The 136,111-nt window shown below is 41.0% G+C and overlaps 4 protein-coding genes across 4 annotated transcripts; 1 reads left to right on the top strand and 3 right to left on the bottom strand.

Moving 5' to 3' along the window:
* Window positions 1–34,201: 34,201 nt before the first annotated feature.
* On the bottom strand, window positions 34,202–35,660 carry bola1 (bolA family member 1). The gene is made up of 2 exons (XM_085292653.1): window positions 35,576–35,660; window positions 34,202–34,894 (listed from the first exon to the last, which is right to left on the bottom strand). The coding sequence occupies exon 2, from the start codon at window positions 34,871–34,873 to the stop codon at window positions 34,421–34,423; it is 453 nt and encodes a 150-aa protein (XP_085148779.1). The 5' UTR covers window positions 34,874–34,894; window positions 35,576–35,660; the 3' UTR covers window positions 34,202–34,420.
* Window positions 35,661–37,648: 1,988 nt separating this feature from the next.
* Window positions 37,649–84,802, bottom strand: sv2a (synaptic vesicle glycoprotein 2A). The gene is made up of 13 exons (XM_085292652.1): window positions 84,645–84,802; window positions 64,967–65,759; window positions 52,469–52,649; window positions 51,524–51,675; window positions 51,196–51,329; window positions 49,478–49,567; window positions 48,865–48,972; window positions 47,639–47,727; window positions 46,084–46,248; window positions 45,459–45,592; window positions 43,285–43,491; window positions 42,497–42,656; window positions 37,649–42,075 (listed from the first exon to the last, which is right to left on the bottom strand). The coding sequence occupies exons 2-13, from the start codon at window positions 65,574–65,576 to the stop codon at window positions 41,892–41,894; spliced, it is 2,214 nt and encodes a 737-aa protein (XP_085148778.1). The 5' UTR covers window positions 65,577–65,759; window positions 84,645–84,802; the 3' UTR covers window positions 37,649–41,891.
* A 5,614-nt stretch (window positions 84,803–90,416) lies between these two features.
* LOC146564856 (uncharacterized) lies at window positions 90,417–93,590 on the top strand. Its single transcript, XM_085292651.1, has 2 exons — window positions 90,417–90,772; window positions 92,677–93,590. Exons 1-2 carry the CDS (start codon window positions 90,690–90,692, stop codon window positions 93,023–93,025), a joined length of 432 nt encoding a protein of 143 aa, XP_085148777.1. The 5' UTR covers window positions 90,417–90,689; the 3' UTR covers window positions 93,026–93,590.
* Window positions 93,591–93,608: 18 nt separating this feature from the next.
* mtmr11 (myotubularin related protein 11) lies at window positions 93,609–131,721 on the bottom strand. Its single transcript, XM_085292649.1, has 17 exons — window positions 131,187–131,721; window positions 120,679–120,748; window positions 111,299–111,435; window positions 111,069–111,138; window positions 110,045–110,184; window positions 109,832–109,916; window positions 107,991–108,138; window positions 107,588–107,675; window positions 107,043–107,131; window positions 105,580–105,707; window positions 103,491–103,569; window positions 103,093–103,163; window positions 101,216–101,388; window positions 100,824–100,994; window positions 100,396–100,614; window positions 99,462–99,788; window positions 93,609–95,792 (listed from the first exon to the last, which is right to left on the bottom strand). The coding sequence occupies exons 1-17, from the start codon at window positions 131,241–131,243 to the stop codon at window positions 95,340–95,342; spliced, it is 2,505 nt and encodes an 834-aa protein (XP_085148775.1). The 5' UTR covers window positions 131,244–131,721; the 3' UTR covers window positions 93,609–95,339.
* Window positions 131,722–136,111: the final 4,390 nt, after the last annotated feature.

Below are 136,111 nucleotides of genomic sequence, written 5' to 3'. Positions count from 1 at the left end.
AAAACTCAACTGTGCCTTAACGCTGTCTCAAAGGGGAAAGATATTAACACTGCCCATCAACCTAGGAAGGGTTATAAGGTCAATTTAAAGTCCATCATTCAACTATGAGAAAGAATCTTCACATCGAAGACAGATGCAAATCTTTCCAGGAGTGAACATCCCAGCAAATTCACTCCGAGGTTAAACTAACTGTGGAATGCTTACAGAAATCAGTAGCTTCATCTAAGACTCTGCTGGCCTCAGTTAGCATGCTTAATATTAAATGTTGTGATAATACATTTAAAAGAGATTAAGCAGGTCTGGCTTGTTTGCAAGGGTTGCAAGGGGATACCATCTTCAGAGTATGTGGCAGCACAGCTTAGATTTGCAGAGGTCCATCTGAAGAAATCAGCAGACGTCTGGAACAATGTTCTTTGGATAGGGGCGACCAAATAGAAATGTTTGGCCAATATGCACAGTGCCAGGTTTGACAAAAAAAACCAAATGTAGCATATTAGCACAAACATCTCATACCAACTCAAATTCAAGTACAGCAGTTAAGGGGATGATGATTTAACTTTAATGACTTGAGCACTTTGTAGTCACTATGAACTCCTCTGAATACCAAAGTATTCTAGTGTCAAATATGAGACCATCCATCTGACAGCTAAAGCTTGTCTGGAACATCATGGTCAAATCATGGTCATCAAATGAAATGGTTTAAGTAGGAGCTTAAAAGAGTTGTGCACAAACAAATGCTAGCAAACCTCAATGAACTGAAGTAATACTGTAAAGAAGAGCAGGCTAAAATTTCTCCACAACTCTGTGAGAGACTGATAAAGAAAAATTATGACTTTAAGTTAATGCATGTGGACTTGGACAATGAAGATCAGTGTTAGCTATAAGCTAAAATCCAGGCCTGGAACTGGATTGGAAATAGGAATAAGCAGCTAACGAGTCCTTGTTCAGCTAAATCTACCTACTCACTCATTATTATATATTAAATGAAAGAATAATAATAATAAAATAATGTTTTAATAAATTATTTTTTTAATTTCTCATCATCTGTTAAAATAAAAATTAGAATTATTTAAAATCACCTGACTGGGTTGTGGTGAGTAATAAAAGAAGATTCATTATTAATCATTGTTCAGTAATTTAATGATAATTTTTTATGGTTAATCTCAGCAAAAATAATCGCACAATCACCATTAGTATTCCTTGGCTGTTACAGTCAAACAAATATAAACTCTTTGGAAAGTTTAACAGAAATTTTAAATAATGTTTTCCATTTCCGGGGTAAAACCGCAAAGAATTGTAGGTACGAGTGGCAAGCGGTACTAGCGCACACAGGCTTTCACATGAAAACAGTCACACAGAGATAAAAAGAAACACAAAGAATGGCAAGAAGCTGTTGTATTATTAACTGCAATTGCCGGTTGCATGACAGCCACGGGAAGCCGACGCCTAATGGTTTTTATCGGATTCCGTGGAAGAGAAATTGTTCAAGCCATGTTTCCGAAGTAACAAAGAGCCGACGGATGGCCTGGATTGCAGCCATTCGAAGACCAAATGTAACGTCCCAGAACACTCCAGCTCACATGTTAGTCTGCTTCAAGCATTTCCACAAAGGTCAGTCTTCTGTTGTAGTTATTACGTAATTTATCATAACATAATAGTTGATGTAGGTTACAAATAAGTCTTATATTGATTTGAATTGAATTCGTTGCGCTATACTGCGTTGTTCACTGTGGCTTTGCGAGCTAATGTTTGTTGTGTTTTGTAGGAAAACCAGCCTACAAAATGCTGGAATGCGATCCAGACTGTGCCCCCTCTATCAACCTGGGTCAGACCAAGTTTAAAGCTGCTACCACAGCCAGATTTGATCGGGTAAGAGAAAGAGCGAGATCAAAACAGCCATGAAAAGTCACACATATACGTGCCCAAGTGTTGTATTGAAGCAAGCAAGTGATGAATAATTGTTTTCCAGTATGTTGTTCTGAAATGTTTTTTTGTTTTGTTTTTTTGCATTGTTGATTTGTTTTTCACCAAAGCAGCTAATAAAGCACAATGGAATACAAATTTGCCTCTATCTTGTAAGATTCTATAATAGAATGAAACAATAATGCCAGTTATAAATAAAGACAATAAATTGAGTGAAATATGAAACACTTATTATATTTCTATTAGATCTGAAAATGTTGTGTAACACTACAACCTGAAACAACAAATAGATGTGTTTGCCTGTACAGGAGATAAAGGAAAAAATTAACAACAGCTGTGAAATGGAATAGTCCAAATCACCAAAGTAAACTGGACCTGGGCTTGTTGCAGGGATCTGACGTTACTAAACATTTTGTGAGTGTATGCACTCACACTTAGGATCATATAATAATAAATATGTGCGTGATGAAAGTCGGGCAGCACGCTAACGTCCTTACTCCACTCTGTATGCTCGTATGGGTCTCACCCTTTCACTCCTTTGATGTTTTTCTCCTACTTTTTTTTGCCTTTTCATCACGTCTGTCTTTGTGTGGACCTGCCGTGTTCTCCGTTGTTTTCTACATAACTGTTTTGGGGCAAATAAAATGCAAGTAGTGATTAAAACCGCAGAATTAATGATTACCTGTGCTGGAAATGCTAGCGCTTGATGCAGTGTTTTGATTTTGTTGCCACTGGTACCCACAATGCAACGCGCGAAAGTCACGTGGTCTGTCAATCTCTATAAACCGGTGTCCAAACCAGCGAGGGGTTAAACGAATTTGCATACAGTACTGTCGTACAATATCTGTTTTTTGTGACTGAGCTGATCCTTTGGCCCCGGTGTCTTGCGTGGAAACCACAGAGAGAGGCCCTTTTGTTCAGAATTCACTGGTGAAAAAAACTTCCTGTGTCCACCACAACAACAGCCAAAGGCACAGCTCTGCAAATGTAGTGAAGCAAAATCGAATATAAAGTAAAATAAGTGTGCTGCAATATGGTCTTAAAATTTATATTGTATCATAACAATGAATAACTGATAGAAGATGGAGCTCCACATCTTTTGCTTCCCAACTTAGATACCAGTATCCAGGTTTTTTTTTAAATACTTTCAAGTCTTGAGTCTTGAGCAAGACCTCATTTTCTTATCTTTCTTTCTTTTTTGAGGTGTGTAAAAACAGACGTGGAAATACAGAATATAAGACAAAAACAGAGTTTGTACAATTTTAATGAGCATTAATGTCAACATTTGGTATGACGACCTTTATTCTTTAACATAGCTTTAACTCTCTTAGGCAAGCTCACTTGTAATTTCTTAGGTAGTCTTCAGGAATAGTTCTCCAGGCTTCATGAATGACATTCAAAGTCCTTCTTTAGATGCTTTTTGCTTTTTGTTCTGTTTTCTGTCGAGATGATCTGCACCCCTTGAGGTCTTGGGTCCAATCCAGGTATGCTTTTACTGCACTGACAGTGTGTTTGGGATCCATGTCATGCTGTAAAATATAGCTAGTGTCAGCCAGATGCTGGCAGTGATTTCATTTTGGGATACTTTTGTTCATTCATATTTGTATCAGTTGTGATAAGATCCCCAAGACCACTGACTGAAATCATGACAGAGCCTCCACTCTGCTTTACAGATCACTATAGACACTTGCTGCTGTAACTGTCTTCTGACCTCCTCTATATATATTAATGATGGTTTGAATCAAAATTTCTAATCCAGCTCTAAGGTCTTGGTCAGGTTGTTGCCTTTTACTAAGATGGCTGTTAGATACTTTTCATTTGCTCACTTATCTAGTGTCCTCAAATATTTTAAGGGCACACTGCAAACCCTGCCAAAATATGCCTAGTTTTTGGCAAATACACTGAACAAAAATATAAACGCAACACTTTTGTTTTTGCTCCCATTCCCCATGGGATGGACGTAGAGACCTAAAATTCAGTCCAGATACACAATATAACCATCCCTCCCAAACAGTGGTCACAAATCAGTCCAAATGTGTGGTAGTGGGCACATCTGCTATATTGAGATAATCCATCCCACCTCACAGGTGTGCCACATCAGGATGCTGATCTGACATCATGAGTAGTGCACAGGTGTACCTCAGACTGCCCACAACAAAAGGCCACCCTGGAATGTGCAGTTTTGTCTCACAGCAAAATGCCACAGATGCCACAAGCAATGAGGGAGCGTGCAACTGGCATGCTGACAGCAGGAATGTCAACCAGATCTGTCGCCCGTGCATTGAATGTTCATTTTTCAACCATAAGCCGTCTCCACAGGCGTTTCAGAGAATATGGCAGCACATCCAACCGGCCTCACAACCGCAGACCTCGTGTAACCACACCAGCCCAGGACCTCCACATCCAGCAGGTTCACCTCCAAGATCGTCTGAGACCAGCCACCCAGACAGCTGCTGGAACAATTGGTTTGCACAACCAAACAATTTCTGCACAAACTGTCAGAAACCGTCTCAGGGACGCTCAACTGCATGCCCGTCGTCCTCATCGGGGTCTTGACCTGACTCCAGCTCGTCGCCGTAACAGACTTGTGTGGGCAAATGCTCACATTCGATGGCGTCTGGCACGTTGGAGAGGTGTGCGCTTCACGGATGAATCATGGTTCACATTGTTCAGGGCAGATGGCAGCTGAGAATGTCCCAGTTCTTGCATGGCCAGCATACTCACCGGACATGTCACCCATTGAGCATGTTCGGGATGTGCTTGACCGGCGTATACGACAGCGTGTACCAGTTCCCACGAATATCCAACAACCTCGCACAGCCATTGAAGTGGAGTGGACCAACATTCCACAGGCCACAATTGACAATCTGATAGACTCCATGCGACGATGTGTTGCACTGCATGAGGCAAATGGTGGTCACACCAGATACTGACCGGTTCTGGGTCCCCAGACCCCCAATAGCGCAAAAAACTGCACATTCCAGGGTGGCCTTTTGTTGTGGGCAGTCTGAGGTACACCTGTGCACTACTCATGATGTCAGATCAGCATCCTGATGTGGCACACCTGTGAGGTGGGATGGATTATCTCAATATAGCAGATGTGCCCACTACCACACATTTGGACTGATTTGTGACCACTGTTTGGGAGGGATGGTTATATTGTGTATCTGGAATGAATTTTAGGTCTCTACGTCCATCCCATGGGGAATGGGAGCAAAAACAAAAGTGTTGAGTTTATATTTTTGTTCAGTGTAGTTATTTGAGTTTCCTTGGAAACAACAAAACTGGCACCGTATATTTTTTTAATTTTCCTTTTTTTTCTCATTTTGCTGGTGTTTATGTCATTAGCTACACAGTTTGTGATTTTAACCTTGTTTGACATATTTTGACGTTTTCTAAAAAGTTAGACAGACAGTTGCGAATGCACACTGAAAGTGAAAAGCAAACCACATTCATGAAACTCAAAAGCATAAAAGTCTCATTCAATTTAAGAAATCTGTCTGTTTTGTAAAAAACCTGCAGCACTGCTTTAATCCTTCATATATGTAAACAAATTGGTAGTATTATAAAGTGAACACGTTTAGGAAGCACAGCAACTCAGCCATGAAGTGGCAAAATTACAGAACGAGATCACTGAGTACTGAGGTGAAAGTTGCCAATGCTCGGCTGACTCAGTGACTGAAGACTTCCAAACTTCCTTTGGTGCTACCATCAGCACAGAAACTGCCAGGAGCTTCATGGCATGGATTTCTATGGCTGAGCAGCTGCTGCAAGTGTTATGCGTAGGTGTCAGTGTCCCAGAACTAGGGATGGAAATTGATATGAATTAAGCAATTCTGATTCCATTATCAATATCACTTATTGATTTGATCAGTTCTCATCGGGTTCTCATTGGCTCCTCTTTGACAGTCACCATCATCGTTAAGCAGCATGTCAAAGACATCACATCTGTGCAAACTGACTGCATGCTGTCTGGTCAAATGTTCATGCATATTGCAGGTATTTCACCTCTTAGTTCTGATCAATGTTTGGATCATTACTCAAAAAGTAATTATTACACATATAACACAAAACACTTTTCTTAAAAGTAATGCATCTAATTAGCTACTTCCAGGAGAAAGTAATTTGTTACACAACTTGTTACATTACTTTCATGTTTCTCAGAAAAATGTCACATAATTACCATTTTACAAAATAAAGGTACGAACACAAAGCCGGCAACACAAGGCAAAGATAAAACCACCACAAAGAAACTTTAAAACAATGATTCTTCTTTAGAAACACGAACAGGAAGAAACGGAGGCTGGAGCCTAACTGCTCATCACCTTGTTACCTGTTAACTGTTCACTCAGCTTTAAATCACTCTGGATTGTTGGCTACCTTAGCATTAGCATGCTGTCTGTGTGGATGCTTGTAAAGAGCCAAAGTTACATCATGATCTCATCCTTTTGTGCAACAAAATCTAAATAAAATGTCCATATCACGCTGGAGACTGTGCCCCCATTTCCTCCTCTGACACATCAACTGAAATCAGGTGACTGAAGCACGAGTGCAAGTGGAAACAATAAGTGGGATCGATAGGCAGGAGGACTAACAATTCTAAGGAACGACTACTGGGAACCAGTTCTCTACAAGATTGTGCTGGGATGGGACACATGCAGTGCAGTAAGTGGTTTGAACACTTTTTTTTCATTCTAATTGAAAATTCCTGGCTGTTTGCATGGATGGTGAATGCTATCCTTTTTCTAGCATGTCTGATCAGTTCCTCGAGGACAGATATCTATTATTCATTCAACACAGCAATTCAATTCTGAAGTCACAATTTTTTGAAAGGACATACATTTACATCCTTGTGTACTTTTGGTAACACAGCACACATGCACACATAGCAAAGGGCATGTGCAGGAAGTATGCAATAACCACTGAATTGTTTATATGGTGCAATTTCTCTTTAGTTTACTCCAGACAGTTTCACCATTTTGGGCGATTTTATTCTGAGTGAGGTGTTCACACAGGATGTTTATTCCACTCAGGCTTTTAAACCTAGCTACTGAAACATTACAAGAACTAGAGAGCTTACACCCCACTTTTCTTTACACCTCCTTGTCAGTATTTCATGTAAGATAATCTTTCCCCAGCACACACCAGCATAAATCACTCCGTCATTCGGTTTCATAAAATTGCTCCCATTATCCGTCTTAATGTTTCCTGAGTGCTGGGCCACTGCAGGGTTGTTTTCAACCTTTGCTTCTTTTACGCCTTGGAAAGTAAATACAATAAATTCCAGCACATAGCCAGAGCTGCGGTGTTGTGTTATTTTTCAGCATGGCGGGTAAGCACAATAGAAACACAGCTGTGGTGATCAGTCCGGGCTCCCCAGGAGCCAGCGAATACCCAGAGCACATGTTCGTTAATGATCACATACAAAGGCCACAGTTGGAGCTGCTAGTTGCTGAGGTCTGTACTCCCTTTACATATCAAACCATTTCAATGACTCCACCTTCTGCTAAATGTTTAAACCCAAGACACGTCCCTAAGGATTGATGGAGGTTGAGTCGACAGTTCTAGTCTTACTCAGACTAACTCGTGTTAGTCGTAAAGCCACTTGAGAATCACAACAATCAATGATTTCTTTAAAGCTTTTTTTATATTAACTTTAACATAAACTATTATTTAACACAATTTTATTTTTATGTTCTATGAAGCAGAACCATAAGACCAAAATCAACAGCAGGATGTGACTACAATATTTCTAGTGTTTAGGCCTTAAATCTTTGATTCAAGTCAATTAAAAATGGATTTACCCAAAACAGCCACAAATCAGTTCTGTCTGAGCAGTGAAAGTGCCTTATGATAACAATAAGGACCTATTACTTTAAACAAATATTACTAAATGATTATTGAAATTTAACTAATAGCAGTTCTGCTTCCACCAATCAGAACAGGTTTCAGATTTTTTCCTGGGTGACAAACAAATGAACAAATACACCAAAATGGATCTAAAGCATATTTTCAATAGATGTTTTAAAACTGACTTCTGAGTTTAGGTGTTGTCTTGTGATGGGTGAGTCTCCTCCAGTGACTCCTGCAAAGCAACGAACATCAAGAGCAACTTCCGGATTCTCTGAGCATTAAAGCTCTGGTGAGATGTCTTTTTAAAAAGTGCTGCCTGAACAAGCCCTGTCATAAATACGTACATGTGCACCCTCACAACAGATACATGCATATATGAACACATGCAAACCCGCTCACAAATGCTCGCACACAAGCACCTATCCCTCCAGGCTGATCCGTGACCCTCCCCCACCCCTGAAACCCGATCTGTCGGCATGCAGCGCGGAATTCTCCAATCGCCCTGACTTTTGACCTCTGCCCTTTTTGGCAGTGCACAGAAGAGAAGATGAAGTGCCCAAGCCTCTCTCTTCCCCAGCACAAAAAATCTCCTGTTCTAGCAGCCCTCCCACGCATGAACGGGCACACACACACAAACAGTAAACGCGCACACACACGGATTCCCATTTGGGATGCCTTGAGGCTAAACACTCTCTCTGGTTCCCGTGAGGCACATGATCAAAATGATTCTTGATACGTAGGTAGCAAATACGTGTGTGTGTGTGTGTGTGTGTGTGTGTGTGTGTGTGTGTGTCATGAAACAAACAGAAAGAACAGGTCAGTGAGAGAAACTTTGACTTTTAAACCCCTTCAGTGCATGTTTCACATTGCAAAGACACCACTGAGCTATTAAAGCTGTTAAAGCTTTGAGGGTTTTGTAAAGGAGCTCAAAGCAAACAGACAGTTGTTGTTATTACTACCATCATCTTCATCATACTTTTTTTTATCATTGTTCTCAGCTGAGAACAAGAGACTGAAAGAGAGAGTGGCACAGCCATATGTTTCTGTTATTTGGCTCCTGTCTCGCTGAGTGTGTGTTTTTCATATCTGCAAATAACATTTATGCGGTCTGTACTATGGGGTAGGATTTGGGGCTTAGCAAGGTAACATAACCTGCTCTGCAGCAAGATAAGAGATCAACAAGTACAAAATTGCTGCCTATTCATCAGTCAATTCCTTGAAACATCACGTCACCGTTCCTGGAAGATCCCGTGGACTTGAGTGTGCAGATAAGATCAATGGTTTATAGATACTGTCTTTGATTTTTTTTTTTAAGCAACTAGCCGTAAAAAGGCAGTGTCATCCTTAAACAGGGATCCTAACCCTTCATACTTGTTGAAATTTTCAAAAAGGATTCAAGGAAACAATTCAAAAGAGGGCCTTTTGAATTGTTTCCTTGAATCCTTTTGAAAATTTTGCATTGAATGCTGTTTGTTTGTTTTCATCTATGTGTTTTTTACTATTGAAACAAAATAAGGCTAAAAACGTCTTACAGGTGTAGTCATTGTGCTGTTAAGTCAATTAATTGATTTAATTGCCATCTTGACTCTAACACACTCCGCTCACACACTGCTGCGCTGGACGCAGATCAGATTATATGTTTGACCATTTCATATTTTCTCCAAGTTATACTTTTCTGCTGTAAGACTCACAAATGTTTGCATTTGATCAAACGCTGCCAACAGCCTGTTTTACGTAAATGCATTCATAGTTAGAGTGGGGAAACCCTGGGTTTACTTAACAAGCTTATAACCGCTTTTGTGTGACTGCTCTCTGGGATAATATATCAGAAGGAAACTGTAGAGCCTTCCTTTGCACAAACTGTGGTCTCAATTAAAGACACAGCTTGCTGGAATTCTCTACCTGCCAGTTTAAAGCAGATTCTCTGTAAAACAGTTTAGTCCAGACATACAATCCTAACATTAACTAGTTACATAAAGTCATGCTATAAATGTAGTTTTGATTCGTTTTGATTTATTTCAGTTGTTTTATATATTCATTTTACTTGGTATTACACAACATTCCTATTAACAGTTCAGTCAATTAATGGCAATAAGTGGGCAAGTGTAGGAAATTAGCATTGGCTATATACAAATATACACGTGTAAGTACTCAATGATTAAATTGGCAATGTTAGCGTAAGTCAGATAAGGAAACGGTATGTTGTGTGTCTTGTTGTACAGGCTCCCTCTGGCTTTAAATATGATTCACACTTACATCTCTATAAAGAAACAGTATCACTGCCTCCAGGTGTGTTGAGCAAAGGTGACACAATTGGATTAGTTAAAAAGTTTTACAGCCCTGCTGCTCACTCACAGTGACAGAAATCACATGGTTTTCAGCTAACCCATCGACTTTGGCTACATCTGATTTTGAGAGTTTTAAAAATTGCACAAGGAGCACAAGGCAGTGTGATTTATGGGTAATCAGAATATTTGATTAGAAGTATTTACATTTTGTAAAAAGGAATAGAAAACATGAATTTTGTGTACTCAATAACTGTTTTCCAAAGTGGTGAAGTAAATATTTAGAATATTTAAGTCCTAATCCTACAGTACAAATGTTTTAGCATCAGAATATACTTAAGACACTTTCAATGACTTATATGCTACTTAGTAGCTTTATCCATAAAAATAATTATTTACTGGTAGATTTAAATAAAAAAAAAACTTTAAAGTAGTTGAGCACTAAAGCTGCGTGTTCAAACTTGCATCCAAAATATAGTGGAGAAAAAAAAGAAAGTGGAATAACAAAGAAATACTTAAATAAAGTGCAGCTGCATTAGTACAACTACATAGTTCCGTAGAGGAATGTACTATCAAAGCTCTCTTCCATTTGCACCGGACACTGTAACGTTCACAAGTGTTCCACACAAATCAATATGAACACAGCCGATTGATTTGCACAAAGATTCCTTCCGTGAAACAAAATGCAATATGCACCGAGCTGTAACTGTATCCGGCGGCCTCATAATGCTGACACAGTAACCAATAATCTGCCACTGTGGCATCGCTTGTTTGCAGCTCTGGCAGTCTGTCCATAAACTCAGTTGGTTCTAGTTTGCTGTCTTTTATTACATCGCATTTAACGTTTAGTTAATGTTCGGATTAACGATCACCAACAAGGTGAAGTTGATATGGTAAAATATGATGAAATGGTCAATGTGAGTGTGCTACAAGGTGCCCGAGTGTTTAAAGAAGCACTTGATAGCAGATGAGATTAAAACACGTTGCTGTCGAATAATTAAGCAAGTAGTTATAATAAATTAATGTCTTTATTGCAATGCTTGTATGAAATATTGCAAAGGTACTTTCTTTCTTGTAATTTTACTGAACTTTCCACTTAAAATGGAGACATAATTGTTACTGACATACATACAACTGACAAAAACAAGTAAACACAAATCACAGAACAAAGAAAGAACTGACACTGCTCGGATGGGTTTGATGTTATTTTGTTACCTTTAGTGATGAACTGATTACTGAGCTGGACTGATCACACATGAACATGAAGAATGGTTAAAACATTTACTTCCACTTGTTGAATTAGTCTAACTCAGATATTATGAAGTTGTTTATACTGCATGTTGGCTGTGAGAGACTTTTCAATATTCCTGGCCTTGTATCCCAAAATCCGCCTTTAAAATCTCTGGAGCACCACCTCTCTCCTCCACCATCTGACCGCTGCCATTTGTGCATTGTGTGTGTCCGGCGTGACTGCTCTCGTCATTTTCCCCTTTGATTGGCCTTCACACAATGTAATCAGTGTTGCAGCTGTCTGAAAAGGGCTCTTGTGCAGTATCTGAGCAATGCCGATCACCCCGATGCGTCCACAACTTTGCTTTTAGTTCCATTCAGGCACTGTGACAAATGGCAAACTGTCTGGTGAGCATGTGTCAAGCCACTTGATTTACTGCTTTGTTTGACTGCACTGGCCCTTTTCTGAATGTCGCCTCCGTCTTGTATGGCCTTACTGTATTGGTAAGAATTGCCATGGCCGTAAGCTTGAAATTCTAATGTACAGACAGACCGAAAGAATTGACCCACTATATGAGCGACTCAGCTTGATGTACTTCCAGCACACAAAAGCTGGTTTATTCTTTCATTTTTTGTTTTTTGAACATTGATGGAATAATTGAATGAACAATCAATCAAAAATCATCTTTGGAGTTAAACTGCACAAATTCACTTGGCCCTTGAATGTCAAATAACAAAGAAAAATATTAAAACCATACTTTTTTTTTCTATATCATTCTGAATGCGAGAATCTTGCAGGGACACATCATGTGGTATGAATTATATTGTTAGAAAGTGATGTGCTTTTAACTAGGTATAACTCAGTCTCCCGGACCCCTAAACTGTAGCCAATCCATTAAGACAAAGCTCTCTTGATCCCTTTCTTTAAATTCTCCACCGTGGCTGATTAAATGTAGCCGATTTTCACGCCTGGACTGAGGAAGCCTGAAAGATCTGAATGGATCCTCACAGACTGACCACACTGCTGGTTTGTGGAGCAAAGAGCCGATAAGTAGCATGCTGCTTAGTGCTCAGCACTGGGGAGGTAAATGTCTAAAAAAAATCATAGCCCTGGCAACTTCTGTCCAAAATGTGCATGGGATTGAGGCATGTCACCTGGGGTTATTTAATTTTCCCCTTCTTGTCAAGATAAGATGAAATATCATTAAAAGAATGTACGAAAAGTTCCTCTTTGTAGTTTTAAATTATAAACTGGGCAAGCCATACTAAGAATTTGCACCACAAACACAGTGGCCCAAACAACTAATGGATGGAGTGACATGAAATCAAGCTGAGCATTAGATGAAACCTCCTAACTTTGGCAAACCTTTTTCTTTTTAGAAAAATTATTATTATCAGGCCAGATTTGCAATTGTAGCATCACAGAGTGGGTTGTACGTCCTACCAGGGCTGTATCCGTGATGTAGTCAGACTGGGCAGCTCAGTGGTCAACACTGTCAGATTGCTGCTAAACAGATACTTTGATCAGCAGATGGACGCCCCTCCCTGAGTCTGGTTCTACCGGAGACTTCTTCCTATTAAAAAGGAGTTTTTCCTTCCCACTGTCGCCAAAGTGCTTGCTCATAAAGGGTCATATGATTGTTCGGGGGGGGGGGGGGGGGGGTTTGCTGTATGTGTTACCGTAGGGTCTACCTTACAATATAAAGGGTCTTGAGGCAACTGTTATTGTGACTGTGTGTGTTTAAATTAAATTGAATTGTAGTTGATAATAAAAAAAAAATGGATAAGAGGATGGATGGATATTGCCCTGAAATGATGTAGAAATAACACCACATAGATATTTGTTTTCCTCTTTATGACTTACAAGTGTGGGAGTTTTGCAGAATTTCACAGTTTTGAGCTGGTTGAGTAATTGTAATGAAAAATGATGTTTTTGACACCGTTCAGAGTTTGGTGAACCTTCAGAGCCTTTTCACCTCCCCAGTCTTTGTTTCAAAAGGCATTTCAAAGAAAAATAACCAAATTAAAACTAAATTAAGAAAATTCCTTCCCCATGATCAGTCCAAACAAAGCATTACTTATGCATCACTTGACTCCCACTACATGACCCTTTGAACAACAAACTGCCCTGGCGTCTTGCCTTTCCCCCCTCCCTTCACCAGAAGGGTGTTAAGACCTGTCCCTACTCTCCCCAGGGAATGCTGGGAAAAGAAGGCCTCTACATCTGTCCCCAGCACCAGGACGACAGAAGGAATATGATGGACAGGGAAACATTCCTTCATACATAGGAAGGATGGATGGATTAAAGAAAGAAAAAAAGAAAAAGAAACTGGACCTGATGAAAAAAAAGTGAGGACTGTTATCACTGACCACGCAGAGTAACTGCAAGGAGACGGAGTGATGAACGGAAAATGAAAAAGTCTTTCTAAGAAGGAGAAAGCTTGTGAATGAAAGATGGATCTAGTCTCCTTATGAAGCCATCCATCACTCCCTTCAATAGCCCAGTGGGCAGAGGGAGCGAAGCAGGCACCCCAGGCCTTCCTTCAAAAGGCCGGGAGGAGCGGAGGGAGGAGAGGAGGACGGCTGCAATGTGCTCGTAGAGCTGTGATCTTTACCTCCCTCCATCATGTGAAGTCAGCAGGGAAAGTGATTAGCTTTGCCTCTCTCCTCCTCCTCCACCTCTCCTCCATTTCCCCTGAAAAAACAGGTTGTAACAGTTTTAGTGGGGCCTGCTGCTAACTTCTTCACTTCCCTAATGTACGACTGAAGCAAATTTTCTTAAAGCTGGTAAATGAAACACCGTGAACAAACTCAATTTAAAAGGTAAATTTCGCCACTACTTAAACAGCAATTATTACCATTAACAGAGCATTGTTTCTTTTCTCAAAACATTCAAGGTCTTGGTAAAATAATTACAGGAGCAAAATAAAATTAAAAATTAAAAAAACAGTCTAATTAAATATTTTTGTTTTACTCCAGAAATCCAAACAGCTTAACAAATGTATTTATATATTAATCTTATTAATTAACAAACATATCCTGTTATTTATGTTGCTTCCTGCAGAGTAAATCTTTAAAACTCTTTTGATTCCAAGAACAAATTAATCTAAATGAATTAATATAAAAATAAAACTGAGTCTTTCCATTAACTTTTCTTCCTTTTGACCAATTAGCCTCTCTTTTAAAAAAAAAAAGTGAGCAAAGCTCATACAAAAGTGAGATGTAAACACACTTTCACACCAGGGTGTGACAAGTGTGAGATGTTGTTGACCCCCATCTGTCCCCTCTCGTTCTGTTTAGGTCCCTTAACGTTAAGGTCACAACCTAGCAAATTTATTGGCCCTCTAAAGTCATCAGTGCTTTGTGATTGGATGAAAGCCCACTAATGAAGTTGGTAATTGGTCCAGTTTATCGGTTTATTAGGTACTCTGGCTGTGGAAACAGCTTTGACATATAAAGTAAAGTATACATCATTAGCAAAGAAGTGGCCCCATGGGTTAAAGTGCAAAAAGTTCACCTTGTTCAGAAAAAAAATCTTAAAAGAAATATTTTCAGGTTTGTTGCCACTATAAAAACTAATGCATGTATATAGTTTCCTGTCTTTTCAAAAGCAATGTCAGCTAAGACTGCCGGCTTCTGTAAATTGTCTATATTGGATTCCTTAGTTTAACAGTTAGAAATAAATCAGCCAAAAATAAACAGTTTGAGTTTTTTTCTCACCTCCACAAACATCTGCTTATTTTATTGGCTAATTTATTTGTCTCTTTGATGATTCCACGCTAATATAATCTTTATAACTCTTTCCAAACGTGAAAGAGAATTGCCGGCAAATGAATTCACAACTTAAGCTGTCATCTAGATATATTGTGTCCTATTTGTTGTCTGGTGTGCAGAGGAGTGACAGGCTGTCCACGACCTCCAGTAAAGAGGAAAGCTTTGGTCTTTTTCTCGGGTTCACCATTATCTGTGTGACCCATCCCCTTAAAACACTCTGAAAGAGTGAAAGGTCCTGACTCTGCACTGAGCTCTAGCATAGATGTCAACCTTTGCTATTCAGCAGGCACGCTGATACACCCTCACTGCAGGAAGAGGAAGCACAAACACGTGCATGCAGAAATAAACAGAAATACACGTGAAATCTAAAAATCTGATAAATAAGAAAAGAGGAAACTGCACATGCAAGTTATTGTTTTATACACTGATATTTGACTCTGTAGTGCACACACTTGATGAATCTCCTGCAGCTAGAGACAACCACAGGAACCTTGTTCTGGATGAGCTGTCAACAAAGAAGAGGAAAACAACTGTATAAAAGCCCCCGACCCCCACTCGCTCCCCACCCCTCTCCGCCACCTCACCCACGGAGTCCTTTCTCCCACTGACCAGTGTTGAGAATAGCCCCCTCACCCCTGTGACCCCCCCATTGGGCCCTTTCACTTAGTAACAATGGCTGCCAGGGGCCGTGTTATTTGAGGCACTAAAGAGCCGTCCCACCAGCCCGCCCCCAGGACAATGCCCTCCCTGCTGAGAGCTTTCTTCCCCACACCTCCCTAATGACAGGTTTCATCCTCTTTTGCACTGACCCGTGGGAGGGGCTGTGGCTCCCGGCTCAGCCCACTGCCTTTCTACCTGCTGACCCAATCCGCCAACAGGCCCGCCTCCTACTCAGTAATACACACATACAAACTTTCACTCTTATGCATTCACTGTTTGCATGCATGGAGCAGTATTACAGTAACCATATTTCAGAGGGGAAATGATTTTGACTAGATTTATTTAACACTTTTAGTTACTTTGTCCAAAGGTTCGCTATATCTCAAATCAGCCAGTTTTTTAGAACATTTTCAGCTCGACCATCTCTGACTTGAATAAAAAGTTTATGGTAAAAGGCTTGAAAATATAGAATGAGTCCTGTGAAATTTTAACTTCACACGTCAAATATATTCCAAAATGCATCTTTTTGAAAAATGATGAAAGACTGGAGTTTAAAATATGCAAATTCTTGCAGCAGTCATTCAGACAGTTAGCATACTCACTGCCTGATCCCTGCTTGGCTCTGGTTGTGTTAGGGGGTTAGGTGTTAGGATTAGGGGTTTAAGGTTAGCATCTTCAGTTGCACCATGTGGACACAGCAGTCCGGTTATGCAAAACTACTCACATTAGATTATCCTTTTTTTATTCCCCTTAATTGATTTGCCATATTATTATTATTTTTTCATAGCATTTTCTTAATTTTCTTGAGAATTTCACGTAAAAACGTATTCTGGGGTTTTTTTGTTTTGGTTTTCTACTTTTGTGAACTGTAACTATATAACATTCAGACATTGTTGCCAATTTTCTTTTGTAAAGTTTTTCTTTAGCACGAGCTAAAATATTTGAATTCAAAGGACAGGTTTTTTTTTCATATTTTACCAAGCCAGTATTCAGACATGTTTTGATGTATCTGTCCCAAATTAAAGATCCTGATTCATTTTGATGTTGAAGATCAGTGAAAATTTCAGGAAGCTGACAGACAGATTGGTGCAGTCAAACTCTGTGCTGGCCTGTAGTGAAGAGAGAGCTGAGTGTGAAAGTGAAGCTGTCGATTTACCAGCTGAGCTACATTCCTATGCTAAGCCTTAGGGAGAGGGTAAAGAGCTTAATCATGTGTGAGGGTCTTAGAGTAAAGTCACTATAGCTCCACATCGAAAGGAGCCGTAGTTGGAGCACCTGAGCAGGATGTACCTGTTTGATAAGCTGAGGTGTTTCTAGCATGTAATGGAGGCCCTGGGGCAGGCCTGGGACCTGCTGGAGAAGTTATGTCTTTGGCTGGTGGTCTGCTTGTCTTTATTTCATTTACTTTTATACTGGGGTCAAAATGACCCAGATTGATTTTTTCATATAAATACAGCACACACCGTTTTGCTGAAAGTAAGTGATACAAAAATCAAAGGATGGTAAATAACCTTTTAAGAAATCATATGCATTGTACTTGGGATTAAAGTTGTAGTTTTAGTAAAGAAAAGTGAAGATTTTTAATTTTACAATACATGGAAATTAACTGTAATGTAATACAGTTATATTTGCTTCTTGCAATAAGTTATTCTTGGGGTCCGCAGGGACCTAACGTATGTAAAATTTATCAATCATTCTTCACACACAATCACATTCACGTCTGCATGAAACATGCACCAGAGATTATAACAACTGTAATGCTGATGTGCTAGGGAGCACTTGGGAGTGCACTTCATTCCCTCTCACCTCACACATGGTGCTGAGGGCTGCTGACAGATGAAACAAACCTCACCACCTTTACCTGTTTTGGAAAGGACTCCGTGCCTAAGGGGTCATGAAAAGTACTCAACATAATAACAGTCTTCCAACCTAAAATTCAGGCAAACGAAAACACCAGCGTTCAGCTGGACATTCTTCTGTGGCAGCTGCATTATTCTCTGTGACAGCATGTTAAAGGAAACCTTTAAGTCATCACTTGCCAATAGTCACTCAGCCTCAGTTAAGTTACTTGCCATTCATTATCTAAGCCTGATGCATTGCACATCTTTCCTCACAAGGGAAATCAGGCTTTCTGCTGTCATTGTGATGATGATGTATTGCTGCCATAGAAACAAAAGCATATTGGTTAGTTTACCAATTAAGTTTTTAAATTCTCAATTACTTAAAGCCAGTGAAAGGAGCTTTTCCAAGTTAATTAATGGTAGAGAAAGTTGTTTTGTTTTTTTGACGCAGTTACTTTAGAGGTCTCAAGAGGGAAACTTCCCCTCCTTCCTTCCCAGTCCCGGTGTATACTTCCTGGGAAGCCTGGTCTCAGGGCTTTAAGTCATGTTTCCATTTTAATCCTGAGTAATTATTTCCTTTCCTGAGTATTGTAGAGATTTGAAGAGACTGGTGAGCTCTACATGTGTAAATGTTTGCATTATATTCTTTAGACAAATGACACCTATAGTCTTTTAATCTGAAACTGAAAAATCAGTCAGGCTGTCTTTATGCCTTAATGTCCTTAATGAATTTGTACTTTATCTCAACAGAGATTTCTCAGAGTAAGGTGGTTTGGTTTGTAATGGTCAAAACCTCTGTAAGCTTCCATCCTCTTCCACTCATCATTAACAGGGTTGCAGAGGGGCTGGAGCCTATCTCAGCTATCATACAGTGAGACGCAGGGTAAACCCTGGACAGGTCACCGATCTTCGCAGGGCTACCACATAGACACAGACAACCATTCGCACCCACGTTCACACCTATGGGCAATTAAGAATCGCCAGGTAACCTAACCCCACTAAATGCATGTCTTTGGACTGTGGGAGGAACCTGGAACCGACCAATCACCGAGCTGCCCTCTGTAAACAGCTATGGCAAAGGACAGGGTTGTGATAGTGGGAGTTTTCTACCTTCTGTTTCTATCCCACTTGTGGAGTGATTTTCGTGGAGTAATCTGATATTAATTACACTTTGTAAAATGCATCTGTAATTAACAACCAGCCCATGGAACATAAAAAGAAGAAAAATAACAGCCGTTACCTGTTATCCAGACAACATGCTGACACCAGGAGCCCAGAAAAGTTGGTCGTTCCACCTAGAGGCTTGTCTACACTGTCATGGAAATTCATATTTAGTTCACATAAACACATATTTAATTATCAAAGCTAGCAGTAGTTCTTCAGTTTATACTCATTTAATTTAATAATGTTTACCACAGAGCCTCGTCTCATAAGAATCTAAAAGCCTTTCTGTTTTATGGATCCATTTAAAGTTCAACAGTTACATCACAAAGCAACAACTCTGCTTCATTAATGGAAACTGCAGCATGTAATCATATTTTATCATTCCAATGTTAAGTGAAATGTAAAAGTTGTGCACACTTAATCTAAACAACTCATTAAGAAGTTATTTTATTTTTCAGTCTTCAGACAAATAGAAGTCTGAAGACTGGGGGGTGGGGGGGTCTCTCTGCTGCTGGTCGTTGAGGTGGAGAGAGAGTGAGAAAAGCAGGCACCGTGCAGGAGTGACATGAAGGCAACAGGGTGTGACAGGATAAGCAACCCGACTGCAGGGCACACAAGAAGGAATCTTCCTCACACAATGACACACCTACACACATATACTCAACATGTACATCAAAGGCACCACTTTGTAATAAGATAACCTAATTTACTCATTCTTTACAGATCAGGTATCAACCATAAAACACTGTGGGAAAATTATTTAGTATTTATTGTTTCTAGTATAGTTATGAACGTATGTAATCCATTAATCAATCATGCTTTCAGTGTGTACTTGTCCAGCTCGTCAGCCACTCCAAGGAGCCTGTAGGGTTGGATAATATAACCTTCAAATTATATAACAATATAACAATTTCAAGGAAATTTGCTGTATTTGATATTGCAGCTTGGAGGCAACAGCTTTTATTAGTGAAAACAAAATGAAAGGGACTTTCTATCCTTCTTTTCCAATGAGCTTCTGTCATTGTTGACAGACTAACTATTTCAGATTGTGGCCTGACTTGCCACAAAGTGCAGTAGCATTGTGGTGCAATCATAGTGACACAGCAGAAGCCAAATCTTTGTAGTGTTTTCCTTGTAAATTTCAAGTAAAAGTACAAAATAACTGCTTAAGCCTTCAGTCTAACATAAAAGTGACTTAACCATGCAATTCTTCAGGACCCTGCACAATATTGTCACATAAATAATAAAACTATAATTAATAATAATAAAATAATAATACTGAAAATGGGATTTTTTTTCTAGGGCTCTGCTTGTCGAGCACAAATATCACAGGCTCCACCAAAAGCTTCCTCCTCGGGTGAGTCATTTGTTTGCTTTCAGACCATCACCAGCTGCTCATATCTCCCACTGCATGCATGAAACAAGTATGTTGTCTCCACGTTTAGCGGAGACAGTTTTCTTGCATAATTTGAAAACATTCAAGATTCAAGATTCTTTATTCGTCACATGCATAGTTATACAAGTATAACACGCAGTGAAATGTAACCTGACACGCTCCTCGACTTGTGCAAAAGGGGGGAGAGAGGAAAAACATTATATATTATATACATTAGGTGAATGTGCAGTAGTAGCATTGTGCTGGTTTGGAAGTTGTTGAAGCTGCTCCCATTTTTTGTTACCATCCGGACCTGATACAGCTCTCGCTGTCGGACATGCCTGGGTTTCTTGCTTTTGTCTTGGTATTAGGGATCATCAAGACATGGTACCCCTATGTAACTGACATCCTGATAAGGCACTTTAATGTTACTGCAGACAATATGACATTGCAAAGCCTTAACAGTGTTAATTACAACACAATGAGCCCAGTGTTTGCAACTTTAGTGACTCTTTGAAGGATAAATAAATTCTTAATTAATGCCAGTAAACTCACAGTTTCACCTGTAAAACATTTATGGGTTGCACTACCTCTGTAGCACTCTGTTGTGGCATCCAAGAGTCAGTTATCTATTGTTCTAAAACTTATCCAACAAGGGTCACAAGGCCAGGGTCTCTAACACAGCTGATAATGGACAGGTCACCAACCCATCACAGGCAAACAACACAGAGACAGACAAGCATTCGAGGCAACAAAATATGGACAAAAATGGAGGCGGCAGTGCATGCTAACACAATCTGGCTGGAGGAAGATGAGCCCCTAGATGAAGCCTGCATGCATGAGTATCTTATATATACAGATATATGAAAAAGAAGCTACATTTGAACAAGAAGCAGTTGTCTTGCCAGATAAAGAAAACTGAATACAACCAAAAGGAACATGATCTTATCAGTAATTTATTAAATGAAAATCAAATTTGTAAAACTCTTTCTGATTGCATATGGATGCACCAGTAGCTGCAAAGATGCTGTGATGAGACTGTTGGGGTTCTTGAACATTTTATTTACTCTAAGGTTGAAATTGCTGGTCATGTTGAACTGACACGTTGCTTGAAATCTCTGCCACTTGTATTTTAGCTCTATAACAGTGGAATTATTTATTAAAATAAATAATTGGAAATCTTTTTAAATACCCTGTCAGGCTCATTTGAATTTTTCTGAGGCTTTGGCCTTTAGATCACTGTCCAATAACTAAGATGAGGCCAGACTAAACATGTCACAGGTTTAAATAAAACAGATACCACCTGTCAATCACAAAGAATATCCGAGTCATTGGCACTTGAGTTGAAACGGTTGATTCTAATTAAATAGATTTAAAGCTGTGATAAATGTAGAGTTGTGACTGTCTTTTTATTAGTTGAAATATAAGTATATCAATATATCACCTTTATTAACAGACAGTAAGTAAATTCAACATTTGCTTCTTCAAACACTTTCTTCAACTTCACACATAACCACGGGGCCAACACCCACATACTTGTATAAAGCTGATTTTTTCACTTTACTTTAGACTACATTCCAGGACTGCCTACCTGGAGTATCTGTGCTCCAATAGATGCACCTGCTACACTTAAAGGCATTTCTGCATTAAAGGTCAGCTGGACAGCCTTCTCATGAGATACTCCTTTGTTCTATGTCCTGAAAATAGCTGCTGCTGATACAGCAAAGCACTTTAAACTGTGAAAGAAGGAAAGGACTTTATTAAAAACAACCTTGCCAAGGTTGTTTTGTACCACTAAATAGGTCCTTCAGGTAGTTTAACTTATGTAACATGGATTTTTCAGGACTCTGCTTGACTGGCACTACTGCCACATCAGTACAGCTACAAACGCACAAACCTCACTGCTTGTCCACAGATCCTCCCTGGGGGGTCACAGCGGCAAGGAGGGAGGGATTTCACGCTTGACCTTCCCCTCACAGCTTTGTGAGCCCCTTCACTCCCGCCTTGATTCTCTTGACCTACTTGGTCATCCTGGAGCAAGCCACTTATAATACCTACATCTCACCGAGCAGCACGCTCATCATCCCATCTGCAGGGCTCTTTGGCAGCGACATCTGACTGTGACTGATGCAAAAGTTTAGAGATAAAGGTTTAATCCCTTTGTGCCGAATATTGTACCGCTTACAGAATTCCGGGAAATGCATTGTTTCCTTTTTAATCCAAATCTCTAGGGATTTGTCATATGATTTCACATGTGGGGACAAGCTATAAAGCTCACATAAAATTAGATATAGAATGCTTCCTTTAAAAACACACCACCACTGGCAAAAAGCATAAAGATTGATATACCAATATCTATATGTATATATAGATATATATATACATATATAAAAATCATACAGATCCATTTCTTACCTTAGAAATGTTTAGACTGTTTCATCTGTGAAACAGAAGCCATGGTTTGAAAAACAAACAAAGTTTTGCAATATATTCATCATGTTCTTTGTCTGCCTCTGATGATATGGTGTTAAGACTTCACTGATCACAGTGCAGGCTCTCTTTGTGCCAAGCTCTGGGGATTCCCCTCCTCTGCATCATCCTTTCTCACCCTCCCTCACCCCCTGCACACCCTTGGAGGAGGTGGATGGAGTGTCTTAGCACTCAGCAGCATCCAGAGCCCCCGATTTCCCCCCTGGCGAGCACCACTTAAGGCCTTCTGTCTCACACTGCAGCCGCACCAATAGTTGGAAAGCATTTTCTACTCAGATGAGCGCAAACAAAGACATGCATGTGCAGGAGCAAGGGAAGAGGGAGGAGGAGGCCGTTGGTATGTTTGGTAAACAGCGAGAAAGCCGAAGGGAGCGGCCACTCGGGAGGAGAGGAAGAGGGGAAGGGGAAATGGAGGAGAGGGAACGCGAGAAGGGGGACAGAAGGGGATCGTACGCTCAGGGAGTCGGAAGCCGGTAAAGAGTTGAGTAAAGGAAATTGCAGGGGTTTCCATGTCACAATCCACAGATGGGCTGATCACAAAGGAAGGGGACGGCACACCTGGTACTGAACAAACACATATGTATACACAGACACACAGCTGAAACTGTACATACTGCTTTATGTGGTGAGCAGCCATCCTTTTGTAGGAACAATGTAAATCCTCAGAGAGTAGAAAGTGTGCAACACCTTGAACTCCTTCATTCACATTCTCACTTTGGATTCGTAAAAGAATTGCCCGTGGCCTTGCTAACACTTCAGAGAAAGTGTGCCCCTATCTTAAGACACTCTTCAGGTCTTCAGTGTTGCCCTTCCTTTTTCTGTGGATATGGGGGTCAAACCCAAAGATGACAAAGTCCTCATATCAACACCCACACACTCCTATTTGACCCAACACTTCCCCCTGACCCTGTTGTTTTATTTGAACCCTAACAACTCTCCTAATTAAACCTCTTTCCTATTATTTTTCCGTCCTTTCCCCTGTAAAAGGCCCGGGTTTCAAAGTGCTAATAAAATAAACTGAAGGGGGCCCCATTTCTTTATTTGTATGTGTGTGAAGAGTCTGTGGGAGAAAAGGGCATGGAATAGAGGCGGGGGGAGAGAACTGGAAGGACAGAGGTTTTAGGTTCAGAGGGGGGTAAAAGAAACATAGGTCAAAGGAAACAAAGAAGCGCGAGACCCTGAGGTCAAGCTGCCTGGTGTCCACAGTCACCGGGCTGCCGTTGTTGCAGGGCAAATGGCCTCACTTGTATAATCGCTCAGATATGTTTTGTCCACGAGAGTAGGATAGAATATATCACGGAGCAGCTGACAGACGAACAATAGATCACGTTCTGTGGAAGTCCGACCAGAGCGTTCGCAGGTCCTTTGAGTTGGTGAGTACATCTGGAAGAGCCAAGATTAACCCTGTGCTTGCTGGCCTTGCATATGGCTGACCCCTTTGACCTGAGCTGCAGCCTTAACAATATTGCTTATGGGATATTATAGAAGTTAAAGATACCCCATAGAGGGGGCATCCTTTTTAGACGTGATTGAAAAACTACAAAAGTGTTGCATGTTTTTAGGAGATTACAACAGCTGGCTGTTTTCAGTTGGAATCAAAATGGAAGCGTGAAAGGCACACCACTGGTTTTCTGAGGCTGCACTTAATCTGTACAGATCCTACTGCAAAACAGATTGTCAGAGGATGAAACAGCTTTGGAAATCTATTTCCAATGCAGTGGCATTAAATTTAGGGGGTTGTGTCCAATGCAATTTACTTTAGACCACAACCGACAACCTGAGTGAAGCAGATACCTTTTTTTATTTGTTTGTTTACTGCACAACTCCTTCTGAAAAACTTTTCAGGATAATTTACAATCACAAAGAGTGTCTAGGGAACATGCAGCAGAAGCTCAGGATGCATTCCCACCAGTGGAAAAACTTTGCCATGCCTGTTGTGGTCCTCTGGTCCTTGATGCTAACCTGCCGTTTCTGTCCTTCGACTTTGTTTTTTCTCTCCCTCTCTCTCCTGTCGGTATGCATTATGGGTTTATGCTGCCTTTCAGACACAGGATTTCCCTGCACTCCCTGCACAACTGACACACCTGAAAGCTGTTTGCAATCAAGTAACCTGTGTACAATTGGTCATTAACCTACCTGCTACTCAAGTCTAAAGAAATGCCTCGTTGTTGCTACTGTGATGGTGTTGTTTGACTTCTATGGTCCGTATGGGCTATGTTACTGGGTTTGCTTACCTTGATCTAACCTGGCTTACCTCTGTGAAGCCATGAGAACAAGAATCTGAAAGCAGGGTGCCAGTTTAGCTCATGGACTGAGCAGATAGCTATCTCCTTAGGCTGAAATGCAACAGTTTTAGTCCGGCCTGGAGCCCTTAGTTGTATGTCTTCCCCCATTCTCTATTCTTGCTCTCCACTACCACACCATCCAAAGATAAACTGAGAGTGTTTCAGTTGACCATCTGCTCCAAAATTACTGCCTTGCAATACCTGTTTATTCTCCATGCCTGCAATAAATCTGTTAAACTTTTATTTCAGTGTCTTGTGTCTGAGTCTAGATCTGAGCCTTGACAACTGCGCTGTCTGGGTAGAGTGTGCAGAAGGCAGGCAGGAAACATTAGACCCACTATCTATTTACTTAACAGTTACTTTGGCTATTCTCAAATGTGTGTCATTTTACATTACATGATTTTATACAGTGAAGATTCCAGTTAAAGATCATTTAATGTTGAGTCCAAAACTCTTGCTCTGATACACAACTCTGTCTGTCTAATGATAAAGTCTGCATTGCATGTGCATGTGTCCCCCTCCCAAGGCCAGAGTGAGAACCCCTGTAAAAATGAACATTTAATCATGATAGTACTGGCCAAAACAATAAGCACCTGCTGGTTTATCTGGGATATCCAAATTGTGGATATCAGGTTTAAGACGTCCTGCTCCGCCTGCTGGCTATTATTTATGAATCTTACTCAGACTGTAGCTGATGGAGCCGAGATTGGATTTCAGCAAATGGGTTTCTTCTTTCACTGTCCACACAGACTTTTACCTGCAAGGCACGCTCAAAAAGAGCTTATTATGTGAGAAAACTGGCTTTTTGTTGAGTGAACCAGAGTGATGTTAACATAGGTTGCACTACCTCTGTAGCACTCTGTTGTGGCATCCAAGAGTCAGTTATCTATTGTTCTAAAACTTATCCAACAAGGGTCACAAGGCCAGGGTCTCTAACACAGCTGATAATGGACAGGTCACCAACCCATCACAGGCAAACAACACAGAGACAGACAAGCATTCGAGGCAACTTCCGTGCCAGTAATCCGCATATTTCTCTCATATTGGTTTCTCTTCATTTTCTCACAGTTAAATCCAGAATCAAATCTAATCGGACTGTTGGGGCTTCTCTGTATATAACGTGCCTTGAGGTAACTGTTGCTTTGATTTGGCATTTTATAAATACAATTGAATCACATTGAATTAATTTACAGTGACCAACTAAGCCAGGGGTGGGCAACTCCAGGCAACTGCAGGTTTTAGATGTGTCCTTAAACCAACACAGCTGATTTAAATGGCTAAATTAGCTCCTCAACATGTCCTGAAGTTCTCCAGAGGCCTGGTAACGAACTAATCATGTGATTCAGGTGTGTTGACCCAAGGTGAGATCTAAAACCTGCAGGACACCGGCCCTCGGGGCCTGGAATTGCCCACCTCTGAACTAAGCTAACGTCCATGTCTTTGGATTGTGGAGGAACACAGCTACCACTGTGCCAACCACTCAGTCAGTACTTACAGATATTGTCAACCAAAGCATTAGACTGACTGTCCAACAGACATCCCTACATACTCCTAACACTGCTAATGCATACGTCCATCATCGAAAACTAATGTGCAGCAGGTGCAGAGTGACACCAATGACCACAAGAGAAAACTCGATGCTGATCAGTTCCGTTTATGATATTTGGAGCTGAGCCATAAATGTGACCAGTGTCTGTTAACTCTCACTCTGATTTTATGATGATAAACTTATTGGAGTGGAGCTTTATGAGCACAGGTTTATGTGTCTTTCTGCAGCAAATATAAAAGCAGCTGTGTGAATATCATGAGCTTTGTTGGTCAGCTGAACGTTCTTACACACCGGCTGTCACTCAAATCCCACAAAATATTCTAAACACTGGTGTTTGAATAACTTACAACCTCTTGACTAAAAACATAAGCACCGAGTAATACCCAAAGGGAGAGGTGATAATATAATATGGTGATATGATAATATGATAATAGCTTCAGGCTGTGCATGAGATATAAACATGATCATATAGAGTGTAGAGTACTCCAGGGGGTTAAGTGAATGCAACCCTCCTTGAGACATAGTGCTAAAAAATGGGGTGGGAAATAGAGGCAAAGAAAGTCTTGTGTCAGGGTTCAGTCATGAATACCTGGGAACCCCAGAGAGGCTGAGTGAAGAGGGAACACGGAGCATGTTCAGCTCAGCATTAAGGAGCACTCTTTAAAATGCTGAATGAAAGCTGATAAAGAGAGGTCAAAATAAGTTTATGAGGAGAATGCCACTTAAGGCAAGGAGCAGCTAGCCCAAGTGTGCAAACTGGGTCATGACTTGCACTGAGAATGATGTGATTGACAGCAAGTGAGGTGCAACAGGAATGAGACACAGGTTTGAAGTCTGTGAGCAGGAGTAGGAAGATCACAGATGTCGAGCAAAAAGGTTGAGGGAGAGCTGGGAGAGGGTAATGAGTGAGTCGCAAGAGAAGGCCTTGAAAGAGTCTTATCTGTGACCCATCTGTCTTGACATGCACACTCCTCTGGTTAGTGCCCTGGAGGGGAGGGAAGGGGAGCTGCATGCGTGTCAGTTACTGAGTGCACAAGGCTTAGGGCTAAGGCATTGGCCTGTGCACTCTGGCCCAAAAACTAGCCTAACCAGCCCCATGCTTTAACACCCCCAGGAAAAACTCCCGTGACTTACTGCTGTGATCATGTGATTGACTGAGCTCTACACTGGGAACTAAAAACAGAGTAAGGAAAAAGGGTGTCACACGTCAGTGAAGATAAAGATGTTACTTTCTTTCTCTTCTTCTCTCGCTTTTCTCTTCACCATAGCTGTCAGCTGATTTGTCACACATTTTGTTAGTCAAGCCCAGATGAATGACAAACCTTTTAATGCATTCTCAATCATCCAGGAAAGTAAATCTCCAAAAGTTGAATCCGTTCATCTGGACGTAGCGTTTTGTGGGAGAAACGTTTCATCACTCATCCAAGTGACTTCTTCAGTCTCAGCTGACTGCAGGTTTCCCCAATCTTATAAACAGTACATTTGCATAATGACTGAAACCAGCCCACTGTTTATAAGATTGGGGAAACCTGCAGTCAGCTGAGACTGAAGAAGTCATTTGGATGAGTGACGAAACATTTCTCCCACAAAACGTTACGTCCAAATGAACGAATTCAACTTTTGGAGATGAACCTTTTAATTCATGGAAAAGCGTGATTTTTGAAATGAGTTCAACCAAAGACTTTATATAAATGTTATTTAATCTTAAGGCGCTTTAAACCTACATTCTTCTCAGTTAGCAACATTAATGGGTTTGTGAGACAAGTTAGTCTCCATGGTAACTTTTTTTTAAATAAACAGGAGCGGATTATGTTCAGTTTTGTTTTAAAATCAGCCGGGTCAACCATGACTTCATTTTTTTTCCCAATATGTACATATATAACCTCCTGCTGGGGGAAAATGTTTTATATGTTCAAGTTGAGCCATACCTCACAAATGTCACAAATTAAGTGTTTTTTATTGATTTCCTTTTTTAAATAAATGTAAAGTTACAAAGCAATTTCCATGTTTCCCTTATTAGGTTGTGAAACAATAACCTTTAATATTTAAATGTAACCAGTTTAAAGTTTCAGAGTTGTAACGAGCAGCTGTCACCACTTAGAGCACACTCAATGTTAAAATAGTTAACTGCAATTAAAGTGTTTGGAGGTTTTTTACCGTTCTGTGCGCTAAAACACCAGATTAGTAATTTTCTGCTGCGTTGATCTCTTCTCATATTTGCAACAGTGTTGCATTTTATTGTTACATTCTCTGTGGTCTTCGTATATTTCATCATAATTGCAGATAATGTCACTGATCAGAGTAGGCAAAACTCACACACGCCCCTTTTTATGTGAACACGCACACAGCCTGAAATAGAAAGCCTGGGTTCAAAGACAAAGTCAATAACCACCAACATGAAACTTGTGACTTGGGTTTTAGGTTTTGTCAACCACGATAGACTAAAGGAGAGTCTGCTTTGTTGAACTTTGTTGGTAGTACATCCCTCCTTCTATGACTTCAGTAAACATTTTTCTGATGAGTTTATGGTCTCAATCATTATTTTGAAGTCGTACTGAATAGACCACATAATGTTTATTTTGTACATTACTGCTCCCATTAAAGTAAAAAAGAGTATTAAACAGGCTTTAATTTAGGGTGGGTTATCTTGTGAAGTGAAGAGTGTGCAGTGTGCTCAGTTTCTCAGTCAGATTCACATCTGTAGTTTCCAAGCCACCAGCAAAGCAACGGAAAACCGCTCAGCTCTCAAATGCAAGACAGGACATTGTTAATCCATGGGTAATGTCACAATTGCTACATGCATCTCTTATATACAGTCTGTGATTAAATAGCAATTATCGAAAATCATTGAAAACTGGGACTTTTAACTCATGAAAGTGGAATGAGCATCTATGAGGTGACGTTCTAAAATATAAATAAAAGTTTAATTTCTTCTCATTATTAAGTTTAAGAGTTACAATCACCAACCTATTTCCTGAGACACTAAAGATTATTTTACACTGAAAATTTTCTTCAGGAAACTAAATTTCATCTGTTACTTTCAGTTATTTATTCTTTTTTGATTGGATTATTTTATACTTATTTATATTAGATAACTAATATTTTTAGTTATCTAATATAAATAATCGCCATCTGTAGCCAACTAGTAACACTTCTCTCTATTGTAACATAAAATGTGGTTTTGCTTATGTACATGAGCGCTTTAATGACTTTATCTCATTCATCTAGTAAATTACATGTAACTTTTGGCACAGTCTTAAACATTTGGCAATAATGAAGGTGCACAAATGGCAGTGAGTGCTTGTACAATAAAAGGATGGGGGGGGGGGGGGGGGGAGCGGGTTGTTTCTCGAAATCACATTTAACACTTCAGCTGTGATTAGGTATCAGTTCATTCAGCAAACCTTGTACCTATCAGCACAAGTTGTTTTGCATCTAGTCCAACCTCCTAAGTTGTTTGCTTTTACTTGCATGTACAGCACACCTGGGAGATTTACCATAATGAATACCTGATGTGGTGAAGCAGTTAATTCCGCCTATAAAATAACTCCCTTCCTCCTTCCTGTGGGCCCCGGCTGTTGTTTATCAAACGAGGTAATGTGCTGTCATGTGACCCCTCCTCCCTCCCAGCAACCCACCTGTGTAGACTTTTCTCTTAATCCTCCTCCACCCCCCAAATCTTTTTTTTCTGCGCTTTGAATACTTAGACTACCGAGTGTAACTAATTCTCCCACACAAGGATATTGTCTTCTCCCTATCTCTGCTTTTGTCCTTTCCTTTCAAGGCAGCTATTCACTGATTTCATTAGTCAGCGGTGTGGTGTGAGAGAGTTGGTGAGGGTGGGGGCTTTCCAATTAAAAAGCCTTAATAGCCTATTACCATCACCTTTAGTTCAACTCTTTTTTTTCTTTTTTACAACATGAAACAAGCTAAAGATTAATCACCAGCAGAGGAGCGCGGGAGCTCATAAAAGTAATTCGGTAATTATTAAATTGTAAGTAGGACTGATCATTTTGAGACCTTTTTGCTAATATTGAGTCTGTGATATAGAATTGTTCCAATTAACACCAAAGACTAAAGGACCAAACTGGGTGCTTTTGTTGAGCTATTGGTACTGTGCAGTACACCAGGTTTGGCATTAAAGGCAGTAAATGTAATGAGTGTTGTTCTTAGAGGGGTTTAAATGAAATGTGTTTAACAGGCGACTCTTCCTCCACACATGCTGCACAGATCCTGCAGCTGCCCAGGGGGCCAAAAGAAGACGCCAGTCCCTCGAGACAGACAAACCACCCTTTCTCAGACACCCATTTGTCGTACCCACCCCACCTCCCCCCTCTCTGTCCCTACCGATGGATGACCCTGCGGCCAGCCAGGGTCAGCTGCGCAAAGGGAGCCCCCTGCACTCCGGCCCTCGGTCCGGAGCCGCAGCGTAAATCAGGGACTGTTCATCGCGGGAACCCTGCCCTGCCCGGGGTCCCAGCCCAGGCTGGCACCATCTGTCCCAGGCCTCTGACGCAGAAACAGAACTGCCAAGGTGGGTTCCCACTGACCTGGTGCACCCCCCAGGCCATGCAGGCCAGATCTGAGACCGGAGACAGATCCATCACTGCTGGAGTCTGGAGATGATGGAAGAGGCATGGTATACATCTAGTGAACAGTAGTTCTGTGTGAGAATGAGCTGATACAAGGGAAGAATGAACCCCATTTTCAACAATAACAGAAATTCCTTATGGTAAACTATAGTCAGTTACATCATAAAAACCATAGCTTTACAGTGAATTTCTGATAGACGAGTACCTGCAGAAATTAATACATAAAATACACCTTGCATATATTTAGCGAAGTTGGTGTTTAACTGGCGTTTTATAACTAATAGAATAAAACACTGCTCATAAAAGTACGTCTTTACATTAACTTGGCACATCCAAACATCAATCAAGCCCTTTCATAAACTCTAGCCACTCAGCAGCCACCCTGAAACATCTCTTATTACTTATTTTGAAGCATTTAACAATTAACTTTAATTTTAAAGGCGAAAAGGACATAAAAAGAACAGCTGTGGAATAACTGGCTAAAAATAAAAACTGTTTTAATTGTTTTATTTGGATCAAAAGAAAAAAAGACATTTCTCAGTTGGAAGTTACAGGATCCTTTGAGTTACATGTCTCTTTCTTTTGATGTCTCTACTTCAGCATTTTTAAAAATGTGGGAAAAATACTAGACTATCCTAATAAGTCTTTAGACCAAATGTGCCAAGCTGACTGTAAAGATTAAATACAGTAAGAAAGAAAAAACAAACAAAAATAAGAACATGTAAAAAGAAAAAACTTTTTAAACTGAAGTAATGAACGCTCACTCTCACTGAACTGTCACCTTCCAAACAACCATGAGTGGAGTCTCCATCTGACTGGACGCTAATTGTACTGCTACAGGCAACTCTTAAATTTTATTTTCCTAGCTGAGCTAGTTGACCCAATTATTTAATGAACAGCCATTTCAGTGAAAGCTAAATTACTGATCTCTGGATACACTTAGAACTGCACCTCTGGCCAAAACAGTGACCGAGCAACCCTATTATTTTCCCGTATAACTGCTACGGCTGAATAGGTGATGTACTAGAAGCGCATGTAAAACAGTCCAACCTTTTAAGTGCAAAACAAGTCCCTGCACTCCACCTCATCATCCTTGATGTCTTTTCCCTCTCCATCCATAACAGCACCTGGAATTGTGACCAATAAATCACGTCAGTAGAGACAGTCTGCAGGTCCCGGGGCCTTGCAGCCCAACGTACGGCTTTCTCTCGCAGCCCCAGCTTCATTTCTTGCACCCTTAGGTCTGACTCTAATGGGCAAGCAGGGGTCATAAAGTGGTTGTTTCTGTTTTTCCTTTTTCCAAACCAGTGACACCAGTTGTTCACCTTCCTCACCGAAGCCTTTTGTGCGGCCTGACAGGCTGTCAATTCCAGGCAGGGGATGATTGTAGAAGATGACACGCATTACCTTGAGGTGACATCACATTCCACCAAAGGCCTGAGTTCAGCAACTTGTCTTGAGCTAACAATAACTTTGAACAGTTTTGCAGCACAGCGTTTAACGCTTGCTTTGGCTCGGTGATATCTGCTTGGCATTGCTGCTTTTGTCCTACACGTAATCTGAACAAAACTCAAATGAATCTTTCAGTTGAATGAAACCTTATGTTGAGTCAGACTCCCTCCAGTTATTTTTCTTGTCTTATCTCCTTCGCAGGCGTGAGAGGTGATTTTTGGCCATCATCAGGGTTGAGGACAGGACAGGCTGACCTTTGCAGTGACACGACTCAAAAATAGACGCCCACCCACATACAGCGCACGCAAACTGACTGTAAAGTATGCATCATCCTGAGAACAAGCAGAAACTCCATTTTGTACTTTTTGTGTAAAAGTTCAATGTGAAACTCTGAGAACAAAAATACATGAATTATAATTCAAAATACATCTAATTTACAAATTAGCAATAAAATACTTCTATTTAAATAAACACATTTTTGTCTTAAAGTGTATTTTGTTGATAAGCTTCTCTTAGCTTAGTCCTGGGATTTGAGCATTATACCAGTTTGTGTTTTTAATATCACTACATGCATAATCATAAGGAGAAAATTAAAAAGCAGCACAATAACTGATATCCAACACTAGGTCAACGTTTTTGTTTTGTTTTTTGATTTAGCCATTCAAATAATCCGATTTGTTCACACATACTGCCCTCTAGTGTTGAAACTGCAACACTGCCGTCATCTCCCTGAACACCAGCAGCATCTCATGAGTTCGTTTTATGTCCACAGCATTTAGACAATAACTTTTTTTCTTCTGTAACTGAACTGCAGACTTTCAGGTTTAATTAAAGCGTTTTAACAAAAGTATTGAACTAACTACTTTAGAATTGCAGACAGTTTTACACACAGGCCCCATTTTCAGAGGCTAAAATGAACATATGTTTGAAACACTTGGTTGCATTTAATACTTGGACGAACAACCTTCCTGCATTCAGTTTTGCATTTAATAACTGAAAACATGTTCTGGTGGGCAGAGATCCCATCTTTGCTTTAAGTAATTCTTGATTTGCTTTTGCAGTTCGCTTCATTATACAGTTGCACGGTGAAGCTCTATCCAACTGGCTTTGCAGCATTTTGCTGAATCTGAGCAGAGTAAAGCCCCAAACTCTTCACAGTTCATCCTGCCAGAACTGCTGCTAAGAAGCACCTGATATATCTACCGTTTGCTTGAAGGTGCACAGACAACCCTGACTTCACCCCATCTCTTACTGGGGTTTCAGATGTTGAGCCTTCCAACACAAAGAAAATCTGCCTTTTTGTACCCACTTTGTAGTATACCACTGTGGAAAACTGTAACTTAATGGTTGAGCAAACACAGAAGACCTGTTTCTTCAGACTTAATAGTAAGAAACACTAAACTGCACTCACGTATTATCCCCAATACTCAATACCCAATACCTACTCGAATAACTTCATTCAAACTTTTAATTATCAAGTCTCACAAATGGAACTTTTTATTGCCACTCACAGCAATGCAAGCATTGCTTTATTCTAAGAGGTGACTAAGTAAATGCAAGTATACAGGCAAATAGGGGCTTTCCTGAAATTTAGATTTCAGGAAAATCACTAAATGCTATGAGCACAAATCAAACAAAAATAAAACCATACAGTAGCTTAAAGAAGAAGAGTGCATCCCTGTATTGTATTCATGCAGCACCTGGATGATAAAAACACCTGTGACCATCTAAAATCATATAATTTATATGCAGTTTTATAACAACAGAACCATTCAAACCAAATTTTGCATTATTAATGAATTAAAAAAAAGATTTAGAAATAAGACCACAACAAAATGATCTCCAAATAAAAGAGGAAATGCTGCTCTTTATACTTGTCAAGTATTTTCCTGTAGTCTTCACATTTCAGTCCCTCAGCACAGTGAAACTACTTCACAGTCCAACACTTCATTCTCGCCCAGCCTTTAACTTCTCCTCCACTGTGTGATCACCTTTCGAACCTCCCATGCAGGGCGGACTCTTAGCCACGGTAGGGTTACTTTGCCACTGCTCAGGAGTCTTTGCTTGGATCGCCAGTGCATGAACACAGCTACTTAACTCCTCCTTCAAAGCTTCGTTAACCAGACGGTGACGCTGAATCAGCGGCAGGCCCTCAAATTTGGAGCTGACAACAAGGACACGGAAATGGGATTCCGAACCGGGGGGCACAGCGTGCATGTGGCTTTCATTTTGGACTTCTAAGTGGTCTGGCTTCAGCGCGTCGGTCAGTTTGGTTGTGATAGCCCTTTGAACGGGCCGGCTGGGGTCTGGGTCCATATGTGGTCTGAAGTGGGCAAAGGGACGGGTTAAAGCAGGATGGGAGGATACGGGCCGAGCACAGCGGAGGACGCTGGGAAGCATCAAGCTGTAGCAGTTGACCAACTAGGAAGGCATAAAAACATGTGACATGTAAGGTAATGTGACATACTTGTGTTCAGGACAACATCTGGAGAATCAAGTAAAGACATGTTCAGGGCTTCAGCTGGGGTGAAAAAGCAGTTTTAGTCGATGCCCATTACATGATAAAAGCAATAAACAGATATCTTCTTCTGTTGAGGCACAAATTATCTCTGAAAAAGAATTGGGGTATTGTGTCTTTATCATGTCTGGGTTAGGATGCTTTTGATTCACCATATAACAGGAAAATATCTGTTAGCTTGGTGAGGAGGCTCTTATTTAGCCACTGTGCTGCCGTGAGAGCAGCTTCAGCGCCAAAACCGACTTCATGCAGTCAGTCATTCATGCATGGATTAAAATGACACATGCGCATTTAATTTTTACAGACTGCATTACCCTGGCAACTTAATAAAGACCTCACAGCTCTCCCATTGTCCCTTTTACAAAGGTACACCGACCGAAAGGACGGTTGTGTAACTGTTTGCTTGGTGGCATGAAGTCGTTGCTTGCTAGCTTGAGATTTCCAGCTTTCATAGTAAAAACTGAGAGAAGGAAGCTGTGTTTACACCGAACATTTTCACACAAGACACGCACACTCTGTCTTTAATATTATAACTATAATAATTGACAAGATAATAATTAACCAAAGTAAATTTGGCTACTAACCTTCCAGCAAAGTATGCTCAGTGCTGCTGCTGTCTCGTTGTTCTACTTGGCTTTGGATGTTGACAACCAGCGTGTTACTGCCACCTGCTGGGCTGGAGTAAATACACAACACCCCCAAATGCAAATCTGCGGCAGGAAATGGGAAGTTCCTGTTTCACGAAGGTTTTCTACACACAGCAAACTACTTCATTTTATATTTCATCTCTAGACTCTCTTAAAAAGTCTGTCTCTCTTAAAAAGAAAAATGTTGTCATTCCATAATTGATAAGACTTTTCAATAAAATAACTAAAATTACCTTCTGCCTACCATTGATTTCATATTTCTAAAATAAATAAGCTTTTACCAATATTTTTCTGTATACTGAATAAGGGTGTATCATCTCCCGCTTCGCCCCCCTCTGCTGTTACATTGTCGCCGTTTTCTTCTTCTTTGAATGGTATTATTACCTTTATTTCCAATTTCATTTGTTCTGCTTCTTCTTGAGTTTGAGCATACTGGATGCATCGCTAGTATATTGTTGCCATTTATTGTTTGCACACCCACTCCATTTTTAATGCATTTATATTTATAGTTTATTAAACAGCCCACAGTCATGTAGACGTTCCATAAGTTTCTGTAATCAAATTTGTCCAGGTTAAGCATGGTGTGAAGAGTAGCATCAGGGCTCCAGCTGCCAGGCATTTTTAAAAAGCACTCTGAGGAGAGTCATTTTCACGTTTGAGTCTCTCTGAGTCGTCTCACTCACACTTATTATCAGGATTTTGCCAGTAAGATGAACCCACCCCTAAGCCCATATTAACAAAGTCTTAGCCTATCTTGGATAAATAAGTCTTCTTGTGCAGGAAAAGCCGTTTCTGGCTGTATTCTTCGTCTTTGGATTTCTTGTATGCTGGCAAACATATAAACAAACATACAAGAAATCAAACTAGTATGTTTGCACATGCATTGGACACCAGGTGGTTCAAGGATTATGATGATTATGTGAATCATCTAAACCTAAGTAAATGTGTAGGGTTGCTTAAGCAACCAGTGTAACCAACCATGTTGTCCATTACCTTCATCAAAACACCCAATAAGAGAATATCTTCTGGAATACTCTTTCCCTCAAATAACACATCACCCTGCATTATGTTTTCCTGTTTCAGGCAGTGCATCTGACTGAGTACACCCTTGCTAATGCAGATTTCCACCCTGTTTTGTCATCAGAACTGCCTTAATTCTTTGTGGCACAGGTTCAACAATGTGTGGAAACATTCCTCCAAGATTCAGATGTATATTGACCTGACAGTATCACACAGTTGCTGCAGAGTTGTCACTCTCTTCATCCATGATTTGAATCTCCTGTCCTACCACATGGAACAGGGTGAATCAATGCTTTTATATTGTTTACTCTAAATTCTGACACACGCTGGAGGAAATATAAGGTGAAATCATCAGTCCATAATGCCATCCGAAATGTTGCAGAAGAAACTGAGGCTCATCAGACCAAGCAATGTTTTTGAGGTTTTTTTGTTTGTTTTTTCAACATAGTCTCAGGTTCCTGGTCTTAGCTGGTTTAGCAGGAATGAAACCCAGTGTCGTCTTCTGCTGCTGCTGTAGCACATCTGCTTCCAGGTACAATGTATTGTGTGTTTAGAGATGCTCTTCTGCATAGTTTGCTTTTAACAAGTAGTAATCTGAGTTATTCTGCCCTTCTTATCACCTCACAGCATTCCGACCATTCCTGTCTGACCAAAGAACTGCTGCTCACTGGGTATTTTTCTCTTCTTTTGACCTTTGTCTGTAAATCCTAGAGATGGCTGTGACGGGGAAAATCCCAGTAGACAATCAGTTTCTGAGACACTCAGACAGCCTGTCTGACAACCAACAGCTGTATTAAGTAAGTGTCACTTACCTTTCTTCCCCATTCTGATGTTCAGCCTGAAATTCAGCAGGTAATCTTGTCTACATACTTTCAGTCGCTGCCATCTGATTGGTCTATTAGATATTTGTGGCAATGAGTGGATGAACAATAGTACCTAGGGCGAGTGAATATCCCATTATACTTAATGGTAATATAAAAAACAAAATAATTCTTTTAATTTGTTTATTCATCATGATTCTTTGTTATCCATTGTGATTCCAAAGGGTCACAGAAAAATGTAAACCCAAAAATCAACAATGAGAAAATATAAGAAAAAAAAATCTCACACACCTTTAAACAGAAATGATGCCGCCATATTTACTCTAATTATGATTTATAACTGGTATTTAACATTGATGTATTTACTTGTGTTTCATTCTCATTTACAAAATACATAAAATCAAAGACAACATACAGTATTGTTCATTTACACTGCTTTTTTTTTTACAGCTTTTTGTTTTTTAATATTTATGATACCACAGTTTCTAAACTTACAATCAACTACAGTTTCTACAGCACAGTACAGTGACAAGGGTGATAAATTCTTCCTTACATTTAATTAATGGCAATGCAATTTTATTGACAAAGGCGTCAAGACTTAGGGTAGCTTCAGAGAGTACACACAAATGTCAGCTGTTTATTTCTGTGTCATTATTGAGCCAACAACCAGCATTTCCGTGGACAAGGCCAGCGTATAGCTAATGTGCTCCGATTCCCAATAACTTCAAAGGAGAGAATAAAAGACAAATATCCAAACACTTATTGCTTTGATAACTTTTTGCACTCACAATTGACTGTTGCTCAGGCCACACGTTAATTATAGAAAAAACCCTGTAACATAAGCTAGGATATGTATCTACAAGAGACAATCTTGACGTGAACCGAGTCACCGAGACATGTTAGCGTCTTGACAGTGTACCATGCTAAACAAATACAACGATTATCTTGACATCCTTGCTCTTAATTTCATGGGTGATACAGGACAATATACAGAGAATTGAACTGCTAACGCTTGGCATTTATATTTATGCTGTGAATGTGCGTTTGTGTATCAGTGTGCTCTTAAGGGAGGATCTGGCTAATTTTATTTTCAGGCTCGCTGGCCGTTTGGGCTTCTAAAGATGTTATTTGCTGCAGATTTCCAACAAGAACATCTGAACCCTTAAAGTCAGATTTGTTAAGAGTCGTGAAAAGATGAAAAGTCCAGATGTTCTTGTTTCATGTGACGGGTGGCAAAGACTGACTGCAACATTGGTTTGAAAGGCTTATCTTATTAGTTACATTAGTTATTTTTATTTACATATCTTCATATGTATAACAGAGAATTAATGGTATCATATGTAAACTCAGGGCATAGGAAATATTTGGCAATAATTAATGAGAGGTGGTCTCATGGCACACTCATAGATGAGGGGTCCAATGTCAGATTTGGATCAGAGTGAGACGGGAAAATGTATAAAGGGCAGGTCACTGTCCTGGTGGAGGGGGGGTTTGCGTGAGCACCTCATGTTCACAATTACAAAATTGTCATTTGGTAGATTTTGGTCATTGTGCTCTTGCTAAACCTTGTCTTTCACTTCACTTTCTAGCAAGGCCGCATCCAGATGTGTCGAGAAGGAATCGAGGGATTCTCCACTGTGCCTTTATGACAGTGTTCATTTAGTGCAATGGTTTGTCTGTTGTTTTCGACTGTCTCGAGTCTACGTATGGCTGCTATCCTAAGAAAATGGCAGTCTGGAGAAAAGGATTGTATTCTTGTTAATCTGGCATGTCGATGATTGTTTTTCTTAAACATTGCAAATGTGAACACATCATAATCATTTTGCGGATCAGGGGAATGTGGCAATATTTTCTGTGCTGTTGTATGTGTGGAATTTATGACAGTCAGCCCTTGGCAGTGAGTTCTCTATGATGAATTTCATGTTATATCTGGATACCTTTCAACCATACAGCAGACTTAAACACAATGTCCAAAATTCACACTCTCATCAGCATAACAATCCCCTTGAAATGCAGTAAATCCTGTAACAGGCCTAAAGAACATACAAGCCCCAAAATAAGAACAATTAAGATGAATAACTCTCGTGCGATCACATGTCCTTTACTTTGCCTGAAGTACTTTACAACAGCTCAAATATTTACTCTCCAACTGTTGAACTGTATTTTTTCTTGTTTCAAGAGCAAAAGACAGATTAAGGGACAGTTTTTTTGTTCTCTGACTTAAAGTGCTATTGTTCCACCTTGCTTCGGTGTAAGCTGTGGAAAGCATCGTTCCCTCTCCTGAATCTAAGAGAATCAGATGACACTTGCGTTGGCGTGCACCAAGTGCCCAAAAATCAACAATAGCATCTTTACAGAAATCATGACCTAGCTACTCAGTATTTTCAGGTGGCAGCACAGTGGCTCAGTGGTTAGTGTTTCTGCCTCACACCTGTAGGCTCTCAAACCTACAGAGGACTGTGCTGGAACCCTGGGCGTGTCCAGGTTAAAGCTGCTGACTGTGGTCCACGACAGGCTTACAAATGAGATGTTGCAATATTTTCCTGTTTCTTTTGTTTGGTTTGGTTTTTCTATTGAACTACACCAGCCAGTGGTATTACTCAGCATCGCTCTTCATCTACACATGACGAGAAGCTCATGATGTGCAAATGACAGAGTGACAGGATATAAATACTGCTGCCATGTTAGCTCGCTGCAAACTTCTTTTGATGGGGAGGTGGAGACAATGGAGAGAAAATTATTTATGTGTAACATTATTCAAATCGAGGTTTGTGGAGTTTGGGTGAAAAAAACATGCAAATCTGATTTGGTTTGAACTGTCCTTTAATCATGTCCAGTACTGTATGTTATCGTGCCTTGTTAGTTATCTACTGTATATTAGATAGGTTACTCCACATCCATCCACAAATCAAAGTTGCATTTGTGAAATGGTAGAAGACAAAATAAATAAATAAAAACAAAATATTCAATATTGCACAGAGGTTCAATATTGCACCAAGAAGCACACTCACATTAATGAAAACATTCAGCTCAAACAGATAAAGGTATTTAGGTCAGCTTACACATCTAACACAATCTATGGCTGCATCTAAAACATTAGCTTGTGGGGTAACATTTAAAAAACTTTCTATTATCTTCTTCTTTTTTTTCATGTGTAATAACCAGATTAAATCTGTGGCATGTGCTTTAAGAACAGTTCAGAAGTATTGGATCCCTACATCAGAATAAAAGCACTGTGCTGTCTTTTATGGATAAAAAATATCAAAATACAACTTAATTCAGAGTAATTGATGGGCAGATGCAACATGTGCTGCTTACATGTTGTACTCTCAGTTTTCATAACGTTACATACATACGTTGTGACATGCAGAACACCCTCCAAAGCATACAAGAGACAAACATACTGTAAGTCTGGGAGAAAGAGTACTAAAAAGGCATTTCTCACAAAGGGATATACAGAGTGGCTGGAAACGATGATTGAGTGTGAGATTCTAAACATTTTCTTCAAGTCAGGAAAATGTTAGGGGCACTCACACTGACAAGTGGTTGTGCTTTACATGTACATTTCAACAGATATCTTCACCTTTGTGATTTAAATGGGTTTCATGGTAGAATGCAGTTTTCCCTTTGAGTGGGAAATGTGTATGTATGATCTTATGGCTGCTTGGAGGTGAGCGGTGTTTCACTATAGCAATGCAATAAAGGGAGAGAGGAGCTCAATGGAGCTCCTTATCGCAACAAAAGCAAACCTGGAATGTTCTATTATCTAAAAAAATGGCAGTTAGTCTGTACACCAACACAAGACCTCAGGAGATAAAGAATGACGACAGATCTTTGTTAAGGAGGAAGCCAAGAGAAGAGTGTCTTGGTTTTACCTCGCAAAGTCAAAAATGCTTCAAATCAAGGCAGAAAATGTTGCATTTTTGAGTCAGTGTCCAACAATGGTAAAGCACTCAAGACTGGAAAGGTGAGTTGGATTTGCTCGGAAGAATGGAGGTGACTACAGAGAATTCTGCAACAATGGCTAGTGGTCATTTCTATGAGTCTATTTGCATGGCTCATCATCAAGAGTCCCCATCCCTGACCTCCAACCCCAGAGGAATGTATTTACAGTGTGGGAGACAGACTCTAATAACTAAATATGTCATTAACTATGTTTCTGGTGTTTTCATCTTTTCCAATTTAGAGTAACAATGAGGCACAGGCAGCAGATTTTACTTTAGCTTTTTCTTTTTTACAGCTCTTTGTGGAATGGAGTTGTACCAATCAAATAATTACTAATATTTACCTGCATTACAATTTACTCTTGTAGATGGGGAGAGGTTAGAGTGCAGGATTTGGAGGGCTCTTGAGCTATTCGTTCACAGTGTGGCAAAAACTCTTCTGCCCTCTGGAAAGTTGTTGGTGCCACATTATTGCAGCACCTGGCCCCGCGTCTCAGGTAGTTTGAGGGCCAGAAAACTGCCTGCTGCCAGTGCACCTGAGGCAAACAGGATGGGTACAGCCTTGGTTATGCCAACGAACGAAGTGAAGATGCTTATGCCTAACACCGCCGCTAATTTACAGAGGGCGTTGAGGAAGCCAAATGCTGTGGTTCTGAGAAAAGAAAGATAAGAAGCACAGAGTCACTTCGGTGCCTGAGCATGTTTAAAGTAAACCAGCAGAGAAAACAGTTGCTTGAGTTACCACAGGGTGGTGCTAGAGCTCCTAAAAATCAACAGCGTTTGGCACGCTACTAAAGGTAGTGCTCCTCTTTGATGAGTCTGACAACACAGGTGCTCTTACTTTATATTACTTTCAATATATATATATTATACTACAAGTTATAAATATAAAGTGGAACCCAGAGAAGCTCCTTTTAAAACCATTATTTGGAATCAAGAAAACCCAGAATCCCACAATGTCATCCATCCCTGCAAGCCAACCAATCATAAAGGGGCATCTGTTATGACATAACTTAACACGTCACAGCCTTTATGGTGTCAGGGAGATTTCTGGGCTTGCCTGGATTACCTACCTCTTGTCAGAGGGATAGAGCTCGACGGTCAGCACGTCCAGGGAATTCCAGGAGGCGATGCTAATTCCTCCAAACAGGCAGAGCAGGGCAATCATAGCTGATTCGCTGTTGCCAAAAGAAAGGAAGAAACAGCTGATGCAAGATATCACGCTTGAGCCCGCTGTGGATAAAGAGGGGGAAAGAATGATGTCAGAAGAACTGATGGGATTCCTGCATAACTCAGCTGAAAATGACTGAGGATCAAATCATTTTGCACCTTTGCACATAAATCTCTATTCCACAGAACACTTATTAAACAGATAAAATAAAATGATCTCTCTTTATCTCCCTCTATTTTTCTTTTTCTTATCTAAATCTATAGCTATAATTTCTCATTCTGACCAATAGGATACGTTTCCAGACCAAACAAAATTGTTCCATTGTTCCATCTATATTGCTTTTGGATGAGTTGCCCTTGAACAGAACTAGATGGCATCCAGACATCTTATCATGAGCAGGTTAATGTAGGAAAACTACACATAATAAGGTTTGTGGATTTCTTTTTTCACAATCTGGACAGTGCTGCTTGTTGGCTCTTTTAGCACCACACGGCAAAAGAAGTAATCTTCCACAGGAAAGTTGTCTTTTCATGCCCTCAGGCAGCAGCTGATAAAAGTTCTTTAAAACAAGTGATTTACAGTGCAGAGGGAGTTATATTTAAACGTGTGCTGTATTTATATTTAAAAATGAATTGGATCAAAGCAGGCCTAACTTCTGATTCAAGCACCACTGAGTAACATGGCCCATACCAAGCATCCTCAACCGTCCGATCTTGTCCATGAGCAGCGCAGAGACGATGTTGCCTGGCAACACAGCCAAGGTACCCAGGAAACTGACAAAGTAGACCATGTAGGCATTATTTTCATCACTTATGTCACTGAGCAGGCAGCCCTCTTTGTTGTGCAGGAAAGTGCTGTTGATGAGCTTACAGTTGATCAACCTGTACTTGAAAAGATCTGTGAGGAGAAAGAAGGGATAAGGAGCGATGTTCAGGATAGCAGGAGAGGAGACAGAAAGAGTAAGAGGTTCAAAGAACTGGTCAGTAAACTGCTGTCAGGTGGACAAAGCAAGACACTTTATTAACACTCAATGAATGATACTAAGAGGACAACATTTGTAAGATCAAATATTACTCTTGGACCACAGAGGGGTCACAGAAAATCTGTCGATCAGAAAATTCACACAAGTTGTATTCACTAAGCAGCATAAAAAAGCTGCTTTGGTGCTGAATTTACGAAATAAAGAACACAAGATTACAATGAGCAGGTCCTGTCAAAATTAAGCTCTCTAGTAATGAACCTATAGGATGAGCAGCAATTCCAAAATATTTCCCAGAAGGGAAAATCATCTATCATTCACTGCCAAGTGGAGAATAATGGAAGCAACCGAAGGATGAATGTGAGGAAATGAAAAGGAGAGAGAAAATTAAACTACAGTAGCTCAAATCCATATTCTGGGGGTATTTTGCTACCCTGGAGCTGGACACATGCAGCCATACTGAAGCATGACGCTGAGCCCAAATAAACCTAAAAGAAGAAAACTGAGAGCTGATTGTTATGGACTTTTCTCCATTTAATGTCGACCCCACTTAATTTTTATGGGCACAGTCAAACACTGTGAAAGTTAAACATTCATGACATTTTTACTCAGGATTAGATGATTTTTTTTATTACCAGACCTGTGGTGCCTTTTCCAATTCTTCAGTCTGTATTTAGAGGTGAATCAAACAAACTTCTGTTGCGTATCCAAATTTTGATGATAGGCAACGTACATTGAACATGACATGCGACACAAATGCAAATGGAGAATGTAAGATGAATATGAAACACCTGGGTGCAAAAGAACTGGGATTGTATTAGATGTTTTTTAAAATATAAAGATGTTAATCATCTCTGAAAATGTGACGATATTTATGCTAAGCTTCATTCAGATTGACTCACGCAGATACGGTACATGCAGCCATATGTTACAATTATTATTCTAAAAAGATTTCCTGATATGTCAGACCTTAGAAAATGAAAGTGTGCAAAGTTGAGCCTTTTTTAAACCTGTAGATCTGTACATTCAAAGACTAAAATGAGGTACAGCCCAGCTGCATTTTTCATGTGTTATTTCCTCGTCATTCTGCAGTGTAAAAATAAGGTGCACCATGGCAACTAGCACTAAAGTCTCAAGTTCTGCATAGAAAACCCAAAGAGACCTTAATCCTTAATAAGCAAACAAGTTTCTAATTTCCATTATAACAAGGAACTCCTGGCCAGCAGTGATAGCACAGCTGAGTGATCGCCTGACTTGTGTAAAGACTGCAAATAACCAACAAAGCGAGACCAGGGCGGTGTTTGCATGTGTGGACACAGCTGCTGAATCTGAAACTGTGTGATATAGATTTCCACATGTGGTATCATTTGTCTTTTTCAGTGAAGAAAGAATAACATTAATATAACAATCCCCCGGTGTGTAAGGGGATTTTGCAGCTCCAGAATACTCAGTTCAGTATAGATCCAGTCATTCTGTGAAGGTGAATAAGGAAGCAATTTAGCAGTCTGACAAACAGCCAAACTGCTCAGAGAACACACAGAGCGCACAGAACTCACCGGTAACTATGTATTTACTAGACAGTAGCAACAAACTGTCACTTTTCAACAGAAAACACAGGAGTGAAACTGAGCCAGTAGAACTACTTGCAAGGAAGTTATTTATAAAGAGACCTCTGAAAGGTCTATAAATAGCAAAGAAAGAACAGGGGCACAGAGCAACAGCAACATTACATTTTTACCATAAATGTCCATATATAATTTATTCTGCATTTTTTCAGGGCCTGCTGAAACACACATAAAAGCTTCTAATTTAAAGGTTTTACTTATACAAGACCATATTTTCCTATTATAAAACACCTGCGAGTGTTTGTATGTGTGTTCCCTACCAGTGTTGTAGAAAAGGGTGGCAATGAAGGTGCAGTTCTTGAAGAAGGTGTTGGTGGAGGTGATGTCCTCAAAGTAACACTCCTCAAAGAGGGAATCCTCAAAAACCATAGACTTCATTTTCAGGTTCATAAACCTGCAAGCGAACACATGGAGGAACAGTGGAATTAAGGAATGGAGGCATGGAGAAAATGAACAGGTGCAGCACGGAGGTGGAGAGCAGACAGAGACAAAGGAAGATGCAAAGAGACAGAGAAACAAGTGATTTATCACAAGAGTGTCAGATATGGCATTAGCATAATGCTGTAAATTTGTAACATCTGAAATCACATGCAGAGTTCAGGCTGAAAAGGCAAGGTCAAAGGAAACATCAAAGACAGGCTAGTTGAACATGAAAAAGTCCCCAGGGCTTTCATGCAATCAAACCAGTGTTTAGAATAAAACATTTCGGAGCCTCATTTATATTTGCATCTCATTTGTTGCCGTCCACCACAAGCTAGTTCTGTCTGAATGAATTCATTCATTAAGCGTTGGACCAAAAGGCATCTGACTGACATGAAGCCCAATTCCAAAGGATTCGCTGTCATTCAAAACGCAAACACTAATGAGGAGTAAAAGACAACTCACTTGTCGTTAAAGTACTCTCCTTGACGGTGAACCTGGTTTTCCAGGGTGAAGTTAAAGGTGACGTGTTCTACCTTCTCCTTGACAAAAACCTTGGTGCGCGAGGAGTACTCCTGCTTCTGCAGGTATTTGATCATGTCGGGGAACCACACCGTCAAACCATAGTAGCTGGAAGACAAAGAAAAATTCTCTCACAGAAAAGATCAATTTACCTCTAAGAGAAAAGGGAAAAAAGAGCCAGTGACGCTTTATGGTTATACATAAGTGTCATTTCTTTTTTACCATCTACATAATATGAATTTGCAAGCCGTTTGTTCAGCGCTCTGTTGGAGAGAGCTCGAGGTAATTAAGCCTTCGATTAAGCCTTTAATTAAACATAATGTTGTGTACAGGAACAATAGAATATAACGTCCAGGGAAATTTGATTAGTGACTGGCTTCTAGAAGGATGTTGGAAGACGAGCGTTACTGAGTAAATTAATATTTCAGTGCACTACGGCTTTATGGATTTTCGTTATTAGTTGTATACATAATATATTGGCACTAACTGAAATAAATGTTAGATAAATCCAAGTAATGTTATGTTTTGCTTTAGCAAACTACTGTATCAAACTGAACCTGTTTACCAGGCTTAGTAAAGGTTCACTGGTGAAAATTTATTGTCTTGCATGCCTTTGAACGTTAAAATAAATTCACAACAAATCATTATTTTGTGGATCATTATAAAGATTGCAGCACATGATTCACATTATTTTAAATAAGGCATAATATTTTATTGCACCTTCCGCAACGTGGTAAGTGGTGCCTGAGGACAATCACATTTTTAGGATATGTGTTAAAGATTATTTAATACATGAATATTTCTGTGAAATAGGGCAAGCTGTGCTTTGGTATAGTGGCTAGGCTGCAATGGCATCACAGCCGCATGATTCTTCAGATGTAACGATGACTGTGGAGCAACAGTAACATGATGAACACCAAGATGGCCATGAGAGAGACACCATGAATAACTCTTTGGACCCTGCAGAAAGCAGTGCTGTCATCCTGGAACAGATCCCATCAGGATAGAAATGATGATCACAGAATAAACGTGATCGCCCAAGACTTTGTTCGTATTGATTTGTAGTGCTCATGCCAACAAAACAGCATAACCCTGTGGGAGGGGTCATGGGTTCAGGGTGAATCTCTATTTGATTCTGCTTTTTCATTCTCAGCTACAAAAAGAGCCATTTGAGTGATTCAGCAGCACTGCTGACACTAAATGACATGAAAGTGATCGCATCCATTCGCAGATCCTGCTTCAAGCCCCTTTTTGTTTTATACTCACTGATAAATTCCTGCTTTCACCAACTATTATAATTATGAACCTGCCGTGGCCAGCTAGACCAGGAGATAATGTTGGCCTTTACATTTAAATCACCAACAGCTAACTGACTCCTGATAAACAAACACAAAGCCGCTGTGATCAACAGCCATCTGCTCTTTTTAGTTTAGACAAATAAACAGATTTCACTATGCAACACAGAAAATCCTGCATTAGTTAATACACCTGATCCTACCTGAAGGACATAGAGAACCACACAGCCATCATCATGTAGGTGGTGCGCCGGTACTCGGGAGAGAAAATGGTCTGGAAATTACTCCAAACCTGAAGAAACACACAGACAGACACAAGAGATGTGCAAAGAGAAAGTAATAAATGTAAAGTACACTCAGCTAAAAAGTCAATAGACTTCAGACATTTCTGAAAACAGGGTTCTTTTCACCAACTGTGAGAAATAAAAAGCATCTCCCAGAATCCCTTTCCAGTTTTAGTGTAAACAAAGACCGAAAAGGGAGAACACAAACACACAGAATCACTAAACACACAATAAGATCTAACAAGATAAACAGAGCCTTGGTGAGATTTTTAATATACCTTCTTTTTAGTTACAATTCCTTCAGATCAAGACCAGGTCCATTTTAACAAGTGAAGCCAACTCAAAGCCTGTCAGTGGAGTTCTGATCGTCACAGAAAACAAGATGCTGCCATTTGATTCTGTGGCTCTTGGCTTCTCAGACACAACCTTCAGTCGTCCCAGTTTTAAAAGATCAAAGCAACGATGGCAAAAAATGTTCCGTTTGAGCCTCCAGACCAGGACAACACAAACCAGTGGGAGACTAGATCCATCTTTAACCTCCTAAGACCCGAACTCTTCCACGGCATGCATTTTAATTTCTCTTTGATATTTGGACATATTGGGGCCCGATGAATGTAAAAAATGTGATGTCCACATATGTGAACGGCAGGTCCTAGGAGGTTAATACACAGTCTATGTTTCCACAGACGTAGGACTAAGTAAAGCAACAAAAAGTGTTATCAAAAGACTGTATAAATTTTTCAAATCCACTGATTGTTTTCAAGTTAAAGTAGCTGTATGTAAATGTATCGCTGATATCACAAATTTGCTGTGCACATTTTCTTGTCCATTTGCAGCAACAAGGTTAATGAATTGTGTTTTGCTTTTCTAGTGTTGTTGACTGCTCAGAACACTTTACACTACAAACCACATGAGACCATTTACAGAAACATTCAGTTATTTATTCTATTCATTTCAGGCACTTTATCCATTACACCTGGTTCTGGAGTAGCCATGGATCAAAACAGACCTTCTAATTAATGGACAACCTCCTGAGCCACAAGTAGTTTGAATCCTTTCTCCTTTTCATTCTCGTTCTTTTTCATTTAAATATGTATCAAGTAAGAAATTGATTTTAAAAAAGAATAATCAGGGTTTTTTCTTACCTGATGGAAGAGCGTGGTGAGCTTTATCCTCCATTTCTCGTGCCAGGCAGCACCATCGCCCAGGTTTACCAGCTCATCCATCTGCTTCACTGTTTTGATGGTGGTCACCTGGGAGGTATGATTTAATTGTTCTGTTTAACGATTGTTAATCGTGCTCCTCTTGAGAGTGCTTTACAAATCTCTTTGTTAAAAAAGTTTCATAGAATAATCACACAACTTCATATAAAATGATGTATTTTTCCATTAAAGTTCAGTTAGTATTACAATGTATCCATGTTATGAGGCTAACAGCTGACCAGTAACACCACAATCTGTAAAACAGAAAGTTGTTTTAATAATTTTACTCAAAGAAAAGATTATAAAACATCTTTGAATCACCATTTTTCATTTAAATTATTAATATGAACTGTACAGCCTGAGGCATAAAGAGATTACAGAAGTTTAAAGAGCATCTGTTTTAACTCATTAATATGCAAAAATATGCAGCACAGAGCTCTAAACCTGCTGCACTCTATAAGCCCACAAACTGCAAACTATTATGATGATGTTATTTTCTGCATTAATGCAAAAGTGTTAGCATGAAAGAAGCTTAACATTCTTGAGTGTTACTTACAGAGAAGACCCTCTCGGGGTAACCCTTGGCCCTCATGTTGGTGTCGTGAACTTGCTTCAGAATCATCCACGCCTCGTCATGTTTGCCATTCTTTTAGGAGGGGCACAAAAAAAGATGTTTAGCAGATCTTTCATTTCCATTTTCAGTTAAATTAACGCAGCTTATATTTTATTATTTATTTATTATATTCGTTTTCATTTGGTGTTGTTGTCTTTCCATCATGGATGATTATTTGTTTTGGGTTTTTTGTTTTGTTTGTTTTTAGTTCATTGTTTGTTTTATTATGAATAGATTTTTAATTTTAATGTGACACTCGTTTTCAAGTTATCTTAACTTAGTTTATTCCTAACCATTTGAACTGAAGGCAACTGGACGTCTTTTTGGTTTCTTCAGTACTTAAAATCCTAGATAAAGACAAGATCTTTCATTTACCGTTTGTAAACTAGGTCTGGGCATATAGGAAATCTTGTGCAGTACTTAGAGTCACATTCAGATAAATCCATATTTATACAACTATTAAACAATGTGCACACTTAGATAAATTACGTTTTTGTTTTTCTTAAACAGATAAAGATGTAACCTTCGTGCCCTTGGAGGTGGTTCTGAGATTCACGCGAGCCAGGGGTGTGGCTACTTTCTGAAACACAGCCATACTTCAACATCCTTTGAGCTATTAAAGTTACGCTGGTCACAATTGGCTCGCAAAGAATCTCGAGACTGCGTTATGGGCAGCTGATAGCTGGTGTCGTGAGCCACCACCTCTGTTCAGTGATGATCTTTCACAGTGGACATAGATGGCCTCTTGGATTAGAAACTGAATATTTTCATGAATCAAAAAGAAATCCACTTGCTTTTATTTCTAGCCTTCAGAATACCATGACCTGGATGATTAAGAATGTGCAGGTTATATATAGTGCAGAGTCTTCAGTTGTCAGTTCATGTTCCTCACCCAGCGTCTTGTTTTGTATTTTATGACCTTTTCATTTTGCTTTGGATTTTACCTCAGTCTGCTGCCTCTGCATTTATTTCTCTGCCTGTAATCTTGCCCTCCATTTGATTCTTATTCTTCGTTAAATTTCAGTAAGTGCTGCAGTTATGTTTATGTGAAAGCCTGACTACATTTCAGTCCAAATCGAGACTAAACCACACACAGTACACGTGGAAATGTTTCAAAATGCCAAATGAGAGGTTGTTGATTCTACAGTGTTTTATCTTTGTCTGCCACCAGCTGCAGCTTCATTTACTAAACTGAGATATTCTGATGTGAATGAAAGTGTGTGGGACGTGAGTGCAGGTGTAAAATAAAATAAATAAGTAAATATGTAGAAACAAGGAGATACAAGAAGTGAGAACATCTGGTGGTATAAACCAGCAGCTAACATGATTAGCTAAAAGTGGTTTAGTACTAAAATACTGACAACATGCCTGATTTTTTTTTATATATTGGGCATTTTTAAATAAAAATCAGTTTTTTTTTCTGTGTCAGTGTTTAAAACATACTGAACTGAATTCAGAATCTATGATGTATATTTCAGAATCTCCAATGTTCAGATTTCTCCTGGACGATAAATATGTACATATTAAGTTATTCAAAATGTTTTGGAAAAGTGCATAAGCAGCACTTTGTCTTTAAGGCTGTTTATGCTTTCAAGCATTCAAAATGTATTCAAAAATATATTTCCACAAGGTCTAAGTGGGGTATGAGCTGTCAGGCTGACCTCAAGGTAAAAGCGGGGGCTCTCAGGCATGGTGGTGAGGGCAGAGATGGCCGCCACAGAGGGGAAGGCACACACCAACACAAAGACACGCCAGCTATGGAACTGGTAGGCTGAGCCCATCTGGAAACTCCAGCCTACATGAGGAAAGGAAGCAAGAAGAGACGTGAGACAGAACTGCAGCATTTGTCATTTGCAATAAAAACTGTAGAGAAATGTAAAGACAAAATTAGCATTTACATAGCTTAGAATGGATACTGGCCTACTGGTGCGTGAGGAAACAATCTCGAAGCTTAGAATGTTCATATTTAAATACTGTACATTTTCTTACCATAGTGTGGGATGATGGCCCAAGCCATAGCAGATGCGTAGATGCCACCAATCATCCAGAACATGCAGAGCCAGGACAGATGCTCTCCTCGCTTCTCTTGGGCGAGGAACTCAGAGTAATAAGAAAACACAATTGGGATGGAGCCACCAATGCTGTGGAGTTAAAACGGAAGGTAACCGAATTAGAAAAGGTAGCATCTGTTCCCATAACAAAAGATTCAGTCATTTGTGATTTTTTTTTATTTATCAGTGAATGACTGAGAATTCATTGAACTGTCCATCTTGGTATTATATACATACTTTCTTGCATGTGTGCTAATATTAAATGAAATATTTCTAAAGATTTGTAATATAGATATTAATTCTGTTTGTGTCTTTTAACTATAGCATGTACAGCAAATCATTTTAATGGATTTCACCAAAAATGAAAACAGAAAAATATTTATGAATTATTTCTTACAACCAGCTGAAAGGGCATGATTTCATGCAGGCTGTCATTCTGCTGGCATTCTGCTATAACCACCAGCAATGAGCACAAAATGCTTTGACTAAAATCCTTTTACAACAGCCTTAAGATGCTGCATGCAAGTAAAACTACAGACAGGTTGGCTTGTTGCAGTAGGTCAGTGTTCACATTGTTAGTCAATGACTTTGGACCATGTTATGGAAGCTGTTGACGTTTCTAAGCCCAAACCTGAGGAAATGGGAGGCCCAAAAGTACCTTTCAACACTTCACCTGAGATACAGCAAACACCAAATACAACCAGTATCTAAGGGCACACTATTTTTTTTTCTTTTAATGAAATATAGCCACTTCATATTTAATCTGCTCTGTGCCACGTGACATTGCTCTGCTTATCAGTTTGACTGATGTACTACAGTGGGTCGTGACTGCCTCATCTCCAGCTCTGGCAGCTGTGTCTGAGTGACTCATCTATCCCCTTACCCCACACCAGAGATCAGGCGGCACAACAGGAAGGAGCTGTAGCCCTGGACGAAGGACGAGAAGAAGGCAAACACACTGTTGATGGAGAGGGAGATGAGGAGGGTCTGCCGTCGCCCGATTCGGTCGGCCAGGCCGCCCCACAAAAACGCCCCAACCATCATCCCCAGGTACACAATCAGACCTGGAGGGAGGGGGGATTAAGAGGGAAGAGTAATGGAAGAGAACGTCATGGGAAGAGATAATGAGACGGAGAGAGACAAAGGGCAAGATAATGAGTTATTATTCATCAGTAAACTCATTGATATTACTTCCAGCCTCCACTTGCACTTTCATTAAACTTCCACTGCCCAGTAAATTAGCTCATCTGACTGCCTCACTGGACTCAAGCATTTTGCATTAAGCATGAAACAGCAAGTTAATGCAATATAATCATCCAAACCATATATTTCATAGCAAAGAGGGTCGTGGCGTACATCTTATTCACAACAGATTTTGTGAAATATGCAAAATATCATCCTTCACTATGTGTATAATAAAAAAGAAACACTGATCTATCCCTAAATTGTATAAATGTATTTTTCTTTTAAAAAGCAGCAAAGTAAAGGAACCAGAGAGACTGATTACTGGACAATACTAGTTTGAGTAACAGTAAGTGACCGAGAAGAGACAGGAGACTTAAACAGGGAGGTGGTTTCAAGGGGTTCTCAAATTTAATCAAGACCATGTGTATTATAGTACAATACACACGTATTATAGTATTATAGTATAATCAGGTTGTAACTGAGAGCTGGGTTTCACACAAAAGACAGTTAAGCATTTTTTTTCCTTGTTTCCTTGTTTCCTTGTTGCAATATTTCAGATGTGTATTTCAGAAAGTGTGAGCAGGCAAAAGATGAATCTCTAAAACTGGAGCATGGAGCAAAATGCAGGTGGCAATTAGCTGATGTTAGCACAAACCTAGGAAATGGGCCATGCTGAGCTTATATTCAAGCTCAAATATGGTATAATCTGTAATCAGATCAAATAAATGAACTTTAGAGGTGTTGGTAAATGATTATTAGCTTTAACTAGAGCTTTATTACATTCATAATATGAAATATTAGTGTTTTGGAAATTATAAGGTTTATATAATTACACTGAATAGTTTTAGTGACATACATGGATATATACTCATCTGAGACACTGGCTAAGTTGAATGAGCTAGCATGCATTAAAGACCTGGGCTTAATAATGAGGTCACCAAAAAGGTGACAATCTTCCAAAACATGAAAGTGCTGATAAAAAAATCTTAGACAAAGGCTGGAACCAGAGAACAGGAACAAACTGCTGCAGCCTTAAAATAAGTATACATGTTGTGTTGCTTTCCTATAAATGACACCTCTGTTTGAATCTGAAGAAACCTTTTCATCACTCGCTGCCCCTAAAGATTTTATTCTTTTACAACTTCAATACAATCCCTTTAGTGGCTGCTTCCTGGTGTTTCTACCCAAATGAAATTCTCTATACAGCCAAACAGTATAAACTGAAACCCGTGGATAAAACTGCTTTATTCTCTTCTGCATCAGGAAGTTGCCACCAGGGAGGAGATGCCGTTAACAGAAACAAGCAGCACCTTTGTCAACCCGACTTGTGATTTAAGGTGCCAACATGACTCATATCCCACACTCTGTCTGTCAAACCTTTTCTCTCTCTGCAAAACTGATGATGCTCCCACACCACACATACACCAGTTGTTCTCCTGCAATCAGCACCTTATTGACATCCTGTCAACAGTGTTCGCACTCTGAGGGTGTTCAGTGAGACAAGTTATTGGTGAGATCACTCTGAATATTTAAGGAGAAACTTTTCACCATACTGTGTCTGATTGTGACATCTATATTTAAATTCTCATTATCACTTTTTTGTATGTGAAAAGGTAGTAATCATGCATTTGTATACTATTTTTTGGCAAGAATTAACCCCAAAGCTCTCAAAATATTCAATTGGATTGGAGAATAAGCACAATGTATTTTTTCTAGTGCATTAGAGTCAAAATTCTCAGTCAATTTTATTGATTAAGGATTAATTTAAGTGGCAAAGACAGTTGATAAAACAGTCAAAGTGCTAAAAAGTAAAAAGAACATCGAACCAGATCCAAAATCATTTTAAATCACCCTTTTGTGAAATACTACCCCCTGGAGGTGAAAGATTTAGTTAAATTTTGCGGAGTATTTTTAAGGCTCATTACTCTGAGAGCACAGGGTCACAGTTCTGTTCTGACTGTTTTATCTGACATTTCAAAAGATCGAGTAGAAAATGTCTCAATTAACTGTGATGCTGAAATTTTGAAAAAGTGTTAAAATGCATAGAATAATGCAATGCCTAGAGCTCCACAGGTTGCTGATTACTGACTATTGCAAAAACCCATTAGACTGAGTCACGTTTTTGGGGACCCTTTATGCTTTCCACAGTATCTGCACATTAGTGGTGCAACGGATCACGGTTGATCCGTAATCCGAACCGATCCCACTCCACGGTTCGGTACACACGTGATCTGAAGATTCGAAAAAGAAGGAAAAAAAGTATGTGTATGGTGCGCGTGGTGGGTCTGTCAAGCGATAGTTATGGCCAGCGCTAGCGGTCTGCGGCATTTAAGCAGCCCAGTCCGACCGGGCTGAAGCTATTACAGAAGCTATTGGGGTGTTTAGCTGCAGACAGGAGGCCGTATTCCGTTGTGCAAAACAAGGGGTTTAAACTATGATGAACGTGCTTGATGATATCCCGTTGCGCGTCCGCTTTAGTGGCAAGATTGTTCCAAGCATGTATGAGCAGGAAAAGTTTAAAGTTATGGCTGAACTGTCCCAGGCATCTTCTGTTGCTCTAACTACTACAAACGGGTGGACCTCCAGGGCAACGGAAAGCTACGTGACCGTGACAGCTCATTATATCACAGCGGAGTGCGATATAATGAGCGGTATGTATTATTGTAGGGTCTACCTTACAATATAAAGCGCCTTGAGGTGACTGTTGTTGTGATTTGGCGCTTTATAAATAAAATTGAATTGAATTGAGTGGTAGATACAAAGCCCTACACTGCCCTATATTGTATCATTTTTTTTTTTTAATAATTGCGTGGAATGAGTCTTGAGTTTAATGTTTTTAACAGGCAAAAAATACTTCATTAAGTAAATGTTACATTTTTGTCTTTTTTCTTTTTTTGCTGATCCGAAAATTGATCCGATCCGTGACTTAAAACCGTGATCTGATCTGAACAGTGAGATTTTTGATCCGTTGCTGCACCACTACTGCACGTGCACATGAAATGAGTGTCATTGTTATGGCAGATAAATGATAATGACAATGTTAATCCCTAAAAACTCCATTCACTGTGAAAATTCCCAACTTCAGAGGTTGAATATGCATTTATATCCCAGTCCACTTTGACCTTTGTTGCTGAGTTTGCTCTTCATAACAACAGTACTTCTGGATTTTGTTAATGATAGGGGCGTGGTCTCTTCAAATAACAGTGTTAGCGTCACCTTATTGAAATGAAGTTCTCAAACATATTTTTTGATGTTGTTGTGTACTGGGGTAATTATAATGGAATGACCTGATAAATAATACAACCAGGAAGCTAAAGAATGCAAACCACTGGGTGATGTCATAGTGGCTGTATCCATCTTTTATGTACAGTCTATGACTAGAACCAGCAAAGTGATGAAGGACAGATCCGGTCTCACTGAGATATTTTGTCCCAGAGGAACAGTAGCACCATTTTGTCCAGGTTTGACTTAAACTCTGAGACATCAACCAGACAGGTGACAATTACTTCTTCTACTGAATTGTGAACTTCTAACTGAATTCAACACCACAGTGGTACAAGAAGCAGAGTGTATGTGTAAGACAGAACAAGGCCCAAGACGTAGTCTTGTCGAATTCCTGCTGTGAAGCAGCATGGCTCAGACACTGATCCTTTAATGTCACCCTGTGAGCTTTATCCTTCAGGTAAGGTGCAAACAGTAAAGGTGAAGAGCCAGAGACACACCATCCATTCAGCAGAGTGGTTTACTGAGAAACATTCAGCACACAGTTCATGAACATGAGCTGTGCATGTAGTATCAATGCCAAGGAACAGATTCATTAAGGACTGCTGGGCTATAATAGATTTATTGCTACACAGGTCCTGATATAAGTGTATCAGTGAACCTTGAGATGACATTGTTTTATCATGACAAGATTTTTCAGTTTCTGACCGAAAAGGCTGACTGCTATTTCAAGGTAGGCTTAGAATTCATGGGGAAAATCTGAAACGGTCATTAACCTGAGGACAAGTACCAGTAATCAAGGCACAAACTATACTCAATGCCATGGGAATCACATTGTTACATTTAATATTGTTTCTTGCATAACAAAAACAACACAGTCCTGCCAACTACTAGTGGGTAAGACAGCGGTCCCCAACCCCCGGGCCTCGGACCGGTACCGGTCCGTGAGTCGTTTGGTACCGGGCCGCGAGAGTTGAGGCTCAGATGTGAAATGTATAGTTTTCAGGGTTTTTAACAGTTTTCAGCGTTGTTTTGTTATCGTTTTTATCGTTTACTCGGTTTTCACGTGTGTTATGAATAAATTTTCTTTTTTTCGGTACCAGTACTAGTTTTATTTTGTTGTATTTATCCGCGACACCTTAAAGGCCGGTCCGTGAAAATATTGTCGGGCATAAACCGGTCCGTGGCGCAAAAGAGGTTGGGGACCGCTGGTGTAAGACATCCAGAAAAAATACTGAATTAGGCAGGGAAAAAAATAATTCTACACAGGTTTTAAACGCATCTGGTAATACGATCCGTTATTAAACAGTCTGACAGAGGTGCAAAGTGCTGGGATGATGAAGCTGGTTGAAAAGTCAGGTTAACACAGAGGATGGATGTCCTGAACTAGAATAATGTGACGGTGGGCGTCCTTTTTCTTTTTAAATGAAAAGACCTTTAAATGAAATTATTGAAGTGTGTATTTGTTTCTGGCTGCACATGTTTCATTCCTGCTGTCTGTCCTTTGGTTGTATATTTCAGTGTAAACTTTTGCAGCTGTGAAATGAGGAGCAAGGTGACTTTCATTCCCTTCATTGAACAAGTGTGTGTGTTATTAATGGTCACCCAATCATATCTGGTGACTTGTTTTATGCTTTATTTCCTTTTCACTCACTGCTAACATCCTATAGAATTAGGTTAAATCTTCAGGAGATTAAGAAGTACAGCAGAAAGTCCGCTGAAGATAAGGAATCATAAAGCTGTGTGTGTTCCAAAGCAGCGGTACCGCTGTGAGCTACTTCTCCTGGAAATATCCTTCATAGCAGCAGCAACAACTAGCAAGTGATGGTGATGATAAATGTCGCCGCATTGCAGCAGCATCAAAGTAAACAAACAGACAGACAGCCATAGTGAGTAGGATGGATCAAATGGTAAATATTTCTTTCTAAACCACCATATCCAGCTGGGAGCTGGAAGCCTGATTGCTGTCGTGACCAGTAACCACGTCATTATCATTTCCCCTGTCATCACATTTGCTTGTCTATGTGGCTAGAATGCATTAGCAGCTGCTTTTGGCTTGAGGATGAATTGTGTCCCAATTTATCGCTCTTCTATATCTGAGGGGTAAAATAATTAATTAAGAGGCTAACAAAGCTCGCCTTAAAGCTAAACCACAATGTCATCAATATTTAGTTTGACTAATAAAATAACATTATCTTAGGGAAGAGTTTGATTTAAGCCCAAGTTGTTGCTTTTATGTACTTTTAAATGGACAAATACGGCAGAAACCAACTAAAATATTAAAGGTAAAATACATTCTGGCAGTAAAAACAATATTTTTCACCAAATTCCTAAAGATGCACATAACAGTCGAAAGACCAATCAATACTACTATATTCCCAGTGGATGAACAGGTGGCTTCTTTCAGGTATTTCTTTTTTTTTTTACAGCCTGTGGACTTTTACACTCGTGGAGCTGGTTTTGGCCACAGCAGGGAGCTCTTTACAGGGAAAAGCTGCAAACCAATCAGCAGAAAACAGAAATGTTTCCAAAAAGCTAATGAAAAAAGTTTATTATTTAATGGCCAAAGAGACAACACTGTGCTTTTGTTTTAAACTGTTAAATAAGGAAGCATCATAGTGCAAAAAAAAAAAAAAAAACATATCCACTGCAATGACCCAGTTCTTAGCAGTAGTGGTGCCTGATGGGATGCTGTGATTGATGCTTGTGCAGGTTGTTCTGGCTACACCCTTATGGGATTAAATGGGGTCACCACCAACAGGGACTACAGCAGAACATGAACCATATGATGTAAACTGTATGGAAATGGGGTAGAAATGGCAAAAAGGCAGCATATGGATTTTATAGTGAACAAATGATGTTTTAAGGGCAAAACTGACCTGCAAAGAAGTTCATTCACAGAGAATTCTATGAGGAAATGACCTTACCTGATTAGGTTAATAGCCTGAAGCACTAGTTCAATATAGCATGCCATTTCTTTTGTAAACTATAGTATGATTCAGTGAAAAGAAACCAGAAAATAAAGCAATATATGATTTAATTCCTCTGTTTCATCATGCCTGGGTTCACAACACCAAGCTGGAGAAGATGCTACATTCATGGCTGCATTCACTCTGCACAGTCTACAGCTTGAGCCTCATTCCAGTTAAATAAAAGGAGAAGGAGACAGAAAAGCCATTACAGCCTACAGTGTGGAGGTGAAGCATCCTATCAAAAACAGTTCTGCTGCCAACGGCTTTTGTATTTGAAATCATTCAGCAGTAATGAGATCCCGACTATTTCTTTGTGATTTTTTTTATTTGACAGTTTTCCCAACAAACTCTTGAATCTAGAATTGCATTCAATTAAATAATGTTCCTATTGGTGACGTTTTCATGATTTTCAAACCACTAGTAACACACTTCATTGAATTCCAGTGAATCTGATGCTGCAGTAAGCTGCAGATGCTCAGTAACATCAAAACAACCACTGCTTTCTATTCGTCTACATTTTAATCATTCATGAAACGCGTTTTGCGTTTTGTTTTTCAGAGAAAGCTGAAACAAAATGTGGCGAAGACAGAAAGAGAGACGGAAGGAGAGAGGTGAGCAGGACGAGGTGCAAAATGAAGAGAAAGGAGAGAAGCAGAAATCTCCAGACAGCTGAGCACCTTTGCACTCTGAATGAGGGGGAGGGGAGGAGGGGGGGGGGGGGAGAAAGGGGGGAGGACGATGGCCAGTCAGCGCTGTGACAGAACTCTCAAGGGCTCCAGGGTAGTGTATATGCATGTGTGTGTGTGTGTGTGGAAATGGACAAAAGTGTGCGAGACTGTGTGTCTATGTGCATGAAGAGGGGGCAGGGCAGGAGGCTTCTATTAATAGCAGGTTTTCCCCAACTAGCAGAGTACACGGGGCTTGTTTAAGGATCCAGTGAGGGAGACATGTTAGCAGCTCTTGTAGAGCAGAACTGATCATTTATAGATGGCTTACACTGCAGTGTTCTTCTCTCATGAACTTACAAGTCTCAGAAACAGGGTACAGTAAAGCCAAATTGTATTCCTACAGGTACAATCTACACAAATGTGCCCCTCAGGGTTCATTATTAGGGTTCAAGGTAATTATGGGTTCCTTTAAGGACACAATATGTTCACAGGAAGCAAAAGGTACATGTACATGTCTTCTAGATATTAAGGTCCAATATCAGTAGACAGTCAGTGTTCAACTGTTGAGCAAACGATTATCTTTTCACTTAGGTTTTAAGATTTATATAAGTTAAATGAAAAGCATTTAAAATGTCTCAAAAGGAGTTCATTTAAGGTCAGTCTTTCAGTAAAAAGCATATGCATCCTCTATACCCTACTTATTATATATTAGTCTATTTATTTCATTTTCCTGTGTGATTTAAATAATTCACTTTTCATCCAGTGGTTTGTTGTTTGTGGATTTTATGACTTTTCGATTTGCTTGTGAAGCACAGTGAGCTGAGATGTCTTCTGTAAACTTCTAGTTTTCCTTCATATCACCTGCAAAAATTAGCATGGTTCTCCTTTGTGGTGCTTCCCCTGCTTTGTTTTTATTGAACAACTAAATAAAAAGTAGCGCAGGAGGAGAATACAGCTGCAGTTTCTTGTGGTGACTGAAAGTCAGCCAGCAAATATCCACTGCTACCACTGAAAGCTGAAGTAATAAATGCTATAAGTGCTTTGCAGTGGTCTCACTTTGTGATGGTAGTGTGAATAAGGGTGTTTGGTCCAAACAAACACTGCAGCAGCTGATTAAAATGCCTTCAAAAAGAGGGGAAATATCTCCTGAATAAGCTGTTTGCTCGGTTACCTGCAGCTCTGTTTGGCAGCACTCATCAAATCCTCCGCACTGTTTACGCTGCTTCCAATTTTGTAAACAAAGTCAGGTGTTTTTTCTGGTATTCTGAATCATTTGTTATAAGGCTTATTTGTGTGTTGCGTGTAGTAAAGATAATTTACGACTGCTGTTTCTGTACTGACTGGAAATATTACTTTTAGTGGTTTATAAAAATACAAATGAAATTTAAGAAAAAGCTCATTTTGATAACAAAGCTCAGTGTTTTTCAAATGAATATGTAACCCAGGAGCTTCAATATTAATTTTCTAGTATTGGAGAAGTACTGATATGCAAACTTAACATCTTTCTGATGCTCATACATGTACAGCAGGCTACAATATCCAAATCTTTTTGCCTACAGTTTTCTCTGACAGATCATCCCCAGGACCGATTGACTGTTTTCACCCATTTTATCCCTTCATCCTTGATTTCAGTTACTGATTCCATGTCCATGAAAAGGCTGAGGATACATTATATTACACAAAGGTTCCTTTTAGCCTGAGGAGAACTGTGCAGTCGCTGTCTCAAAATGCAGCCATGCAACTGCAATAATTAGAGGAGGCAGTGAACATATTGTAGCAAAGGTTACAGATTTAAAAAACCTTCTCAAGACTATATTTAACAGAACTGTGGCTGGAAATACACTGAATGCTGAGCAGTGAGAAAACTTCTTAACACCAAAAGGCTGAGGATGCGCTGATCCTGCACATATCCTGCATGGAACAAATTCCCGTCTCCTATATGACAAAAAAGCTACAGTCCACTGCAGCTTCACAACAAGGGCAAATCAATGACAACCACTTCACTGTTTCACTGCTGTGTCGATGTGTTTCGTCGAGCTCGTCGAGCAGAAACGCTGCACCAGGGTTTTATTTAGACCGCTCGATCTGTCATCATTTCCTGTGTTTGATCCTTATTTAATTCTAGTTTTTGTGTTGCTGAAATGTCAAACGACGGATCCATGATCATGTCGACATTGTTGCAGTCACCCATTACATGCACATACTAATGCACACACAAAACAGATGATCCAGAACACTGCGTGGGGTAAGAGCAACTAGCAGGATAGGCTGAGATGGAGCCTGAGGATGGGGGTCGGAAGAGGAGACTGCATGCAGAGAGGTACGAGCACAAGAGGCTCTCTCGCATGAGTCAGGAATGTTGCGTAACAGGAAGAGGGGAGGGAATGGAGGCCAGTCGTGTCTCCCTGCCCCTCCTCCAGCATGACACAAACCCAGAGGGAGAAAGAAGGGGAAAGGAGGTATAGATGGCAGCCAGACTAGGCAGCAATTCAAGTCGCAAGTTTTCTAATTTTGCTCCACTTCCTTTTAGAATGATCCATCATATGCACTGGCTAATGTGTTTGTCTGAGAGCTGGAGGGAAAATGTTTTGAAAAATGTAATAATTTTTAATATTTTGAAAAATTATATACAAGTAGTTATTTCATTGGCTTTCTTTAATAATTTGCCCTTCCGCCTCTTTCCTGTTTCTTCCATCTTTCCTTTTCGTCGTCATCACTGAGTTGGACCTCTCTGTCTTATCGGTGGTAAGAACTTGCTGTTGTTAACTGAGAAGTATGATTATTTGTGGCAACAAAGTCCAGAACCAATGGGTGATGTCACTGTGACCATTTCCATCTTTTATATACAGGCTACATTCATGAATACCATTGGCTGTCGTAAGCATACATCTTGATGAACGTTTCTGGTAAGGTCTTCCCAGATGAACAAAAGTGATCTTGTGGACCTCTGTATCTGGACAATTGAGCATGTATTTTCATGTATTACACATATACAGTAACTCATGCTCTGGGTGTTACCATACTGAGTGATAATCTTGCATAAATGTGGCACTAATCATTTATAATAAACTGCAGCAGACTCTGTACAGACCAGCTTTAGCTGTATGTTCATAATTTCTTTTGTACATTGACTTTTCTGACATGGATTCCTGGATCAGAAAGCAAAAATGTAAAATGATGAATTTGCTTAATTTGGCAGAAGATCGACTCAATAACAAGGTTTCACACAGCTCTCCATGAGCGATATAGAATTTCATGTTGAATAATTTAATATGACCAACATGAAATCAGAACAAAGATGTTTACTAGATTTGAAAAAGACATTTTGTTGAAGCCAAAACTACAAAAAAATATTGAAATGAAGCTTAACTGTGATTCTGAACCTTATACTGCAAAATCACTGAGGAATCAAAGACATTACGGGGAACCCTTCCTCTTGTCCTTGAAGCTGGCAGATTTAAAAACATCCAGGAGGATAACGGACTGTGTGAGTTATGTAAATTAGAAGACGTTCTGTCCTGATTAAGATGCAAGAATATCCAAATCTTTAAAATTCAATATTTTGGTGCACTGAGGGCGACAGAATGAAATGTTCTTTTGGGGATATGGGTAAATTAGCCCTTCTCAGGTGGCATCATGCTTTTTGTCTTATTTTCACTTCATGGCCCTGATTTCTTTTTATTTATTTGTGTCTCATAAGCCTGTTTGGGCTGTTTCCATTGATTTATGCATAGCCCAGTTAATCAATCATATAATACTGTTGATAAAAACATCCTGCACTTAATCAGAATGTCTATCATCACCAAAAGTTCAAATTAATCTGAAATGAAAGTTTCATACTGAAACAAACTTTGAGCACTTGAACTGTCAATCAGAATTAACAGGTAATGTTTGTACAGAGGACACTTTTATGAACCCATGATGTTCACTTTAAACACCACAGATATTCAACATCCACATCTGCTGCGACGATGTGCATCGAGCAGCATACAGTTGAACAGTCAACACCCCTCTGAGAGGAAATTATGTAATCAGAACGCATCCAACTCATCAACATTACAGTAAATAAAACCAACAACACAGAGTCCAGGCAGAGCTCTAACAGGGATCTGTTAATGGATTCAGCAGTGCTTCAATCAAAATCATGCGTCGCTTTCACTGAAGTGTATTTACTTCTCCTTTTTCTTCTTCTTCTTCTTCTTCCTGCCTTTCGGGGCGACCATAGCACATCATCTGCCTGTATCTCACCCTATCCCTAATATCCTTCCCTGTCACACCACCACTCTGCAGGTCCTCCTTCACTACAGCTATGAATCGTCCCTGAGGTCTTCCTGTTTTCCTCCTACCTGATCTACTATCCTTCTTCTGCACATCTTTCTCAATTTGTCTCCAAACTGCTCATCATGAGATTAAAAATGTAATGATTTCTAGTCATGTCCATCCTGGTCACTCCCAATTAAAACTCCACCATCTTCACACCATACTTCTACTGATTTTCATTCTTCTTCTCTCCAGAACAAACCTACACCTCTCCAGGTTCTCACCACAGATCACAATATCATCTGCAAACATTGTGGTCCATGGTACTACATCATTACTTTAGAGCAGGGGTCCCCAATCCCAGTCCACGAGGGCCGGTGTCCCTGCAGGTTTTAGATCTCACCCTGGGTCAACACACCTGAATCACATGATTAGTTCATTACCAGGCCTCTGGAGAACTTCAAGACATGCTGAGAAGGTAATTTAGCCATTTAAATCAGCTGTGATGGATCAAGGACACATCTGAAACCTGCAGGGACACCGGCCCTCGTGGACTGGGATTGGGGACCCCTGCTTTAGAGGGTACCAGCACAGAAACAAGCGGTTGGACTCCAAGAAGGTGCCTCATTTTCTGAGTGTGAACACACACACACACACACACACATGCATACACATAAATACACACATTGTATCCAGCTAAAAACAGCTGAAGTGAAGCAGAGAACACTATGTTTGGACTGGCTGAGCGTTCAATTTTAAATTCTGCTGCTGTTCAGGAGCTGCATGGGCAGTTGAATCTTAAATAGCTGTAGTTCCACTGCCAACGAGGCCGTCGAAAACCAATTACCAGGGAATAAGCTGCAAAGGTAATGGCTAAGATGAGGCAGAGATAAAATGTGAAGTGGTGGCCTACGCTGCCAAAGGAGGCACACAGATAAAAAATAAAGAGAGAGAGACAATACAGAGTAGACTAGTTGAAAGAAAAGTTGCACATTGGCTCTTATGTAATCCCCCCTCCTGAGTGTTGACAAGCGAGCTCAGGGCAAGCAAGAGAGTGAAATCTGGATGTCTTACCCAGCATGCCTTTGTTGGGCTCGGAGAGACACATGTCTATTTGAGCACTGGGCAACACGAAGCCAACAACAAAGATCTCCACACCATCTGCCATTAGTGCCAGGCCCAGGACAAAGTAGAGCGTCCACTGGAACTTCCCGTGGCCACACTCCTGCAGGATGGCCTCATACTGCTGTGCCAACTCCTCCTGATCTTTTCTCCTCTCGCCCTCATAGGCCGAAAGATCCCTGAACTGCTGTGCCTGTGCGGCTGTCACGCCATCCATGCTGCCAGCCTTCCCCGATTCAGCTCTTGGGATGCCCTGGTACTCGCCCTCATAGATCTCGTCATCCTCATCGTGTCCTTCAGTGGAGTCGCTGTGGCCTTCTTCATCATTGGCACGGCTGTCGTTGCGATAATATCCGCCATCATTGCTCGGCACGCCAGCATAATCGTCGTCGTCATCTTCCTCTTCAAATCGTTTATAAGAGCGTTTGGTGTACTCATCTGTCATTTTGTCCATGCCACGCCCCACCTTCTTACCGACCTGCTTCTTAGCAACTTTGGCAATGTCCTTGGCGCCACGGACGAAGTCTGAGCGGCTGTCTCTGTAGCGACCGTCATCGTCCATCTTGGATATGTAGAGGTGGTGTTGGTCAGTTGCTGCAAGGAATAGGAAGTATCAGGAGCAGCCCAGGCACATGAGTGTGCAATGGGTATTTATGTGAGCTGATAAATTCAGCACTGAGGACAGCTCCCAGCTCCACTGCACTGCTGCTGCTGCTGGACAGAGTCGGCTCAGACACAATAAATCCTGTGGAAAAGCAAAGAAAAGAGTAGAGTTAGCATGAGTCATACAATACCTGTCAGGCAGAGACACATTTTTAAACAGTCTAGGTTCAAGGTAATTAATACTGAAATGCACAGGACCACAGGCATTCACATCGCATTGACATTTGCAGGACATATTATCTGGCTCAGCACTAATGGTTGGAGAAAAAAAAAGGACATGACAGCTTTAAGAAGCTGACAACTGAGTCTAGAGCTCAGTGGCCTATATTAATAGTTATCTCACAGCTCTCTCTACAGCCCAAATCACTCTGTGGCATTTACAGCGGTGCACCACAGAGCTACCGAACATATAATGGTCCATGCTGTGACACAGGTCTGTGCAATTAACAAGCAAAGAGCTGCAGCAAAGGTCAGCATATACAGAAAGTACCGCCGTGGTGGGGGTTAAATTCAAGTTTACCCCAAGAACACTTGTGATTATAATCCATGTACTGTTTTTAAATCCAGACACTGAATACTTGAAACAGTCAGGCAATCCCATGATATCACAGTCAGAATATAATACTACTTCAAAATGGTCTGAAGAGTCATTCCCACATAGAGGATTCCCTTTTCAAGACATCATTAGGTATTTATAAAATATTTAGTTTGTACAGAAAAGAACTTGTCTTTCCTCATTGAGTCATAATTAGCAATCCTGATTGTATCAGCAGGACTGCCTGCTCTTTTTCATGGCACCTCTGTCTCTGTGAAGCTGCTCTGTTTTGTCTTACTGACAGGAGCATGCTGTGCCAAAGGAAAAGGCTGTAAGCTCAACAAATAGACATAATAAACTGAGCATTTACTGTATGATCAATTTGGCATCCTACGAACAGTTCCCGACTGGAAGGATTAATGTGATGATTCACCACATTAAGAAGGAGATAAAATGTGTCTCAATTTATATTGTGTTAAATACTGGACACATTCGCCTCTTTGAGTCCTTAGAAATCCTCAAATGGGATCTATTTCACTGTTTCTTATTTTCTATCACACATCCATTCTTATAATGGTGGATGCTCACATGAACTATAGCAAGTCTTTTGTTTATGAGGGGCAGTCAAGAAGTTTGCTTAAATATTGATAAAAAGCTTGTTTTAGAGGGGCTGTACTGAGGCCTAGCGTAAGACAAACAAGTATTGTTATGAACTATTCATGTAAATCATGCAAAGCTACTCTAGTATAGTCTAAGAATAATAATATGTATTTAGTGAGCAGGTTATTAACCCTGTAAATTATTTAGTGTCCAGTGGATTTAACTAGTCATCTTACTGAAGTGAGGTCATTTATTCCAATTTCCTGTGGTGTCAGTCTTTGCCGTGGTTACTAATTAAAAGGCTGCACCCAATGACACCCATTAGTGATGGTGTAAAGTTTAACAGGGTTGTAAATCAAATAATTCTGAGACACAAAATCTCTCCATCCCATTGCTTCATCTTAAGAAATCACAAGCAAACATGGAAGCTAATAAAGCCGTGACATCTGCCCGCCATGCAGAATTTCTCCAAGATTGTTTACTGTTTGCCTGCAGCGATGACAAATCTTCGACATGTATGTGCTCAGGAGAACAGGCAGAGATGACATGTCCTTGGAGAGAAAGTCTCTGAGGGTCGACTGCAGCTGTAGCAGGCACTGAAGTAATTTTAGTAGCTTTCCACAGTCTCTTTAAAGAGAACTGCAGCAGCAGCAGCAGCAGCTCAGTGGGAGAGAGAAAGACAACGTTCAGCCTGAGGGATCAAGCAGCTCCGAGCGTCACGACTACAAACGCTGGCTGAATGTTCTGCAGCAGGTCAAAAGAGCAGCGCTATCTGCCTGCTTAGAGTGAATATGATCAGTACAAGCACACCATGATGTAAATATTCAGTAGTGTGAAATATTCAGGTCACAAAGGTAAAAATGATCAACAGTTGAAATTCTTACAATCTTGTTTTACTGAATTGTAATAGTTACTCACTAATTATGAACACTAACCTGAAGTGTTCTCAAAAAAGTATAAAGTATTCTCTTCCTCGCTTAGTCCCCTGTTATTGTCTTTCACAAAAAAATATTTAAAAATATTATTGGTACAAAATAAAAAGAAATTATGTGTGTAATTATTTTACGATCTATTTCATGGCTCTAACACGGAAGTTACTCTTAGTAGTCAAGAAGCTGGCACCAGTAATAACAAAATAAAAAGGTTCAAATGATTCTTTAAAGTTGTCATTTTGTGACATTAAAAGGCCCTGGAAAACCTTCTCTCCTGTTGGGGGGAAATATTGGACTTCATAAAAAGTGTACTATGTTGCCCGAATGTTCAGGGAGTGATCAGATGTGCAGAGAGAGCTCGGATCAATAAATCAGTGGACAGTGTAATTAGAGAAACATGTCAGGCACTACAGATGGGCAGTATTAAACAACACTGGGTAAGTGCCAAGCTAACCTCATTATCATTGTTCCTGCTCATTATAAATAACACTGGCCCATTTGTAAAAGTGTTAACAAGTGCACAATGATATTATTATAGCAAGAAAATTACAGATGCAAAACAGGGGGCAGGATGTTAAATACTGGGAAGGTAGGAGGGAGGGAATCCCTGAAAACTTCCTGTGTAGCCTCGGGGGTGATGAACAGACAGACTGCCGAGCCAACATCACACGACCCAGAGGTCTGCTGGGACAACTGAGTGTCTAAGAACAAGCTCAGTGAGAGCCAGCTGAAAGCAAAACCCAAGGAGACGAGAGAAAACTGCATCAGTGAGATCCTCTTTCACTCTGGCTGTCAGGATTAGAAGAGAACAGCAAAATAAATGCAGAGGTTACAGAATACAAATCTACTTAAATGGCACCTGTATCACCTGCATGTAAATCCACCTTCTCCCTGCTTTCCTGTCTATGCTCTGTACCTCTCAGAATGAAAGGTGAAAAATGTCAAAAATAAAGTTAAACCAAGATCTTCCCACAAGGACGCAACAGTGAGACAGAGCAGTGCTCTGAGCTACATGCTAACATGAAAAGGCCCTATGCATCCAACAGTGTAGACACATCACACAAAAAAGAACAAATGCCGATATTATGCCAGCGCTAAAGGAAAAGTCAAAGGATCCTTAAAGCTGTCTAAGGAGCTTGGAAAGAAAAGCATCTGGACTTCTTTAAGTTGCTTGAAGATGTTTCACCTCTCATTCAAGAAGCTTCTTTAGTTTTAGGGTCAAATGGTGGAGAGTCCCAGATTTAAGCCCAGTGGGAGTGTCCCCCCGGATGGACCAGGATGTGAGTGGGCATTAAGGCGTGTGGGAAGGGATCTCAGAACTGGATTATAGATGGCAGACCACCAAATGTCTACCTTCGCCTCTTCACCTCTGTTCAAAGATGGTCGCTCACAGTGGATATAGATGGCTTCTTTCACCCCTTTTTCAAACTGTCTTCTCCGTCCAAAATGTGAACACTGGCATCTTCGAAAGAGTGACCTTTGTCCTTTAGATGCAGGTGGACACCCGTGGAGGTGGCTCTTCTATGTTGTGCCATGCGTTTGTGAAGTGGCTGTTTGGTCTCTCCAATGTAGAGGTCTGAGCATTCCTTGCTACACTGTATAGCATACTCTAATTGTTAAGCTTATGTTTAGGAGTTTTGTCTTTGGGATGAACCAGTGTTTGTCTGAGTGTGCGGCTGGGCCTGAAGTACACTGGGATGTCGTGCTTGGAGAAGACTCTCCTGAGTTTTTCCGATACAGAGGGGATGACAGTGTTGTTGCGTTTGTCTTTCTGATCCTCCCTAGTTGGTGTCTGATCTTCTTTTCTGTGCTGATGAAAGCCCAATTAGGATGACTTCTTTGTACTAATCTATAGCTTGAGCTATCTTTTCTAAGGAGCTTGAATTCAGGTATCTGTTCTAGTTCAGCTTCTTCCAGTGTGAAGAAGCTGATTCTTCCAGTATTTTTCCCACCACTGTACTTTATACAGGCAGAGAACTAAGGATTAATGACTGCTGAACTGCATCAGTCACAAACACACAGGGGTCAAAAACACAAACACTTCAGATTGAACTGCAGCGACAAGCAGTCGAGGTTACATCGATTTCTTGTGTACATAAGTTAGTTGGGCCTCAGAGGTACGGTGCAGGGTCACTAAATTTCTCACTTAACAGTTCTGCTCAAATCAAGTGAGAGAAAAGCAAATATTTGGAGCTGAGTTATTGCTTTGGATTTTTTGGCTTACAGTGAGTCCCTCAGGTCGCAGACTCTGGATGGATTTTGACAGAAACTATTCAGGTTGCTGCACAGATTTAATTATTCTTATAGTTCATCCAACATCACTTATTGGTCCACCTATCCATCATCATTCGCACTGAGGTTATCTTAAACAGACTGGAGATCTTTGTTTTCCACACATTCACACTGTGAAGCGCAGCATCACAGCACGAGCAAATGCTGTGAAAGGCATTTGGTGCTTGGTCATCAGCCTGGATCTCATCCTGCTCATTGCTCATTATTAGTCTTCACTTGCATGTTTGTGTTAAGTGAATGACCAATTCATGGAGCTCCAGCCAGGAGATTCAAACATGTGTTATTAACAAGCAAAACAAGCATCAATGTCGTTTCTATAGAGATACAGCAGGCAGATAGAAAATCAGAAACATACGGAGGATAAAGGCAGTACAGACATATTAACAAACTGCTTTGTTTTGGTTGCTCAGCTTGGACTCACATGTTCACCTGCTGCTAATCAATCTGTTGCCTGGTCAGCAGTCCCACGAATAAGAAGGTTAGAAATGTTGAAGCAGAAGAAACTGAGAAACTCAGAAGTTAGTCCACACAAATGTGTAATGGGAGGAAATAATGCCATGATAACATTTTACATTTAAAGGGTCAAAGATTGGCTTTACTGTGACATAATATTCAATAATCCTTTTAGCCATTATTCCACCCCAGAACGCAGCACCGGACGCCAGGGTGGAGATCATATTTTACACTGACACTTTAAAACGGGGGTCTTCTCTGTCACTGGGTTGAAGATGTGTGTGAAGAATCTACAGATCTTTGCAGATTCGTATTTGAAAGCAGTGACTGCTTATCAGATTTAACAACCAAGCATAAAACAGTTAAACAGACCTTTTATTAAATTCTACAGACTCTTTTGTATATAACAATCTGACAAATATGGATATGACCTGCATCTTAACTGGCTAGTTGAGTCAACCAAAAGTCAGTTTTGAAGGTAAAAGTGGGTCTAAACCAGTACTAGCAAGGTTTGGCTATAGTAAATTGGCTGATTAGTGTATAATTTTTAATATGATTGGAACTTACAATATGCAAAAGATTAAAAAAGTAAATAATGCCATTTGGTCTCATATTGTCCGACATCAATATCAGAACCTGTTTGTAAGTGTTACCTAATTAACACACGTTATTAATAAAATTTAGAATTTAGCACCAACCTGATGGTGTTGGATGAATTCATATAATGAAGATAACTGCCAGAGATGGGCGTATAAAGTGTATATGGTTTTCCCCCTTTGAGTCTAAAGCTTTAACTTCCTCTGATCTGTGTTTTAGAAGCAATTTTGAGAGCGATTCTACCAAGAACACATTAAGAAACACGTCAGCCGTGATGGCTGTGCTTGCTGCTGCAGAAAAAGATGAATTTCACGGCTGCAAAGAGAGAAGTGATAAACCTGAGACTCCAGCTTTTATCCACCATCCTGTCTGAATCACTGTGCGACAGAGCAGGAAGACACTTTGTCTGTGTTCTGTAGCGTAAAGACTGCAGCACAAATTAGAAAGGATCAAAGAGATGATCTGAAAGGGAAAATATACACTCTTAAATGGACTGGAGTACAGTGCATTCAAGTGTTTAAATGCTGACTCATCCTAATGAAGTGAGCTGCCTAAACACTGAAAATGCTTTGCAGTAGAAGAAGTCATTTGAAATGACAGCAGCCAGTCAAAACAACCAGTCCACTCTCTACCTTTATGACTTGTGACAAAAAAGGACATGGAGGCGGGTCTTACCACTGTGTTAGGCTGTTACTATCACTGTTGGTAACATTAACTCTTAACTTATTTCTGACCTTTTGATCCTGCATCACCTTAGCTACGTCACATGTCAGATGACAAATTTGTTTGTCTGTTTCTCTATTTTCAGCCATTATAGAGCCACAATGTTCTACATCCATGTTTGCATATGGCTCAATCTATTATCAACCACTCTTTAAGAAGCCAACCGAATAACTGATCCTCTTTCATCACCATGGTCACAACCTTTGTACCAGGGGACTCTTGAGGCCCATCTGAATATAACGAAGTATCCCATCACCTTATGATAAGCCTTTCACAAGCCGGAGACGCTGAGATGAGAGTGTGTTCTGCTTGACTCGCTGCCTATGAATAACAAACAGTTTGGTGGAGTGCATTTGTAGGGTTAGTGTGCAGCTGTGGCTGCTTCCTCAGCACTGAAAATATCTCCCTGTTCACAGATTTTCAATAAATATACACTTTTGCTGGCCTTTGGGAGTTTTACAGAAATGGCTGGCTGAGTTGTGCCGTGCAAAGAATTATTGTGAAACAAAGCATTTTCCCAAACTGCTCTGTCATCTCCGAAGACGTGTAAAATGATAATAAATTAACAGTCAAATGGGGAACCGAGCAAATACTCCGCCTGTCGTTGGCTGCTGATGAAAGACTTAATTATGTAATCCTATTTTCTTCCAGTGAGCAGAGACAATGCCAGAGGGTTGGGAAGCACTGCCTTACACACAGCCACACATGCAACATAAAATGCGGCAGCCTAAAAGCATGCTAACAAAACAAAAAATATGGGAGTTAAATAAATGATGCTGTCTTGGAGCTACACTGCAGTCTAGACTGCACAAGTCACACAGTTACAAGTCACACACTCGGGTGGAGGAACTGCTTCAGAAAATAGAAAAACATCTGCTTAAACAACTTAACACATGAGGATCTTAGTTCTAATAAATGAATATGCCAGTAGGCTACTTATGGTGAAAGCCATATTTGCATTCAAGGCCAATACATTTTCACCATTAACAGCTCATTCTTTTACCACCAGCTGCAGAACTGGTAAATGAGTACGTAATTCAGGAGCTGGTGGAGACAAAGAGAGCTAAAAGGAGCTGTGATATTGGACGTACGGTTGGCATGTGGTCAAAAACATGAATCCATAAATACTGTTGTTACTTGTGGTTCCTAAATGTGTATGAATCACAGAAAGAATACAATAGATGGATGTAGCCTTACATCGCACATGGTTTGTGTATTTATGGACAGGTCCCCACATTTTGACACAAACATCGATACCTCAGTGGACCCGAGGCTCATAATCACAGACAAATTTGAAGAAATGGCGAGACGAGCAGAGTCATCGATGCAAACCTGCAGCAAACTTGACCTTTTCCAAAGGCATCAAACACAGCATGCAGCAGGTTGATAACTGTCTTACCTCAAATTAAGCTATCTAGACACATTTTTGGCTGCCATAGTCTCTCACACAGTCTTGCTACTCTCACTCTTTGACCAAGCAGTGAGGTGTGGTCTCTCATTTCCCGCAACAGCACAACTACATCGCGCACATTACCAACCAGGCCGCCTGCCTAAAAGGTCTCTGCTGGTAAACTTGTCCAAACAGTTACAACACCACAAAGTCAAGAGTTCAGTGACTGAAATAAACTAAGGTGGAAGAGTGCAGACAGCTAGCGGAAATACACGTCAGTCAAGGCAGAGTGTTATAATGATGCATACCTTTAAACCTTAAATCTGCATTTTATGAAAATTCACCTTCTTTTGTTGTTATGTAGGAGAAAATCAGCATTGTTTATCTTTGTTCTAAAGTCAGGCATTTTCTGACAACTTGTCACATAGCGTAATATGTTATGGGACCAAGAATGTGTTGGCATTTTACAAACAAGCCTATGCAGCTTGACATCCATTTGAAGTAAGCCCCAAGTGGCCATTTGAGGAACTGCAATCTTTGTGACTTTATTTGCTTCACTTAACAGATTCGCAGGTTAGAATAAAGTGTTCATGTGTTAATATATTGTGACCAAAAATTACTTAAGTAATGAATCTCAGACAAAGTACATCAGCCCTTAAATTCTGAGTGCACCTTTGAACCTGCTCCAAATAAAAACCACTACAGGGATAATGGAAGAAGCATAATGTTGTTTGTATCTGTGAGAATTGACCTTTTAAAACCAGACTTTGGGGTTTCCCCTCGTTAAGACAAGATAATGTGATCATTAATCTGTTTTGTTGCAGCTATCCATATAACCGGTGGTATTTTAAACTGTAAGCCTCACTGATATTCCTTTCAAAGAGCACTGGAGATTCCCATCTGCCACTAAATTAGTCTAAATGATGAGGCACTTCTATCGACAGCAGCGTATAACCACCATTCATAACGCTCGCTGATGGCCCTGAGCTTTCAACAGTTACTCTTTCATACAGAGAAAAAAAATCCAAAGCATCTGTTAAACTGAGCTAATAAAATGGATGTTGTCATTGACACCAGGCTGTGGCACGCACTGATAAGAATGAGACATTTTATTTTGTGGAAATCCAAGACCCACTTAGCAGCAGACAGGTTTCGGCCCAGAAAAAGATAAGCAGTGGTGTGCTGAGAGGAGATGGATGAGGTAGAAGAAACCAATGCAGAGTTCATCGCGCAGCAGCATCACCCTTAAACCACTTTATAAAACAACACTGAAAACATCATCTGAACAGACTGGCTTCGATCAGATCCCATCACACTTGACACACATGTTACACAAGTGAAAAAGAATATTGAGCACACAGATCACTGCTATTAAGCGTTGATCTCAGAACCACCCAGATAGAGGCTGAAAATTGGCCATTATAAACCAAAGACTGGTGTGGGACAAAGTTCAGACCATGTCAGAAAGTTATTGATGTCCATCTCACAATGTGATCGCAGCTGCAGCCTACTGCAGTGAGTTGCCCTCGGCTCTTTGGAGAGCATCTTTGCAACAGTTTGTTTTGGTTTCCTGAACCACAGCTTCACTGGTTGGTTTGTTCTCATCAATCAGCAGCTGTTTATGACAAGTGTTGTCATACTCTTCAACCTGATACAATAAACCACCTGATCGTCCTCTCCACCCAGACAGGACTGGGCTTTTTAGGCTCTGCACTGTGTTCGTTAGTGACCTGAGAAGGATTCATATATCAAGCCCCCAATTAGGTTGTGCACTGCCAATGCAAACTGATTATTGGCACCAGAATTTACATGAATAAGTGAGTTTATAGGATAAAGTGAAAGACAACAAGAGGTCATAAAACTCAGTGGGACAAGTGCAGTGCAATTTAGACAATGAAGCACATGCAACACTCACTGCAAAGCCGTGTGTTTTCCAGAGTCACATAACGTAACACCCCCCACCCTTCACTGCACATTGTTAATTACCTGTCGTCATCAACACGTAAACCTTCACCTGCACTCACCACACCTCTCTGTCCTGCTTCTAAAACACGACAATCCTATAACCTGAAAGGTTAGCTGTCCCATCATCTCTCCACTTGAGTGGTGAAATGATTGCAGAGTTATTACTGAAGATCAAAACTTCTTTAAAAAAAAAAACTACCCTCACCAGCATTTATGTTACTTGTTGCACAGCTTGCACAATGCACAATATGGCAATCCATGCAAAATATAACAGTCATTACATTAAAAGGTAAAAACTTGCAACGATTTTTGCAACTTATTATAAAAAGCTAACCAACATGAACCCAGTAAATATTCATAATTATTACCCAAGCTCTTATTGACACACTGAATTTTGTTGCGCATTTGACAGCACAGACGCAGTAATTAGCAAGCGTGACAGAGACGAGCCTGAGTGATGAGAGCTTCTCTGTGAATCGCTGCAAATGTTTGTACGTAGAGGTGAGCCTTAGAGAGCTGAAAGCCTTTTCCACATCTGACCTTAAGTGAGTGATCCAGGTGGGATCAGATCGCCCCCCACATCCAAGTTAATGTCAGTTACGAGCAGAGTCAGAGTGATTAAAAAAAAGCAGTGTGAAAAAGCCAAAGACGGCCCAGTGGTAATTCCTGCAAGCTGCAGATGGCTGGTAATGTCATGCACTGAATTCATTCCTCCTGACATCTTTGATTTCATGCTGTGACGCACGTAGTGAATATTCTCCTCTGATTGTCCCTGTGGCTCAGCACATCTTGATCAAGATGACATGCTGATAGATAGAAAAAGATTCATTCCAGAATCAAAAAGACATTAAATCGGCTTAAAATTAATATAATTTTCAGTGTATTTCACAATATTGTGTACCTTTCACGGGCTGGCCTTCAAATTACACATCACATTCTCAATCCGTGGTGTTAATAGACTGAGGGGGTGTCTGAGGTTGTGGTGTCAAATTCATTGGTACCAAGGTATTTTAGGACAAACCTTTCAGTTTCTTGGCAACAACAAGCACTGCAATCATCATGATGCCAGGTAAGTTGCTGTCACAATCCCCTCTGAAGTCAACACAAGTAGAACTAAAGCCAAGGCCTTTCATCAAGGCGACTCAGGCGTTATAACTGCTTTTCAGTGGTGCTTTCTCACACCCAGCTTTCAGTCCAGTTTCCTGTGCCCTTCCATCATTTGCTGGACACTTTTTCTTTATAATCAACACTGGAAAATAAGGGGAAACAGGTCTAATCTAACTAATTATTCACAGCCCATTAAGATGCACATAAAATCCTCCCGAGCACACAGACATCTGTGTGTTCATTCTCAGCCTACTGATATCTCAGATACATACAGTCTTTTCTGCTCTCTTGAGTGCATCGGGAGCATTGCATTCTGGGTGGGGTCAGTAAGGTCCACCCACCCCCTCCCAAATACTCAGTCAACAACCACCAATGCTCATAATAAAGCACGGTCTCCGCTGCCATTATGAGCTCAGACCACAGGAGGAGATTACATTCAGCCACGGGTTCATTTCATATCAGCTCACTAAAGTGGAAAAGCGAGACGTGCCAGCTGACTGTCTATATACTGTATGTGTTTCACTGGCTGTGGGAGGCTGTACAAACAGAGCAGTTATGAAAATCTAAAGACAGTTTATGGGAAAAATAAGTGGGGATGGCGCTGATAGTCTAATGTTGCCTTTTTATCCAAGTTATTTTGTTTTTATTGTGTTTCCCCATTGTTCACCTTGTCCATGTCGCTTGTGTTTCTTTGTCTGTGTCTCTGATATTCACCATACTTCCTGTTTCCGTTTTGGCACCAGCTCTCTTTCTGTGTCTCTGTTTGCTTTGCTTTGGAGGTTTTCCCTCCTTGTAATCACCTGCCCCGCACTTACGAGTTTCCCCTGTTTGAATGTGTCTCACCTGAGTCCAATTAGCCAATCAACCTGCAAACTGGCACACTTTTGATGAGCTGCCATTTTTAAGAGCTGTCACTTTTTTTTCAGCATCAAAGGTTGCTGCTTAATCTGAATCTTCTAGATTTAAATAAAGAAGCTTGCCTTAAAGGTAAAACACTTTTCCCAGAACAATAATGTGTTAAATCTGTAAGCTGTATTGGTACAGTTACCCAGAGATAATGACAACTGTAACTGCCCTGACCCACCAACTCCATTTAATCATCACTCATAAATAAGATCTTACTACAAATGATATAAAGCTCCTCATTAAACTGACTCGTTTTTTGTTTAAAGTGATTTATATTGGCTAATTTTTTATTCATTCTACGGGTCTGATATCATCAACATTAATATCTGCCACTAATAATAATCCTCATGTATGTGTTTTTGTCCCCTGCTTGTAAAAGTCACTGAAATGCCCTGTAGTCTTAAGCAGGGTGAGCTGGAACAATCTGCATTGTTTTGAAGGTGTTGCACACAAACACACTGGCTTTTACTCATCAGCCTGCTCCAGCCAATCTTCCTCAGGCAGCTTCACCCGGCATTTTTCATCCTTCCTCATTCATCATTTTTCTATCAGCTAGCCTAGTCTAAGCATCCAGGGAACTCCAGCTGAGACCATGTGAATATTCCATCAATTATTCATGTCTTGTTTTCTGGCCACAAGGACAGAGGTGCCTGATTCGGCTCGTCCCTCAGGAGTGATGTATTGGTGCGATAAACCACTTCTCACCATCTCTGTCCAGTTCCTGCTTTTTCATCCGCACCAGCCGCACTGAGACATCTGCACAGGGTCACACAGGAAGTGACAGCTATTCAGCTGCACCACGTTCCTGCATGGCCTCGGGCCCATCCAGGGTAAAGCCATAAGAGGAGGGTGCGATGTTTGGTTGGTATAGACTGACTAGATTGCACCCCCATCCCAAAGCTAGGTTGTGCATGCACAATTCCCCTCTGGGAGAATCTGCAGCCCAACTAACATGACTCACATCACTGCTCCCTGCTCAGTGTGCACCGTCACCCTGGTGGCACCAAAGTGGCTAGCAACACCGTGTCAAACACTGTGACGTCAGCTCTCTGCATCCATTTTGGCTTTCCACGCTGCAAAATGGACTGAAGAGGAGTCAGACCCAGGGCAGCTGCAGAGGTTCAGCTCAATTCCTGAAAAAGCTGTGTGGACAACATGAACATATTACAGCAGCTCACTTTAATGTCATTTTAGTTCATTAGTATTCAGCACTGGTGCACCGTCTCCACAAGTCCACTGCAGTTTCAGTGCAGCTGAATGTGTGTTTGTTAGAAACTGACAAATATGTACAAATATGTGTCAGTTACAGCGAATTAAGCATTAATGACACGATAAGCTAGAAGTCTACAACCATAACGACAGCTCGGTGGGGGGTTACAAAGACACACTGCAGTATTATACTGCCAGAGTCAAAAGCAGATTTCCATCTGCAGTATATCTGTCAGCATGTGTCTGCTTTCAAACTTCAACGACTTTCCATATGTGGAAACTCTGATGCAGGGAAAGCAGCACAGAACAGAGCCGCTATTATCACAATAAACACAAGCGGGATTCAGACACAAACTGCATGGAAGTGCGAGCTGGGGTGAGCGCGGGTTACAGATGTACTCTATATAAGATCTTCCAGTTGAATGAGTAGAGGAGTATCAGCACCCCTGATTTGGGGGGATAAAGTGAAATGTGGTAGGGTTTAACTTGATGGCCTTGAAGAACGAATGATATGTTCACTTATTGGACTTATTTATAAAGTGCTGGGTGGAAAGTTGTGAGATTTATCCTCTGTGGGTAATAACTGAGATATTTAATCCTGGATATACAGCTGGTGCAACTCAGTCAGACACATCACAATCACATCCAGCTACACAGAGCAGATGAAAAGGACAGGAAACAGAATAAAGAACCTGCTCGGTTTTCAAAATAAGAGACCTACTGCACATTAAATGCCCCACTTGCCAGCGTGATTGTAAGCGGTGCAAGGAGGGATGAAAACTGCACTGGAGGTGCAAATAACACAGTCATTGATTTGATGCAGTGGTGTGAAAAAGTGTTTGCCTCCTTCCTGATTTCCCAGCATTTTACATATTTGTCACACTCACATTTTAATATTAGACAAAGATAACCTGAGTAACCAAACCTACCTGGTCCTGTGTGAAAAAGTAATTGCACCTCTTGTTAAATGGTGAATTAACTGTGATTGACCACATTTTTTTGTTCAGTTTCCATAAATACACTCGGGCCTGATTACTGGCAGACCTGTTGGAATCACTTGAGAAATCACTTAACTAGAACCTGTCTGATAAAGTAAAGCGGGCTAAAATATCTCAAACAGCAACACATCGAGCCACAATCTAAAGAAACACTTGAGAAACAAAGCCGCTGAAATCTATCAGTCCGGGAAGGGTAACAGAGCCATTTCTGAGGCTTTGGGACTCCACTTAACCAGGGTGAGAGCCACAAGCTGAGAAAACTTAGAACAGTGGTGAAGCTTCTGAGGAGTGACCGAGGACTGCAGCGACGACTCATCCAAGAGGTCAAAAAAGAACCACAGACTTCACATGTCTCAGTTAAGGTCAGAGCTCATTATTCAACATAAGAAAGAGACCGGGCAAAAATGACCTCCATGGAAGAGTTCAAGAAGAAAACCACTACTGACCAAAAAAAACACAAAGGCTTGTCTCACATTTGCCAAAAAACATCTTGGAAAATATCCAAAGATGAGGTTTTGGAAGGTTTGAGTCCCACTGCATCATACCAAGAGGAACTGGAAGAGCCACTGTCCGTAGGGTGAGGTGGGGTGGGGGGTTTGTTTCACAATATGACCATGATGAGCCTCTGAGCAGGCAGTCTTGAAGAAATTGAAATGATAAAATATGATAAGATGGAATTCTTTTCGAGAAGGATGAAAACATCCTTGGAACAGGTGAATGAAAACTAAGTGCACTCAACGTTACACCATCACTTAGGAAGCTCTGCAAGGGGGTGGTAAAAAGTTGGAGTTCCTAAGGTTTCATTTACCCAATGCTATTTAAATAAGGGTCATAATATCCAGCCCTATAGCTGGGGAACATGTGGCTGTGCTGAAGATAATTTAGGCTGGAAGGCAGTGTGAGAACAAGCAGTTATAAAGAAGTAAGTATGAAGGTATAATCAGAGGTCACAGAAAAGTAAATATTTGGGAACAGGATGCAACCATGACAACCAAAAGCACATGTCGTAATAGCAAGTGACCTTCAAAAGAGAATATTTGTTAGATGATCATTACATCAGTGATGATCTTAGAAAGAAGAAAAATGACACCTCTGGAGTCCGTGGCCCCTGGGGTCTAGACGTTTGCATGCTTACGCTTTAGAATCCAGTGACAAGAACTCTGCATCATCCTTGTGAAGGTGCGCATTGTGGAGTTCTGCTCCAGCAGGATGCCGTACCGTGGCTGGAGCTAAAGTCTTCCCAACACCCAAGAATATGCTGCAGGGATTACACAAGGAGGCTATAAAGCTGCTGTAGGCCAAACTCAGCATGTAGATATCATTAGCAGTGCACTTTGCAGATACTCTGCTGTAGCTCTTCTCTCCCAGTGAACAATGGGTGCAATGTTTTTTCATGCTTGTGTGAATTAGATTGTTGCCACTACAAGCTTTGCTCTTGGGTCCCTGCACATGAAAGGTATTTGTGTAAAACTGGAGCAGCAAACAGTTTCATCTCATAACAGAGCATGTTTTATTCTACTGGACACAGTATTTATAGTAGCAAGAGGAAAGAAGAAGAGGTGCTAAATTACAGCGTCCATGGTTTCTTCATAATCTGCTTCATAATCCTTCCATGTATTCCAATAAGTCAAATATTACAGTGGAGAAGATCTGAACTAACACTTTCAGTGATACAAAGGCAAATAAATCAAAACTAAATGAAGAAACACAAAATATTCATATCAATATTTTGTGAGGAACCAAAAGTTATTTTTTTAATTATTACAGTTATGGTCAGTACTGGTACATAACAATAACTATATATTTACCTGGAGGCAGAAGATGATTAGTTAGCTGAGAATTTCCTCCAGGATTATTTTTATTGCTTCAAAATATACGCAGCACCGGTAAAGCTTGCTAATTCTCAGTATATCTGCTTAATCCACACTCACAAGGTAATAATACCAGGCTGTGTTTATGAGGATCAGCACTGTTGCCTCAAAGGACACGATCCTGGGATCAAACCAGAGACCGTTTATAACAGACGCATGTAGTCACCACGACGTCTCTTATTGGTTGGTGAAGCCCTGTGAATCCTCGAGCTGATGGCTTTCCCCATTGCCATGTTGCTGTTTTGAAACTAGACTTGAAACTGAAAAGTCATTAGCTAATGAGGATTCCCTCTCTTATCCTCTAATCTTTCTGGTCTTTCTTTATTATTTTGCAGATCCCTTACTGTATGTGGAGGTCAGAACATAAGGGAACTGAGACCCATTTTCCTGTAAATTTCCATACAACATGATGACTTGCCCCCCTGCTGGGATTATAAAGAACACAGGTTTATCTCCACTACTCGCTGTGCTTTTGTGTGTTTCCTCCAGCACTTCTGGTTTCTGCCACAATGAAAACATGCTCAGTCATTGTGACCTTGACCAAGTCACTGGCGTCCCTGGGTACTGTACACTGGCTTCCCACAGCCTCTAATGATTGTAATGGATTAAATTCCCACAAAGACCAATAAAGTATATCATATTTCTACTCTGTGCTTCCCTTTCTGTCTGAGAACAAAACACAGGAATGACTAAAAGAGCGCTTCTTTTAAAAATTGTTTTTTTTATCCGAAATTTATAGAAATAAACCAGCAGGTTTGAGGTAATAGAAAAAGCTAGTAGAATTTCAGTGACAGAAATATTTCATTCTAAAATATGCAGTCACGTCTGTAAAATCATGTAATAATTAGTCTGATTTATTACTATTGAGTCGCTCAGTCTTTCCAGAGACAGGTATGAATAAATTCAACCTGTGAAATAATTTTTATGATGGAAGGTTTGGAACTTTTACTCTAAGATTTATTACCACCAATCATTTATTACATAACTCCATACTGTATATCAAAAATGAAAAAATAAAAGAGCTTCTGAAGGCTAATTAAAAGCAGAAGAGACAATATTGGTTCTGGCCGATAACAAACAAATGCACTTTCAGTTGTTAATGGAGAGTTATGTGCTTGACATTAATTGCTGCTTGAACTCCCCCCACCACCATGTGGAGATGAGGGAAAAGGCCATCGATTATCTTTCACCCTTGCAGTAAATCTTCAGCAGGGAGTAGTGTCTCAGCAGCAGCAGCATCACGAGCCAAGAGCTGATCTGTCTGGAGAAGCCATGAAGCGTTTCACTGAAGTGGTGGAACAGCTGTGCTAATTGCTGAACTTTACAACACCCGGATGGAGAAGTTGACAGGTGTGTAGTTGTGTTCCACACTGCCGCAGACAGTCATACCTACTTATTTAATGCATTTTTTCAGCCATTATGCAAATATATCCGGCACCACCACCCCCAGCTGCAGGGAGAGGCGAGTTGTAACTTGTGACGAGGCTAATCTCAGCGGACACACCGGAGCACGGCCCAATCAGCAGGGGTAGCGCAGGCACAAAATGAGAACACCAAACAGAGCAGCTCCCTTTGCTCCTTTGGATCGAGCTTAGCAAACACCTTCACCTGCACCTCAGCCTGTTTTTATAGAGCCTTGAGTGATGCTTCGGTGTATAAACTATACAAAATCTTGATAGGCTTTTATAAATTCTGTCAAATCTTTTGAAAAATTCAGAAAACAGCCAAATTACCCATTTAGAGATTAAGATTGTTTACATTCTGACATTTTTTTAATCAGTCTTTTGTTTGGAAAATGTCAGAATGTAATCTTACACCATAAATAAAGGAAGCAAGTGTTATCTTATGTATTTGATTCCTGGTGCCTACCAAAATCATCTAATAATGTTTGAAGCAATCATTTTCTGTTGCATATCTGCAACAACAGCCAGGTTGTTTGAGGGAGTATATATTATTCTAGGTCTTAAAATTACAATATAAAGCACCTCGAGGTGACTGTTTTTGTGATTTGGTGCTATATAATTAAAACTGAATTGAATTTGACTTTGGATTTGACTGCAGTAGTTGGATTGGGCCTCTCTGCCTAGAAATGTAAGCATGGTTCATCCCCTCCTGGTGCTTCAGTGGAAACACCCATACCTGCAGGTCCAAAGCATCTGCATGCAGAACAAGCTGCACTGGATGAAAACTGCACACAGAAGACACATTTCCTGAAGAATAAACTGGTCGTCATTGGATGTCAGATACATGAAAGACAAATTATAGATCCTGTAACAAGCACTGTGTTTCGAGCCTAAATAGGGGGATAAATATTTACATTTTTTAAGTGCTGTCAGTAATCCTGTATGTTTGAAACAGTATCTGCAACCCCTCCTGTTGGCTGGATGCATAAATAGCTCAGAAGCTGACTGAGCTGCAGTGATGGCTGCCGCAGGGACAAGACATCACACATGCAAAGTTGTAAAATGCATCATCTACGATAAACAAATCACTAATTTGTTTTCCCGCATCCATTAACTGCAATATTCCGCCTTCAAAACGCAGTTTACAGCATTTTGTGGCCATGAACACCAAACAGCATCCTCTCAGAGAAGAGTCCTCTCAGCACCGCTGACACAAACCACCGCAAAGCAAAACCACAGAGGAAAGCAGAAAAAAAATGCCCATCACTCTTTCTCCGTCACGTTCTTCCCGCTGGGTTTCTACAAGGTCATTCTGGTGCACGACGCAGCGCACGAAACCCCGGCCACACGGGCACCTTTGAGCTGATCGCACAAATTAAACGTAACTCAAGCTCGGAAACTTTCTAAATAGTGAGAGAAGAGTGCAGCTGGTTTAAGGTGGCACATTTGTGACCGTGTAGTGGTAGCGGAAGGCGGAACAGGAGAGGCAGGAAGGGCAAGGGCATTGGTGCCAACAACACCGCTAATTAGACTGGAGCAGTGATTTGAAGCTGGTCTTCTTTACTGTTCAAAGGTAATAAAATATAACCTCATATCTGCTCCTATCCTTCTCTTCATGTCTGAAATCTGTGCGCCGGGACGGATGAAGACGAGAATGGCTCTTAGCGCACAAGACCTGCCCGCAGGAACAAGAGCGGACGGCGCCTTTTACTCCCAAATTAGCCTTAATTTCTCTCCAGCTGTAATGTTTCTTATTAATTCTCTGCGTAATATTGACTGTCTTTGGATGCATGTGTAGGGGTCAACGCATTGCGCAGCGCAGGCCTATAAACTCGTGTTTTAGTGGAAAATAGATCTCGATTTGTGTCAGAAATACACGGATATTCCCGAATGTCATTCGCCTTTGGGAACAACGCAGTTATGAAAATTAAAGAAGTGACGCAAAGACAAAATGATCTGATCAGAGCAGATTATTCATTTTCTTACCTTACTGGGAGGTTTTAGGGTGACCGGGATTTTCAGCGCAAGGAAGTCACCCCGACTATTGGAAGCAAAAAAAGGTCCTGTGCGATCCTGTGATGTACGCTGACGTAGTAGCAAAGAGCTGCACTCTCCTCCTCCCCTCCTCCAGCCCCTTCACTTACTACACAGCATCCTTCTTAGATGGAGACACCGCCCCCTCTGCTTCCTCCCCCTCCTGCTCCCTGTGCTCCCATCTCTCTTACAGCAGGCACCATTCCTCTGACGAACCAGAGGGGGGTCGCTGGTTTGTAAATGAGGAAGTGAAGTGAAGGTGATTCATTTTTCTGCCCTGTGATTCAACCGTTGGTGAGTTTGAATACTGTGAAGTCACTCTGGACGCGCACATTCAGGTAGAAAACGCGCTCTTGTCGCTCGTGATCAGTGGAGCTCGCTCAGACTGTCATTTGGTCCATATGCCCCAAATGGTTGGTGCAATGAAGTGTGCAAGACGAGCCTCTCCTTGCACGTGTTCGGGCTCGTGCCTGTAATTGGCTGTGTTAAAAAAGTGTGGGTGATGACAAGGATGCGTCAATAGGAAACCTTTTGGTTTTAATATTGTGAGGATGTGATACATTTTTACAAGGAATCTCAAAGGAATTCAGAATCCCAGTTTTGGAAACTGCAGACCGTTCAATGCAGGAATATACTGCACATTTGTAGCTGTAAAAAAATCAGGTTATTACTGGAGATAGTATATTTTTATATTAGTGTTTTTATGTTATTTATTGGCAGCCGGGTCCTTACTGTGTGGAGTTTAAATATTCTCAGTGTGCCTGGCTGTGGGTTCTCTCCGGACACTCCAGCAGTCCAAAGCCATGTTACTGTAGGTTAACTGGTGATTCTAAATCGGCCACAGTTGTGAATGGTTGTCTCTCTTGTCGTGTGTGTGGTCTTCTGCTGCTGTAGTTCTTCTGCTTCAAGGTGCTAGATGCTCTTCTGCATACCCTGATTTGGCCGTTCTTCTCTGACATCTGGCATTTACACCCAGAGGACTGACACGCTGTAAACTAGAGATGTATGTGTGGGAAAATCCACGCACACCAGACCAATAAACATGCTACCTTAAAAGTCACTGAAATCACTTTTCTTTCTCATTCTGATGCTCAGCTTGAACTTTAATGTGTCATCTTAACCATTCTACGTGAATGCATCTATTGCATTACAACCATGTGATTGGCTGATCATATATTTGCATTAATGAGCCGTTGAACAGGTGTAACTAATGAAGCACACCTAATGAATTATGGTCCGTTTGATATGGTGTTTATTTTTGATAGAATTTCCCATGACCCCCCTCCCGACTGGTTCTTGGAATGTTCTTGTACCACCCCATTTTTAAAAAATCCTGGAAACACCCCAGCTTAGGATACTATCACCTTGACTCTGAGTGGTCTAAAATCATGCCTGCTCTCTCTGTGCGTAACACCCCCACTGTGCCTTCAGTGCTTCTGACTTCCTGTCAGATTTTCACTGACGCTGCAGCTGTGGTCTGATTGTCATCAGGAGCATTCAGATCAGATGTGGCCTTTCATTTGGCTTCAGGCTTTCAGCTGCTGTTGTCTGTTTGGGTCATCTATTGATCAGATTGGAATAAAGAGCTGCTATCTGCCAGCACCAGTCCCTCCTCCTCCTGCTAATGCTGATAGTAGAGGGTGATGAAACTGTGCGAAGCCTTACAATATTAGAAAAAGAATCCCATCTTATTATCACTTATGAACAGCACTTTGTACAAGGAGAGCTCCCTCAAAAAAAAAAACCTCTGGCAGAATTAGGCTCAGGGAGGAGCAGCCATCTGCCACGACAGGCTGGGTAATGAGGAAGAAGAGAGAGAGGAAAAGAGGAGCAGAGAGACCATCAACAGCAAACAGGACAAACTAGCAACTGCAGGAGAGAGAAGGCAAAAGTTAATGACACACGGTACTGGCCTCTGAACACATGCAGTGTGAACGAATGGGAGTGGACGAGAAGTGCTAAGTGCATCATGGGAAGTCCCCTAGCTGTCTGAGAGCCTGTAGCAGCTCACCTGACTTTATTCTTCAGTGCTTCCTTTTATACCTTCTTTAGCAGAGGATACACTGGGATCGTCCTTTATGAGGAGCAAATGCCATCCCATAATTCATAGTGACGGCCCATCCAACCATTTGTGAAAACAGTGAACGCTGACAAAGTGGCGCTCATCACCTAAATGTTAATTATAATTGAATTTTTTTTTGCTCAATAAAAAAATAAATAAATAAAATAAATAATTGAATTTTTAATTTCATCCCTAAAGCTGCTAAAATATTTGTAAATTTCAAGAACAAACTCTGAATGTGGCTGAATGAACAATGTAGATTTATATCAGCTCTCTAAATCTAGTGAACTATTAACTGATATCAAAGTGAATTCAAGGTTTTGTATAATTTGGTTTGAATTATTAAGGTCCCTTGTTGTACGGCAACTTTTAAGGTTACCTGGGATAAGAGATGGATGGTGGGTTAGATGGCATTTTGGACAGAAATCCCAAACAATGAGAAGGAAAAGTTGCACTGGCTTACTATCCAGCAGATATGGGACAGATTTACCAAGCAGTGTAAATTATTGTGATGCTGCAGTCGCAGGGTGATCTAGTAACAGTGCACTACTACTTGATATACAAAGACCCCGCAAGTCCACTTCAGTAATAACCAGCATTCTGCTAAAAGCAGAACAAATTAGAGGCTCAAACACCATCAGACCTGATGAGGAAGAGACTGATGTAGGCCTACTAAACAAAATAATCCAGTGTAAGCTCAGGTTTTAGGAATGTTTTTCTCTCTAAAAACAGCAAAGCAGCCCAGATCAATGAGAGGAAGGATTAGAGAGAAAGCAAAAGTACAACAGAGGAACAGAACTCAGTGGTGCTTGGCTGTAAACCCTCAGCATGAGAACTGAGAGAGGAAGAGTTTTAGGACAGTGCCAAAGTTTTAACACTGCACTCAAATCCATGAATCACCCATCCAAAAGTGACAATTACACACTCATTACTCATAAGATGTTCTCACCTTGGCAAATGATAAACAACCCTAGAAGTCATTATCACAACAACGTCAGGCTTCAGATGTGTTTCTTGTGGTGCAAACAAAAATTTGCACCACAAGAAGATTCGTTTAAATATTCTCCTCTTTCATAGGACATAAGACCGGCCACAGAAATACGTCTGTGCTCAACTTTCAGTGACACTGTGCGCTTTTACAAAATACAGCAGCTTTTTAGGTTAAAAGATGTATTTTCATATCTTAAGAGGACATTGCAGTGAGTAAAATGGGCATTTTGTAGCCCATTTTCTGCACAGTGTAGTTTCAAAACAGTACACATCTGGCATCATGGTGTTAGGGAGCGTAGCATAATGTTGTCCGGTTTCTCAGTGCACCGTTTTATGTCTTTCCTAAATCCTTATGAATTCTCCTACCTGCCTTCCCTTGAGGTCAGTGAGATTTTAAGGAGCTAGGAGGTACTTAATCTCCTGGTCTTAGAGAGGGTTTCTCTCTCTCTCCTGAATCCAGACTGGAAGCTGGTTTCTCAGCAACCTGGTGGCTGAAGGCTCTGCCTACCATTCAGCTTTGGGAAACTCTAGAAGTCACAGTTAAGCCTGCAGACTGCACTTCTGAATATAATACGAAGGCAATGAAGAGAAGTGCATCTATGAGAAAATGGAGCTCTCAGGGAGCCTTTAGGAAATTTACCAGGTTCTCCTAATAATTGTGTTGGACAGAAATGATTACGGACTGACAAAATAAAAGACGAGCTTTATTAACAAAGTCGATCATCACAGTCCAAACAAAGTAACAAAAAAAGCCAAGAAGGTGGCGCAGGCGATGAAATGTGGGACACAGACAACAGATGGAAGGAGGACACACAGAGGGAAAGACAGGACTACATATACACAGAGGGGCAGACAATCGGAAGGAGAGAAAAGGTAGAAAAAAGAAACAGAATTGGACATATATTAGAAAAACTAGCACGCAGTCAGAGACAGGGAACACAAACATCAGGGAACATGACCATACTGTCACAATGGTGGATACTCAAACATGAAGGCCAGCCTTTGAACCAAAGCTCAAATTGCTCTTTTGTCTTCTCCCCCATTTTTTGCAATGAATCCATCACTTATACAGAACAAACCAGTCAAGGCAGATGGCTGCAGCTCTAGAGCATGTGCATGTCCGTGTCTGTCTGCAGCTGATGAATCTAACTGTGTTCAGTTCCATCTTCTTTGCCTGCTGTAACAAAATGCCAGTTCATGTGCGATTTAATTACTGAACAGGATCAAATTTCCTGCACACAGTAACTCAGTCAGGGCCAGTTTAATGTTGTGCTTCTGGCAGCACTTATCTGCAATTCATTACACTAAAAGCTGTATGAATCACTCCAGGAGGAAACACAGACTTTATGCAAGCTTGCACTGGGACTTATGATGAGCGGCCTGGGTAAGACTGCAGCCCTCATCTGTGTGAATATATTGGACCTTGTGTCTACTTTTGAAACCCTTCATTAACCACAGAATGACTCAAACTGTCACAAAGAATTTAAGGGTTTTCTTTCTTTCAGTAGAACTAGAGAACAAGTGTGGTGCTCTAGTTAAAAGTAAGCAGGACAATTGTTATTGGATTATTTTATATTGTTGCCTGAAAACTGATACATTTAAAACTATGAGCAAAATTATTTGGTGGCTCTGAGAAGGAAATGTTAATCACCAGACTCTTAATTTTCTGAGCCTGCACCAACTTGCAACTCTGCATCAGTTTCTGAGGGAGATGTTTTTATTTGTGTAAAGACAAAATAAATTCAGGCACCTGTTTTCTTAAATAATTCCTTTTTATTTCAGAATCTGCAACCAGCAAACGTTTCAAGTGAAACCACAGTTCAGTCGTGATTTTATTTTAATGCATGTGTTGTAATATTGAAAAGGAATTATATAGGTTTTTATAGACCTCCGCTTCATGTTCTGTCTTTGTCGCATCCTGGAGAGGTTCTCCCCCCAAGCCTGCCTCAAATATGAAATATGAAACAACCAGTAACTAAAGTATGACTCATATAGGTTAAGAATAAATATTTGTCGCCATCTGGTGGCCAAATCCTGCAAAACATTACAGTTAAAATGTAGTTTTGTTTAAGTGAAAGAACTGCTGGAGTATTTCTGGAAAAGGGAGATGGTATTCATTGTTAAGAAATCTGAAAAAATGCAAAAACCTGCTGAAAATGTCTAAAAGAACCCAAACAATGAATACCTACATGAACTAAACCGGCAGTGTCATTGCACCACTAAATAAAATGTTAAATTCAAAGAAAAACCTATTTTTAATTAAAAAACTACAGATGTGATCTTTTGTTTAAGATAAATGGATAAAATATCTGAGTTAACAGATAAAAATTATTTGAAGCTTTCAAATACACTGTTCCTGTGAATGTGCACATTTTTAATGTACTGCACAACAAGCTCAATACGGACAAAAATTTATAAACATTTTTATAATGCATAATAAACATAATAAACGCAGCACTTGCAGGCACGTGGGGCTGTTTGCAGATTTGATCTGAGAATGTGTTTTGTTCAGATTTAGCAGCAAGTGCCAGATTACCCGTTTGTTTTATAGCCCGAGGTATTTTGAGGCCATTTCAGTGTCCTGCTCCACTTTGAGCTCATTGGTGAGATCGGGTCAGGCGCGCGTGTGTGTGCCTCTGATTGATGCAAATGAAGCACCTCTTTCTGCGGAGGAGGAGGAAAAGCGAGAGCAGAAAGCAGCGCGCACAGCAGCTTGGAATGAAAGCTGCGCGTTGTTTACGTCCTTTCAGACGCCCGCGGATGGCCATGATGATGATAATGGTGATGAGGACGAACGCGCCTCGTTTTCATTCGTCTGTGTAAAATCGCGTGGAGGGAGAAGGGGGTGGCGCAAGACTGTTTCTATCTCAATTTAAAGAGACTCCGCTTTTAAGGAAAAACATGAAGCTGGGCAGAAAGCAGGTCGATGAAATTTGGATTTTACCATGAGAGGAACCGGCATGGATCTGCTCTGGAGGATCCTTGCAGCCTTCAGCTTCGACTGCTTCAAAGATTCAGCGTCGTCAAGGTGAGCGGTGATTGATCAGCCTGAATTTCATCAGGTTTACAGGACAGCCTCAAATCCACAGAATGCCGCACTCGCTGTTCGTGTTTCGGGGTTTTATGACGTGCTTTTGCAACACAGCCCGATGTTTGAGTCGAATCTGTCCGCTTATTCAATCTGAATTTCAGCACTCTGTCTAATCCTTAATCGTGTACTACTCCCCACACAGGGTCACTGGTGCACAATGTTTTCTCGTAGAGGGCGTTTTAAAATCAGGCTGTGATGATAAATCACATCAGAGTGGGGTTTTTATATACCGTCCTTCACAGTTGTTATGACAACAGGTTTCCAGAATCGCTCCAGCTTTGCCTCCTGAAAGCCAGTTCATGTTACACAACTCGGAAATCCTGCCAGCGACATTTCAAATGAAACCCTGTTTTTCTGCTTGCATTTCCACACTCTGCAGTGAGAAGAAGTCCTAATCTGAGAACCTGAGGTTAACAGGTAGCTGTCCACTCAGGCTGGGAATGAGGCTCAGACGCATTTGTATCAGCACACACTGAAGTTCTTGCACAATCCTCTTAACTCCACCCTAACTGTGACCAAGTCTTGTTTTACCAGTTATTGGTTTTTTCCAAGGAACAAATGTGTGCACAGCAACACCATCTGTGTTCAGCGTGCACCAGAAAAACCTGATCCCATCACACCTGCCGTGTCCTGTTTTCATGGCTTTGACTAGTAATAGTTGTCACCCCCAGACTGTCTTGGTTTAAATAAACCAGCAGCCAAAATATCTACTTATTTGTCCTGTTTTTGTTTTGCCAAGTCCCAAAGAAATTAGGTTTGTCATCAAAGCACCATTTACTTATATCTACAGCTCTTATCTTTCATAAAAACTTGATTGGTTGTCGTGTTTGTTATTTTAACATGAATCCTTCTATTAAGATGGTCAACGAGATGATGTTGTGTGTGAGGCCACAGCTGGGACGCTTGGAATCAAAGGAAAACAACCTGGCTTTACATTATATATATATATATATATATATATATATATATATATATATATATATATATATATATTTCATTAAAATGTTTTTTTGTCATAGTTTTTCAGTATTTCTGGTATGTGTAGTCTAATATATATGCTTGTTTTATTTGGTTTGTTCTGTATAAGAGATGGATTCATTGCAAATTTGGAAAAAAAATTCTGAGTTGGAGATTTTTACTAGTAAAGAGCCATTGAAGAACCATGAAAATTTACATGCATTTATTGTATTAGGGTTGCATTGTATTTAATGATTTATTATTTCTATAAAATGAATTAACATGACTCAGAAACCAGCGCAATCCTGAGTCACTTCTTCAAATGTTTCATTCTACCCTGCAAACAAAGCTAATATTAGAAATGGGAATCATAAAACGGGAACATTTTTTGCATTTATGATGGAAATGTCTTTATTTATCTCAAGAAAAACACATAATTAGACAGGCTCCATTTGAGAAGCTGGAACCAGCAAATATTAGTTCTTTGGCTTGAAAAAGTACAGAATTTAAGCCACTTTGTTGTTGAGTATAATAGTATCAAATATAATAGATGGGATGTCCTCCCCCAGGAGAATCAAAGCTTACTTTTCTTAATTTAAAACAAATTTTGTAACTTTATTTTTTTACCAGTACATGGGGGAATTGTTGTGCAAAGAAAAGCACCAAATCAAGCACCAGTTAGGAAACCTCCATATTTGGGGAATTTCTAAGTGAGGTCTTTGCAGCCTTTGTGTTTTTTATTCTGAGGGGACAAACGTGGGGTCTAAATCTCATCCCTCTGAAATCTACACCTGCGATTTAAACAATCATATTTTATTTTGAACAGCTTGATGCAATGTGTAGTTTTCAGGCTGTCTTCACGTCCTGTTCCCTCTCCCTCTCAGGTCTCCCACTAAGTTGAGCTCCAGCCAAGCCGGCAGCCTGGAGAGCAGCTCCCTGACCAGCTCCCTGTCGCTGGGCCCCGACCTGCCGCACTGCCAGTGTTGCATCTCCTACGAGGCCCGCCTCAAGCGCCTCTCCTGCGGGCATCTTTACTGCGATCCCTGCTGCGATCAGATCGTCAACCTGGCCTTCGAGGACATCGAGGGTCTGTCGGACTACCCCTGCCCCATGTGCAAGTCCATCCGGCAGCTGGGAGGCCTGGGTCCATCTTCCTCCGGGTACTTCAATGGACCCTACAGCATCCTGCAGGAGCAATACACAGGGAAGGAGCACGGCAGCCAGTGGGGGTAAACGTGAAGCCGCTTCACGGGGGTGATGCCGACTCTCTGGACTTCTTAAGCTGTGACCTGATTGATTTTTAAATTCACTGCCATGAAAGCCACCTGTTGACTTTGGAGTCGTGGTCATCCTACTTTATTTCATCTTGCTCTGTTGTTTGTGCTAATCAGGTGAAACGTCTGAGAATGCATGACATTAACATGCATAGATTTAAGTGCCCAAATGCATCTCCATAGACTTCACGACATCATGGAGAGGTTTCCTATCCTATCAGGTTTTCTACTGAGCTCTGAAAAACAGAAATAACCCAAACCCGAGATGAACACAAGCGAACCGGAGTAGATATTTTGTATATTTAACATTTCCTGTCAGAAGACGCTGTTACTCTGAACATTTCCTGTGAAAGTACTGATCATTTTGCACATGATTCTCAAGCCGTTTCACACTGACTGTATGTTTGATGCAGCTGGGTTTGAAATCTCGACTTCACTGTACAGTGCCGTGCTACTTTTAGGTGTTCCAGATCATATTGTAAATATTTATTTTGTTAAAAAATAAAAAGGTTGTGTGAACAGTGTACGAGCACGCCGTGTCATTACAATCAGAGCTGGTAACACTTCTCTTTTTATTTATCAGGGATCAAAACATGCGAGTACAAAAAAAGAAAAATATGTACATCTGGCAAATGTAAGTACCAAAAACATGAAATGATACAAAGACACAGCAGCAGGTGTGAGCTGAAGATCAAATTAGATCTTCCATGCAACGGGACAACGATGACTTTTTTTCCCCTTTTTCCGCAGAAGACCAGCAAATCCATTGGCATCACACCTGGAAAGCTCTGAAACTGTAGCTGAAGTCAATGCCTTAATATTGACATAATGAATATTTACAGCAATTGAATAATTCATAGTGCTATCAAGTGAGGTACCTTTTGACATGAGAGAAGGCCGGTATCAGACGGACATCTGACAACTGTTATCCTGCGTTTAAAAAGAAAGAAAAACATCCCTTTTAGCAATGGTGCAAATTCATTCATCCGTGGGAATGACGCCAGTGCATCTACTTGACACCCACATCATGCAAACTGTTTGGATTTAAAGGTGCAGGACCAAATACTTCCCTCTGTGCTTTTCAGACAAATCCTTGACCTAAATGCTGACTGCATACTAATACGGCAGCAGGCAAGACGTGAGGAGATCAAATAGAAGGTAAACACAGGAGGAACGGAGCCTCCCTTTACTTCAAACACTGCTACCTTCTCAAGGTACAGAAGTCCAAAAGAGCACAATTATGTTTGGTTTTTTTCACCACCATAAAAATGATGGAAACATTTTCAAATAATACCAACTTTGGTTGAAAATAATCACACGTATCCACATGTCCATTAGCGATCAATACAAACACATATCATACTAAAGCCCTGAAATGATCTTCATCATGCAGGAACTGCAGAAACATCCAGAAAACTCCAGGCTGACATAACACCATAAACTGAATATAGGCCTCTCGCTGCTCCCGAGCAGCGTGCATGTGAGCGGAGAGATATGAGAGCACAGCGGTACCAAAATAGCGCTCATGCCCTAAATTCAACTGGTCGCAGCGCCTGGAGTTAGAAAATGACGGTTTTTGGAAATTATTATTTTCCAAACAATAATTTAATCTTCTATTTGACGTTGACAAACAGCAACAAAGAAAAAATCATTAAGAGTTACCAACTTAAAAAAAAAAAAAAAGTCTTCTGGAGGCATGGAGCCTTAAGGGCACACAGGTCAGAGGTTAAATCCATTGAAACGCTCAAGTGTGTCCATTCTAGATCACGTCCTGAAAAATGCCTGTAGGACCCATCGCTTAACACATTTATCTCCACTCCGCCCTGTCAGTGCAACCCCCCCGTGGATAAGAAGGTAAAAATAGAAACGACAAGCTTTCTGTCTCTTTCTTAAAGGGTGACATCAGGAAGTTTACAAAGAAATAGTCTCGGCGACGGTTTCTGCATACTGTGAGGTGTACTTCCAGCATTCAGCACCTTCAGGCATGACTTTTTTTCTTTGCAATTTAATTAAAGGAATATTTATTCAAATATACAAAAGACTTGTCACATTATTTGATACAGTACACGTGATAAGTAGCAGAGGAAAGAGCTCTTGCACTGATCATTTCATACAGCTTCAGTTCAATGTGGTCCGTCACAATGTCTCTGTTTCTAATCGCCTTATGGACACGTTATTACACGTCTGCTCCTCTCAGTTCGTGGCACCACTGAGGGACATGTCTGTGTCATTTGGTTAGAGTACCCGGTCACGGGGTGGAAAACGGTCAGATCTCAGGAAGCTAGCGAGGGTCCGTTACTCTTAGGCAGCTTGGCGTTACTGGACGCCGAGTAGTATCGCTGGTCAGGATGTGCATCAATCACAGACGAGTGCCCAAACAGGAATGTGTGCTTGCTGCTGCCACCCGTGTCTTTGTGAGCAGGCCTGGATTGTGGAGCAGAGGCGGCGGGAGCGCCCCTGGAGGTGTGTTGGTTGGCCGAGGTAGGGAGGGGTGCTGCTCTGAGAGCGCCTGCGCTCTGAGGCCTCGACGCCGGGAAGAGGAAGGTGCCGTTGTTGGTGTTCTGGTTCAGGTTGGTGTCGGCTCTCCGGGGCTCGGCTGTCACGGCGGGCGGGGTAGGATCCGTGCTGGTGGAGACTTGTTCTAGCTTGTCTTTGAGCTGCTGCACCTCCTGCGCTAGCCTCTCCACAGGGTGGAGGTGGTTGGCAGAGAGGGGGTGAGAGAACGCCTGAGAATAGAAAGCAGAAGAAAGTTTTACTTACGGGACTGCTCAGCAACTTTAATCCAACCTCATCTCAATCTGAAGGTTTCTCATCCTGCATTTTTCTGGGACCAAAACTACAAACTAAAAAGCATGAAAGCAATGATAAGGTATTAAAAACTGCTTTTTAAAAGTGACCTTCATTGTTGCTTTCCATTAATGACACTAACTTGTCCAGAGGAAACTCTTACTGAAAAGATGAGTGGAGAAAATATTTATGTATCAGTATTTCAAGCTGCAGTTGTAAGACATCAGAACATTGTGACCACATCATAGTGCTGTGAAAAAGTAGTCGTCCCCTTTCTAACATCTTATTTTTTGCATATTTGTCATACAGTTTCAGATCAAAACCCCATTTAAAATCATGACATAACCGATTAATCACATTTCTTTGGAAAGCTGAGTTCAGTTTTACAACCTAAAGAAACAACATCAGTGCAGAAAAAAAGTCCCTGATATCTGTCAGTCTGGAAAGGGTCAAAAAGCCATTTCTAAGGCTTTGGGACTCCATTGAATCCCGTTGTCATACACAAATAGAAAACTTGGAACAGTGGTGAACCTTCCCAGGAGTAACCAGCCTACCATAAGTACACCAAGAGCGCATTCAAACTCATCCACGAGGACACAGAAGAACCCAGAATGAAATCTAAAAAACTGTAGGCCTCACTTGCCTCAGTTAAAGTCAGAGGTTATGATTCAACAATAAGAGAGAGACTGGGTGAAAATGGCCTCCAGGGGAGGGTTCAAGGAGAAAACCACCGCTGTCCAAAAAACCTCAAAAAAAGGCTAAAAAACATGTTGATGAAGGACATTGTCCAGGTATCAGTTCATGCTCTGAAGCACAAAAGTACTCGGATTGTGCAGCAGGACAATGATCCAAAACACACCAGCAAGTCTAATCTGAATGGAAAAAAATAAATAAAATGAAGGTTTTGAAGTGGCCTTGTTAAAGTCAGGACATAAATGTGACTGAGATAGTTCGTAAACAGGATGTTCGTGCTGAAAAACCCTCCAATGTGGCTGAAACAATTCTGCAAAGAAGACTGAGCCACCGTTGATCCACAGCGAAAAGACTCGCTGTCAGTTTTTAGAAACACTTGATTGTAGTTGTTGCTGTTAAGGTTTGTTCAACCAGTTAAGTTTAGGGGGCAACTACTTTTTTCCACACAGGCCCAGTAGGTTTGAAAAACCTCATTTTTTACAATCATCATTTAAAAAGTGCATTTTGTATTTACTCCGTTTATCTTTGTGTGACTTTGCGTATCTTTGTTCGATGAACTGAAACATATAAATGTGACAAATATGCAAAAACAAGAAATTGGGACGGTATGTATGAACACACTACTAGTAGGAGTGAAAACATACCAGCATTAGCAGCTGGTTCCAAATAAAATCCAGAATAAACTTGTTCAACATCTGCATCCTACTGTAGGAAAAACCTGCCACAGAGCTGCTACCTGCTGTTGTACAATAACTATGCTGCTAAACTGGGAGGAGCGGAGTGTTGCCTGTTCTTCCTGTCCAGCGAGGTCAGGGTCCAGGCCTCAGGACAAAGGTGTGTCCAGCGCAAAGGCCTCTAAAGATGCCGCAAAGTTTCGAGTGACGGATGCGTTGTTGGTTTTGTATGTTTTTGTCACAAAAACACGTAAAGTATATCAGCAGTACTTTGCATTGAATATGCAGTCTATGGTGAGGGAACGCTTCAAGGTAAGACCTCATGAGCCCTAAAGCCTAGGAACGAATGCTTCCCCCTACCTATAGATACTGACCCAGTTAGAGTGGTTTTCTAGTCAGTCTGAATTTTGTAGTAAGTGTTTTTTTAATTATCCTGAAGTGTGTGTTCTTCAGATAAAAACAGTCCTTGGGTGCTTTGAAAGGCGCTATTTTTTTAAATAAAATGCATTATCATTATTATTATTATTAAAAAACACAGAGACTAACAGGTGTTTGTTTAATACGTGAACTATGCAGACCACAAACACTGAGTAATGCCTGAATGAATCCATGCTTCTAACAAAAGAAAGAAGAGGAACTCGTGTTCCTGAAGGGAACATTCAGCAGTGTGTGAAACAAAACTGTCTCTGAAACCTGAAATGGTTTTTCAGCAGCCTGACAGAATTTCTCCACAGTGCTTTTAAAATAGCTGCAGGCACCCACCCACCCACACGGTGCTCAACTATTCTTAACATCACCATGGGGACGCTGATAGACGCGCTGATGTACAGACATCACAAAGGCTGAACCATGTCCATATTTGGAGCTGCTCATAACTGCTCTGACTAATCTTCGCATCAAAGAGGACGTCATCTACTGAAGGAGCGGAATGGAAGTGAGAGGATGTAACACGGGACACAGGAGTGCAGCGCTCGCGACGGGGGCTTCAGGAAGGTTCACGGGTACCCACGTCCGGGTTTACACACTTAACTTTGATACAGTATAATAATTATACAGAGGACTGAAACTACTGGCATCAAAAAGTTATGCATATATGCCCTAAAATATGCCAAGATTTCAATAATAATAATAGTACAGTAATAGAAAATAAATCATATAATTATATAAATATTTAAATAATAAAATTAGGAGTTATAAAAAAGATGGTAAGATCATTTTATTTTATTTTTTTAATTTCCTTTTACCATTATTAACTTTCATTTAATATTTATGTGTGTATTTATATTTGTATTTGGTTTACATTATTTATTTTTGTTTGACAAATTTACTCCTATTCTTTCTGTTTTTTTCCAAAATTTCTGCTTCATTATGCAAATGAGCGAGGCTGTCATGGAGTAAGCTTTTCACCTACTGGTTGACTGAGCTGGTAATTTATTTCATTTAGTTATTTCATTTTATAAATCAGTTATTTTTGTGTATACGTAGATTACAACTTTTTAAATGTCACCAGCGCTTGAAAAGAAAAACAACAGCCACACCTGACTGGCTGCATTTATTCAGCTGATCACCTTCAGATGTGTTCCAGTTGTTTTGAGTTTGGCATCAATGAACAAACAAGTGCAAAGTTTACCTCATGAGATCATTTGAATGAACGCTCATCAACTGCATGAAGCATAAATAAATAAATAAATAAATATACAAGCAAGATGCAAACAATGTAAAAAAATAATAAAATAATTTATTAAAGTAAAAATGACTAAAAGGTAAAAATAACAGAAACAATATATTATTTAAAAAATAAATAGACTGTAAATAAAGAAAATGGATAAGTCAATGCATAAACATATAGAAACAGAATTAATTATTTATTTATTAATTCCAATAATCATTTTATATTTATATTTTGTAAGATATTAACATGTAATTGAGTCACTCTGAGATGCATTTAAAATTTGGCAGTTTCAGTCCTCCATATCTGAACTAGAATAGTGCAGCTCAAACTGAGTGTTTTATACATTTTCTTTCCTAAACTGACCTTTTAGTTTATATTTACATTATTAATAATATTCTGTTTAATATAGCTGGAAACTTTAAGTGTTAAGCAGAAGACATCATCACATTCAGGACTCTTTGTGGTCTTCATTCGAATGCACAGAGAAACTGCATATGAAGCTTCACTAACAATACCCGCTCATTCTTAATGAATAATTTCTATATGCCTGCATCAGACTGTTGACATACCTGCGCATGGAGCGCCCCGCGCAGGTAGCACTCCCTCCACAGGCCCATGCAGGGGCCCATAAGAAGGGGCAGTAAGGGCTCATAGGGGTCAAGTGGTCCTTGAGGTCCAGACGTAGATGTGAGGGCCTGGGGAAACTCAACTAGAGCCCAAGCTTTCAGCAGTCTCTCCAGGCCAGGCACATTCTCAGAGGACAGCGCCCTCCGGTGGCTCTTTTTGTAAACACCTGAACTGCTGCTGCTGCTGTTGCGCCACGGAAGCAGGTTAGTTGGACAGGAGAAGGTGCCCCGCGAGAGCAGAAACACTGAGCCCGGGACGGCGTCGGTCAGCTGGTGGGCAGATGTCAGAGGTCAGAATCAGGCAAACTGTAACACACCTACAACAGTAATCGTACATTTGAACTGAAAACATTTGGCGGTTTAACTTCCAGTCGCAAGACATTTTCTCTGGGAGCCTGCAGGTTCTACTTTTCCTGGTTAATTCCACTGATTTGCATTTATCTAGATAAAAGTAAAATAATACATCTGTAAACTGAGAAGATAGTTTAAAGGCCATTATGGACAATCAAGACAAGTGAGTTTGAAGTGGCTGCATCTTTAACGAGTACCATAAGCAGGAGCAGTGGTATGACGCAAACATCCAAGTTCTTAAGATATCAGTCTACTAAAAATATGCATGCGAAAACCTCTGCAACAGCTCTTCTTGCACCCTCACACTGGTGGTCTGCTCTTCTTCTCTTCTGCCCTGAAGTTAAACTTGTGTGTTTACAAATTGCTGCTTAGGTAGAATCCAATCTGAAGTCTTAAGTGTCGCTGTCCAACCAAAAGCAAAAATATCCCACACCCATTTCTGCTGATATACTTTAACACAGACTAGACTCTAAACACGGCCACTAGGGGGACGTGTTGCACCATGCAGTAGATGAGCCAGCCTCACCCTGTGTTTGTCGGGGTTGGTGTTGAGGTTGCCGTTGAGCAGCGGTTGGAGCGGAGGAGTCGGGGGCACGGGCTGCGTGAAACGGCTTTGTCTCGGCTTGCTGTACTGCAGGGACCAGTCCCACACCGGGGGCAGTGGAGGGTCAGACGGATCTGTGGAAGAATCTGGATGCAGCACATCTCTCCAGCCGTTGACGGGCGTGTAGCACTGCCCGAGATTCTGAGTATAGCGGAGGTAGGAGGTGTCATTTATTATGAAAATGTCTGTTTTCTGCAGTCTACATCTTCCTACTCATCATCATCATCATTACAATCATCTGGAGAATCAGAGTCAGCATTTGCTGTTCTAACTAATGAGGAGCAACTGCATGTTAATCAATTACTTCACCACTATTTGAACTAATCATTATATAGGGGGGCGTTCAGTACCTGGGAGCGTTTGCATCTCTCTCGCTGGCAGTTTGACAGGAAGGTGGAGAAGAGTGGCAGGTGGACGCTGTCATGCAGTGCCAACAGGAAGTCTTCTGTCAGCTGGAAGCGAGAGGGATACTGGGACCACAGCTGCCAAACGCAGTCCAGGAAGAGCAGGAAGACTGGAGCCTTGAAGGAAAGATCAAGTGAGAGAGCATAGTAAATAAAGTTAGAGCACAAACAGGAAGAGATGAATGAATGATGGAAGTGAGAGACAGAAGGTGAAGGAGGAGGAAACAGAAGCAAAATAAGGGTGAGGGTGGGACTAGGGTTAGAAACCAAGAGCTTTGGAAACTTGTGGCTGTGTTTGTTAGGAGGAAAAATACATGGGTTCAAAAATGGCCGCTCACCTCCTCCTTGTCGTTGTCACGGTGGTAGTTAATGCGGCTGTAGAAGCGGTGCGCGCCCATCACCCACTCCTTCTGCACCAGACCCTGGAAACCATACATTGTCCGACAGTGGGGGTCACACATCACCTGCACCAGGCTGGAGACCACGCAACTCATGTCCCGGTCCTCCACCTCTGTGACGTCAGAACAGGAAGAGCACATGCTGAATGCCGCGCCTTCTATTCGAGTAGCTCACTCAGTCACTGAGCAACAGCAAAAACCAAACAATCCAGCAAGTGATTCATCAATTCTGCTCTTAATGCTCAACTCAGAGTGCAGGAAAACGTTAGCAGACCCAAACTGAGCATGGCTCTGTCGTCCTTTCAGCCTAGCTGGTAGAGAAAGTGAAAGATCAGCAGCAAGCAGTAAACATCCTCAGCTGAAAACGGCCATTGTCTGAGCAATGTAGTGTTACACTGAGCGTGCAACAGGAAGCCAGACCAGATGGTCAGAAATCCGCCAAATGTCTGTAAAATGAGTCAAAATGAAATCTAAAGGAATATTACAAATGATCATCTTCAGACATGCCCCTTTGTTTGATTTGTTTACTTCACGTTCATGCACAGCGTGGCCACAGGCCAACAAAAGTTTAACGTCAGTGGGAGACTAAACAATGAGAACGTCAGGAGTCAGAACAACAACAACACAATCATCCAGTGATTTTCCATCCCACTCAAAGTGGGCCTTTTAGGCAGTTAATGTGCAAGTAAACATGACTGGTCTGGATAAAGTATGCGAGACTGGTCTGTGTTACCTTATTTGACAGAAATAGTTTAGATTTCATGTTTTTCTAAGCATCTGATAAACAAAAACATCTGTTACATTTAAGTAAATAATAATCCTACAACTGCTTTGCTGGGCACTGAAAATTCCTCTGTGGAAGAAAACCATGTCATCTGTTGGCCAGAGCCTGTCTCTGTGAAGCAGAGTCCCAGTCAGGCACGCTGAGGTCACCCTCGCAGCATGCTTGGGTTTACCCGGCCTGCCTAGTAGCGTTTCCTCGTCACCTGAAACGCCTCGCTGCTGAGCGGTGATCAGTTGACAGCTCGGGTCCAAACAAACAAAAGTCAGCACGTTCCTCTTTGCAACACAGAGACGCAACACAGAGACGCACCCCCTCTGCACCTCCTGCCACATAAAGCAACATTAGCCCAGCATCCATCCAGGAGCTTGGTGTGCAGAGGTCTTCTTTCCCACCACAGCAGGGCCCGATTGCACATGCCTGTAAGATTGATCGATCCACGCACACTAAAGACAATGAGTCTTTCAGCTTATTTAACAGAATGTCCTTCAGCTGCAAGCCAAACCATGATTGTGTAACAGTGGAAGGGGGAACGGCATTATCCTTGGTGGGGTGACCAAAACCTCAAACGTTTCTTTACGCAGGGAAAACCTTGCAGAGTCATCTGGCACCTGAATAGAACAAAGTGTCAATAACACCGCATCACACCTATAAATAGCCTTAATGGATCCATGTGCCAACAACAGAAGTTTAAACCAAAAAAGAGATTCAAAAGTCCACCAAAATACAACGTCAGACACAGAATATTTTCCTTGAACTCATTAATTAAACGCTATAATTAACTTAGAAGGCCAATTGCTTTTCTGCTGTCTGACCTCATGTGAAACAACAGTTGCAAGCAGGTGTAACTGTGTCCTTAAAAGCATGTTGCATGGGGGCTTATTGACAGTGTGCATGTAGGCTCAGCGGAGTGTGATTGTCCGTGGTATATGTCTACTCCAAGGTAAGCCCTAATGTGGCATTAATGAGAGGGAAGTGCTGTGAATAATGAATGAACTGAATAATATGAGACGGGCTCTGGAGTCACGTGACTCACCTTGAAGTGCCACAGTCAGGTGACCACCACGAAGCAAGCAGGCTACCTCTGAAGCCTTCCTCAAACAGGACCTGGAGGCAGAGGCAGGTTCGTGACATGCACCAGAATCGGCACATAAGAAATACAGTTACAATACCTAACAAACACAATTTGCATATTGTATATTAGTGTTAGCTATAAAGTTATAAACATAAAATTCAATTTTTAAATGCTGTTAAATGAGGCTTGCAAACTTTCATGGCTTCGATTTGTCTGCAAAATGTTCGTTTTTACAGGACCCTGAACGCAGTTTTTGAATTCTTTAGCCAGCAAACTGTCAAAAAGGCTTCGTTTTGTTAGACTTGTGTCTTCTGTTAGGGATGATATGCACTGCCAGTCTGGCCAATCAGAGCCGTTACCTTGTGTAGTCTAGCCAGTGGGTGCTTTCCAGGGTAGATAACCATTTGTCATCAGGCACCGACATAGATGTGGAGATATCTACAAGTCAAAACAGAAAAAGAGCACCAGATCATATTCAGGCAGCATCATAAATACAAATGCATGAAAGAAGAAATCAATTTCTGCAGTTTGGAGACTGAAGCTTTAAATACCTTTAAAATATTATGTATTCTCATCAATGTCTCACGAATGGTAAATGGCCTGTATTTATATAGCGCTTTACTAGTCCCTAAGGACCCCAAAGTGCTTTACATATCCAGTCATCCACCCATTCACACACTGATGATGGCAGCTACATTGTAGCCACAGCCACCCTGGGGCGCACTGACAATTTTCTCCCTAAAAGTGTAAAACGCACATAAATGCAAATGAACGGCCGGCTAAGACGATCCTCAGTTCAGACTAATTTTCTAATCTAGTTGTGGTGAAGATGTACCAGAGTTTTCATTTCTACAGAATAATCCTCTGGACTGTGAAACACTCGCACACAACGAGACAAAACACTGAGGTGACAAACGTGTGTAGTACTGTGACCTTTACACACTGTTCCTGTGTGTGTGTGTGTGTGTGTGTGTGTGTGTGTGTGTGTGTGTGTGTGTGTGTGTGTGTGTGTGTGTGTGTGTGTATGTTTGTGAGTGTGTGTGAGTCAGACAGAGAGACAGTTAGAAAGATGGCTCAGCATTTCCAGTAGTTTGAGACCACTCTGGCCTCTGGCCACTCTGCTCTTAAGTGGAATGTGCTGCCTGTGCTCATATGACAAAAGCACCAGTAAGAGCCGTCTCACAAAGAGTGTTGTGATCTGAGCAGGAATGCCCCGAACAACTATTTAAAACAGGAGAGAATGATCTGGAAACACATGACTTTAACTAAACTAAAGCAGATCACGTCAGGGTGTGATTTAAATCAAAAGACTGTTCAGGAAGTAGGAGAAATGCAGAAGCTTAACACGGAAATTCCATAGACTGCTTAGAAAAGATAGATGAAGCATTTTCTGCTCTGAATCAGAAGTGACAAACAAGAACTCACCGAGACATGACTTGTTAAATTCAAGGTGAATAAAGCTTCATCTCCAATCTGCTTCAAAATGGGGCCATAATTTATGAAATGATAATCACGTATCAAATAAGTCTTTAACCTCCTAGGACCTGGCGTCCACATATGTGGACATCACATTTTGGGTTATTTGGACCAGCGGTCCCCAACCCCCGGGCCTCGGACCGGTACCGGTCCGTGAGTCGTTTGGTACCGGGCTGTGAGAGTTGAGGCTCAGGTGTGAAATGTCTGGTTTTCAGGGTTTTTATTGGTTTTCAGCGTTATTTTGTTATAGTTTTTATCATTAACTCGGTTTTCCTGGGTCTTTTCACGTGTGTTATGAATAAATCTTCTTTTTTTCGGTACCGGTACTAGTTTTATTTTGTTGTATTTATCCGCGACACCTTAAAGGCCGGTCCATGAAAATATTGTCGGGCATAAACCGGTCCGTGGCACAAAAAAGGTTGGGGACCGCTGATTTAGACCAAAAGTCTTAGGAGGTTAAAGCAGCAACTGAGAACTCTTTAGAAAATTAGTTACTGAAGTCACAAAAGAAGTGACTCCCAGACTTCTATACAATCCATCCTCTTCTGCTTATCCTTTTCAGGGTTGCTGGCGGGTACATCCTGGACAGGTCATCAGTGTGTGGCAGGGCTAACACATATGCACAAACAACCATTCTCACTTACATTCCTATCCTCACTAACTGCATGTCTTTAGACTGTGGGAGGAAGCCAGAGTACCCAGAAAGAACCCACACAAACAAGGGGGGAACAAGCACGCCAGATGGAGGAATTGAACTCAGGACCTTCTTGCTGTGAGGCAACAGTGCTAACCACTGTTCCCACTGTGCTAAATATTGTCCCTTTTTTGACCCTTCAGACCACACACCTGTCCTGACAGAGGTTTATATGAGCAGCGGATTATCAATAACGGCAGTTGTGATGCCTCCTTTCTCCTCTCTGTGCTGTGTGTAAACACACATTCAGGTGTGGACGTGTGCGTTTCTGTCCTTACCTCCCAGACAAAGGGCGCGCAGGCGGCTGTGTGCCAGCTGGATGTCGGCAGGCGAGGGCAGCTCCTCGCCCAGCTCCACCACCACACACAAAGAGGACTGGCAACCAAACAGGATCATCTCCAGGTTTCTACACAAGAGCACATCCAGCTGTTAACGAATGGCAACGAGCCTGCCGTACTTTGTGAAACATTTGTCACTGGCAGTGTAACATTTGTAAGCAAGCTGATATCGCTTTACATCATTGATGAGATTCACTTTTTCCCAAAAAAAAAAAACCTGAATGAATCATTTCTGAGCAATAAAGTAACCAAAAATATAGCAAAACGATACTAATTAAAACTCTTTTATGCAAATCTATATGCAGATATTTTTTCAGAAAGTGTGAAAAATCTTGCAGTTACTTCATGGTTTCAGCTATCCCCTCTTTCAGCAGCAGGCCGCTGGGACAAAAGGCTTCTACATACTGGAACATACAGAGCTCACAGGTCAGAGACTGAGGACTCAAGGGGCTTTAAAAATAGTTATTAAAATCTTAAAATCTCATAAGTTCTCTTAGGCCTACGGGAGAGCAGTTAGCTCAGATATTTGTCTGACACAGTGATGGGGGTGTCCACACTGGTACGTTGTACTAAAGCTGTTGAGCATTTAATAAGGTGTCCATGGCGCTTCATTCATGCATAAAAACAAATGTCTATCAGCTGAATAATCAAGGAGGCAGAAAACTGAAATAATACACGCAAAATAATGAAACTGACCAGTGATGCATGCCAATTCATTCCCCGAATCCTACATGACACCGTGTAATTTTCTGTGCCGTGGAATTCAAACCCACAACATAACATATGGATATAAATCTATGAAATGGCCCTTTGGGAAGCAAAGGTGCAAAGCAGACTATTATTTCCCCAGAAAGAAGGAACTGGTTCAAATGTCGTTTCAGCTTGGAGGGAAAAGTTGTACTGATTTTGCCAAAAGCTTCGCAGTTAATACTGAAAAATGACAGTTGGTGTAAAATGATTCTGCAACATATTCTGACCTCACACGTTAAACTGCAGCCTCGTGCTTCTTTCACGATTTGCAATATTCACCTCAAAGTGTTCTGTTTCTCTCATTCGTTCTTTGTGTTCATCGATAGATTTTCTCGGGTGATAGAAATAAATGCACACAGGTGAGTTAAAGCAGAAGAAGGTTTTAAAATTATGAATCTGAGCATCTTCAAATGTAAATGTATCTAACAAGCCATGTGCAGACACTTTCATAAGTCTGTGAACCAAGTCTTCTTAGTCTGCATCTTCATTCTGGACTAAAGCTTAGGATCTGGAGTCCAGCAGACGACCTGTTATTACTTTACTGTAACCTGTACTTTGCTGTGTGAAAGTTGCACCCTACAGCTCAGACTCAAGTGCGGGTGGTCAAATGTTGATGCACTAGAATCCATTTGCAAAGCATTGAACACACACACCTGATGTCATCTTTCTCATGGTAGATGTTATTCTGGAAGCTGGCCATTCGCAGTAGATCACTGCCTCTGGGATGTCGCCAACACCAGCGCTGTGACACAAAACAGTTTCACCCTCTTTAATAACACGCTCTTACTGCAGCATTCATCTTATAATTAGTCTCGCTGGAATGATAATAAGCAGCGAATACAGACACATGATTGCAGCTCAGAGATCATTCTGACATAATATATTAAAGACACTTGGGAAACAGGCACCAAGTCTGAGGAACTTCTGTTTTTTTCATTTGAGTTGCAAGAAAAGTTTTAAATGTTTCTCAAGGCAGGAAGATATCTGTGAAAATAGTGCTTCTGGGTGCTTTCTTGAGTTCTTGGACACAAATGTGGAATATTGTAACAGCATCCCCACAGCCCAGCTCTGCATGTGTTTGCAAAAAATCCAGCTGAATATTTTCTGAAGCATATACTTCCAAACACTTCCTAGAAATTGGTGAATCACAAATGGCAAAGTGTTAATTTAAAACAAAACATGACTCCAGAACACTCACAGGGATGCGTCCTTCATTGAAGTGGGCGAAGCTTTTCTTCAGCTCGGTGTCTAAAACCTTCTGTGGGACCACGATGAAGCGAGGCAGGCTGACAGGAAGCAGAAAAAAAGTGCTCAGTTCTATTGACGAGATATAAATAGCAAATTTACAACAGCAGTGGAAGATGTATGAGTCACTGCATATAAAAAAAAAAATGTAAAAAACTTAGAGCACCATCTTTTAAGGCGTTAGTGCCGTGGAATCTTTCTCTTATCGAGGACGAGCAACATTCCTGAAATGTGCTGCTTTGCATACTAAAGAGGGGATTGGTGTTAAATCTGATATAACACTGACAGACATTCTATGTGTTTTATTACATTGCATACCTGGTTAGTGTTATGTGTGGTTACACTTGTGAATTTACCTGGTTGACATTTCAAAGCGGTCATTGACTGAGCTGACCCTCCAGCTAGTGGCTCCACAGCGTTCCAGCTCCTGCTCCCAGTCCGAGGCAGATTCAAACCAGTTCATGTGGGCGTCTCGGCGACGGTTGCTTAGAAACTGCTTCATTTCTGTAGGCGGGAAGTGATTGAAACACTCGTTTTGATGCTCGCGGCACTTTAAAGGTGCAAGATCAGGTGCAGTGTGATAATACTGTGACTGCTTTGAATCGTATTTTATACAAACACAACACTATTCATTTTAAAGGCAGGATTTAAACCTAATCTTAATGGGAGTCCAGCAGTGAAGCTAATTATAATTTTACTGTTTAGCTTCTCTGGTATAAGTTTTTGCCTTTTTTATCGTGATATAAAGACCGGGCAGAAACAGAATTTTAAAAAGCACTGGCTGCTCAGCAAGCAGGCACGGCTTCTTAAGAAATCTATTCTGAGCTTTTGCATCCTTTTCCAACAAAACTCTTTTTGGAGGACAGGAGAAACTATTTCTCTGGGTCAGCCGTGGGAAAAAACTTGGGATGCCTGGGACACATTTCTCTGTACGAAGCTGAATAATATCATAAAGCTTGGTGGAGACACGGCGCATGGGCAAAGAGAGCGACCGTTTCATGTTGGTGTCAAACAGAGCGTGGACGCTGGCAGAGGTGAAGCTCTTCTTGTATTATTCAAAACACAAAGAACTGACCACACACTGGACACACTTGACCCATAGGGCGGAGGTGAACTGTAGGTCATCTAATGACTTGTTTCAGAGGGGGGCTTGCATTATTTATCCAAGAACTGGCATTCATCCTCAGCCTGGCCAGCCTAGCGTAGCTTGAATGTAGCACACTAAGCATACTATACTGCAGAGACAGGCTCAAATGTCCCTATATGGAGGGCGGGTGTTTAGAGCAGGCCTTTATTAACGACATGTGAATTGTGGCTCGTTTGCATTTGAAGCTGAGAAGCTTAATTAAGAAAAAAAAAGGGGAAAGAACATAAAACAAGGTTTAATCTTTCCCACAGCCACACTTTAAATCATTGTTAACATAAACTTCTGCTGAATCCGATGAAAGATTGCCTCACATATGTTTTCAGAGAGAGTATTTTTACTGTGGCATCACAGAGGGGAGTGTTTTTAATCTCGCCAGCCACAGAGGATGTGAGTGTTATGTGTCATTATGGTCTGAACAGAAACCATTAAGGTTCTGGGTTCATTTTCGTCCCACTTTTAGGATCTGCAACATCACATTCGGATGATGGAAATCGACAGGAGCAAAAAATTTAAAAAAAAAAATGATAATGAGCTGAAGTCACAGGAGGGAAATGATAAAGTGTGATCACAGCTTAAGTACATTCTGTTTCGGGAGCTGGAATGGGTGAGAACCACACTTAGTCATGTGCTGTGCTTTAAATCTGTACAAGTGTGTCCTAACACATTCCTGCAGGGTTTCTGATTCACGACAGCATGTGATTCTCACTTTAACTGAGCTGTTGTTCCTATGAATATTCATTAGAGCTAAAATATGCACAGAATGATAGACAGATTGTAATAAATACTTTAGATCATTGACTCGCAGTCATTTTAATATCATTACCATCCCAGCAGGCACACATGAGGCAGCAGTGCCCCAAGAAGCATTTCTGTGGCTGCATCCATACGGACGAGAACAAAACAAAGTAAGCTCAAAAGCACGAGTGTTATTAAACGGCTCCTGGGAGAGCCAACGGTTAACAGAATGACAGACAGGCTGCAATGGTGGAGATAAGATACCGTCTCTGTGCCAGGAAAGGAGTGGCCAGCTGTATACTTTAATCTACTCACCTACACTGCCGAGGGCGGCGTTCTGGAAAGATAACACAGACCCTGGTTTGGGAGGCTGGTAGGTCTTAGCGATGCTGTAGGTCATCTGAGGAGGGAAACCACAGGGAGTGCATCAACATGACAAAGGTCGTCAGCTTTCACCACAGTGTCTGATCACTGGGCTGTGGCATAGATCAGCTTCTCTAGGGATACATGCTTAGGCTAAGGAGACACCTCTTGGACTTGTGACTCAGGAGTGAGGCGGTCAAAAAGGAAGCAGACGACTCGCATGTCCCTGCAGTAAAGCACCAGCTCCTCCGGAGTGAACTTCAGCGAGGAGTTTGGTGTCACCAGCTTGGTCCTGTTTGGGCCCACTGAAACACAAGAGCAAAGTTACATTTTAGATTCATAGACGACTCCAGAGCCCAGCGGAGTCCTGGAGTACAGAGTTTTAAATCAGCCTGCAAACTGAAATAAAACTTTAAATATTATTTGAGAAGCAAGGTATGTGAAAAGATGTCTCACTTTATTAAAACAGTGGTAGTGATGGTAGTCCATCAGACTGCACCAGTATGAGAGCACCAGAATCGCCAGGAAACTCAACTTTCAAAATAAGAGTGGATTATCCACTGATGATAAATCAAAAATATAAAACGTGTCCAATACTCTACATATAATCCCTGTGAGCCCTTATACAGTTATGTCAGGTACATAGCTGTGTGGCTGTGAGCACAACAGTCCTCCCCACCTTCTATTCCAGGCTAGGCTTTGTGAGGGGCAGCCAATCAGCTGACTTAAACAGAGGGGGCTCTGTTTGAAGGGAGAGGAACAAATGCTGCTTGTTTGAGACAGAGCATGAACTGAGGGGCTGCAGCAAGGCTCAGTGAATGATAAATAAGGATTATTGTGAGTTGCGATACACGCAAAGACTTTGTGTACCAGGATGAAAGCATGAACCTGGAAATGAGCATCATCAGTCCCCTTTTGAATCAAAGACAATTTTTTTGTGAACTTCCTGACAGCGATACTGATATAAAGAAATATCTCAGTTAACAATCTGCACATTATCAGACTGTTCTTTGAACTTATTTTTAGTAACCTTTGCGTCATCGTGTTCACAGTAAGTGACATGATAGACAATTTATCTATCCGGTGACTGGAAGTCGTAAAAAGGCAATAATTTACCAAGTAAACATCAATCAATAGCATGAATGGAAATGCTTTTGGAAGCCATGAGTAAAAAGGAAGTTTTACTCACCAACAACAACTTTCTCTATAGATGCCAAAGCCACATCGTGGTCTCCTAGTAGCACTGGGTCTGCATTGTCCTGCGTCATAAATATCATTCAAAGAAATAAAGTTCCCATGATGTCAGATGCACTTTATACATTTTCAAGGGTCATTCTTTTAAAACAGAAGATAGAAACACACTGTTAACACAAACATCTGTATGTTTTAGTGTTTATTCAGTGCAGCGTAGGGACTCACGTCAGGTTTGGGACTGTCCTGGGGCACAAAGGCCACTCTGAAGTGAGTACAGAAGAGGGTCCCAGACAGCCAGCCTCTTCCTTCCCTGGCAGTCAACTTCTTCCTCACCATAACAGCTCTCTGAAGTACACACTCGCCTAAAGAGGACATGTGGCACAAGTGTTATAAGAATTCATCAACGATACACATCAGGCAGAAGTTTCAATATTGCACATGTCTAACCATGACTGTGTCCTCTCCTGCACATAACAGGAAGTATACAAAAGATAAACAAGAAGTATGAAAGAGAGTGGGCTGCAGGGAGTGGGTGTAACAACATCCTTAAACCACAAGTTACGTCCTTGAATTGTTGCAAGTCCTTGACTGGATGGACAGAGAAGAGCAACGAATGCAGCGACGCTGTACTGAACCCTGCAAAGCCTGAACCATGAAATAGCCACTTTTTTTTTTAAACCAAAGTGTTTATTGAACATTCTGACAAATCAAAAAAAGAAAAGAAATGAAATATGAATTTGCATATATGAGTTTTAAGTTGTATCGCTTTTGGTACATCTGAGATTTTGGTTCAATTTATTGGTTAAAAAAAAAAGTGGGAAAAAATGAGGCAGATTTTTTTTTCCAAGCACATAAACAATCATTTTAACCACAGGTATGGCCCGGCATTACCAAAGCAATTTTCTTTAAAAATCTATTTCTGCTCAAATAACACAAAACAATTGTCCAGAGGTCATCTGCAAAGGTTATTTGCAGATGACCTGCAAGAGAAAGCGCTTGGGAGCACAGGAAGTGATGGTGTTTGAATATCATCGACAGGTCAAGCAAATCCAAGTAAACAGTACTATTATTACCACAATATACAACTGCAAGTGTGTGCTGTGGATACCTTTATTCCCTTTAAAGAAGACAAATTACACACACTCACAATTTAACATTTTAATTGTGTGTGATAACGTAGATACCTGTGTGTGTCTGTGTGTACTCAGCTCAAACTGTTTTCCAACATGGCCGCGGTACAGTAAGTTACTGTCAAGTTGCTGTTTTGAACATGTTGCCTCCAACATTTGTTACTGTGTGCAGTACGATGAGCTGCTATATTTATCTGATGCTGTGAAATGCAATTATAGAGGCTGTTAATGTGATTTTGGGGCATTTAGGTTTTGTATGAAAATCTGAAAGAAACACGACCTGCTTCAAAGGGTAGTGCATCCAAACAGAAGCAGCAAGATTTTTTGCTAGACTGCAAATGTCTAAGATAATGTGATGACCACAAGTTTTAGAAAAGAAAAGAAAAGACCTGCAAAGCCTACAAAACTGCCTTCACCTGACAGTACGATCAAAAGAAGACACCACAGGGGCTTTTTTTTTATTTTTATTTAAACAGATATGAATATAGGTGCATCCTGAAATAGCAGTGTGTCAAAAATGTTTAAAACTCAGATCTACAATTTGAGGGAATCTTTGGTGGCAGCCTAAATCTCTGTATGTGTAGACTAACTGTTGGCTTCCATGCACACACACACACACACACACACACACGGAAAGTCTGGAACTTTCACTCGATTATCTGAAAATAACAGTAGAGTCAGAGCTCTGAGTCACTACAATATTTCACAAACACTTGAATTCTTTCACAACAACAATGAGATTCATTTCAAAATGGTTTTCCATCCATTCTCTTCTTTGCTTTGTGAAACTTTCAAGAACAAGATGATGAACAATAGAGCTGAAACAAGTGTGTGCAGCGATTTTCTCAGCCCAAAAGAAAAAGCGAATACAAAGATGGGGCGGTGCATGTTTTGGCTGTTGGCTATGGTCACATGATTGAACTTCACTGGTTGCTTGAACTAAGCCAAAGTACTTAAACATGTTTGACTTGACTTCAGAACTCTGATCGTTGTAGCCATTTTGTCCTTTACACGATCAGGACGAGAAGCTTGAACTACATCAGAAAACCTTCTGCATTTTTACTGCATCACTGGACAAGTCGTTCAGTGCAACACAGACAAAAAGTCTGCAGGAATCATCCCAGGAAAGAACGTTTTTCCAGCTTTGATAACACATAACATCCTAAACAGCGTACTTATGTGTGCTAGTAATCCTGTTAAGAATGTCTCTGGGTAAATGGAAAGAAAGAAAAGAAGCGTCTGAAATTCCAGGACAAAGTTCCAAAAACAAAACTTTTCACCCACAAAAGTCTTTCACACACAAACACAGATGTGCAGAAACACTAAGAGAACACAAAAGAAGAACAAAGGAAAACCATTACACACACACACACACACACACACACACACACACACACAGCAGTGAGGTAACAGTCTACCACAGGAACACAAAGCCTCTGCCAGTTAGACTGTGGGTTTCCATAGCAACAGGGTCTGGGCTTGGGTAGACGTGGAGAAAATGGCCTTTTTGTCCATGACAAAGCAAATGTTTTCATTTCATTCAAAAGACAATTTAAAAAAAAAAAAAAGATGGGGGAAGACCAAACTGAAAAAAGAAAAACGTGCTGAGGAAACACTGAATTCCTTCTCAGGATAATGAAAGAACTGCAATAACACGGCCCTGATATGAAAAATGACAGCGGAGATGTTGGCTGTGTTTAATGAATGTTTTGGAGCATACCAAAGTACAAACAGGAAACGGACATTTCTTTTCCCTTGCACATAAAACCCTCATTTATGCCGCGAGAGAAAGAAAAAGAAGACAAGCCATAATTTGCTGATTGCGCAAGAGGAGCTTAAATCTTTGAGTATGCCCTGTGATTATGCTTATGCCCTTTAGCCTTTAAAAGCATCCATTAAAAACCCTCTAGGCTGGGCTTATCAATTAAACCCAACCACACATGACCCAGCTACAGAGATTTAGGATTCTTTGGGCAGTGAACACGAGTCTTTAAAAGAGACAATCTGGGGTTTTGCATGCCTCTTTTTAATATCACTCCGGGGAGCAGCAGAGCCGAAAACATTCGTGTAGCTGGCAGATTTGAGACGCCTGCAGAGAAAGGAGAAGAATTTGCATTCTCTATTGAGATTTAAAAAGTTTGTGTAAGCAGGTGATTCATCCCAGCATGAGTCAGCTAGACAAGGGAAGGTGTTTATGAGACAGTTTAATCCAGTAGTCTTTTATGCTCTTCCTGAATAGCTCCAGGTACAGTTTTACAACTGCTGTAACAACTTGTAGCAACTTTTATGTTTTTTAGAAGTACAAAATTCATCAATTTACATTAAAAATTACAAATCATTATTATCGGTATTGGATACTTAGGGGATTTTGTGTGGTTTGCTGAAAACTTTCATTCAGTCTGTAACAGTTTATACAAGCCAAGGAAAGAGTCGATGTAAGTAACAAATGTCGTAAAAGAACAGTTAAACCTGGGTTCAGACCTTCGACTTAACCAGCTTGAAGTCTAATCACATAAAACTGAAGACATAAAAACATAATTCAACAAGCTGGCAGCGACAATTAATGAGTATCCTGTTAGTGCTATGGACAGTTGTCAAGTTGTCTGTGAGTGAGTGATGCATAACTACTGAAAGGAAAGGCAAAAAATACTTGCAAAACTAGTGCGGTGTCATGGTGGTCATGCATCCATGCATCCATCAATCCTCCCAGAACTGAAAATTATGCTACAGTAGTGCCGTAAAGTAAGTACCACAGACTCAACTGTTAAAATGTCCAACTTTAGCATTAAAAGTCAGGTTTACAGCAGGTTAAAAAAGAAAAACTGTTTTCACTTCTATGGATAGTTTCTCCCTAACACACAGAAAGCTGTAGCTCATTACTGTCTGTTAGGTCTCATCTCCACTAATTAGAGTCCCCCAACTCGACCTCTGCATTTTCCATGATAGTAGTGCCTATGAAAGCAGGATATTTTTTTAAATGGAAAAGTTTGGTTAGTGTAGGTATTGATGAAATTATAGTATTGTATTAGTCTCTTAGCACTAATCTGTTGTATTCACCCAGTTTACTGAGTGAGGCCTGAGCTGGATCCTTTCAGTGCTAAGACTTAAAAATCCATCCTGGGCTCCTCGTGATGTCTCCAAGACTGAGAGCAAAAACTAGAAAACTAGGAGGGGAAACTAATTTCATATGCTTCTACCTGCAACCCGATTCCTTCGATAGCAATATCTCATTATTGTTGCTGACGGTGGAACAAAAGCTTCGCATTCTGGCTCAAGTCGATCTTCAAAATGAAGGTTCAGCACAAACATGCCAGTCCAGCTCACTTTTCACCTTGGCATCCCAAATGAATGAATGAGATCCTCGGATACATAAAACTCCTCCGCCTGAGGCAGCATCTTTTGCCACTCCGCTCCACCCTTTTTTCTTTTTTTTTTTTCCTCCATCAACTGGTTTCGTAAAATTGAAATTCCCAGAAAGAAAGTCAGACAGAGATGGAAACAGACTATAAAGAGTTGAAACTCTGCCAGGTGTCAGGCCAGCTGTGCGTCATGTAACAGACAAATATCATTAAAACTGTTTGATGGCAACAGCAGCTTTACACATTCCAGGTGAATTAGTCTTTGAAAACATTACAGGAGGAAGAGCTCACCAAAACAAAATGTTGGGTTGGAGTTTGGACGCTCAAGGCCAGTACATATTCAATAACTCAGACTATTCTCAGAGCAGAAAAACATTCAGTCCAAACAGGAAACAGTTTTTGACTGTCAGGATTTCTCACATTGTTGACTGAGTACAGGATGTGTTACTTTAGCAGCATACGGGGCTTTCCTTCACGCTAACTTCAGTTTAGATGAGAGAGAACGACGTGGAGGATGAGAAAATACAGCTGAGATGCATGTGAACCATGTGTGTTTTATTTGTTTCCATGCACATTTGTTTCTCATTTTCAGCTAGACGCATGCAGAGTGAAAGGTTTCTGTCCTCTTGAACCAACAGGGAGGATAAGCTCAGGTTTGGAAACAGTGGTATCCGTACTGACAAAGAAAATACTGGACACAGAAACAATCCTCAGCCTCCCAGTGTCAGAAAACTTCCTGTTCCATGTGATAATGTGATAGTGATCGTGTCTATCAAGGTGAAAAATCCTTTTATTTTTTTAACTGTTTTACTGAGACATCCATCTAAAGCAACGAACACAAAGAAAATTTAATACCTTTCTCAACATCGAGATCGAAACCCAAGTATGCAAATATCGATGCTGAGGTCTCTTGTCCATCAATCAACAAGCTGTAAAGCTGGTTGACAGCCTTTAAATCCCACAGTAACATTAGACTCTGGAAAGAGGGGATTGTGAAGATGCTCTGAAGGGGGTCCTGGCCTCTTGGCTTTGTGTGTGAATGGACAGTATCTCCCCCCTTCCCCAGTCACAGCATTGAAGCGGTACATGATCTACCTATGGCTGCTGAGCTGTCCTGACCCGTTTAGGCCTCCTGCAGGCCGGCTCGGTTTCTGAGGTCCTGTGTCCTGGTGTCACATGAGAACACCATCGATGTCTCATGCTGCCCTTTAACTACTGACAGAACAAGACAATGTCTGCAAATATATTTTGGATTCCACAAACTGCTTTTTCAGCTCATCAATGCGTCTGGCTTGAGAGGACACATATTTAAGACCCTTTTTAATCACAGCTTGAGACGGGCTACAAAGTAACAAAAACATCACTGTGCTGGTGGCACGAGACCCAATGAGACGGTTTTAACATGAGGAGGGTTGACAAATGAGCCATTCTTCTGAAGAGTGTCTGCATGTATGCATTCAAGCAGGGAGAGAGAAAGAGCGAGTCGACGGGTGCAACGTGAGCCCCTTCACTCAGATCGGTAACACTAACTCGTGATTTCTTTGTGTCTGAAAGTCAACTTGTTCTCACAAATTGCCTCAACACTTTCTCTACAGAGGATAAATTCCCCTGCCTGAAATCGAAGTCTGTAGTTTTAGGACAGAAAATTTAGATCTCAACAGAAAAAGAAAAAAAATCATGACAAGGCTCCAAATACACATCTGACTTCTGTCTATTAATATAAGGCAGGTTCTTGTGGACAGCTGTGTTCCTAATCTGGCTGGAATGAAGGTGGAGAAGGAGAAGAAAGACTTCAGAGAACAGTAAGATGCTGTTGGAGAAGGAGATGAAGTTTAAAGCCAGCAGGGGAAAAAATGTGCAGGAGAGACTTTCGACATTTCACAGTGAAATGCTAACGGCTAAGAATAGACTTTGCACTTGTGTGCGCGTGCGTGCACATGTGTGCCGTCAACCATTTGCAGTGTCCGGTGAGTGTTTGCTGAAAACACACTCACTGCTGGAAAACAAATTATGCTGGCTAGATAAATTAAGGAAGTGTGTGTCTTTAAAAAAAAAGATAAAACAATGCGTTGTGTTTGTGTGTAAGGTCAGTCAGTGGAAGCGCACAAAGTCACCGGACACCATCAGGAACACCTGGCTAGTGCAGGGTTGGACCCCCTTTTACCTTCACAGCTACTTTAGTTCTCGTGGCACTGATTCAACAACGTTCTGGAAATATTTATCAGAGGTTTTGCTCCATGTTGGCATGACAGCATCACACAGTTGCTGCAGATTTGCTGGCTGCACATCCGTGATGTGAATCTCATGTTCCATCCCAAAGGTGCTCTGTTGGACTGAGATCCAGTGACTGGGGAGGCCATTTGAGCACAGTGAACTTACTGGCATGTTCAATGAACCATTTTGAGATGGTCCGAGCTTCGTGACATGGCACTTTACCTCCTAGATGCAGCTATTAGGCTGTCTTGTTTAAATTATGCTTAAATGGTAATAACGGGCCCAAAGTGTGCCATGAAAATATCCCAGACACCACCAGCAGCAGCCTGAACCACTGATACCCGGATGGATCCATGCTTTCATCATCTGAATGTCGCAGCACAAATTGAGACTCATCAGATCAGTCCACGTTTTACCATCTTAGTGGTAGCCTCAGTTTCCTGTTCTTAGCTGGCAGGACTGGTCTTCTGCTACTGTAGCCTGTCCGCCGTATTCAGAGATGCTCTTCTCCATACTTTTATAAGAAGTGATTGTTTGAGTTACTGTTACCTTCCTATCAGCTGAAAGCAGTCTTGATATCCACTTTTGACCTCTGGCATCAATAAGTGATTAGAGAACTGCTGCTCACCGACCATTTTCTCTTCTTCTGACTATCCTCTGTAAACAAGATGGTTGTCTGGGAAAATCCCAGTAGTTCAGCAGTTTCTGAAATACTCAGACCTGCCCCTCTGGCACCAGCAACCACACCACGTTTAAAGTCTCTTAAATCACCTATATTCCTCATTCTGACGTTCAGTTTGAACCTCAGCAGGTCCTCATTTTCCACAGTGATGCATGCACACACACAAGACTAAAAGAAGACTTATATAAAACCTTTCACTGCTATCAGACCAGCACAAATGAGTTGTCAAACCACACCTATATTCAACTGCAACCTTTACACTGACCTCATTTACACACCAGTTTCATGGTCACTTCCACCTGATCAGCTGTCCCCAAGGCCCCACTTGGTCACAGTGACACACATATACAGGAAACAATAAAAGAGAAAATAGGGTTGGTGCAGTATTTAATATGTGTTTATACTCAGGATAAATATACTTTTATACTAGCAGTTACACATAGGTTAAAAAGTACTTGATAGGGGTTTAAGTTTATTAGACCTGTGGTTCAGGTCAATGCGCTCTGTAGGGCAATTGCTGCTGTTAGCTTTAGCAGCTTTGTTATCGCGCCTTTGAAAAATAAAAGGAGCAAAATGACAAAAACCGAGAAGAATTGGACAAAACATTCCACACACACTGAACCTGAAAAGGGTCAAATAGGATTCCTGACCTCATAAACTCCCAAACAGCTCACACATGCAAACACATTTCTACTCAGTCTGCTCTGGGATGCTGAGCTGGGAGAAGCTGCTGATACGCAGCGTTAAAGATTAGCCTGCGTCAGATCAAGGAACTGTGGTCTGCTGCCATTCTTGTGGAAACCTCCAGTGCTGACACAAGAATATGAGCAGGCCTTGGCTCAGCGAATAACCCACACTGTATACCGGCAGTCCTGCACTGGTCAGCAGATTATCCCTCGGGAAGAGGCTTGACCCCTGGTAAACCTAGAAGGCTAAATTCTCTCCACAGCAGGAGTTTTACCAGCCGAGGAAGGCACAAGAAAGTGATTTCAGGCTGACACATGTAAGGTTATATCTCCAAAAAACATCTGATATATATATAAAAAGAAGAAGAAGAAGTGTAATATGCAACACTTGTTTTGTGAAAGGATTAAATTCCTGTGTAAGTGCACCATAGATCAGTCCCCGCTGCTGAAACCCATATGACACAAAACTCTCTACACTGCTCAGCATGAGCTGAAACTCACAGGCACCATCACTGCTCCCAAATCACTGACATCACAGCAGCTTTAAGGACGAGGGGCTTTATCTTCATCAGGAACTGATTTACATGTGCGAAACTAACGCACTTCCTGCTTCCGTCTGACCACATTTCATTCGACAATAAAGCCACCTGACTTTCTGATTTTATCTAATGTATTGTATTATTCTTCATAGAGGTTTACAGATTTCTCTCATGTGTGTTTCAAGCTTTTCCACTGCAGATGTTTTCCTACATCAAAGGCAAAGCACCTGCTGTGGCATTCCTCCATCCGGCGGGGCTACAAGTGTAATATGGAAATTTTAACCCGAAGAGAACAATGAAAGCAGCAGCAGCAGCTTTATGTGGAGATATTTTTACTGACCTTGAAGCTACGGGGAAAATCATTGTGGAGTTTGTGCTGACTAAATTGACAGAGATTTTAATCAGTCCAAAGCAAGACAAGAGCAAATGACGTTGTAATACGAGTATTCAGCAGATTTGAGGTGAAAAACATAAATGAATAAACAGAGGAGAACACGGGGAGGGAAACATGTGGTTCGGATTTAGGCTTAATGTTGCAGCTGTTTCTTTTTTTTTTTTTTTCCAAATCATAGAAACAAAACAAGTCCAGGAAAGAGCCTGTATGTAAAAGATGGAAGGCATCACAGTGATGTTTGCATTATGTAGCATCAAACTGACACATCCAATTTTGTGACTCTAAAAATTAGCAAAACTTCAAAAGTGAACTTTATATTTTATCCAAAATAATCTGAAACTAGTGACTGGATCCAAAATTTAAACACAGGGGTCCCCCCCGTGTTTTATCCAACTTCCAAACACATTTGCAAAGGAAAACAGAGCATCTGCTTTATAAAACAAAACCAAACAGGGAAAATTAATGCAATGTTTGTTTTTGTAAAAAAGCAAAAATCCTAATTGGAAGTCAAATCAGATTACTTTGCCATCCACAGTAGTGACTATTTCAATGATGTCTTTAGACATAACTACAAAATCAGTTTGTAAAAGCATAATCTTACCTGGTAGGCATCGGAGCCCAAACAGATCTCGACTCCTCGCGTTTACCCCGGTCTGACTCAGCATCCTCTCCTGAAGGCAAAGACAGCAGACATAAACATCATTTAATAGCCAAACAAGCTCTGTACAAACGTAAAAATATACCTGCACGTACGAGGCTCATTTTATATTTAACCCCTTCATTAGTTGAAATGAACCTTTGTCCCATATTTGCTCAGATAACCAACCAGCTCCTCAGCCCACAGAGTTCATCAAATCAGATAAGCAAATAACCCTCCTCACCAACACTTTACAGAGACCCTAAACACCACACTGGCAATGAAAGTTTTCTACTTTTGAAATGAATAATCTATTTCTGACCTCGACCACAAACTGTTTACACGAGAAATCCAAATGCAGACAAAACAACAGCGAGTCGACTCCTGGTGGGAGCATCGCGTCACCTCCGGCCTTGATTACATTTAAACCATGGCTCTGGCCGACGCCCTCATTAAAGTCTGACTCTCAGTCTCAGTGGACTTGTTTTCAAAGACAAAGAAACAAAGCCAACTGCACAAAGTCCCATGATTCTTAATTTCCATGTTGCTTTTCTGTTTGTTCCTGCTTTCTCTGGTCTCACGTACTTGAGCAGGACTGGGAGCAGAATCCAAGCCCACAGAGCCACTGAGGTTTCTATAATCAGGCCGTGAGCTTACTAGCACACATGCTTCCACTTAACTTTGCTACTAACCCCCCTTTGTGAAGGCCATTTACATTTATCGCCTTAAGAGCCCATAATAAGCCGAGGTCTGCAATGTGAGAGGATGGTATGATTATACAGGTGGCAAAGAAAGCTTTAAAATAGTACAGAACAGAGGAAAGGCCCAAATTTACATTGCAGAGCCTCAGATTTCTCTCCAAACACTTCTGGCTGCGTTTGGCGCACAGTGAAACTATTAATCATCGTTTAATGCACCGGCTTTATCGTGAAAAGACTCCGAGTCAGCAAGGAGGCGCGAACAATAACAATGAATCCACTCAGTCGCCTGTGTTATGCTAACAATTTTGCAGCGTGGTGAATTCTGTTTTAGCGGCCTGCTCGTGAAAACCTGACGCTGTAAGCTTTGTGGGCCTTGATGAAAAGAAGAAACTGGGAGCGCTTGACAAAGAGGACCTTTGCTCCCTGTGAAGGTTGTAAAATCACACATCATGGCTCTGACTTTTCTGTCTTTCTGTGAGAGCGTCTGGCTGTCTCTGTAGTAAAAAACCCACAAATTGTGCTGCTTGGTACCGATGCTTTTAAATCCATGCGTATGTAACATGTGTGCACGGCTCCATGTTAGCCTTTGGGGGTGTGGCTACGAACGCTTACGCGACATATTGTGTTTTTAATCGAGGCAGTAAATCTGTGAACTTACACAGATTTACTGCGTTAACAGAAACATATTGTGGAAAAACTGGTTAGAAGTATTTTTATTACAATGCTGGTGATTTGACTTTGTGGGGATAAACTTTGCTTACTTCACAGAAATCTTTGCCTTTCCCTGTTATTTTTGGCCATTTCACCAACAACAGTTTATTATAAGGCTTCAATTAAATTAAAACCCAGTCCTGGGGCAGACCAGAGCCTCTTTTGGTGAACACTAAGATGTATTGTGTATATACCAGAGTCATCACTGCCTGATTCAAAATCGGCCTTTGGGAGGCCCATTTATCCGTTTTACCCTTTTCCTGTTATTTCTGGTCATTTAATAAAAAATATTAAATTTATACCTCAGCTAATGAAGCCTCACATGGTTTTTCGTTTTCGTGTTATCAGTTCACTACTTTTTAAGGTGAGTAAATGAAACCTGTTGCTTGTCTTATTGCCAGGCTTTTCCTGGCTCAAACTGAGTGCTCGGGGAGTTGCTGTGCGTGTAAGCGCAACTGTTTTCCATATAATCAAGTCAAAGAGTATTTATTATCGGTATTATTTTGATTAACATGCATGTTCCTATTATTTACAAAAAGGTAAATATTTTGATCACAGCTGTGGTGTTTTTCCTCAGGAAACCCGAAACCTTTTGACATTTCTTCAGCAGGAAAAACTCCTGCGTGTGCACGTGTACTGTAGCTGTTAACTCAAAGTTTTGGTGACGTTTTGAAAACAGAACAATAAAATACTACGAGCACTTAATAATGTCAAGTTGGAAAATTTCTTGCTTTGAAATCAAAATCCAGACTCTTAAATCTCTAATAAAACAACAGGAATCAGCTAATTGCAGTTCTCCCTGCAAATATTTTCCAAAAGATCATAAATATGATTATTTTCAGCCATTTTACGAGCTAAACTAAAATGAATAAAACTGTCTGCTACGAGACCTCGCTAGAGAAAAACAAAAGTTAGGACACTAAAGTTTTTTTTACAAGCCTTCGTTTGTGCCAGAGCATTGTTCATTTTTTTTTCCCATCTGGCTTTAAAATGTCTGCACATTCTTTCTGTCTCTCCATCAACACCCACAGAAAACCCACATTCCCCTTTAAATACATCAAAGATATTCATTTATTTCTCAAGTCTACATGTCCTCACCGCGAAAGGCGAGTGAACTCACTTTAATAACACAGCAAAACACAAGGTGAAGCGCCGGCTGTGATACGAGAGGAGAGGAATGAATGATTCCCACTTTTAGAACATGTGAAATGCAGAGAATTTAACCTTCACAAGCAAGTTTTGCACAACCAAGGCAAATCAGGAAGAGATAAGGAAAACTGAGATAATGTCTACTTTAACTTAAACATACTTTGACCACAGTAAGGCCGCCCTTAAATCTCGGACTCACGTGTCACTTAAAAACCACATTTCCAGGGCCGTGTTTCTGCTGACATGTCACTTTTGCTTTCATTGTGTGGCTTTTGAATACCCTACTATATCACTTTCATTGCCCACCCCCACCCGTCTCCCTCTCTGCCCCACTTTTGCCCTCCTCAAACTCCCTCCCTCTTATCCTCGGGGACTGTGGCCAGGGCTTATTGCAGTTTCCATTGCTCATGGCTTCCCTTTGCTACTGCAGCCAGACTTCTGCAGTAAGCGTGCCTTGTTCCTGGGTCGGGAACAAACTTCTTTCCCCAAACACGTGGCCAAAATCACGAGGGAACAAACTTATTTTTTGGTAGACATACATCTCATCATGTTCCATTTTCATTCCCTATATTTAAACTGCTTACCGCATCTTAAAAATTATTTTAATTTGCATCACTCTGAGGAGTCTCTGCTTCACCAAAAGTCTTGAATGGCGATCTAACCAGTCCAAAAACAATGATGTTGAAGTTAAATATCCTCAGTTGGTGGAGAAGGAATTTTATTTGCAGTCTTTTACCAAAACATACAGTTAAAATTTGGACTCTATTGTTAATATGAACAATCCTGGGTCTATTTTGAAAGCTACCCCCACTGTGTAATGCCTGGCTTATAGCACACGCACATTAGCTTTTAGCCACCATTCTCCCACAGCCTGTTTATTTATATTGTGCTTTTCATTTCCTTACATGAATGAGGGAAGTCACATGGCATTGTGACTCGGAAGGAAAAATCAGGACGTGATGCAGTTTTGCTAAACAGGGACCACTTTGAAGTGTTTTTCTCGGCAGACATAAAACAGAACGTTGGATTTGCTTTAGAGCTAGACCTGTGATATTTTACTGTAGATGATACCACAGAAGCAAAAGATCTGATAGAATCGCACTCAAAAGGAAAAACCTGAAGGGCAACCAACCTCTGTGGAAATGCACCAAGCCTTTACTAAATGCTGACAAACAGCAGAATTTCAGCCAAAGCTCCATTTGATCTTAATAAAAGGAAACACAGAAATTAGAGAAACTGTTTATTAAATATATTAAATTATACATCAATATTTATCAATCTTTAATGAGCTGGGCATTCTAGTGGTTAATATTTAATATGGAAATTGATGCGTCGGCCTATAGTGAACATCCAGTTTAACCCATTTCTGTAGAAAACCTTGAAGCAATCATTCTAAATCTTTTATCATGACTGTCTGCTAACAAGACTTTGTTATATATATAAAAACACTGTCAGTGTAGACATAAAAACACTGATAATAACGATGTGTTTATGGTGTCCCTGCACCAGGAATGCATTTCCTACATCAAACAGCGGCCCCCACAAAGCAAGTACCATAACAAACCATATGCATACAATTGGACGCACTGTCAAAGTCCTCCCACAAGCAAATCTCACAATTCAGTCGTTGTTTTGCTTCACCAAGTCCGAGGCCCACTTACTGAGCTGGGCCAACCAATTTTAATTTTTATTCAAATTGTGACTTTTGTTCGAAATCATTATTAAATCAGGATAAATTTGTTCCTTTTCTGCACTCATGAATATGAAGCTCTTGTCTTTTGAATCAAACCAACTCCTTCCTTCACAGCAACGCCTCCATCTTTCCATAACAGCTCAGACTCACTCACAGTTTAGTAGAGCTCGGGCTGGAAAGACGATCTTTCCACAGAACAAGTAAATTCCAAGAAACGTTTCATTGATTAACCTGTGATCAGGATCATTAAGGCAGCAGCTGCCTCTGACTGTCTCCAATATCAGCTACATTTAAACTGAGATTATGGTTTTTGATGTAACTGAGCAGCCCAAGAAAGACCAACAACTTCAATTTCAACGGTCACAGGACTTTTTTCTTTTACCATTAATGGGACGGTGACTAAAAAATGTTTGACGCTGGACTTGTGGCTGATGTCCAGCCCTGATGTCCGGTGCACTTCAAAATGTAACGCTAATTTACACAACGGATACAGTTAGCCAAGAAAACGATGATTACACATCTTTACTAAGATCATGTGCAGATATGCCCTGACACTGCGGTGAACTCTGGAGCTTCGATCAAAGGTTAATGTTAAATGTTTCCAGCTATCGGTTGTACTTTGGAAAGAACTGCGGGATGGTAATTGGTTTAAACAAACCATTGTGTCTCCACTACGATTTGTAATGTGTCTTGAACTTTGACCCTCAGCTTGAATAAAAAAGAAAAAGAACACAGATGGTCTTTCATTATATCTGCCTCTACATTATTCCCGTCTGGCTGTGGTAGACTGTCAGACAATGACACACTGTCAGATCGGTACGGTGAGGCTCAAAGGTCACACGAAATGAAAACAGTGCTTTGGTTATGATGGGAGAGCAGAGCAGTCAACAGATTTGTGAGATTAAATGCCAACTTTAGACAAACACTGATAGTCCTTGACATTTTACCAGATCAATAAGATTCACCTCTTAAGTCACCATCACCCGTATGCCACTAACTTGGCAATGATCAGATACCAGGTAACTTCTGACGACTCAACCTCTGAGCACAGCAATCATAGGATCCTTCTGTGGAGTCAGCAGATACACTTCCTGTTCCATGCTTCAGTCATAGGTTTGAATGAAGTACGAGAAAATAATCCATCCATCTATTTTCTCCCGCTTATCCACTTCAGAGTTGTTGGAGCCTATCCCAGCTACCACAGGACAGGGACAAGTTACCTATGTTAGCAACAGCTGGGCTAATGAAGAGAGACAGACAACCATTCGCACTCACATTCACACCTTTAATTAAAAATGATCAATTAATCAATCCACACTAATGGATTAATAACTGAGAAGAGGAAAAATGACTCAGACAATAGCTCTTAGTTACATGACTGAATCTCTGCAAACACGTTTGTCATGGGCTCATCACACTGAAGGATTATCTGCACGCAAGCAAAACCCACCCAAATGGACTGATCAATCAATACATGGACTAAAAGCAAAGCCAGAAAGCCTCCAGTACCAAAAACATCTCTCTGTGCAGATATCTGTTTATAGAAACCAGACAAACATGAACAAACGACAGAAGCAGCCCTGTCACAAGCTCTGAATGAAATCTGACAGCAAATGTCATCAGTCGCTACACTTCCTGTCAGAGGATCCCTGACAACACTCTTCATTTAAGGGAGGGGAGGGCTGCATGGCCACTAGACAGATGACTCGGTGACTTAAAGGTTATAAGTCTGATGCGCAGCGGCCAGCGTGCCCATCAGCAGCACCACGTCCTCCGCCTGGTCTCTGCAGCACTCTCTCGTCTCTCTCTAGCAGATTAATGTCTCAAATGGCTTAAATGAAATACCAGCGCTGGACTTGAACATTATCCAAGTGTGACAGTTCACCACCCGTGTGTGACATTATCACAGTCACTCCATACAGTCAAAGAGACAAACGACCGAGCCTCTACAAGCCAAGCCTCTCCGTTAGCGAATGGTGCCGCTAGTTAATTATCACCCAATGCCAGATCAATACCCCTTCTAACCGGACCATAAATCTGCTGTGGGGTTAAGAGGAACCCATTGTTACGCTCTGTTTAAGCCGTGGGAGCATCTGCAGCACAGAGGCTAGTGATGAATGTGTTGCCGGGGCCCCGTGGGAGCGGGTGTGGGTGACTGTACTGCTTTGGCCCACTTCTATCGGGGCTGAGATCTTAAGCCACTCTGAATAGCGCTCAGATGATCCGTCCTCTGGCATTTTTGATTCTGTGGAGCTTTGTGGTGTGTGCCTTTCATGCTGACTGCTTCAAAGCTGGCTGGGAGATGCAGATAGAGTGAACTCAGGGGGAATGCGCAGCCAAAACAAGCTTGAATATGCCTGTTATTCTGTCAAGATGCAGGCCTGCGCATCCTTGTAGCATTTAAGTGCTGCTGTTGTTTTCTGTTTCACTGAGCTGAAACTGAGACTTTAAACTAGAGGTGAGGGAGCTTTTTCAAATCTGTGGAATGATTAAATTCACTTTAGAAATTCACAAACTACTCCTACATTTAAGTCTTTGCTCAAGATTAATTTTTACTCTTCAGCCTTTAAGTCAAATTAAACCTTAGACAGGAAGCTGCACTTAAAAACTGCACTAATAATTACAGGAGATCTTTGTTAACGCTGGTTTTACATGTGCTGGAAATATAAAGTTGACCTTGACTTTCATCTTTCAATCTTCTTGGTTCAACTTTTAAATTTAATATTTGCACTAATTAGCACAGTTTCTGAGTGCAGCTTCATACCAGAGATCGCCAGCACTAGTTGATAAATTAGGACGTCACAAACTCCCTTTGGTTAACACATTTTCCTCCCAAGCAAAAGATCCCACTTAGACTGCAGTAGGAGACACAAAGCCAGCCCTGTGCACTCCCAGTGCATGTTGATAAATCAGTACCAAATTGAATATGCAAATCTATCCACGATGGTGACCCCTCAGAAATAAGGGAGCAGCTGATAATTGAAAAGATAAAAAATAATTGGGGAAAAAACAAACAAACAATTATTTATCATCTGTCTTTTTTTGTTCATTTTTGTCACAGAGATGCTCTTTTATCCTCTAAAACCGAACCTCACTCCTCACAAGTCAAGAAAACCGACATTAATATTTAATTCAGTGCTCTGGAAGCACTTTGGTTTTAATTCATTTTTCTTAAACGTTAAATTCATTATGTTTCAAAAGTCACACTGTTGTGTTAAGTATTTATAATCTCAATTCTGATGAAAATCCATGTGTGATTACGGTTTGTTTGCCTTTTGCAACACACCAGGATTCAAGAAGATTAAACGTCCAAACGGCAAAGCCATCTGGTCCGAGATGAGCCCAGGTTGGATTCAGTTTTTTAAAACCAATCTTAACACATGCTCATGGCACTGAAACATAAGAGTGTGTGGGTGGCCTCTGCACAGCCTCTACATTACAGTAACTCAGAGTAGTAGTGAGCTGAGGGTATGAAATGAATAAAAGCATTGAAGCTGAAGTTAAGATACGTTAATTTCCTAAATCTCAGGCACATGGGGTTCAGGCGGGGGGGATGTGATGATTCCTGAAAGTCTCGTTCTGAGGTAATCAAATTCAAATGTCTTGAACCGCAAAACCACTGTCTCCATGGTGACAGCCAGATGTTGTGCAGCGCACATCACCTCCCCACCCGACTCCACATGCAAGCCTCGCTTGAGGGCAGAGTACAGGCATCTGTTACCATTTCCCCCTGCGGCTGCTGAAAATAACCGAGGAGAGACAGGCAACACAAAGACACAGCCAAGAGTCTGTTCCCGAAGGAAAAAGGCGGATCCTGACGCATTCATACTGCCTGTGTGTACGCACAGCTTTGTGCTGCACATCAAACCAACGGCCTCTTCAAATCCCCACCCCCTCAGGAGCTCCTAAATGGGGACAGCATCAAAAAAATTCACCTTTACTGTGTCAAAGCCGTTCATTACAACATCACGTGACCAGGAAATTATCAACAGAGACCAAAGAAGGAGGAAGGGGGCCACAGGAAGCCAAAATATTTCGCCAGAACTAAATACAGTGGAGAGAATTGACCTAGTTGACTAAAACCAACGGTTCCCAAATGAGGCGGCTTTTGATTTTGTGACAGTCATAAATTATGATGGAATTGCTCTGTTTTTTTTATTATTTATGCATGTAACAAAAAAAAAAAAAAAAAAAGAGAGAAAGAAATCCCATTTTTGAGTTCCTAAACACAAATTTTGCACACGCATCAGAAGTGCTGGAAATTTACATAGTTCATGCACCCCAACAAAATTTCAACAAAGTAGCCCCAGAGCTGTATTTTGCATACATGTGTGCAAAAGTAAAATTCCAAGACATAGCCATCATCTGAACACAACAGGAAGTCTGCCATTTAACGTGCAATTCTGCTGCCATTTCTGCCATTTCCAGGCATTATATGTTAACAAGCTCATTCTAGAGATTTAATCAGATCAACCTTTAATCAGCTCCATCAGCCCAACGATGCTAAACTGCAAAGCCTTTGAGTTTTCATTGAAGAGCATATTTCCAGCACCATGACGTAAAGAAACTGACTCATTCATTCTCTAATCTGCCCCAAGCTTCAAACGCTTGATAAGAGTGCGGACCTGGAGGTGTTTACATGCTAATTTTGAGTCACAGTCATACTGCAACAGGAAATAAGCATTCTGTGATAAACAACATGCTTATGGGCTACATGACATTTTGCATGTTGGTTGTACACGAGATATAGCAACACCCTGCACAATTAATGGCTGTTCTCACCACAAAGTGGACACACAACGTGTTTTGTAAAGCAGATAAACACATATTTGGACTCTGTACTTGAGTTATTCAAGTAAAAGTCTGGTATTTTTAAGAAAGTGATTCAAGGCTGCAGGATCAACATGCATTACCTAAAGTAAAAGTACTCATTATTCAGAATGATCTAAATTACATCATTGGATCATAATTACTGATCTGTACAGTACAGTCGTTTTAGCTACCTATAATTAATGATATACTAGTAAATTGATATTTTTAAAAATCTGCAAAATAATAACTTCCTTAAACTTTCAAATAAAAGGTACTGAGTACAAAATGCACTATTTATGTCCAAAGCACACTGGAGTAGAAGTAAAAAGCTGCATAATACAGAATTTGAAATAACCTATTCTAGCATATCCCAAACACATCTCAAGCCAGAAGCTGCAATCAGCTTTGGGCAAAGGGACTTTTATATGTCCTTTATTAATCCAGGTAAAAAGTGTTTTTTGAAAACGGATTAAAACAGAAACTGCAACAAATAGACCCTTTACAGCCCCGACAGGACTGGATTCATAATAAGGTAAGTATAATAATGTAGTCATATAGATAGAAAAAAGGTAATTTCTTTTTTTCTATATATAAAACCCTCTACAGCACTTTTGGCACATTCATATTTCAGGGTGGACCTGTGGCCACCTCATGTCCCAATCTGTGGACACACCCCTGTAGGTGACCTTTAATAGTAAACAAAAGCAGGCTGAAACGCTCACCGCACAGCTCTCTGACGTTAATGATGAAGACCATCTGCACCGTTTGTCTTTATGTGCTACAATTTAATCCCCACACCAGAATCCCAGAGGTGATTAAGATTCCCCATCCTTTCACTGGCCTTTAATTAGGTGTGCAGCCAACGATGGTGACACGATGTACCCTTACTGTAATTATAAATCTCCTTGTTATCCCCACAGAGGGAAGCAGAGGCAGCCTTTGCTCGTTTCCCCCCTGCAAAGCTCCAGCTCTGAGTGGTGAACACTCCTGAAGAACCTCTGAGCAGGGACTGCAGATTTTTGGTTGCAACCTGACTACATGACTGTACATTTATAGCTCAGTTTGGTGAATGACGGTCAGTGTTTCCTGCATGATGACACTGCCTGCTCTGTGGCCTGTGAGGTGTTTAATCACGCAAGGAGTGCTGATGAGTTATAGCACTGCGAGATCAACTTAAAGAGGTCAAACCTGCTCTAAAAAAATCATAAATCAAGGCGATAATTGCGTGCACCATTCATACTGAAGCTACATGCTGCAGGAGCGAGCCCAAAACAAGTGTAGAAAAGCTCCGTGGTGAGTGTGAGAAAGACAGAAGAAGGAAAACGAGCGGTCACAAATGAAAGGATCAAAAAACCAAAGCCTGTATCAGTGAATAACAAAGCCGTGCCGGAGCGTTGTGACCTTACCTTGATGTCTGGGAGCATTTGTCTCACTTTGAACGTGGTTTTAGATCCTGTCAACATTTTTCACGACGGCTCAACTCGCACTGAACTGAAGAGCAGGAGCGGACTAAAGCTCGCAGAGTGGATCAAAAAAATCTGTGTTGTTATGAGCTGACGGTCGCGACGTTAGCGCTCTCCTCTTCCCATGTTCAGTCGTTAAAACGCGAAAGAAACGTCCGGGGGCGAGCAGCTACGCTCGGCTAGCCTGTATCACCGGCTGCTGCTACAACTGAGGTGTTCACTGTGGACACGCAAACTATTTTCATCGCTGTTGTCACTGACAGCATCTGAGACTATGACCACACCAAATATTAAAAAAAAAAAAAAAGAAAAGCGAAAGCACAACCTACTGAACTAAGACCGTGAGGACTCTCTTATGAAGTGGCGTGACGGAGAGATGTGTTCACCGTTAACTGGGGCTTTGCTGCCCATTGCGTAGCGCTCTATTTGTTTATGCCTTCGCCATAGTGAAACACACCGGTGGAAAAAACAGAAAAGCCAAGCGCAGCAGCGGTGTGGAGCTTCTTAAAGGCACAGGACATCTTTACTGCCAAATGGAAAGTTAATAAGGGAGGGAAGAAAGACTGTGACAGGAAGTTTTGTCATATTCCTTTGAACAACCGTTTTACCTACTTTCACTTAACCCCTTGAACTCAACACAGAGATATAGCGGTAGAAATGTGAAAACTGGAGTAAAGTGATGACAAGTAACACGCTTAACTTCGTTTTTCATGACTCACAGACTACTTTAATCATATTTTAATATACTTTCGTCTTTTCTCTCTTCTCTTTCACTTCTTACCTTAACCAGTCGAGGCCCATGGTATTTTTCAGGTTAAAAAGGGGTTCTTCCTCCCCACTGCCATCAAGTGTTTTCTCATAGAGAAACATTTGATCATTGGGACTCTTTCTCTAATATTGTAAAGTTGTAAACTCATTAATATCTGTTCTTGTGAACTGGCATTATGTAAGTTAAAATGAATTAAATGCAATGCGCAAATGTAAAGCGGGAAAAATAATCTGTACTGACCTAAAAATATCTGTTAAAAATGAAACATTGGGATAAATTACATTACTGCTACAGTATCTATAATACTTTATGATAATCAGGACTCTAAGCATGGTATCAGGCCTCTGTTCTAACATCACAAAATGTGATTCTATCTTTAGCTCTGCTGTACCCAGACTACTTTAAATCCAGTGTACCGTACCACCGTGTGCTAACTCCCAGTTTTGTGTTTACCCATAAAAGTAAACTTAAGAAAGAACCAATTTTTAAATGTATCTTTAGTTATTTTGTCACTAGCACCTTGTGGCAAAGCACAAAATTTGTTTTATATTTCTTTATTTTAATCTGCAGAAAAAATACCAAAGACCGACATAAAATATTTTGCCACAACAAGGCGATTCCCAGAGAGCTAATAACTGAAGGCTTAATCTCACCATGGTAAAGTCAATTTTGAGGAAGCTGAGCAAGTGGAAGACAAAAGAAGTGACAGGTCTTGGTGCGCCATGAAATACCACCCAGAAAAGATCTGATTGGCAACGGATTTGTTTTACAACTTGACAATGATCCCAAACACACTGCAAGTACAGTGAATAAAAAACACACACACATACACAATGGGAAATTATCAGCCACAGATTGACCTTTCCAGAGTCCACACTTCAACATTATGGAAGCAGTGTGGGGTCATCATGACAAGGGCTACAACAAAAAGGCAGCCAACATCCAAAGAAGAACAAAGGGGTCACTTGCCCCTCCCTTCCTTCCCTCCCCATCTCCAGCTGCCTCCCTCTTCCCGCTCCACCACAACCACCCACACATGCAGGGCCTTGGAGTAGGGGTATGTCACCAGGGTGCAGAGGAGGCTACCCCCCCCCCCCCCCCCCCGTCCCCTTCTGGCTGCCTCTGCCTCAATTTTATCCCACAACTTAGACATTCACATTACTCACACTCTCATTACACATACATATAGGATCTTGGGGGTGGGCACGATACACGGAGTCCAAAGTACCATCAGGGTGTACACCCCACCCCTGGCATCGTTGCCCACCTCTCAATGTTAAATACACATAGACATTGAGGGCTAGCAGGAGGGACCATGCGCTTACCTGCTGCTCTCTGGCAGGTAGCTCCAAGCCCTCCTGGGTTTTAAATGCACCCTAAAACACACATGCATCAACACTACAATGAGCGGGTGGAGGGAGGTTTGGAGTCTTCTCTCACCCCCATTCTCTGCGACCTGCTGGAGCGGGAGGGCTAGTAGGAGGAGTTGGCCGTCCGACTGCGGTCTGGAGTGTGGAGCCTTCCTGCTGCTGCGGAGTCGGGGTGGTCTGCCTCTCCCCACCGCAGGGAAAAGGGAAACACCACCTGGGTCTGGGTGCAGTTCCCCCCTCCAGGGGCGGGGGCACCTAGACCCGGTTTGTAGAGTACGCTTGGGGAGTGTGATCGTGTGTACAACGTCTCTTTATGTCTGTCTCCACGTTGGTTGAGTGTGGAGTAAGTGCATATGAGAGCATGAGGGTGGGAATGGATGTTTGTATATGTGTGTGCCTGTATGTCTGTGTCTATATGTCAGGTTGGGTGTCAGGCGCCACCTCTCTGGGGACATCTCAGGCCCTCCAAGGTTTGGAGGCCTATCTCCCCCTACCACCACTTCCCCTGCCAGTGGCGGACTCCCTCAGACGTCGGTGCGTTGGTGGTTCTTTGTGTCCGGGGATGGGCGTCCAGGTACACACCGGCTCACTCCTTGGCGGCCGCTTATCGGGGCCTGGAGCCTGGGGCTCGCTCAGGCCACTTCGGAAGTGGGGTGCCCCCGGCCTCTCGGCCTGGGGCTCGGTCACTCAGGCGCAGCTGGCTGCCGGCGGAGCTCACGGGCGCGTCACTGCAACTCCCCCTGGCTTCTGCTCCGCGGCTGCTGAGTGAGCCCTCATCTGGGACTCTCCTCAGCTCTTTCCGGGACAGTGGCGCGGCTGCCCCTCTGTTGGTCTTCCTTGGTCTCTTGTGTTCTGGGGGCCTCTGGATGTCTGGAGTTTTGATCTCCTCCACACCTGCTTCACGCCCTGGAGGACGGGGCTGTGGCCCCCCCACACCCTCTAGCAGATTATTACATGAAGGAACCTTTTAAAAAACAAAAAACAAACGCGTCCATGCTCACAGGTGTACACACGGGTGATCACACCCACAAACTACACCCTTTTTGGCTCCTACCTCAAAGCACACTGTGTTCTGTTGTGCTGCACAATAATGTTTAACATTTAGTATTTACTGTCATATTCCCATATATCATTGTGATGTTGTTTATTCTATTACTCTTGTTCTCTTCTGCTTGCTTTCTTTTTTCTTTCTCAGCAGGTGATCCAGGTGATTGATATATGCATTTTTTTTCTCTGCCCGTTCTGTTGGTTTTTGTCTTTTGCCCTTCTCCCCCGTCCCTCTTCTCAGCTGTTTCTCTTTCCCTCTTTCTTTCTCCCCTTCTTTCCCCCAGTCAAGTCTGTCCCGTATTCAGTAAGTGAAAAAAAAAAAAAAAAAGAATACCTAAAGAAATTACAAAAAAATCTGCCTAGTTTTGGCCTATATACTGTGTATGTTTACACATGTCAGTGGAGTATGTCCATGAGACACATGTTATAAATGTACCAGCTGTTCTTTAAATATGTGTAATTTTGCAAGAAATAGTTATTTTAAGAAAAGAAGAAAATACATCAGTATTGCAAACTTCTTATTAGGGTTTGTGTTTGTGCACAGTAGTGCCAAAGCTGACCTCTGTGTGTGTTTATTTTCATACAGATGAAAACTGTTTTAAGTTCATATGAAGAAAATTCGACTAGTTTGGCCTTAAATGTTTCCAAGAAAACAATGAATGAATCACATTTGTCAAGTTCTTTGGTCTGGAAACTGTAGCAGAGCCACTGAGCCAACATCTATTTAAAAAAAAAAAAATAGAAATTAATCTCTCTGCTGTTAGAAACCAGAAAAAAGAAGAGAACAATCCTGCTAGTTTACCTTCTTTTTGTTTCCTTTTCTGATCCTGTTGCAGAGTCCTCTTCTCTCTCATCCAAACCTGAGCAAATAAAGCGTCAGTCTCTCTTTCAGACAAACAGAAAACCTATTTAGAGGAAATTCCTTTCCAGCGAGAACAGGGAAAGTCTGAATAGTGTAGAGCGACACTGAGCCCTGCTCAACAGGTGGGGAGAACGTGTCCCTGTGAACTATAATAGAGAGAGGTCTGGATTTTTTACCACATGGGAAACTGTTCAATATTACATAAGGGTCTCCGATTTCTCTGATATATAAAACAGTCCCAGACACAGGACCGTGCATCATCTGAGCTGGAGTTATTCAGCGATGTATAATGCAGCAAGGTTAAGATGAAACACACAAGTATTAACACAATGAAAACTGCTGAGTTTATTCTGTTTCAGTGAAATCTCTTTGTGTTTCTTCTAAACTACTTTAATAAACTCCTGATAAAGTGAGTGGTCTGAAACTGCGTGGGTCTTTTGTACTTGCACTCAGGGGTGGGAGGGATTTGGTGCCCTGCTTTTGGAGGATGTTTTCTGGGAGCTGCCCAGTTATAGGAAAACCGTAAACCCCGACTGTATGAACTTAGGTTAATGACAGAATACAAAAGAAGAAATTTCTGTGATTGCAATCATGATCAATTAAGAGTACAATATGCCAGATTTTAGCTCAATCAGTAAAGTGACGCAATAATGTTAAAAATGCACTTTTTTTTCTGACTAAGACTCAGAAGAAATATTGATTTTAATAATGATTTCTGATCATGCTGATGAAAGCCACGAGCTAAAACAGGGCAGTCTAAGAATAAGTTGTTTTATGTAAGTGTTGCAGAGTTTTGGCTTATTTTTCCTTCTTTATGTAC

This window comes from Mchenga conophoros, linkage group LG11, assembly GCF_057382185.1.
Source record: "Mchenga conophoros isolate Kocher_MC1m ecotype Shallow Benthic linkage group LG11, M_conophoros_male_GT1.1, whole genome shotgun sequence".
Lineage (NCBI taxonomy): Eukaryota > Metazoa > Chordata > Actinopteri > Cichliformes > Cichlidae > Mchenga > Mchenga conophoros.
This window is presented reverse-complemented; position numbering and strand designations above follow the sequence as displayed.

Bases quoted from the DNA above. Each gene is read 5' to 3' on its own strand.
- sv2a (XM_085292652.1), bottom strand. From the start codon at position 65,576: ATGGACGATGACGGTCGCTACAGAGACAGCCGCTCAGACTTCGTCCGT. The intron at 49,568-51,195 runs GTCAGCCTGACA...CCCTCCTAAAAG, and splicing joins GCCCCCGCTTTTACCTTGAG to AATGGCAAACATGACGAGGC. The intron at 46,249-47,638 runs GTAGGATCAGGT...TTTGTCTTCCAG, and splicing joins TGGTTCTCTATGTCCTTCAG to CTACTATGGTTTGACGGTGT.
- LOC146564856 (XM_085292651.1), top strand. From the start codon at position 90,690: ATGAGAGGAACCGGCATGGATCTGCTCTGGAGGATCCTTGCAGCCTTC. The intron at 90,773-92,676 runs GTGAGCGGTGAT...TCTCCCTCTCAG, and splicing joins AAAGATTCAGCGTCGTCAAG to GTCTCCCACTAAGTTGAGCT.
- bola1 (XM_085292653.1), bottom strand. From the start codon at position 34,873: ATGCTTCCCAGCGTCCTCCGCTGTGCTCGGCCCGTATCCTCCCATCCT.
- mtmr11 (XM_085292649.1), bottom strand. From the start codon at position 131,243: ATGTTGACAGGATCTAAAACCACGTTCAAAGTGAGACAAATGCTCCCA. The intron at 103,164-103,490 runs GTAACGGCTCTG...CTCTGCCTCCAG, and splicing joins CACTGGCTAGACTACACAAG to GTCCTGTTTGAGGAAGGCTT. The intron at 101,389-103,092 runs GTGAGTCACGTG...CTGACGTCACAG, and splicing joins CCTGACTGTGGCACTTCAAG to AGGTGGAGGACCGGGACATG.